This window comes from Vipera berus (assembly GCF_964194415.1).
Source record: "Vipera berus genome assembly, chromosome: 6".
Taxonomy (NCBI): domain Eukaryota; kingdom Metazoa; phylum Chordata; class Lepidosauria; order Squamata; family Viperidae; genus Vipera; species Vipera berus.
The window spans coordinates 32,418,324-32,526,120 of record NC_138208.1 but is presented as its reverse complement, the minus strand read 5'-3'; the positions used below and the strand labels follow the sequence as shown (position 1 = coordinate 32,526,120).

The 107,797-nt window shown below is 41.3% G+C and overlaps 1 protein-coding gene across 8 annotated transcripts; it reads right to left on the bottom strand.

Annotated features, from left to right (window-relative positions):
* Positions 1-33,069: 33,069 nt before the first annotated feature.
* On the bottom strand, positions 33,070-86,106 carry TMEM168 (transmembrane protein 168). Of its 8 annotated transcripts, none has more exons than XM_081331688.1 (7): positions 86,054-86,106; positions 84,267-84,391; positions 82,252-82,345; positions 76,123-77,382; positions 73,904-74,046; positions 72,663-72,937; positions 39,930-45,585 (listed from the first exon to the last, which is right to left on the bottom strand). In XM_081331688.1, exons 4-7 carry the CDS (start codon positions 77,257-77,259, stop codon positions 45,038-45,040), a joined length of 2,103 nt encoding a protein of 700 aa, XP_081187814.1. In that variant the 5' UTR covers positions 77,260-77,382; positions 82,252-82,345; positions 84,267-84,391; positions 86,054-86,106; the 3' UTR covers positions 39,930-45,037. The 8 variants fall into 8 exon arrangements, with proteins under 8 accessions (XP_081187819.1, XP_081187820.1, XP_081187814.1 ...); XM_081331689.1 differs by having other exon boundaries at positions 84,267-84,387; positions 86,054-86,099; XM_081331693.1 differs by lacking the exons at positions 39,930-45,585; positions 86,054-86,106 and adding an exon at positions 33,070-33,697 and having other exon boundaries at positions 84,267-84,515.
* Between the last annotated feature and the right edge of the window lie 21,691 nt (positions 86,107-107,797).

The following is a 107,797-nucleotide window of genomic DNA, read 5'->3' as shown; positions in this document are numbered from 1 at the left end:
GTGTATGGAAGTGTGTTTCTGTACACTTTGTTATATGAGAGTTAGATATGGTGGGAGAAAACTGAAACTTGAGTCACTTAGACAGTGAGATGAGGATTAAAATAAAATGAAATGAAATAATAAAATAAAATAATAAAATTAAATTAAAATAATTAATATAAAATAAAATAGAAATAAATTGAATAAAGTAAAAATGACTTACTTAAGAAATGTGTGTTATTTTAAAAAGAACAGGTGTGGTTAAGAATGGATGAATGGAGAGAATGAATAGTGTCAAATTCTAGAACAAGTATATGTAGAAGAGTGACTTGGTTGAGTAGAAGGGGTAATCCTAGAAATTTGTGATTGGGTAGAGTTGATGAGATCTTAAAAAGACAAGTGAGAAGAACAGAAGTCAGTATTTAAAACAATGTATGGAGATAACAAAACTAAGGCTAGTTTGCAAAACTAAAAGTATTGAGGGATATAGTGAATGGAATTCGTGAAAAGTGGATTTACATATATTTCCTTTTACTTTTTTTCTTATATCATGCCTTTATGTTCTGTACTATTTCTGCATTTTTCATAATGCTTTCCCCAATAGGAAATAACATGATGTTTTTTGTGTATATATGTATTCTTGTGATCTGTTTATATTACAGATGAAATAGAAATTATTGTAAGTGTTGTATTATCTTTTATAGCTCTAGTGTAATGTAATTAAATCATTTCTACAGAACATTCTCTTTTGAAAGAATGAAAGCAAATACAGTATATGATAACATATATAATGTTATTGTATTTTTGCTTGTCTAATCTCTTGGGTTCTTATGTTTTTCAAAATTGATATAATTATGGAAACATTACTCAAGTAATGCTATAAATCATCCCTGTAAGAGTCTGAATAGTTCAGGGAGTAACCTGATAGAACCCTGCTGGTGCAAATAATGTCTATAATGTGAAATAAATAAAAGAGCAGTAGGGCTAAGGCAAACTACTCAAAAATTCCATTAGATTTGCAGTGACAATATATATAATGACATAGTAGTGCACTATACTGAAAACTTTGTTACCTATTTCAGTTCACATGATGTTTTCTTTTTGCCAGAATGTCTGTCAAGTTGGTTGTGCTTCTGGGTCTTTCTATCAGATACCTGTTCTAGCAAGGAGAGCTTATTCATATGTGAAATGTGGTATGTTTTAAAAAAGAATTGTACTTCAACTCAACTCTTGTTTTAGTAGTGAGATAAACAATAAAATTGAGATATAGATAGATATAGATATTTGCACTGGCACTGTAGAAGAACAGGAATAGGGAATAAGTCACAACTGTGTTACGATTTTAAATCTTACAGAGATCTGGTTTGAAATTCAGTGAAAATCAACACAAAGAATGTGGACTAACATCCACACTCACAATTTCTGAGCATTTAACTGAAGGCCTGAATATATCCTATATTTGTTCAATATGTATTCATTTAGGCTCTGTATAGTGAGCAATAAACTTAAATTTCTGTGCAGTAAGAATATTTACATTTTGCAGGAATAGCACAAGAACATAAAGGCCATGCATGTGGAAAATCCCAAGCTGAAAAAACTTTGCTTGAGTTTTACTGCCTGCTAGAATGGGACAAATGTTGTAACAAAATAAAATTCAGTGTAGAGAAAAGTAAGGTTTTACACTTAGGCAAGAAAAGCCAAACTTACAAGTAAACCTAGAACTAAGGAGAAATTTCTTAACCATGAAAACAATTAATCAGTGGAATAACGCGCCTTCAGAAGTTGTGGGTGTTTCATCACTGGAGGCTTTTAAGAAGAGACTGGACAGCCACTTGTCTGGAATGATAGGGTCTCCTGCTTGAGCAGGGGTCTCCAAAATCCCTTCCAACTCTATTATTCTATTATAAACTATTTGATCAACTGTAGGAAGAAAGTCTGTTTTTCATTCAGTACAACTGTAGGAGAAAAGCTCATCTGTGTATAACTGAAAATGTCATTAGGTGGGGTGTTTTTTGTACACACACGTTGAGGACTCAAAATGGGGTATATGACAATTTTGGGTTGATTTGCAATCAGATTAGTGCATATAGCATTTGGACTTAAAGTGCAATGTAACTATATTTGATTTTGGTGTAACCTGTTTCTATATTTTTTAATTTTGAAGTATGATAACTTGTTTTCAGATATAATGGTATTCAAATCCTTTTTGGAACCTTTGGTTTACTTTGCTTTTACCCTTTCTACATATCATTTTTATATTGCTGAACATAGCCAGTTTCAGAAGAAATTATATGTTCATAGCATAATCAAAATAATAGCTGAATGCTGTATGGATGAGTTCCTGTCAAACTTCTGACCTGTGCTTTCCATTTCTCTCTCCTATATTGTAGTGACAGGGACTTAATCAAGGTTCAGTTTTAGTTTGTATGATTCTTAATGTTGCATATGAACCAGACCTAGTGTCAGAATCCATTTATATTCCATTCCTAACTCCCTATCTGTGCAAACCTAAATCTCACCCCCTTACTGGATTCTGCTATTCCCAAGGAGGGGAAGAGAAGATGTTAATTGGCCATTCCTATCCATTAGACACAAGGTTGTTTATTCAGCCTGCCTGGAGGCCATCATCAGAGACCAGGAGAAGAACCTTTGAACTGAGAAGAACAAAGAAGAGGGGTGGGGGGATTCTGGTTTGTTTCTCAGATTGGAATTTGAAGGGGAGGAAGCAATGGTGTTGTAAATGCATGGAAGTTCTCTTTTCCCACGAAAGGTTTTGACACACGAAACTTAACTGATCCGGGACTGACCAAATGGACTGAGGGAAGGTGTTTTTACTCAGGGATACTTTAAAAGTATCGATCTGTGACACAGTTTCCAGATCCTGTCTAGATTATCCACTGTCAACCATGTTTTAGTAAAAGTTCCTGCTTGGACAAACCTGTCTCCAAGAGTCCTTCTTTCCTAAGATGTGGATTGGGGTGGGTCCTGACATTAGACAGGATCTGCATTAAGAGTCAACCTGCAAGGGAAAACCTTACTGGGGGACTTTGCAAAAAATACAATGTCTAATGACAAGGCAAGGGATGAGGAAAGCCCCATGGAAAGGGAGTCTTCCCCCCAAACGAAACCCCACCAATGGTCGGAAGCTGAAGCATCATATTCCTCCGGGGAAGAGGTGGTGGAGACGAATGACCACAAACTGGGGTGGTCGATGGGCATTGGAATGACAAGCGAGTGGGAAAAGGCATTGAAGAAAGTGACCCTGAGGTGGGGCAACCACCAAACCGAATGGAGGCAAGAGATGGAGAGCTCCATGCACATGAGTGAAGAGGAGTGGAACCTAGAGAGAGCTATTGACCTGATGAAGAAAACCCTTAGCTCACTAAGAGAGGAGAAACCTGAGTACCGCAGCCGCAACAGCGCCTGGGGCCGCAACTGGAGAGACAGTGGAGGGGATCTGGAACCTGCAACAACAGGGCTATCCACTGGACCAGGAGATGCCATATCAGCAGCACCCACCCCCTGCCGAACCACAGACGGAGATCAGGATGAGGGGCAATACCGCCCACTGCGCAGACAATGATCCATTCAAAGACTACTGTCCCTAGAAGCAAAATTCAGGGGAGGGCCAGCACGCTTGGGGTTTTTCCTAACCCAAGTCCTCAGCTATGTGGAAGAATACAGACGGGACATCCCCAGTGACAAAACCCACATCCGCATCGTGTAATCTGCTCTGGATGGACCGGCTGCAGACTGGGTGGTGAACCTGCATGATTCCAACACCTTAGAACTCAACAATTTCAACCGATTCATGTCATCCTTGAGGAGGCGGTTTGAGGACCCTTTGGCTGATCGTAAGGTCCGGGAGAGAATCAAAACGGTGAGGCAGGGCAGACAGCTGGTGGCTGAATATACCCAAGAATTCCGAGCCATTGCCAGTAAGCTGAATTGGCTGGAAGACATCCTGCTTAGCCATTTCAAAGATGGGTTAAACTATGACCTGTATGACGCTTGCCTGCCCTGAGGAGACCCAAACCTTCTTGATGACTGGTATGTCCTGCCAGAGGAGGTGGAGACAGACCTACTAAAAAGGCAATGCCAGGGAAAACCATGGGCCCGCCCACCACCCAAGCAAACACGTGAGCCAGTGAAACCATCGTCCACAGCTAAGAAATCAACAGGCTGTTTCAAATGTAGGAGAGAGGGCCACCGCAACACAGAATGCCGTTCAAAAGCCCCTCAGCGCAAATCAGAGGGATCAACCTCCAGGAGATGAGGGAAGTCCCAAGGCAACCTAAAAGAACCTGCCATGAGGGTGACAGAGGCTGTAGAGTCCCCAACCTCTGCCAAGGACTGGGAGGGGATTCCGGCCTACACTGCAGGGGGAGCGAACACCTCGGAAGACAGCTCGGAGGGAGAACCATTGGTAAGTGGATCCATTCCACCCATCCTTAACACAGTGACTATATTAGCTTCCTCCATGCCTGAAGCCGTCAAAGTAAAAGCCCTAATAGACTCTTGCTGCACCCACTGCCTCATCAGCCCAACACTGGTGGGGAATTTGGGCATCCCAGTGAGAAGATTAAAACAACCAATCTCTTTTGGCCAATTAGATGGGTCCATAGCAGGGGGGGGTACCAGCTACGCTAGCCACCTTACCAGTTCACCTGTCCCTGGGGACTCATGAGGAAGACATAACGTTTGTAGTGGCCCCAGGCATGGAATGCCCAATGATATTAGGACTGGAATGGCTGAAGAAATGGAAACCCTGGGTAAATTGGAGAACAGCAGAACTCAACTTCCCGGAGGGGGAGCATAGGGGCTTAAAACCCCAAAGCACCCCCCCAACCCGAAGAGAGGAGACAGCATCAGTGGGGGAAGAGAAGGGGTTACCAGAAATACTGGATGAATACAGGGACCTTGCTGACGTTTTCAGTGAGGAATAGGCAGATGAACTTCCCCCTCACCGGTCCACAGACTGTGCTATAGAATTCAAACCCGGGGCAAAACTTCTGAAGCCCAGGATGTATGCCATGAGCCCAAAAGAAATGTTGGAAATGAAAAGATTCATAAAAAAACCTAGAAAGGGGATTTATTGAGCCTGCCAAACCCAAAGTGGCCGCCCCGGTCCTGTTCAGGGAGAAGAACAGCTTGCTTCATTTGTGCGTGGATTATAGATCTTTTAACACAATTAGTGAATGTAATCTGTATCCCCTACCCCTAATGAAGGATATGCTATCCCACCTATCAAAAGGAAGGATTTTTACCAAACTAGACCTGAGAGAAGCATACTAGTGCATTAGGATTAAGGAAGGAGATGAATGGAAGACTGCATTCAATTGCCCAATGGGTTGCAGTCATTTGGACTGCAAGGGGCCCCTGCAGTTTTTATGCAATTAATTAATGAAGTGCGAAGAGAGCACCTATATAAGGGGGTCCTGGTTTACCTAGATGACATCCTTATCTTCACTGAGACCAAAGAGGAACATATTAACCTAGTCAGAGCAGTTCTGAAAAAGTTTCAGGCCGCCCACCTATATGCTAAATTATCGAAATGTGAATTCCACCAGGAAAGAATAGACTACCTGTGGTATTGCATATCCCCAGAGGGCATCGAAATGGACCCTGAGAAAGTCAGGGCAGTATTAGAATGGGCACACACACCCCTCGCACATGGAAGCAAATTGCAAAGTTTCCTGGGGTTTGCAAACTTCTACCGCCAATTCATCCCTTTGTTTGCCCAAATAGCCCTGCCACTCACAAACTTGTTGAAAACAAAAGGGGAGGGGGGTCCCCAGTGAAACTCAGCCAGCGCCTGAAGTGGACAATGGAATGTCAAGCAGCATTTGAGAGCTAAAGAGACTGTCAATGCTGCTAACATCGAATGTTCTTGCTTGACAAGAGATGAAGAAGCAGCTATTTCATATGTTAAACTTGTGTATTGCTTTAAGAGATAGGGTTAAGGCTGGGAGGAGAGAGGAGAAAGATTGTACCTCATATGAAATTAAAGAAGATAAGACTTGGCGAGTTGCCTAACAGAAGGGAAACTGATTCTTTAAATTAATTGGAGAATATGATTAATGACAAAATTAGAAAGGTGGAGAATTATGTTTAATATATTGTGCAAGGGGGCAGGGATTTCAGATTCCAGCTTCCTTCGAGCAAGCATTTGCCGGTATATTGGGCTAAATAAAGGAGTTTTAAGAGTCACCTGAAAAACCCATACATTGGAAACTTGACAGAGACTTTTTTCTGCCAAACCTGTCCTGAGACACCCAGATCCTGATAAACCTTTTGTAATACAGGCAGACGCTAGCAATATGGCAGTGGGAGCTGTATTATTACAAGAAAATGATGAGGGGGCATTGCAACCATGTGCATATACATCCAGGAAACTCATGGAGACAGAACAACGTTGGCCCGTGTGGGAAAAGGAGGCTTACTCTGTGCAGTGGTCATTACTTACATGGCGCCAGTTCCTTGAAGGAAATAAAATCCCCTTCCAGGTCTGGACAGACCATGAAAACTTGGAAGCACTAAAAACACCCGGGAAACTCACTCCTAAGCAAGCCCGCTGGTCTCAACATTTTCACTGATTCCATTTCATTCTCAAACACTTACCGGGGGAAAAGAATTTCCTGGCAGATGCATTATCTTGCATGCCCCAATATAAAAGCACATGGGCCACTGACTCTAAACTACTTATGCCAGAACAACAACTGGCAGCAACAGTAACCACCAGGCCCCAAGCTAACATAAAGCAGCAGGTGGATAGCCAAACCGGAATAGAATTCTGAAAGTCTTTGGAAACTGATGAATGGTTCCAGAAAAATAGACGTGTGCACAATTAAAGATGGACTACCCTGGGTGGGTGAGAAGCTATACATACCTGCCACGCAGAGGATCAATTTCATGCAGCTGTTTAATGATACAAAATCAGCAGGATTTGTAAAAACCCTACACTTAACTAAAAGGCAATTTTGGTGACCATCCATGAAAAAGGACATAGAAAGCTACGTGGGCAGCTGCCAAATTTGTGCAATGGGTAAGAGACTGCAAGGGAAATTGCCAGGACTGTTACAACCGGTGGCGAACCCCTCAGCCCCATGGAAAGAAATAGCCATGGATTTTATAGTGGAATTACCCGAAAGAAATGGGAACACTGTAGTCTGGATGGTCACAGACTTGTTTTCCAAACAGGTACACTTCATTCCTTGCCAAAAGATCCCCACTGCAAAAGCCTTAGCAAAACCTTTCATGCAGCATATTTACAGATTGCATGGGGCACCACAATGCATCATATCTGATAGGGGGGGTGCAATTTACGTCAGCATTTTGGAAAGAATTTTTTTCCCTTTTAGTAACCACTCAAGGACTGACATCTAGTCATCATCCTCAAGGGAACAGTCAATGTGAAAAATCGAACTCAGTACTTGAGCAATATTTAAGATGCTTTATTAATTTCCAGCAAACAAATTGGATGGACCTACTACCTTTCGCAGAAGTAGCATATAATAATGCAGTCCACTCCAGCACAGGTTACACTCCTTTTTAAATAGCTACCGGTCAAAATTTCAACCCCATGCCTGAACTAACCCCAAATGAACCAGTAATCCCAGCACTGAAGGAATGGATTACACAATTACAAAACACCTGGTCAATCGTTAGGAAAGCTTTAGACGAAGCTAGACAAGCATACAAGACACAGGTGGACAAAAAAAGAGTCGATCCCAAACCATTCAGAATGGGAGAGATGGTATATTTATCCACAAAATACCTTAAATCACTACAACCCTGTAAAAAACTTGGACCGAAATATATTGGACCTTTTCCAATTAAAAGAATCATAAACCCAGTAACAATAGAATTAGGACTACCCAACAATCTTAGGCAGATACACCCAATTTTTCACTGCAGTTTACTAAAAAGAGAACAACACTCCCCCCCCCATGAACAAAAAAAACCCCACCACCACCTCCCATCATGGTGGAAGGAGAACAACACTTTGAGGTGAAGGAAATCCTGGATTCTAGGAAACACCATGGAACAATTCAATATCTAGTAGCTTGGAAACATCTCCCCTCCTCAGAAAATGAGTAGGTCAATAAACATCACATTAGAGCACCCAAGTTGCTTAAGAAGTTTCATACAGAATATCCTAAGAAACCAGGCTAACATTTATATTTTATTTCCTCTACAGGTGGACCCATCTTTTTTTTAAGGAGGGCAGATTGTCAGAATCCATTTATATTCCATTCCTAACTCCCTAACTGTGCAAACCTAAATCTTACCCCCTTACTGGATTCTGCCATTCCCAAGGAGGGGAAGAGAAGATGTTAATTGGCCATCCCTATCCATTAGACACAAGGTTGTTTATTCAGCCTGCCTGGAGGCTATCATCAAAGACCAGGGCAAGAACCTTTGAACTGAGAACAAAGAAGAGGGGTGGGGGGATTCTGGTTTCTATCTTAGATTGGAATTTGAAGGGGAGGAAGCAACGGTGTTGTAAATGCATGGAAGTTCTCTTTTCCCATGAAGGGTTTTGACACACAAAACCTAACTGATCCGGGACTGACCAAATGGATTGAGGGGAGGGGTTTTTACTCGGGGATACTTTAAAAGTATCAATCTGCGACACAGTTTCCAGATCCTGTCTAGATTATCCACTGTCAACCATGTTTTAGTAAAAGTTCCTGCTTGGACAAATCTGTCTCCAAGAGTCCTTCTTTCCTAAGATGTGGATTGGGGTGGGTCCTGACACCTAGTATAATAATAATATAATATAATATAAAGTTGGAAGGGACCTTGGAGGTCATCTAGTCCAACCCCCTGCTCAGGCAGGAAACCCTATACCATTTCAGGCAAATGGCTGTCCAGTCTCTTCTTAAAAACTTCCAGTGTTGGAGCATTCACCACCTCTGGAGGCAGGTTGTTCCACTGGTTAATTGTTCTAACTGTCAGGAAGTTTCTCCTTAGTTCTAGGTTGCTTCTCTCCTTGACTAGTTTCCATCCGTTGCTTCTTGTCCTGCTTTCAGGTGCTTTGGAGAATAGCTTGACTCCCTCTTCTTTGTGGTAGCCCCTGAGATATTGGAACACTGCTACCATGTCACCCCTCACCCTTCTCTTCATTAAACTACACATACCCAATTCCAGCAACCGTTCCCTATATGTTTTAGCCTCCAGCCCCCTAATCATCTTGGTTGCTCTTCTCTGTACCCTTTCTAGAGTCTCGACATCTTTTTTACATCGTGGTGACCAAAACTGGATGCAGTATTCCAGGTGTGGCCTTACCAAAGCATTGTAAAGTGGTATTAGTACTTCACTTGATCTTGATTCTATCCCTCTGTTAATGCAGCCTAGCACTGTGTTGGCTTTTTTGGCAGCTGCAGTACACTGCTGGCTCATATTGAAGTGATTGTCTACTAAGACTCCGAGATCCCTCTCACAGTTACTACTATTGAGCAAGGTACCACCTATACTATACCTATGCATTTGATTTTTCCTGCCTAAATGTAGAACCTTACTTTTTTCACCATTGAATTTCATTTTGTTAGATAGTGCCCAGTGTTTGAGTCTGTCCAGATCCTTCTGTATCTTAAGCCTATCTTCTGGAGTATTGGCTATTCCTGCCAGCTTGGTGTCGTCTTCAAATTTGATGAGTTCCCCATCTATCTCCTCATCCAAATCATTAATGAAGATATTGAAGAGCACTGGGCCCAGAACAGAGCCCTGGGGCACCCCACTACACACTTCCTTCCATGTAGATGTGGTTTCATTGAGGACCACACGCTGAGTACGGCCTGTCAGCCAGCTACGAATCCATCTGGTGGTAATGCTATCTAACCCACATTTTTCTATCTTATCAAGTAGTAGGTTGTGATCTACTTTATCAAATGCCTTACTGAAGTCCAAGTAAATTATATCTACAGGGTTCCTCTGGTCCACTAATTTTGTCACTTGGTCAAAGAATGTAATAAGATTTGTCTGGCATGATCTGTTTTTGACAAACCCATGTTGACTTTTAGTGATGACCTTGTTTGCATCAAGGTGTTCGCTGATTTGCTGTTTGATTATCTTTTCCAGAATCTTCCCAGGTATTGAGGTCAGGCTGATAGGTCTGTAGTTTCCTGGATCTATTTTTTCCCTTTTTTGAAGATGGGAACTACATCAGCTCTCTTCCAGTCCTCTGGTAGTTCCCCAGTGCTCCAGGATCTTTGAAAAATATAGTTCAGTGGTTCTGAGATCACGTCTGCCAGTTCCTTGAGAACCTTGGTGTGTAATCCATCTGGTCCTGGTGATTTGAACTCGTCTAGGCTGGACAGGTGCTCACTTACCATTTTCTTGCCTATCTTAACTTGCGTTTCTATTCTGTTTTTTATGGCACTGGTTTGGGTAGGTTGGACTGTTTTTTCCCTTTGTGTAAAGACAGATGCAAAAAACGAATTAAATAGTTCTGCTTTCTCCCTATTGCTTGTCACCTTCTTGCCACTTTCCCCCACTAATGGACCAATAATTTCCTTAACTTTTTTCTTGTTTTTTATATGTTGAAAGAAGCTTTTTTTGTTATTTTTGACTTTGGTCGCAAGCCTTAGTTCATTTTGAGCCTTAGCTTTCCTCACTTCATCTTTGCAGGCACGGGCTATTTGCTGATATTCTGACTTAGTTATGTGCCCCTCTTTCCAATTCTTATACTTGTCCTTTTTATCTTTCAATTTATCAGAGAGTTCTTTATGCAGCCATGCTGGTTTCTTTTGAGAGCTGTTATTTTTCTTCTTTGTTGGTATTGTACTAGACTGGGCCTTTATTATCTCACTTTTCAAAATTTCCCAAGCTTCTTGAGTTGTTTTCCCCTTTAGGATTCTCATCCATGGAATTCTTCCCATGGTCTCTCTAAGTTTATTGAAATTAGCTCTTTTAAAGTCCAAGACTCTAGTTTGGCTGTGTTCTATTGCTTGTGCCTCCAGAATGTTGAATTCCAATATTGCATGATCACTTCCCCCCAAGGTTCCTGTGGCTTCGACACCTTCTATCATTTCATCTCTGTTAGTGAGAATTAAATCCAATATGGCTAATCCCCTAGTTCCCTTCTCTACTTTTTGGGAGAGAAAGTTGTCTGCTAGGTTTGACAGGAATCTGTTTGATCTTCCACTTGGTGCAGAGTTTGTCTCCCAGTTGATATCAGGGTAATTAAAGTCCCCCATTACTATTGTGATGTGCTTCTTACATACCTTAGTTAGCTGACTAGCAAAAAGTTCATCTATTTCCTCTGCTTGGTTGGGCGGCCTATAGTATACACCTATGGCAATGTCATTTTCCCCCCCTTTTATATTGACCCAAATGCTTTCAGGTTTACAGTTTTCGTCATTGTTGTGCTCTATTTCTGTAGAGATAAAGTTATTTCTTATATAGAGAGCAACTCCTCCTCCTCTTTTGTTTAGTCTGTTTCTTTTAAATAGTTTAAATCCCTCTAGCTGTGTGTTCCATTTGTAGGTTTCGTCCCACCATGTTTCCGTAATGGCAACAATATCATATCTGCCCTCATTTACCTGAATTTCTAGTTCACCCTGCTTACTGTTCATACTCTGTGCATTAGTGTATAGACATTTGAGTCCTTTAAGACTGACGCTGTGTTTACTTGCTGCATAACTTGTGTGGTGCCTGGCTTCCCCTATTTTCTTAGATTGCCGGGGACAGTGATGTACTGTATCAATTAACTCACTATCCCCATTATTTAGTTTAAATGTTCCTCCAAAAAAGCTGTGATTTTATTGCCAAGTAACTCAGTCCCTTTCTTGGATGGATGCAGACCATCTCTTTTATACATTTTTTCATTGGACCAGCTACAGACATCATGACTAATATAACCAAAGCCTTCTCCTTTACACCACTCCTTTAGCCACATATTAAATTCTGCTATACGCTGGCCTTTTCCATTTTGCTCCTTATACACAGGTAAAACCTCTGAAAAAGTAAGCCTACAGCCTATTCTGCTAAGTTCCTGCCCCAAGCTCTGGAAATCATTCTGCACAGAGAGTACATCTTTTTGGGACAGATCATTAGTGCCAAGATGTACAATAGCCTCCACATCACAGTCCTTGCTGGCATTCTTGATTATTTTGGAAATACGCTTCTTGTCCCTACTGGCAGTAGCACCTGGAAGACACCTGACCTCTTTCAAAACCTCTGTGTCCTTTCCTAAATTTACATCCCTTATAATTGAATCACCAACCAGAAGGTGGCTTCTCTTTTTGGATGCCTTTCTGTTCTTGCATGACTGGTGTGTAATGCCAGATTCACACTTCTCCCTGTCGAAAACAAGTTTTTCATAGTAGATGTTATTTATATATTTGAGGCCCAAAAGGTCATTTTGCTGATTTGACAAAAATGTGTAAGGTGAAAATAAACATCCTTTTTCTACCAGTAAAGCTTGTTTGATGTTATGATGAGCGAGCCATTATCTGTGTCTCTCACTGCTGTTTCTATTTCCAGGCAAGATTAAAGAAGCTATACGTGATTCCACAAGAGCTGTTAATTTAGATTCTTCAAATCCTGTGAGTAATAATGAAGAAATTTGTATATTCTAGCTATATGTTTTTCTCCAGCGATTGAAGGTCTTCTCAAATGGGTTGTTCCTCTCACTTGTGATAGATAGGGTTTATATAAAATTATGAAGAAGTATTTAGTAAAGAAACAAGAATTATACAATTTCATTTCTGTGGCAATTTTTAGATCTTCTGTTTTTATAGAAACAAGAAAGGTTAAGGTACCTGTTGGACAAATGAAAGAATGAAAAATTCTTATATAACCCCTCTCTAAAGAAATGAAATAGTAAACTGAACTTGGAGCCATGCATTTTTGAAAATTTTTAGTGAAGCATTAGGATTGACAACAGTTTATTTCATTTGTTTATATGAAAGTCATCTCAGGAAAATTGGTTCTCAAATTAGATGAAGTGCCATAGAATTAATTGCTCTACCTGCATTCAAGCAGTTGATATGTTCAGATTAGAAGTGTCTCTCAAGTCCTATATCCAGTGATGTCTGCAGCAGGAGGTGAGTTGAGGTCAAAAGAAGCAAGATGATGTTATGCCATAACATCTGAGAAGCAATCTCATCCCAGTGGGATTAGCCCACCCCACTTGCTCCAGTGGAAGGGCCTTACTGAGGCCCCTATTTGCTAAGGAATTTTGGCTGGCAGGGTTGAGGAGAAAAGTGTTTTCTGCTATGGCCCTTGCCCTGTGGAACACTGTATCATCAGAGGTGAGATCTGCTCCCACCCTCCTGGCCTTCCAGATGGGCCTAAAAACCTGGTTTTGCTGTTTGGCTTGGGGCCCTAATAGGAGTGTTCCTTACTGGAGATATTTATGGGATAAGAAGACCTCACTACCATGCCATCCATCCCCTTGGTCTTAGCTCTTATGTGACTTTCTCAATTTAACTGTTTCCATAAGATTGTCCAAACAGGAACTTTTACTAAGACATAGATGACAGAGGATATAATAGACAGGATCTGAAAACTGTCTCACAGATCAATTTTTTAAAGTGTTCCCGAGCAAAACCCCACCCCTCAGTCCATTTGGTCAGTCCTGGATCAGTCAAGTCTCAAGTATCAAACCCCTTGTGTGAAAGGAAGAACCATCAGTCCATTTGCAACACAATTACTTCCTCCCCTTCACATTCCATCCGGAGATACAAGCCAGAATTCCCCCCACTACCTTTCTTGTTTGCTCGTAAATCAGAGAGGGAAAGGATTCGGCAAGAGCCAGAATTCTCCCCACCCCCTTTCTTAGTTGTTTGTAGTTCAGAGGGAGAGGGTTCCTTTCATTAGTCTTTTTGTGATGGCTAACAGGCAGGCTGAATAAACAAAAAGCCACATCCAAGGGAAAGAGATGGGGTAATAAACTCTTCTCTTTCCTCCCTGGGAATGGCAGAATCCAGTAAGGGGTGGTGGTGAGATTTGGGCTTGCACAGAGAGGGAGTTAGAAATGAAATATAAATGGATTCTGACAGGACTTTAATTTTTGTTAGTTCAAAATGCAACAGTCAAAACCGCACTGCAATTTGCATATTATCTTGTACTGATGGAGCTGCATCAGCTTCAAATTGATTTCCTGATGCACTTTAAGGTGCTGATTGAAATATCTGGACCAGGAATGTCCAAGTTTGGCAACTTTAAGACTGGTGGACTTTAACTCCACCAACTTGCAGAAGTTGAAGTCCACAAGCCTTAAATTGCCAAGGTTGGACACCCCTGGCCTAGAGCCAGGTATATAAAAGGTCCTATCTCCTTAATTCTTATCCACTAATTTTGATTAGTTTCATAACCTTGGTTTGGTGGTGATGCTGGGGGGAATCAAAGAGATCACAATTTGAGTGACGTTTCTCACTCTAATGTCCCACAGACTTAATTTCTCTGACTTTATTCTGACACCTGATATCATCAAATTAAACATGTAGTAGTGATCAGTGGATGTTGTCCCTCAAGGGACCACAAGGACACCATTTGTAAATATCTTCCTTGGATAGGTCTGCAATACCCTATCATCATTTGCTTTAAATAAGGTCGCTATGCACTTTAAATGCTTTTTAAAAGTTGGTTTATTAAATCCATCTGCTTCTGGGATTAAAATTTTTGCTGCTTTTATGATTGCTTTTATGCACACACAATACTGCTCAAGAAATAAAGCAGTATTTTCTAAGTTTTTATCCTGCTTATGATGAATTATTTGACAATGGGTGAAATATGATTGGCCTGAGAGCTATCAACTCGGACAAATTAAATTTCAGGGCTGGCTGGGGATTTAACTCAGATCTTTTGTGTCCTGCTTTAACTAGTACCCTGTTAAAATACTGAGGTCATTTTTAGTTTGAGCTGAAATTATGTTTTCCGTTTTCTAGGATGTATACTGTATCAGAGCTCTTGTATGGAGCTCAGCAAAAGAAAAAAGGAGAGCCCTGGTTGACTTGAATACTAGTTTCAAACTGAATTCATCTCATGTTTGTACTTTGATATTAAGGGGAGCTATTTTAAGCTCTTTGGGTAGCCTGCCTTCAGAGAAAAATAAAGATCATGAAAAGGTAATCCCATTCTCCTAGAACTTATGGTTTGAGTATTTTTTTAAAACTGCAAATTAGTGAGACAATAATCTTAATAGAAATATATACTGTATTTTGTTAGTACAAGGAATGGTTTACTCTCATATATATGGACACAACTACTGGCAATGCTATGAACAATTATTTATATTCCACTTGCTCTTAAATCCAGTGAGGAAAATAATATTTCTTTTTAAAGAATTTTTTGTGTTAAAGTTTATCATATAAAATGCAAATGTAATAAAGATCAGACAGGGAAAAAGAGTGTAATGAAAAAAGAGAAAGAAAAAGAAAGCAGTGACTTCCAACTCTTTACGATGCAATAGAATACAAAACACAGTTACAGCCTCAGCTTTTTGCTTTACATTTCTAGTAGATACAAGCCATTTCTACAATAGCAAAGTTGATCTAGCCATCAAAACCTAAGATCAAAATTTCATTTTTTTGTTTCAAGCATAAAGTCCAAAACTAGTTTCCAAGTGAAAACAAAACTGGGTAAGCTCTTCTCTTTAATTAAAACAGTCAGCTTTGCCATCTGCACCAATGTCATCACTTTTCCATCCATTCCACTGTGGGAATTGATATGTCTTTCTATTTTTATGTATACTTGATTCTTCTACTGTCAATTTATATAATAACAAAGTTCCAAATATTCTTTTAAGCTGTGTCCAGCAGTCCTTAAAAAGAATGCCTCTGGTTTCTTTTATAGTTGTTTTTGAAAATGAGATTTCTAAGTTTACCTAGGAAAACAGACTTGATGATATCTTATAAAATAAGGTCTATTAATGTAATAAAGTTGGACCATTCATGGAATATTAAAGCATTTTGAACCTATAACCAAGAATAATACCAATAATGTCTATTAGGGCAGGGATGCAGTAATGATAGCAGAGATCTTTAAAATGTCTGAATTTTCTCAATAGTCAATCAGTTTTTCAGTAATGTTTTGTAATCTGAGACAGCAATGAGATTCATACACCAAACATTTCTAAAAATGAGTGTTGTATTATAAAAATATAGGGGGCATGATGGCAGTTATAGCGATTAAGAACTGGGCTTGTCAACCAAAAGGTTGGCAGTTCATGACCCAGGCACCATGTGACAGGGTAAGTTTCCATTCCTGCCCCAGCTCCTGCCACCCAGCAGTTCAAAACCATGCAAATGCAAGTAGATAAATAGATACCACTTTGGTGGGAAGGTTCTATGCACCTCAGCATATAGTCATGGCAGCCACATAATCATGGAAGCATCTTTGGACAATGATGGCTCCCGGCTAGGAAATGGAGATGAACACTGCCCCCTAGAGTCAGACACAACTCAACAGGGGAAACCTTTTTATAATACAAATAAAGTACAATGGTTCAAGTGGTTAGGACGCTGGGTTAGAGGTTAGCAAACCTGTGTTGAACACCTGACTGCTGCCCTGCGGTAGGATGAGCTCCCATCCTTCACTCCAGCTCCATCAGGGACATGAAAGGAGCCCCCAACTGGGTGATGTCACCAGCTAATCCTTTCAACCTGGAAGCACCTAAGTGCTTCTGATACAAGTGTGATGCAATACAAATAGAGCTATTAAAATGATTTCCATTCTTAGCTTTTATGCCTATTTGTTACAGAATAATTTATTATTCTCACCTCCTGGAACTAACTGTATTATGTGACTACTTCTCTGACTGAGGTAGAGAATTGTAGTGCTTTAGCTGTTGCTGAACTTGAAGTTTTATTAGCTCTAATTGGTATGGCCATTGACAATGGTTGCTGAGTGGTAGATGAAATACAGCAACTCCTGAGCAGCTAGAAGTTCCTTGCCATAAATGATTGATAAGGTTATAGCCAACTTAGCAATTTTCACATTGAAAATTTCATCTGATAAATTAATTTAGCAAAATGAAATATCACCATAGTGACAGAAATTAGAAAAAAATATTAAACACTTGTAAAATGCATGTGTGAGTTTTGGAAGTCATTCATGAATTTTTCAAGATTTAGTAGTACAGAAGTGTAGTTTCTTGCATTCTCTCTATATGACAATATTCCTGATCTGACAGTGAATGAACTAAATCAGGGGTCGGCAATCTTAAACACTCAAAGAGCCACTGGGACCCGTTTCCCAGAGAAAACACTGGGAGCCGCAAAACTTGTGCGCACGTGAGGGGGGAGCTTGATTGAAGAGTTTAATTAAAAAGAAATTGAGGCTGCTGTGAGTTCTCTCTCTCTCTCCCTCCCTCCCTCTCTGTGTCCCTGGCTTTCCCTCCCTCTCTCTCTCCCCCCTCTCCCTCTCTCCAATCTTCTGCTCACATGGCAAGCTGGCTTCACGCTGTTCTCCGACAAGCTGACACACATTCTTATTGGGCTGGCTCTCCTGCCCTTGGTCTGCCTATTCCCCCACTCAATGTGTGTGTGTGTGTGTGAGAGAGAGAGAAAGTGGTTCTGCTTTCTGCTGCTTCCTGCAGTGACACAGCAAAGGCAGGAGCCCCGCCCAATAAGCTCTTACACACACACACACACACACACACACGGGGGGGGGGAGAGAGATAGAAAGAGGAAGCGCAAGTGCCTCTCTCTGTCTCTCTGTCTCTCTGCAAATGGCGGAGGACGACTTGGAGCCGCAGGAGAAGGCAGAAAGAGCCACATGCGGCTCCAGAGTTGTGGGTTGCCAACCCATGAACTAAATGAACTAAAGCACAGATGCTTACAGCTAGCAGCCTATTGCATAATTAGATTGGGATGTTATTTTCTGATAGGAAAAACTCAAATAGATTTTTATTTCATACTAATTTTGCAAAAGCAAGTAATTTCAATTATGCGTTTTAATTCTTTCAAATTTTCTTTCCAATGTCAAGCTGTAAAATGAGTATAACCCATTTTTAAATTTCCTTCTTTCCTCCATATGTTTGTACAATTATATGCCTACAAAACAGTCTGCAAATATATCTGCACAACATAATGGAATAATAATAATATATATATTATTTCATCAGAATAAAATCTATATGGTTTTATTCTTATTTTTTTCCACACATAATGAAAAGGATTGACTAATTATATGCCAACAAGTCATTTTCAATTCCTGGTGCCACACAGATTTTCTTAATGATCTAACAGGTTAGATCCCTAATCTGTTTTTTCAAATCTGCCTATGGTGCACTCATCATCATTGTAACTCAGGGGTGTTAAACTGCTGGCCCGCGGGCCGGATGCATCACCCCATTGCCGGCAATGGAAAAAAAGTTGTGATACATCGTGCCACGTCATGTGATGTTGCAAGTTTGACATCCCTGTTGTAACTGACTGATCTTGCTGCTGGTCTTCTCTTTCCTTCCACCTTTCTCAGCATTAGAACCTTTTCCAGACTGCTAAGCTTCACATAATGTAGTTTGTTGTATTGGCTACTGTTTCTCAGTATTGAAGTCAAACTACCTGGAGAATACCAGGATGGGAAAACCTGACCAAGATTCTTTATCCTGTTACCAAAATGTAATTCTCCACTGTGGCCAAATGGTTAAGACTTTAGCTCATCAACTGGAGGGGTCTCAGTTCGAGATCCAAATACCATGTAATGGGGTGAGCTTCCATTCTTGCCCTAGCTCCTGTCAACTTGTCAGTTCAAAAGCATGCAAATCCAAGTACATAAATAAGTTCCCATTTGATGAGCATTGGTATATAGTCAAGCCAGCCACATGACCATGGAAGTGTCTTCAGACAAACTGGCTCCATGTGTTTCAGGATAATGTTGCAGGATCCAATCTGGTCGGTCACCAAGGCCAGAGGTTTTGTCTTCCAAGCTTTCAGATTCATGCTGGAGTCCATCCTCAGGGAAAGCTTGTAAGCCGCCCTGAGTCTTCGGAGAAGGGCGGGATATACCGTAAATGGAATTAAAAAAAAATTCTCTTTACCTTTTTACCTTTAAAGAGAAATCTTTACCTTTAATAAAGAGACAACATTTTACACTTCTAAAACATTTTATATTTTTCAAATCCTGCCAGATGACTGCACTTAGCTGAACCTGAACAGCTAAACAGGATCAGACATGGATAGCACTTTAATGGGAAATCACCAGGTGTTATCAAGAGTATAGGCTAGATTAGGAAATCAAAGCCACATCCTGAAAGAAACCAGTAATAGACAAGTTCTGAACTGTTGCCAAGACAGCTATGTGAATGAAGACCTCAGAAATCAAGTTCAACTTCAATGAGAATTTTTCAAATCTTAATTTCAAATATCTAATTATATTTTCCAAATAGTACTGTAGTTATCCAGCTATGAAATATATAATCGTGTCTGTTTTCCATTAGGCCTTGGCTCTCTCTTGGGACAGTAAGGATTTTTGTGATGTGGAAGACTTTTATCATCCTAAAATGCTCGCTTTCTATGATAAGTGAGTATAACTATCAGGGAAATTGCTGTTATATACCATAATGAATATTGTTGTTATATATCATAGTGAATAGGGAGACCTTCCATCCAAATAGATTCACACATGAAAGAGTTAAAAAAAAATCTTAATCTGACCTGCCAATCAAACTTAATCTTGTCAATCCAGATAGTTAATGGACAAAGTCAGTGCCCAGGAAGATAAATGCTAGTGTCAGCAAGGAACAGGAATATTGTTCTCTCAAGTGGTTTCCAAAAAGAAGATGACAACTCCTGTTTTGTCTTTGGTTTTTTTCCTTTATGGAAAGAGCAATTGACTCTTTTCAGATGGATCACTCGGCATGTAAGCAGAGCCCTGACTTGGCAGTGGGATTGAGATTCAGGAAAAATGCAATAATAAACTAATTTAAATCAGATATACATTGGAATGTATCTGTGGAACTTAGTTTGTGTGTGTGTATTTCAGTCATGAGTGGAAGCAGTTCATTTCCCCCCTATCTTTTGTTTTCTCAGTTCCTGTTTACTTAGTATGCATACATACGAAAGACTTTAATTCATATTGAATCTGTCTTTCATTCTAAAAATAATCTTAGCACAAGGAAGTTATGATAAGATGGAATGAATGAGAAGAGGTTGCCACTTGGCTTGCTCCTGAGTAATTCAACATGATAGAGGATTTCGGTAGAAAAGGTTGCTAGAGGCAACATTCACTGAATAGTTGCCCTGGAAGTATGGAATGTGTAGTAGAGATAGTAAAGGATGGGCTTCAAGACATTCCCCCCTCTTTTGAGGGAACTGGAGTGCCCAACTCACCATGTCTTCTGTGTGGATGTGTTTGCAGGCTCCCTTTCCATGTGCAGAATAATACCGTCTACATGTATCACTTATTTGCAGATGCAACCTATTTTTTTATCAGAATTGTATCTGTTTCAGATGGTGTGACCTTTTAAAATTTTGACAGGGAAAAATGAAGAAAGACAGGGATGTAGTGAATTAATACCATATTTATTATAACTGTGCAAAAAGATAGTAAAGCTGTAAGTAATTGTTTTACAGATTCTTGTGGTCTCTAAATGCTTTTCACACCATAACAGAAATCAACCTCTTTGATGGAGCTACATATGCAGCCAATTGTAAGAATGAGTGAATGTATATAATGCTACTTTGTTTCCTTTTGTGAGTGTCCTTTACTTTAATTGCATTATTCAGCCTATCCTTGGTTATATAACCCTGATTAGTAGTTTTAGTCTCAGAAAAAATAATAATAAACATATTTTTCCTGCTATAGATGAGTTTCTTAGATCTTACTTTGATTTCTTCACTATCTTGTAAAAGTTGGATTTTGCACTTACTTTGATTGGATGTAGAAAAGTGTATAAAATACAGCCCCTTTGAAAATTATTCCCTATATTCTCCAGGGTACAAGTTTAACAGTGAAAGCTGTTCATATAAGGTTTATTTCTTTTTTACTACGAATTAGTTAATTAACATAACTCATTTTTTGTTCTTTAATTATTTAACTCTTTAATGCATTTGTTTGTTGCATTCCTGAATTGGCAGCAAACATAACCAGAGACGTGGGACAATCAAAGAAATCATTTAGATGTGGATCTCTTGCAACATATTCTGACAATACATCCTTAGAAAGAAGAAAAGTATATACAGAAGCAGTCAGGCAATCAGCTATAGGACTTAATGGTAAATACTGCAAAGGCTTTTGAACAGATTAAGAGTAAGAGGGCATAATCTTTTTTTCTAGATATCGTCTTCCTATACTATATAATAATGTAGTTAGGATTGTACGCTTCCAAGCTGTCTTTGTCAAATGGGAATTTGATGATGATGATTTATAGCAAGCACCACTGCTACAGAGACACTTAATTTCTCACAATCTTGCCCTATTCAACTATTTTACTGTGAATTTTCTATTCATTGAACTGTGGATATATTTGTGACTAGCCAATTACAGAAGCTGTTAGAATAATAGAAGAATCAAATCAACTTTAATTAATGTCAAAGATAAGTAAAGGAAAACTCAAAATGCATTATATATAGGTCAATAATCTGAAGCACCCAGGAATATCAAAATTACAATTTCTTTTATTTCATGTTTAGATACAAATAGTTCAGCAGTGGCCTAAATGTCAGCTATTTTATGGAAGGGCAAAACCCTCTAGGGCAGGGGCGTCAAACTGCTGGCCTGTTGGCTGGTTGCATCATACAGAGGCCACGCTCACTCCAGCTCCAGCAATGCAAAAAAAAGTTGCAATATGTCACAACATGTCACGTGACATGGTGAGTTTGACACCCGTGCTCTAGGGCCAGGATGTTCTTAAAGTTCCAATGTATCCAGGAAGATGGATGTGTAGCAGAATTCCAATTGATTCTGTGTTCTTTCAGCTTATATTAGGTCACATCTTTATTCACATCACATGAAAAGCTTTATGGCTTTAAATAAGTGTTCAGCTACCCCAATGTAAGCATGCTTATTTAAGCAGCAGAAAGATTATACAAGATAGATTATTTACTCTTTTCCCCCTACTTATTGCTCTGTCTTTTTAAAATATGCTTGAACCCTGGCCTGGTATTCTAGTGAAGAAAGACTCAAGTTCATTTTCATCAATAACACGGGGATCTGGTAATTATTACTATTATTATTAATAGTACTGCTTTTGTTAGTGACTAATTTTGTTAGTTATAATAAGCCTTCAAATTTAACATATTCAACATATTTGAAAGATTTAACAGAAGCTTAGAAAGGAAACCTGAGAATGTGGTGAATTCCCACATAATGCATACAGGCATTCCTCCACTTACAACTGTAATCAAACCTGGAGCTATGGTCAAAGTCATGAGGGCCACAAGCGGGTCATCACATGACCAACCTGATTTTACAACCTTTATTTGTGGTGTTTGTTAAATGACTGCTACAGTTGTTAAACCGACTAGCATGATCATTAAGTGAACACCATTCTCATTAAGCAAACCCATTATTCACTATGGTGGCTTTTACTGGAAACAGGAAGTAAACTCTGGTTTCTGGGAAAAAATGTCATAAATCTTGCTGATGTGACTGCAGGATGCTGCAAATGGCTGTAAATGTGAGACAGTTGCTCAGTGCTCAAAGTGTGGTCGCATGACCGCAGAATGGCCAAGCTATTTGGAATTGTGGACTCTGGTTGTAAATAGTTTTTGGTAGGTCCATCATAACTTCAAATGGTTGCTAGTGATTGACATACATCAAAGACTACTTATAGTTTAATCAATCCCACTACACAGCACACAGTCTACAGTTTCTCATACATTTGACTAGATTATTGCATGGTCAGAAGTTCTATTGAATTTATCACATCTTGAAGACTATAATGAATGTATCACTTAAATTTTAAGGAAGCCACCAATAAAAATCCTCATAAGAACAATTATTTGGAATAAAAAATAATTCATTTATGATTTACAGTAAACATTATCTTAGGTGTATGCAAGAGTAGGGAAATTAATCTAGAATGGGAAATCTAGAGTTTTTGTATTTATTCATTTGATTCAGCCTTCCATCCTTCTGAGGTCAGTAAAATGAGGACCCAGATTGTTGGAGGCAATATGCTGACTGTGTAAACCACTTAGAGAGGGCTGTAAAGCACTGTGAAGCAGTATATAAGTCTCAAGTGCTATTGCTAATGTATGTATGTATGTACTGTATGTATGTATGTATGAAACAAATATTAGAGGGGTTATTCTTTCTCCTACCAAAAACAATTCTTTCTAAGAAATTGGCAAATTAAATTAAATTAAATTAAATTAAATGATTGGATATATTTTTAAATGATTAAAATATTTAGATCTCTTTTATCAAGAGTATAAAGAAAGGTTAAGGTTTCCTCTGCCCAGTCTTTCTGACTCTAGGTGGCATCTCTGTTTCTTAGGTGTGGGAGCCATTCTTCAGTGTAAATGAGAGACTTACACATTTACACACACATACAGACGCACACATATATAAGTATTTTACAGGTAGTCCTCGTCTTACAACCACAATTGAGCCCAAAATTTCTGTTGGTGAGATATTTGTTTATGACCTTTCTTGACAGTTGTTAAGTGAATCACTGCAATTACGTTAATAACATGGTTAAGTGAATCTGACTTTCCCATTGATTTTGCTTGTCAGATGGTCACAAAAGGTGATCACATGACCCAAAGACGCTTTAACCATCATAAATATGAGTCAGTTGCTAAGTGTCTGAATTTTGATCATGTGACCATAGGGATGCTGCAATAGTTGTAAGTATAAAAAATGGTCATAAATCACTTTTTCAGTGCCTTTGTAACTTTGAATGGTCATTAAATAAACTGTTGTAAGTTGAGGACTACATATATATTTACTTATATATTTATTTGAAGTTGTTGTTAGTTGTGAAGTCGTGTCCGACTCATTGTGACCCCATGGACAACGTTCCTCCAGGCCTTCCTGTCCTCTACCATCTTCTGGAGTCCAATTAAGATCACATCTACTGCTTCAGTGACTCCGTCCAGCCACCTCATTCTCTGTTGTCCCCTTCTTCTATTGCCCTCAATATTTCCCAGCATTAGGCTCTTCTCCAGTGAGTCCTTCCTTCTCATTAGGTGGCCAAAGTATTTGAGTTTTAGCTTCAGGATCTGGCCTTCTAAAGAGCAGTCAGGGTTGATCTCCTCTAGGACTGACCAGTTTGATTGCCTTGCAATTCAAGGGACTCGCAGGAGTCTTCTCCAGCACCATAGTTCAAAGGCCTCAATTCTTTGGCGCTCAGCCTTTCTTATGGTCCACCTTTCACAGCCATACATTGCAACTGGGAAGACCATAGCCTTGAGTATATGCACTTTTGTTGGCAGGGTGATGTCTCTGCTTTTTAATGTGCTGTCTAAATTTGCCATGGTTTTCCTCCCCAAGAGCAAGCATCTTTTAATTTCTTGGCTGCAGTCCCCATCTGCGGTGATCTTGGAGCTCAGGAAAATAAAACCTGTCACTACCTCCATTTCTTCCCTGTCTATTTGCCAGGAATTGAGAGGGTCGGATGCCATGATCTTGGTTTTCTTAATGTTAAGTTTTAAGCCAATTTTTGCAGTTTCCTTCTTTACCCGCAACAAGAGGCTCTTTAGTTCCTCTTCACTTTCTGCCATTAGAGTGGTATCATCTGTGTATCATAGGTTGTTGATATTTCTTCCGGCAATCTTAATTCCAACTTTTAATTCATCTAGCCCTGCCTTTCTCATGATGTGCTCTGCATATAAGTTAAATAGGCAGGGTGACAGTATACAGCCTTGCCGAACTCGTTTCGCAATTTTAAACCAATCAATGGTTCCGTGTCCAGTTCTCACTTTTGCTTCTTGACCCACATATAGGTTTCTCAAGAGACAAATAAGATGGTCTGGTACGCCCATCTCTTTAAGAACTTGCCAGAGTTTGTTGTGATCCACACAATCAAAGGCTTTAGCATAGTCAATGAAGCAGAAGTAGATGTTTTTCTGGAACTCCCTAGCTTTCTCCATGATCCAGCGTATGTTGGCAATTTGATCTCTAGTTCCTCTGCCTCTTCAAAATCCTGCCTGTACTTCTGGTAGTTCTCGATCCACATACTGCTGGAGTCTAGCTTGTAGGATTTTAAGCATAACTTTACTAGCATGTGAAATGAGTGCAATGGTGCAATAGTTTGAACATTCTTTGGCACTGCCTTTCTTTGGAATTGGAATGTAAACTGATCTTTTCCAGTCCTGTGGCCACTGTTGAGTTTTCCAAATTTGCTGGCAAATTGAGTGTAGCACTTTTACTGCATCATCTTTTAAGATTTTGAATAGTTCAGCTGGAATAGTGTCACCTCCACTAGCTTTATTGTTGCTCAGCTTTCCTAGGGCCCACTTCACTTCACATTCTAGGATGTCTGGCTCAAGGTCAGTGACCACCTCATCGTGGTTATCAGGGATGTTAAGCTTGTTCTTGTATAGTTCTTCTCTGTAATTTTGCCACCCCTTCTTAATCTCTTCTGCCTCTGTTTGGTCTCTGCCATTTTGGTCCTTTATCATGCCCAGTTTTGCATGAAACGTTCTCTTCATCTCTCCAATTTTGTTGAAGAGATCTCTGGTCCTCCCTATTCTATTGTTTTCTTCTATTTCTTTGCACTGTTCATTTAAGACGGCTTCTTATCTCTTCTAGCTATTCTCTGGAATTCTGCATTCAGTTGGGTGTATCTTTCTTTTTCTCCCTTGCCTTTTGCTTCCCTCCTTTCCTCAGCTATTTGCAAAGCTTCTTCAGACAGCCATTTTGCTTTCTTGCATTTCTTTTTCTATGGGTTGGTTTTTGTTGCTACCTCTTGTACAATGTTGTGAACCTCCGTCCATAGTTCTTCAGGCACTCTGTCTATCAGATCTAATTCCTTAAATCTATTTGTCACCTTTACTGTATATTCATCAGGAATATGATTTATTTCATACCTGAGTGGCCTAGTGCTTTTCCCTCTTTCTTCAATTTAAGCCTAAATTTTGCAATTAGAAGCTTATGGTCTGAGCCACTTGTTTTTACTGACTGTATAGAGCTTCTCCATCTTTGGCTGCAGAGCACATAGTCAATCTGATTTCTGTGTTGACCATCTGGTGATGTCCATGTGTAGAGCCGTCTCTTGGGTTATTGAAAAAAGAGTGTTTGCTATGACCATCGTATTCTCTTGACAGCATTCTGTCAGCCTATGCCCTGCTTCATTTTGTACTCTAAGACCAAACTTGCCTGTTATTCCAATTATCTTTTGGCTTCCTACTTTAGCATTCCAATCCCCCATGATGATAAGGACATCATTTTTTGGTGTTAGTTCTATAAGGTGCTGTAGGGCTTCATGTTGTTGTTAGCTGCGAAGTCGTGTCCGACCCATCGCGACCCTATGGACAACATTCCTCCAGGCCTTCCTGTCCTCTACCATCTTCTGGAGTCCATTTAAGCTCACGCCTACTGCTTCAGTGACTCCATCCAGCCACCTCATTCTCTGTCGTCCCCTTCTTCTATTGTCCTCAATCTTTCCCAGCATTAGGCTCTTCTCCAGTGAGTCCTTCCTTCTCATTAGGTGGCCAAAGTATTTGAGTGTTAGCTTCAGGATCTGGCCTTCTAAAGAGCAGTCAGGATTGATCTCCTCTAGGACTGACCGGTTTGATCGCCTTGCAGTCCAAGGGACTTGCAGGAGTCTTCTCCAGCACCATAGTTCAAAGGCCTCAATTCTTTGGCGCTCAGCCTTTCTTATGGTCCAACTTTCACTGCCATACATTGCAACTGGGAAGACCATAGCCTTGACTATACGCACTTTTGTTGACAGGGTGATGTCTCTGCTTTTTAGTGTGCTGTCTAGATTTGCCATGGCTTTCCTCCCCAGGAGCAAGCGTCTTTTAATTTCTTGGCTACAGTCCCCATCTGCAGTGATCTTGGAGCCCAGGAAAATAAAATCTGTCACTACCTCCATTTCTTCCCCATCTATTTGCCAGGAATTGAGAGGGCTGGATGCCATGATCTTGGTTTTCTTAATGTTAAGTTTCAACCCAAGTTTTGCACTCTCCTTCTTCACCTGCAACAAGAGGCTCTTTAGTTCTTCTTCACTTTCTGCCATTAGAGTGGTATCATCTGCGTATCTTAGGTTGTTGATATTTCTTCCAGCAATCTTAATTCCAACTTTTGATTCATCTAACCCTGCCTTTCTCATGATGTGCTCTGCATATAAGTTAAATAGGCAGGGTGACAGTATACAGCCTTGCCGGACTCCTTTCCCAATTTTGAACCAATCAGTGGTTCCGTGTCCAGTTCTCACTTTTGCTTCTTGACCCGCATATAGGTTTCTCAAGAGACAAATAAGATGGTCTGGTACTCCCATCTCTTTAAGAACTTGCCACAGTTTGTTATGATCCACACAATCAAAGGCTTTAGCATAGTCAATGAAGCAGAAGTAGATGTTTTTCTGGAACTCCCTAGCTTTCTCCATGATCCAGCGTATGTTGGCAATTTGATCTCTAGTTCCTCTGCCTCTTCAAAATCCTCCCTGTACTTCTGGTAGTTCTCGATCCACATACTGCTGGAGTCTAGCTTGTAGGATTTTAAGCATAACTTTACTAGCATGTGAAATGAGTGCAATGGTGCGATAGTTTGAACATTCTTTGGCACTGCCTTTCTTTGGAATTGGAATGTAAACTGATCTTTTCCAGTCCTGTGGCCACTGTTGAGTTTTCCAAATTTGCTGGCAAATTGAGTGTAGCACTTTTACTGCATCATCTTTTAAGATTTTGAATAGTTCAGCTGGAATAGTGTCACCTCCACTAGCTTTATTGTTGCTCAGCTTTCCTAGGGCCCACTTCACTTCACATTCTAGGATGTCTGGCTCGAGGTCAGTGACCACCTCATTGTGGTTATCAGGGACATTAAGCTCATTCTTGTATAGTTGTTCTGTGTAATTTTGCCACCTCTTCTTAATCTCTTCTGCCTCTGTTAGGTCCCTGCCATTTTGGTCCTTTATCATGCCCATTTTTGCATGAAACGTTCCCTTCATCTCTCCAATTTTCTTGAAAAGTTCTCTGGTCCTCCCTATTTTATTGTTTTCTTCTATTTCTTTGCACTGTTCATTTAAGAAGGCATTCTTATCTCTTTTAGCTATTCTCTGGAATTCTGCATTCAATTGAGCGTATCTTTCTTTTTCTCCCTTGCCTTTCGCTTCCCTCCTTTCCTCAGCTATTTGCAAAACTTCCTCAGACACCCATTTTGCTTTCTTGCATTTCTTTTACATTGGGATGGTTTTGGTTGCTACCTGTTGTACAATGTTGTGAACCTCTGTCCATAGTTCTTCAGGCACTCTGTCTATCAGATCTAATTCCTTAAATTTATTTGTCACCTCTACTGTATATTCAACAGGGATATGATTTAATTCATACCTGAGTGGCCTAGTGCTTTTCCCTACTTTCTTCAGTTTAAGCCTAAACTTTGCAAGGAGAAGCTCATGATCTGAGCCACAGTCAGCTCCTGGTCTTGTTTTTATTGACTGTATAGAGCTTCTCCATCTTTGGCTGCAAAGCATATAGTCAATCTGATTTCTGTGTTGACCGTCTGGTGATGTCCATGTGTAGAGCCGTCTCTTGGGTTGTTGGAAAAGAGTGTTTGCTATGACCATCGTATTCTCTTGACAGAATTCTATCAGCCTGTGCCCTGCTTCATTTTGCATTCCAAGGCCAAACTTGCCTGTTATTCTTTTGGCTTCCTACTTTAGCATTCCAATCGCCCATGATGATAAGAACATCATTTTTGGTGTTAGTTCTATAAGGTGCTGTAGAGCTTCATAGAATTGGTCAATTTCATCCTCTTCAGCACTGGTGGTTGGGGCATAGACTTGGACTACTGTGATATTGAATGGTTTGCCTTGGATTCGAACTGAGATCATTCTGTCATTTTGAGGATTGTATCCCAGTATTGCTTTTCCTACTCTTTTATTGACTATGAAGGCTACTCCATTTCTTCTGAGGGATTCTTGCCCGCAGTAGTATACCTGATGGTCATCTGAATTAAATTCACCCATTCCTGTCCATTTTAGTTCACTGATACCTAAGATGTTGATGTTCAGTCTTGTCATCTCTTGTTTGGCCACGTCCAGCTTTCCTTGATTCATGGATCTTACATTCCAGGTTCCTATGGAGAAAAAATCTTTACAGCATTGGACTTTCCTTTCACCACCAGATACATACACAGCTGAGCATCCTTTTGGCTTTGGCCCAGTTGCTTCATTCTTTCTGGCGCTACTAGTACTAGCCCTCTGCTCTTCCCCAGTAGCATATTGGACACCTTCCGACCTAAGGGGCTCATCTTCCAGTGTCATATTTTTTTGCCTTTTGGTACTGTCCATGGGGTTTTCATGGCAGATACTGGAGTGGGTTGCCATTTCCTTCTCCAGTGGATCACATTTTGTCAGAACTCTCTGCTATGATCTGTCCATCTTGGGTGGCCCTGCACAGCAACTTCATAGAATTACGCAAGTCCCTTTGCCACAAGGCAGTAATCCATGAAGGCATTATTTGAAATACTAGCATGCTAATTGTGGAATTTCCTCCCCAGGGATGGGGGATTAGTTCCCTATATTGTTTTAGAATGGAAGAAAGACTATATTATTTTATATGTATTATTGTTCCTCAGTTTGAGAGCCACTTCCAAATTTCTCTATATAAGAATTTTTCCCTTTAATTTTAATTTTATTTCCCTGGATACATGCTAATTGGAAAGGTGTAATATATAAAGTTATTTCATAAATAAGTATAAAAGTGTTATTCTATTTGTCATTGCTTTGCTAATACATCGTAACATTTACTCTTTATATCTGAATCTGTGCTTAGGGAAGAAAGACTTGAGTTCATCATTAACATGGGGATTTGGTAATTATTTTTTCTTACAACTTTTTTTTAAAAATATTTCATAATGTAGCAATATTATGATTGTTTCTTTGGCTCTTCCTTCTTATTCTCTTCCTTTTGTTATGATCATCAACTTTAAAATAATTTGCAGAATTTGTCTTATATTAACGTTATACCTTGCAGAAGGAACACAAGAATGTGCACCACATTTATTATACATACATTATACATTTTACATTACAGGCAAGCCAGATCAGCACATGGTGGGAATCCATATATCAAAAGGCAAATTGAAATTTATGTGCAGTTAATCCAGCATATAAGATCACTTATTTTGAAACAAATATAGAAATCAATTAATTTTGAGATAGTTCAAAGGATGCTTAGATATAAAAATGTGCTGACTAGACCAAATGTCCTTTCTCTGTAGAAGATGAAGAACCAAAGACTTACGAAGCAAATGGAACCAGGAAATATTCAAAGAAACCTTCAAAGCCAGTAGACTGGGTTTTGTAAAGAATGAATCGAGTTTCATGGTAAGATGGTCACTTGGGGTAAAGAAAGGTATAATATAAAACAAGAATGTGTAGAATGTGAGTCCAGTGAAGGGATGTAAAAGCAATCTTTTGAATTGATACTGGCTATCATTCCTTCGAAATCGGCATTGTCAATGTATAAATCACTAGCTCACTCCTCTAGTGCAATGTCTGGATTCCTGTTTTCATAATGCATGACAACCCCTAAGAAGGCTTTCAAATTCCTTTGGGTATAATATATGTTGGGAGGGAGAAGATGGAATTGGAATAGCTGTTTTTCAAAGAGACGTGAAGATGATTATTTATGAAGCTAAAAATAGTATTGGAAAGATTCTGGAATTTCTTTTTCAAAATAAAATTGGGTCAATTGTCTAGAAAGATTATTGAGTGGTGTGATGGCCTAGTGATGAAGACGCTTGCCTCCCACTTGTAAGGTTGAGAGTTAAATCCTCGTCAGCCACAGATGTTTCCCTCTCAGGATGCAAAGAGAAAATATCTGCAGCAAATTCCGTGTAGGGATCAGGAAGGGCATTCGGCTAGTAAATGCTCAGCTCCATTCAATCTCCCTGACTCTACTCTTATCTTTTTTCTAGTATTTTTAGTGAAGGTTAAAAAGAATAGATGAAATTCTAAAAAAGTAAATCTACTAAAATTCCTTTGACAGTTTCAGAATATATTAGGGTTATAATTTTGTTCCTAAAATATGTTTTCTTTTTGCCAGATGTTAGAAGAATTCTTAGGATTTGTGCAGTGCTCTTTCAAAATGTAATGTCAACATAATAAAGATAAATTCATAGAGGTATAAACAGCTGTTTGTGGGCACAAAGAAACTTGTTTACAAGAAAAGGAAAAATCAGCATCATCAAGTATTTGGTCAACTATATTAATAGAGAAACAGAATGCAATCTGTGTTGACAGCAAACTTTTTATAATATTTACATCATGTGCATCTTATTGCTTCTCACAATGCAACGAGACACACGAAGAACCTATATAATCATGAACCAAAATAAATCACTGCATGGAAGAATAGATCTGAGACATTTCTAATTATTTCAAGACTTCTCTTTTGAAGTGATAGTGACAATTAGTGGTTTAATTCTTGTTTCTTGAATTGATACTACTTCTTTCATATACATCTTATAGACTGCATATTAGTAATCAATCAGAATAGAGCTGAAAAGGACCTTGGAGGTCTTCTAGTCGAGGTCTCCAACCTTTTGGGCACCAGGGACTGGCTGGTTCCGTGGAGAGAGGGTGTGTGGTTTTGTGTGTGCCTGTATCTCGCGGATGGGGCTTTGCTTGTTTGTGTGGCCCAGTTGCTGGTATGCTGCGGCCTGATACTGGTCCACGCACCAGGGGGGTGGGAATCCCTGTTCTAATCCAATCCCCTGCTCAAGCAGAAAACTATATCATTTCAGACAAGTGACTGTCCAATCTCTTCTTAAAAACCTCCAGTGATGAAGCACCTACAACTTCTGATGGCAAGCTGTTCCACTGGTTAATTGTCCTCATTGTTAGGAAGTTTCTCTTTAATTCCAGGTTGCTTCTCTCCTTGATTAGTTTCCAACCATTGTTTCTTCTTCTGCCATCTGGTGCTCTGGAAAATTAGTTGACCCCCTTCTATTTGTGGCAGCCCCTCAAATACTGGAATACTGCTATCATATCCCCCCTAATCCTTCTTTTGTCTAGACTAGCCAAACCCAAACTGCAACTGTTCTTAATATGTTTTAGTCTCTAGGCCTTTAATCATCTTAGCTGCTCTTCTTTGCACTTTTTCCAAAGTCTCAACATCTTTTTTGTAATGTGGTGACCAAAACTGGATGCAAGACTGATGCAAAGTATGATTAAGCAACTCTGCTTTCTCCGTTGCTTGTAATTTCTTTGCCCTTTTCTCTCTTTAGTGGGCCTACAGTTTCCTTATTTCTTGTTATTAATATGTTGGAAGAAACTTTATTGAACTTGATTTCTGTTGCAAGTCTTTTGTTCATTATGAGCCTTTGTTTTCCTGACTTCATCTTTGCATGTTTTGGCTGTCTGCTGATAATCGGCCTTGGTTATATGACCCTCTTTCCATTTTTTGTATTTGTCCTTTTTGTCTTTCAGTTTGTGCAGCTATGCTGGTTTCTTCTTGGATTTCTTATTTTTCTTTCTCAAGGGTATTGTGGTGGTCTGGGCTTTTGTGATTGGATTTTTCAGGGTTTCCCATGCTTCTTGGGTTGTTTTTCTTTTTAGGATTTTCATCCATGGGATGTTTCCTAGGTTCTTTCTGAGTTTGTTAAAATTGGCTCTTTTGAAGTTTAAAACATTGGTTGGATTGTTTTCTATTGCTACTATTTACATTATATTAAATTCCAGTATGATGTGGTCACTTACCCCCAAGGTTCGGGCAATTTCAATTCTATCACTTCTTCTCTATTTGTAAGGATTAAGTTCAGTATAGCTTTATGTCTAGTTCCCTCCTCCACCTTTTGGGTGACAAAGTTGTCGGCTAGGTTGGTTAGAAATCTGTTTGATCTCTCGCTCACTGCAAAGTTTGTCTCCCAGTTGACATCTGGTTAGTTGAAGTCACCCATTACTACTGTGATATGGTTCCTACTGTCAAGGAATAATTCTTCCTATCAGAGGGCGATGGACCGTGCTTCAGATGATGCATAATGCGTGTGAGTGAAGGAAATAAAGCCCGACGCATATTCTATTAAAAAAACTTTAATCACAAAAGAAAAATATATATGAACAAAGAAAGCTAACCGACTACATCCTCTCTCATAAGACAGTAACAGGAAAAAGTAAAGACAAAGACTAGAAAAACTTTTTATGCTTGCGCACACAGCAAAGCTAACTCATAACATAGCTAGACCACATGACATTCACTATGGTTACCAGATAGGTTATCAACACAGGTGCAGAACAGAAGGAAATGTACAATTAGAATTGAGCTTTTCGGACGAACTAAAAAAATAAGTGCAGTGACATCCCCTTCTTTCGTCAGCAAAGCGAAGATTCAGGTAAGGCACATCTTCTCACGCAGATGCTCGTGTTGGGCTGCAGGTAGTGGTTTGTTTAACATATCAGCAATTTGATCACGTGTAGGCACATACTGCAGTTTCACAAAACCTTGTGTAACTACTTGTCTTATGTTTTGATAACTGATGTCAATGTGTCTGGACCTGGAACCTGTAAATCGATTCTTGGATATGTAAACCACAGATTCGTTGTCTTCCATCACAGTGATCAGTCGAATCGGAGGTTTCCAGATATCTGTGATTAAAGCATCAAACCAGGTTAAGGAATTGCATGCGTCAGAAACACAAGCATACTCAGCTTCTGTAGAGGAACAAGAAACAAAATTCTGTTTACGCACATGCCAGTAAACAGGACATCCGTTTAACCTGAAGTGCTTTTCCGTGATTTCTTATCACTTGCCCAATCAGAATCTGCATAACAACATAACTCTGCATAGTCAGTATGTGTAGGCTCTAACAATAACTTCATGTCTTTTGTGTGTTTTAGGTATCTCAATAATTTCTTAACACATGTCCAATGAAACTGTTTTGCTTTGCCTATGTGTCGTGATAGGAGATTAACACTAAGTGCAATGTTGGGTCTAGTCCAACAACTGATATACAGTAGCGACCCAATGACTGAGCGATAAAGTGTTTGATCTTCGAACTCAGGACTCGGTTCATGTGTCAAGTTGTGAAAATCGGTTTGCATGGGTGTACTCACTGGTTTAGCATCCTCCATGTTGCAGTGATGCAATAGTTGTTCAATCTTCTTGTGTGAGACTAAACCCCTTCTGGGTTTTGACAACTTGAACACCCAAATAAGTGTTAATGTGTCTTAAAGACCTCAATGTGAAAAACTGCTGTAAAGCATTAGCAAAAATCTCACTCATCTGCTTATTTGGCCCAATATAAACAATATCCTGAGTCCTTCGGGAATATTTATTTATTTATTTTATTTTATTGGATTTGTATACCCGTAGGACTCAGGGCGGTTTACAGGGCAGTTAAAACTATGAAATACAAAAATTAAAATCAATTAAAACAATTAAATTAAATTCAAGCCCCAAGAGTAAATCTAAAACCCAGTTAAATTAACAACCCCACAGTCTGGACTAAACAGATCGAAGAGCCAAGTTTTCAGGTCCCGGCGAAATGAGCGAAGGTCGGGGGCAGTCCTAAGTTCTGTGGGTAGTTGGTTCCATAGGGCAGGCGCACCCACAGAGAATGCCCTTTCCCTGGGAATAACCCGCCGGTATTCATTAATGAACACCTTACACCCCTTTAGATCCAAAACTCTTGCGAACTCTGGCATCTTCTTCAGAACACAGAAACTGGCATGACCCAATCTTCTATGCCACTTATGGATACACCTGGAATGCAAAGGTTTACCTGTAAGTGAATTCTCAACATTAGCATGTTTATTAGGAACCCCAGGCTTGCCATGAGCAACCTGTGTCTTATTTGTTCTCCTGTCAGCTTTAGGAGCCTTTGGAGTAGCAACAGGATCTCTCACTGGGACGTCTCTGACTGGGCCTGTGCTCTCCCTTTTTGGAGCTTGTATACTTGCCTGCTCTTGCGGCTTAGACTTTGGCTTTAAGTAATAAACACCACCAATTAACATGGTTTCAGCAACAATATCTCCATCTTTAACTACATAACTTGCTTTTTCAAGGTGATGGACCTGAAATTTAGAAACCCTAGACAAATGACTCTGACTAAGCAAATTACTATTGGCAGACGGAATGTAGTAAACGTCGGGATTGGATGCACCGAGCTCTTCAATATAAACAGTTCCTTTTCCCATGACCTGAACAGGATGATTTGAAAAAGAGTAAAGTTCACGAAATTCAGGTTCAGGCTCATGCATCTCTGTGTACAGCTCTTTTCTGTAGGTAACATGTAATGCTGCTCCACTGTCCAAAGTCCAAAGAAGTCGTCTGTCGTACTCTGGTTGAGGCTGTGGATCGTTGGTTACAACCAATGTGGCAAGTGGAGCTTGCGGATCACACCTGGGACCACGACCACGTCGTCCGCCTCTACCTTTGCCTCCTCTGGAATCTGTTCCTCTGGGCTGGTATGTGATGGGTGCTGGAAATCGTTGGGGACAATCCCGGGTGGCATGTCCCACATGATTGCAGATGTAGCATCTTGGCACCCTTGGAACGTAGGCCCTTCCACAAAAGGGACGCCTCGCTGGAGCTTTTAATGCAGGTGGTTCCCTTAAATGTGGCGTGGCTTCCATAAGTGCCTCTTCTTCAGTTAAAATCCTGCATACATGATCCACTGTGCGTTGAGCAATAGGCACTTGATTATTTTTTTATTAAAGAGTTTTACAAAAACAAAATTTTACAATATATCCCCAAATCCCTCCCACCCCAAACCCACCCACTTCCCCCCCACTTCCCAGAGCTAAATACAGGATTATAGTTACAATAATCATATTCTAAATAAAAATTATGCATAATATACAATTAACCAAGTTCATAATGCGCTTTAACTCTCTTTTAACATAACTACCAACAACGTACCAATAACAATATCCCACTAAAATCTACTCATAAGCTAAGTGGTACTTTTTAGTCCCATATTTGTTTTAAATATAATTTATCCATCTCCTCCAAACTGAAATATATCTTTCCTGTGAATGATCCTTCAGATAAGCAGAAATCTTAGACATTTCTGCAAGATTCGAAACTTTAAACACCCATTCTTCTACAGTGGGCAAACTATCCTTCTTCTAATATTGTCCCACCAATAACCGTGCTGCCGTTATCATGTTCAATATCAAGTTAGTTTCTTTAACATCACAATCTACAACAATGCCCAATAAAAACAATTGCGGGGAAAACTTTATCTTTCTCTTAAAAATCTTTTGAATGTTCCACCAAATTTTAATCCAAAAAGCCATGTCAGGAACTTCACCATCTCTGGTGACCATAAGCCTTTGGAACATGGCCTGAAGATCAGCTGTTGCTCTCTTAGGACGTGCTCCTCCCACAGGCTCTGAGACGGCCGCATCTTGCGTAGCTGGACCAGTTACAGGCTTTTGTTTTTGCTCTTTTTCCATACGCTTATATGCAGCTCTTGTTATCCTCTGTTCTTTTGGGTCTTCCTTTAATGCCAAACTCTGCTCCATGGCCTCCGCCTTCTGCATCTCCTCAAGGGGCAACGACATTGCCCCTTCGCTCAATTGTTTATCATCTTGTCTTACTTCTGTTCTTTTAATTCTGGGAGATGGTGGTAAACCTGCTTTCAGGACCTTAGTGTAGAAATCCTTTGCTTTTAAGATTGTATCCAATCTGTATCTGGTCCCTGCATGATTTACCACGATTCCAATAGGTATTTCCCATCTAAACTGGATTTGTCGCTTCTTAAGCTCATCAGACAAAAAGGCAGTCTTTCCTCTTTCTAAGAATTTTTGAAGGTATCTCCTTTAAGATCATAATATCTTGGCCTGCAATCTGAAATTTTTCCCAATAAAAAGCCTGGATAATAGAATTTCTGGTTGATCTCCTGGAAAAATAAATCACTACGTCTCTAGGTAAACTTTTTTGCCTAGCAATCCAGGAGTTAACCCTAAATGTCTTATCCATTTCCTTAAGTAGTTCTTCAGGTTCCCATTTCAAAATAGGAGCCACTGCTTGCACTATTTCCCATTCCAAATTTTCTTTAGGATTCTCTTTGAGGCCTCTGATACGCAAAGCAAACTCCATGTTCTTATATTCTGATATAGTAAGCTCGTTTTCTGTTCTGTCAATCTTGGCCTCTGCTCTATCAATCTTCTGCTCAGCATCAGTAATTTTATTTTCCAAATTCTCCACATACTCCATAACTGAGTCCACACGAACATCCAGGCGTTCTATATGTGCAGCTAAGCCCTGGAGTGCATGCACTATATCTTCCCTCATTTGGTTGTTTTGATTCTTTATTTCTTGTTGCAAAACTTGCGTTGACTGCATCACAACTTGCTGGATGTCTGTCAGTGTAAATGCAGGAGGTGGGGGAGAGGGTGGTTGTACTGTAGGTTTCATCGAAGTCTGCCCTGCAGCTTGTGGTATAGGTGAGGAGATAACATTCTTAGAAAGCGGGGGCCCTCCCCCACGTCTCGCAGCCATCTCTTAAGTTTCAATTTCCTCTTTCACCCAGCAGAATCAAAGTTCAAAAGAAAAAAAAAGGGAAGAAGAAATAACAATTCTCTCAAAGTTCTTAACCTTCAATAAAAAGAATAGGGAACAAGCTTTCAAATACACAAAATCCGATACTGGATAAAGTCAATTGCAAATTGTATCTCTTGCTTTGTAGCAAAATATAACAATTTTCAAACGCAGTCACTTCACACAGGAGAGAAATATTCCAGCGCCATTTTTACTCCATTTCAAACTTGAAACTTGAAGAAGATAATGAACTGAGTTAAAGTTGAAATCCAATTTGAAAATACAGATCTTCCTGCTTTGCTCTGCCTGCTTTCCAAAGGAACAAAATACTCACAGTCCCCTCTAAGCAGCAGGTGCAGTTGTCGCGTCTTGTTCCACTCCTTTTGGAGCGAAGACGTCCTGAGAGCGGAGAAAGGCTGGGCTCCGAGGGAGCTCACCCTGTTATCCCCCAAACTACTTGGGAGAATCGCAGGGGAGCTCTACCTCTACCCAGTCCAGCTCGCCTCTCCCTCTTCTCCCGAGGGAGAAGCTCCAGCGCCGCGGAGCAGCTGATTTTTGCTGCCTCCGGGCGTTTTGACACTTCCCAGGATCGGGCGGCTTCAGAACGCCGCCATTCGGTGCGGCAGCGCTACCGGAAGCCGATTAATTTTAGTAATAGCATCTTTCCACTCGTAATTCAGTGAATTGATGATAATGCTGATCATTGGAAAATCATCAATAGGATAACCTTTTTCACCCAGTTCCTTTCTAGTTCCTTTCATTTTAGTCAAATGTTCTCCGATACGTTCATCAGGTTTTAATCGGGAACCATGGAACTCAGACAAAAGTAAACATGTTGACTCAATTGACGTAGGCCGATAACAAGTCTCTAATTGAGTCCAAATTTGTTGGGCAGTTGCATCTTGTGAAAATGTGAGCTGCAGCTCAGTGTCCATTGACATCAATAATGTTGTACATGCTTTATTATCCAAGTCCCATATGTCAGGAGTCCATGGCTGGGCAGGAGGATTAAACACCATCATGTGAGTACCTTCTCTGCGTAGCAATAGGCCAACTTCACTGACCCATGCCCTGTAATTCTGTCCTGACCGCTTTAATTTTAGGTCACCAGCCAGTGGTACAATAGAGGGTGTCTGTTGAGGAACATGCAGTTGAGGTACATGCTGTGCAGGTTGTGTAATCCAACCATAACCTGCAGGGGGCATCAGTGGTGTCTGTGCCTGTGCCCGGACATGTGGCAGTTGCATTGGAGCTGCCGGTGGTACAGGTGCTGGCTGTGACTGTATTTGAGCTGCCAGTCCACCCTGGCCAGCAGGAGGCGCTGGGGCTGGTGCATTAGCATGACCTGTAGATGGCACTGGCCTTCGCAATTGAGAACCCAGTGGCAATTGCGTGTGGGCTAAATATGGATGTGCTCTTCCAGGTAGAGGGACTTGCATAGAAACAATATTAACAGGAATACTAGCACCATCAGGGGCTGGAGCCTCAGGTAACTGTAGAAACTTTGCGTCTCTGAGCAATGATTCCTGCATGGACATTTGTGAGAATGAGAGCTCCAGGCTTTGCAACTCATGTCTTAATGCGGCTTCACCAGCAGATGGTGCTCTAATTTTAGATCCAGGCATCATTGTGACTCTGTGTGTAGACATTCGAGACTGCCCATAGTCATGTGACTGTAACATAGGAGCTTCCAGTTCCCATTCGTCTGACATGACACTCAATGGTGGGTGTGACTTTGGCTTTGGAGGAGGAGGAGGTGAAGGCAACATGGCCGACACTGGCCTTTGAATCACAGCAAAGCCCCTCTCATGCTGCTGAATCGATACATATTCTTTTGCCTGCTGCAATCGCTTTTCAAAAACACCAATTTGTTCACAGTAGCCTTGCACAGCCCTCTCTCGCATAGTTGGCTCAGGGCTTGGAGGAGCATGAGGAACGTTCTCCAGCCTGACTTTAGGTTTCGCTCCAAGCCTTTGGAATTCATCATGAGCCCCTGGAGTATGAACATTTTCAAGGGCAGCTGCCAGGGAGCTTGGAAAAGCAGAAAAAAGAGTGACTGACCTTGCATCGTCGACAGGAGCAGGTGCGTCTTCTCCAAGGCGTGTGGCTGAAGCGAGCGGAGTCTGTAAACTGAAAGGAAGATGCCCCAGAGACAGGCTCTGAGCCTCCCTTTTTATCCGTGCCTTCCTTCCCAACATGTTTCAGCAGTTAATCACAGCTTCCTCAGTCGCCAGAACTAACTGATAACAGTCTCAGAAACATGCATCGTCTAAAACATAAATCAAACCATCCTCGGCAACCAATGTCAAGGAATAATTCTTCCTATCAGAGGGCGATGGACCGTGCTTCAGATGATGCATAATGCGTGTGGGTGAAGGAAATAAAGCCAGACGCATATTCTATTAAAAAAACTTTAATCACAAAAGAAAAATATATATGAACAAAGAAAGCTAACCGACTACATCCTCTCTCATAAGACAGTAACAGGAAAAAGTAAAGACAAAGACTAGAAAAACATTTTACACTTGCGCACACAGCAAAGCTAACTCATAACATAGCTAGACCACATGACATTCACTATGGTTACCAGATAGGTTATCAACACAGGTGCAGAACGAAGGAAATGTACAATTAGAATTGAGCTTTTCAGACGAACTAAGAAAAAAACATGCAGTGACACCTACATACATTTGTTAACTGGTTGGCAAAATGTTCACCTATTTCTTCAGATTGGTTGGGTGGCCTGTAATACATCCCTAGGCAATATCACTTTTTTCCTTTATATTGACTCATATGGACTCTAGAGGGGCTTTATCTTTGATCATGTGCATTTCTGTAAATATGTAATGATCTCTTACATACAGTGCAACTCCACCTCCTCTTTTTGTAGATGTTTCTTTTGAACAATTTGTATCTATCCATCAGTACATTCCAGTCATGGGTTTTATCCCACCAGGTCTCTGTAATGGCAATTATATCATACCTACCCTCATGTACTATTGCTTCTAGTTCATCCTATTTGTTCCCCAAGCTTTTAGCATTTGCACATAAGCATTTAAGACTTTTATGTCTGTCCATGGGTATGTTTCCTGCACCTCTTTACTTTTTGTTTGAGTTTTTTTCTCTCATCACTCCCTATCTCATTGTTTGATTTGTTTTCTTGGGACTTATAATTGGTTTTGTGTTCTAGAGGCATTGTAGAAGAGTTGGGTTGTCTATGGTGGCAAAAAAAAAATCAGAAATTGTCTGTTGGCCCCTTTTTTGACTAACACGTTTTTAAAGAAGCATACACTTTTGCTGGCTGCAAATTTGGCTACTAGACTAATTTTAATTAATGTAGTAAGTTATGCTGATGGAGGTTTGTAATTTGTACTGTGAGTCTATATGACATATTTTCTAAGCATAGGACTTCCAATAATTATTGCACTGAATGGATTTTAAAAAATCATGTTATGATTTTCTTTAAAAAAGTTTATTTTCCAGTACCTAGTTTTTTCTGTTTATAACCAAAATAGGAATAATATTTCTCCAGCACCAATATTCTATTCAAGCAGCTGTTTTCTATCTTGTATAGTACAGTTCAAAAAGATCCACCTATTAAATTGCACTCTACAATTAATTTACTGCATTTCCACTAATTTATTTTTGTCAGATTCACAGTGAGAAAATTATATTTTGCCAAAACATTCTTAATGCCCTGAACAATGTAACATTCTAGTGTTTTGTTCTCATTCTGGATATTTTCAGTATGCTGAATCCTGCACTAAATGTTATTGAATAAATATATAAACATATATATTAAGAGGCTTAATTGCAATTCTGAATTTAATAAAAATAATAATGACTGAATCAAGTTTGTATTCAAAACCCAGCTAAGGTTTTAAAAGTTGATTATTCACTGGCTGATTTAAAAATATTTCCCATATGGTTAAGTGCTATATTAGGAAATACAGAGAAATTAAAGATGGGTACAAAATCACATTAATGGCAAAAATTCAGTTACAGGTAACTGAGTTACGAATGGAATGGAGCCTGCCCATTCCATTCGTAACTTGAGAATTCATGGGAGTGAATCTCATACCTTGAAAGAGATCACTCCCCTTCGCCCACGCATTTGCTAATTGAATGCATGGGTGAATGCGCAGTTCGTTAAGTGCACATAAGGTATCTCAGTGTGGGGAAGGCCATGGGGGGGCTAGTGATGGAAGAGGCCTCCAAGGCCTGCCCAACCCACTAGAAACCTAAACCTTCCCCTTCCCTTCCTGCTGCACCAGACTCATCTTGCAAAAATCCTCTCTGCAGTGGTTTCTGCCTTTGAGGGAGAGGAGAGTTGATGGAAACTGCTGGGTGCCGTAATATCATGTAAGTTCAGGCACTGATCCTATTTTGCAGAGAATGGGTGCCTGAACTCTTGCTGGAACACGGACCCCAGAAACTGATTTTGGGGGCGAAAAGTGTTTGCAATGTCTGTCTCCTGCTCCCCACCCAATACCTTTCCACCACTGCCGGAGCACTTTTTACCCAGATGGAGACCTGGGGGAGACTGGAAGCTCCATCTGGCTGCAAATGGGGTGCTTTGAAACACTCTGTTTTGCAACAATTCAAAGTGCTCCATAGGTGTTCAAACACTTTTTAGCCAGATGGATACCTTAGGGAGACTGGAAGCTCCGTCTGGCTGCAAATGGGGCACTTTGAAATGTTCCACTCTGCTCTGTTTCAAAGTGCTCTATAGGCACTCAAACACTTTTTAGCCAGATGGAGACCTTGGGGAGAGTGGAAGCTCCGTCTGGCTATAAATAGGATGCTTTGAAATGAAGCATTTTGCTCCATTCCCAAGCGCCCCATTTGCAGGCAGATGAAGCTAAAAAATGTTCTGGCGGTGGTATCTCAAACACTTTTCTCCCTGAAAATCAAAGTTTCTGGGGTCCATGATCTCTCAAGAGTTCAGGCACTCATTTTCTGTAAGAGGAATGGGTGCCTGAACTCACGTGATATTACGGCACCTGGGAGCTTCCATCAACTCTCCTCTCCTCTCCTTCAAAGGCAAAGAAATTGCAGCAGAGAGGATTTTTGCAAGGTGAATCTGGCATGGCAGAATAGGAAGGAGAAGCAGTTGTGGGGAACACGGGGGGAATAGGGTGAATGTTGCAGAGCTTCTGCAGTTGTTCATAAAGGCGAACAACTGCCGCGGTGCTGCAAAATTTGTAATTTTGGGCCTTGCTTGTAAACACTAGAGGGCGCTTATAGTGTAACGTTGAGCGCTAAAAGTGAACACTTGTAACTCGGGGATTACCTGTATTAATTTTATATAGGTTTTCTCATCCTAAATGATAAAATTGAATCCACTGACAGAGAAACAGATTTCACTAGATTTTAGAACAATTCTTAACTAGCTGTTTTGCTAAAGAAAATTTTATGAAATAAAAGGGCTACATCTCATTAAAAGAAAATAACCAAGAAATTATTACATCTCCCTTTGCCTAGTGCATGCTCACTGAAAGATGGAGAAAATTAATTTGTCATTCTATACAATCCAATTAAGTTTAACAAAAAATAACAAAATTAAATGGCTGAATATAAAATAAGACAAAAATGTAAAAATATACAAATGAGTCATATATAAACAATACTTTTATAGTATAAGTTCAAAAAAACCTGATAACAAGGATTTTTTTTTCAAGAAAAGTGTTATTCATTGCTGACAGTAAATTCAGGCTTAAATCAATTTTAGCATACTAAAACCTCAAATAATCCACATAAAATAATGCTGAGAAAAGAATGCAGCTATATAATCAAGTAAATGGCGTAGTACCTTTGTAGATATAATATACTTTCCACTTAGATCTAAATTACTTGGATGTACCAGTACTTGCACATTATAGGAAATGTGTATAAAAAGGAGAACAAATGAAATAATATAGTAATAATAATAATAGAGTTGGAAGGGACCTTGGAGGTCTTCCTAGTTCAACCCTCTGCTCTGGCAGTAAACCCTATACCAGGGGTGTCAAACTGGTTTGGCAAGTGGTTTCTTTAGGGGTATTGGTCTTTGCAGACCACTGCTGTTGAGTGAAGTAGGCAATGCAAGAGAAAGAATTTTTCCCAGTTCCTGAATCTATCAAACTATGAACTGTTAAACAGAAAAGTAGCTTACGTAGGAAAAATACAATTAGTAAGCTTTGGCTGTATTGTTACTATTAATGCACATTTTAAATTAAAATTCTGTAGTAACTGATAGTAATTTGGATAAATATGCATTGTGAATCTATTTTTATAATGCTTGACAAAAGTATGGAGTAAAATATTGTAATCAATAATTACAAAACAGATTTCCATTTAAAAAGTTAAAGTAAGAATGCAGATTATATCACATTATCTCCAGATATTGCCAGCTTTATCTTAGTCTATATGCTTTCATTGTGCTGTACATTTTATAAGGTAAAAGAGAGGTGAAAACAAGCCATTTAAATCCCATAATTAGAAAATTAAATTGCTTTGTGGGGATACTTTATCTTAATTTTATAGTTCTAAAACTGTTGCATGAATCATTAGTATTCAGTAAATAGTTACAACTAAAAATTGACCAGCAAAAAAATGAATTGAAAATATGTTGTTTTTTCATATATGCATTTTAGTTTTACTCAATTATTTTCTAGCTCCACAAAGAAAAAGATTCTGCAGCTTAAGAATGTATTATTAAATTAAAATCAATGTGTTTCAGTGTGAAGAAAAAATATAATAAAAAATGCTTTGCTTTCTCCACTGAAAATCAGAGAAAAATATCAATTTAACATTGTTGAGTTCAGCTTTGCTGAGCTTATTTATGATGTGTTAATTAAGGCTTGAAATATTCAAAAATTAATTTCAGCATCATTTCCAAGACAAAACATGCTAAAATAAGCTACAGTAATACTTACTCCCATGTATGTTTGTCTAGGATTAGGATAGAAGACTCCTATGTAAATGCACATGAACATTTCATGGAAAAATGTAACATTCACTTTAGTTCATTTCAACATGAATTAAAGTGCCAACATGAAATGAATTAATTTACAGATATCTAGCTGGCATAACTTGATTTATTTTAGTTCTTTGCTGCTTTATGTTTTGAAATCATGATCTCTCTTCCAATGACCTAGGATTGAAACAGATATATTTGCCCTATGGAACAGAGTGTTTAGTAAGTGTGAAATTTGGCAAATTTATATCAGACAGCTGCAATGCAAAGAAGCACACAAAACTGTCTCTCAAGTCCATGGTCACATTTAATGGCTCTTATGGAATTCAAATCCAATTTGGTTACAAATTTCACTTAACATTTATGCTGTTTTTGTTTTCAAATGGAGTTTCTTATTTTTCTGAAATCTTGTATTTGCTGAAGAAAATACAAAAAGGAATATAGCTACATGGATAACAACATTTCTTCAAAAAGTAAAATGTAACAAATAAAAAGTTATAAGTCAACCCTGTTTCAAGTTGTAAGAGCTCTGAAATCTGGTTCTTAGTTAAGATCTGATGAGTTTAAAGCCTTGTCCTGTATCCAATACTGTAGGAAGAAACCAACTCATTTTTAATCGTTTTAAGCACCTAAAACAAATTTTGCAAATCCAGAAGAGATTAAGCCCACAGAACCAGCTTGCAAGATGAACCAATGGGTATGTGATGCGGGGAAAATACATCATCCAATGCTTGGCAACATCATTTTCAGTTGGCAAATGTAAAGTGTAGTCACTCCACCCTTTTGACACTCCATACACAGCTTTCACAGTACGCCCCTTTTCAAACCAGCTGATATTGTGATTAGAATTACAATTGTATTCAACCCAATCTTGGGTGAAATCACCAAGGTGGGGAGGGTCTGATTCTTCTATGTCTACTATTTTAGCCAGTTCTGCTCCTTGCACTGCGATATACAAGTCGCTGACTTTTCTGACTTCTTTAACCCAAGGCTGAGCATTCTCGCAGTCTAAAACTATAATAAGCCGTGAACAAAAGGAGCCATTCTTGTCTCTCCACCAGTCTAAAAGCGTGTCAAGCTGTAATGAATCTCCACCTATGAGAGAGCCAGAAATGCAATAATTACCAAAAAGAACAATTCCTGTTTTATACCAGTCTCGTGTTTGTCATATGATTTTTAAATAATACTAGATTAGTACGACCTGCAAGAATGCCCTCAACTTTGTTTTGTTCAGATCAAGTTCATTACAGGAATCCTATCCATGAAAAATTCACTGCTGAAGCTCCATGCAGCCAATACATGGAGGGGAAAAATACTTCTGATAAATTAAAAATACACTGTCTACTTCTTTGGAATGTAGAATCTAGAAGTTTGTCTTCTCCCATCTTTTTCTTAAACCACTAGGCATACTTGGAACAATTAAAGTATGCTATCATCTGTCTGACAAAATGCTCTTAAAATGAAAATGAAAAGTATGTCTTAATGTTAACCATGAATTATTATTATTAACCAAAAAATGCACAGGAGATGAAAAACTAAATCAACCAGTCTTTGGACTATATATAGTGTGTGTTTTTGTTTGTGTGTTTGTACACACAAATATATATACACACACACATTACACACACACAGAGACACAAACACACACACACACACACACACACACATATATAATAGTATATAATATATGAAAATAATAGAAATAATACAAGGCTCATGACTTTTGTATCTCCAATTCTGGGCTTAAATGTGAAATACAACCAGAACAGTATAAAACAATTCTGCAATAATGGTTTCTTAAGTACAAGTTTTTAATTCAGATTCAACAGAGCCTTGGTGGAGCAGTGGGCTAATGCCTCCTTAAGTAACACCAGCTGCCTGCAATTAGTGCAGGTTCGCATCCCACCAGGCTCAAGGTTGACTCAGCCTTCCATCTTTCCGAGGTAGGTAAAATGAGGACCCAGATTGTTGGGGGCAATTAAGCTGACTTTGTAATAATGCCGCTTGGGGGTGTGTGAAAGCCCTAATAAGCAGGCATATACATAGAATGAAGGCTACTGCTAAGCTTGTAAGCCGCCCTGAGTCTTCGGAGAAGGGCGGGATATAAATGGAATTAAAAAAACAAACATATTGCACCAGAGCTAAGATACTTAAAAAAAACATGACCTGATTATATATAGATCAAAGTTACACATTCTGTTTATGAATCAGGACAATATAAACATGCTTTGGAACTATCAGCTTTTGCAAAAAAAATAAATGTTTTTCCTGAATCAACAGTCAGTGCATCTAAATGGGGCAAAATAATTGCACCCCTATGGGGCTTTCCTGTTTCTGTTAAACAATTCCCATTACAACCCTAAAAGAAGTCAAGGAAAAAATAAAGGTTATTCTTTTATAAATGAATTGTATAAAATGTAACACCAATGTATGAGGCTAACTGTTTCCTGCCCAGGCAGTGACTCACAAATGGTAATCAGCAAAGCTTCCAAAAGACAGGAACATCGGCCGGAGGTGGAAATTACAACCAAGGTGGAAATTACAAGTAAATAAGATAAGATCTGGATAAGATCATAACGGATAGACGGAAATGATAAGAAATAGGAAACAACTTCAAAGGAATGACTTAAGCTTCTTAGGGGTGTCGTGTGTCGTGAAAGAGTATAAAATGCCTACCGTATATACTTGAGTATAAGCCGACTCGAGCATAAGCCGAGACCCCTAATTTTACCCCAAAAAAACTGGAAAAAGTTATTGACTCGAGTATAAGCCGAGGCTGGGAAATGCAGCAGCTGGAGGCTGGATCCCCCGAAAGACGTCTCTGCTGAGATGAGAGAACGGGGTGGCAAGCCGCCGAGAGAATGGGGCGGTGGAGTGCTCCGCCGAGAGAATGGGGCGGCTTGCTGTTCTCTCGGTGCAGCACGGCAGAGGCTGGATCTCGCGAAAGAAGTCTCTGCCGAGAGAATGGGCGGCAAGCCTCCACCACCCCATTCTCTCAGCGGAGCACTCCACCGCCCCATTCTCTCGTCTCAACGGAGACTTCTTTCGGGGGATCCAGCCTCTGTCACCCCCTTCTCTCAGCTGGGCAGCTGAGAGAAAGGGGCGGCAGAGGCTGGATCCCCCGAAAGAAGTCTTCGCCGAGAAAATGGGCGGCAAGCTTCCACCGCCCCATACTTCGCGGAGCGCTCCAACGCCTCATTCTCTCGCTCAGCGGAGACTTCTTTCGGGGGATGCAGCCTCTGCCGCCCCCTTCTCTCAGCTGCCTGGGCAGCTGAGAGAAGGGGGCGGCAGAGGCTGCATCCCCCGAAAGAAGTCTTCGCCGAGAAAATGGGCGGCAAGCTTCCACCGCCCCATACTTCGCGGAGCGCTCCAACGCCTCATTCTCTCGCTCAGCGGAGACTTCTTTCGGGGGGCGGCAGAGGCTGGATCCCCCGAAAGAAGTCTTCGCCGAGAAAATGGGCGGCAAGCTTCCACCGCCCCATACTTCGCTGAGCGCTCCACCGCCCCATTCTCTCGTTTCAGCGCCCATTTTCTCGGCGAAGACTTCTTTCGGGGGATCCAGCCTCTGCCGCCCCTTTCTCTCAGCTGCCCAGCTGAGAGAAGGGGGTGACAGAGGCTGCATCCCCCGAAAGAAGTCTCCGCTGAAACGAGAGAATGGGGCGGTGGAGCGCTCCAACGTCTCATTCTCTCGTCTCAGCGCCCATTTTCTTGGCGAAGACTTCTTTCGTGGGATGCAGCCTCTGCCGCCCCCTTCTCTCAGCTGCCCAGGCAGCTGAGAGAAGGGGGCGGCAGAGGCTGCATCCCCCGAAAGAAGTCTCCGCTGAAACGAGAGAATGGGGCGGTGGAGCGCTCCAACGCCTCATTCTCTCGTCTCAGCGCCCATTTTCTCGGCGAAGACTTCTTTCGGGGGATCCAGCCTCTGCCGCCCCCTTCTCTCAGCTGCCCAGGCAGCTGAGAGAAGGGGGCGGCAGAGGCTGCATCCCCCGAAAGAAGTCTCCGCTGAGCGAGAGAATGAGGCGTTGGAGCGCTCCACGAAGTATGGGGCGGTGGAAGCTTGCCGCCCATTTTCTCGGCGAAGACTTTTTTCGGGGGATCCAGAAAGGGGCGGCAGAGGCTGGATCCCCCGAAAGAAGTCTTCGCCGAGAAAATGGGCGGCAAGCTTCCACCGCCCCATACTTCGCGGAGCGCTCCACCGCCTCATTCTCTCGTCTCAGCGGAGACTTCTTTCGGGGGATCCAGCCTCTGTCACCCCCTTCTCTCAGCTGGGCAGCTGAGAGAAAGGGGCGGCAGAGGCTGGATCCCCCGAAAGAAGTCTTCGCCGAGAAAATGGGTGGCAAGCTTCCACCGCCCCATTCTCTCAGCGGAGGCTTGCAGAGGTGGCGGCGGAGCTGTGCGCGCAGCTCTCCAAACTGCCGCCACCCGTTTGGAGAGCTGCTGCCTTCGTCCATGTTTGATGAAAGCAGCAGCTCTCCAAACTGGGGGGTGGAAGTTCTTTTTTTTTTTGTTCACTGGAGTATAAGCCGAAGTGGATTTTTCAGCCCAAAAAGTGGGCTGAAAAATTCGGCTTATACTCAAGTATATACGGTACTTTGAAACTTGCTCAGTGTGCTCTTGAACCCAATCCAATTTGGGAAGGGTCTAAGAGGCCATGTTTGTAAATGCTTTTATTTTTTTATTTTCAATTTTCTTTTCAATAAATCTTTGTCTTTGTTAACCAGACTTGTCTTTGAGTTGTATCAAATTTTGGGTTTTTACATCTCACAATCTTGGTGACCCAATGTGGGCCTCTAAGTGGAGCAGTTCTTAGTAAAGTCCAGGGGCGCACCTGTTGATTTCAACTGCCTGGAGTAATCTGAGATCTAGCTTCCCCTTGCAGGCTCCGAGACAAACTAAATTGACAACTCTGGTCTACAAAAATCAAAGAATAGGAAAGAGGAAGAGAGTCAACAACTGAAGCCAAGGACCAGGTAACCCAGTGCACTGGCCCAAGTAAGAAACATTTGCCCCGAAGAAGGGAAACACCCAATTGTACCTGGGTGGTCAGGAGAGCGATTGTGGGAGGTTTCTGCAATAATGGCTGTGTGAGTGTGATGGGTTGTGTTCTGGGAACACTGTAAGTCCAAAGCGAGTGCGGACCTGAAGGGAAGCAAACTGGTGTTGAAAATTTTGAGTGGCCATAAAATCGAGAAACTTAGGGAACCATAATCAGGGAAACTCAAGAAGATGGTCAATTGTTGTTGTTGTAAACCTAAAGAAAAGAAAATAACTATAAAATTAACTAATCGGGATATAGAAATTCCTTCTGACAGTCCGTTAGGACAATTACTAAGTCAGTGGGATGATGAAGATTTGGAAGCATGGACTTGTAAAACAACAAAACGGAGGATGATAACTTTGTGTTTAAAGGAGTGGCCTCGTTATGTAATTAGTCCACCTGATTATCGTTGGGACCGGTTGGGAGAGCCAAATAAATATTGGATAGGGAAATTAGAGCAATATATTCTTAAAAGACCTACCCTAAGCAGTGAAATACCATACGTAAAACCATGGTATTTTGTGAATTGGGAAGGACCAGTTCCACCAGAGGAAGACAGAATTTTTAAATTAAAGGAGGAAAAACTGGGATGTGATCCTTTAGAATGCCCTTCACCAGTAATACCAAATGCTCCAGCCTTAGAAGATGAACAAGGAGCAGTAGGGGGGAACAGAAGAACAACCTATAGTCAAATCCTAGAACAAATTCTGGAAAATTTTTGAAAAATATCCAAAATTATCTTTGATACAATATGTGGACAATTTATTACTCTTGGGAGAAAGGAAACAAGATATTGAGAAAGGAACTAACGACTTACTAAATTATTTAGCATCTCAAGGGCTGAGAGTATCTAAAAACAAACTCCAGTATGTAGAAAGGGAAGTGAAATATTTAGGGCATTTGTTAAGGAAAGGCAGCAGAAAAATTACTCCCTCTAGAATAGAAGGAATAATAACACAAACACTGCCAAAGGATAAAAAAGCCCTTAGAAAATTTTTGGGATTGGTAGGGTATTGTAGACAATGGATTGTAAATTATGCAGAAACAACTAAACCATTGTACTTAAAACTGATAAAACTCCTAACCATGAGTAATCAAATGGTCGGAGGAAGAGAAAGGGAAATTCCAGGAACTAAAGGAGAAATTAGAAAAAGCACCTGTTCTATCATTGCCAGACTCAGAAAAAACATTTCATCTTTTTGTTGCTGTAGAGAATGGAGTAGCCAAAGGAGTTCTAGCCCAGAAATGGGGAGGATTGAAGTAACCTGTAGCATTTTTATCAAAATCGATGGATCCAGTAATAAAAGGATGGCCGGTCTGTGTACAAGCAATTGCAGCCACCGCCTTGCTAGTTCAAGAAAGCCGGAAGATAGGTTTTGGAGGGGCAATTGTACTGAGTAGTCCACACCAAGTATGAAATATTTTGAATCAGCAAGCTCAAAAGTGGATGACAAACTCTAGACTGATGAAATATGAAAGCATTTTACTAGAAGATCCAAGTCTAGTGATCATGACTAAAGCTAATGTAAACCCAGCTCAGTTTCTAAGTGGAGAAAGAGATTCGCAAGAAATAGAACATGATTGCTTAGAAGCAATTGACTATCAGACCAAGATGAGGGATGATTTGAAAGAAACTCGAATAGGAGGACTAAGAACTTTGTTTATAGATGGGAGCTCCAGGGTGATAGAGGGGGAGCGAAGGAGTGCCTATGCCATAGTAGAATGGGAAACATGGGAAACTGTGCTAGCTGAGAGATTACCAAATCTGTGGTCTGCTCAGACTTGTGAATTATATGCATTAAAAATGGCTTTGAAGGAATTAGGAAAGGAAGGTGGTAATATATACACAGATTCTATGTATGCTTTTGGAATAGCACACACTTTTGGAAAAATATGGAAAGAAGAGGGTTGGTGAATAGTAAAGGGAAGGGATTATCAAAAGAAGAATTAGTCATTGACATTTTAAATTTAATAACTATATTTCAGGCATTAGCTATAATACATGTAGAAGCGCACCAGAAGGGGGAGAGGTTTGAAATCTATGGCAACAATTTAGCAGATGAAAGGGCTAAAGAAGCAGGACTCATGGAAAAAGAAAAATATTTTTTTATGATACCTGAAATAGAAGAACAAGGGATACCAAAGTTCTCCAATGAAGAGGAAGAAGCAATGAGGAAAGAGAGGATAGTTCAAAATTCAAATGGAGAGTGGATATTGCCAGATGGGAGAAAGATGTTAAATTAACCTGAGAAATCTGATTGAGAGGCTACATGAAGGGACACACTGGGGGGGGCACAAGCTTTAATAGATTTGACACAAAGAAAATATGTATGTTAAGGAATATATAGCCTGGCCTTACAAATGGTTAGAAAATGTATGCTCTGTCTGAAAACAAACAAAGCAGCACTAAGAAAACAACCAATAGGGGGAAGGGAGTTGACAATACAACCTTTTCAGAGAATCCAAATTGACTATACTGAATTACCAAGAGCAGGAAAAATAAGATTTTTGCTTGTCATGGTGGATCATTTAACTCAATGGGTGGAAGCTTTTCCATGTGTGAATGCAAATACTAGCACCACGTGCAGAATATTGCTAGAAAGTATAATACCCACGTATGGTCTTCTTGAAGTAATAGTGAACAGGGGACGCATTTTACTGCAAGGGTAGTCAAATTAATTAATGAGGCCGTGGGAATTAAGTGGGATTATCACACAGCTTGGCATCTCAGTAGCTCTGGGATTGCTGAACGTTCAAATCAAAAATTAAAACAAACTTTGATTAAATTAATGGAGGAAACAAATTTACCCTGGAACAAATGACTCCCCTTGGCCTTATTAAGAATCCAAACACAACCACGTAAAGATATTGGGTTGTCATCATTTGAACTCATGTTTGGAATACCTTATATGGGGAAGGAGGGATTACCAAGGATTAAATTGAAAGATAAAATAATTAGAAAATATGTACTCGAACTGTCCAGATGTTTTTCTCTCTTGCGACAGAAAGGCATTCTTGCTCAAACTCCACACTTGGACTTTGCAGTACACCAATACAAGGCAGGACAGTGGGTGTTAATAAAAGCCTGGAGAGATGAAAAACTAACTCCAATTTGGGAGGGACCTTACATCATCTTGTTAACTACTGAGACAGCCATCCAGACAGCTGAAAAAGGTTGGAGCCATTATTCTCAAGTAAAAGGGCCTGTGCCAGCCCCAGAGAGGTGGAAGGTGGAATCTCACCAAGGAGGCTCACTGAAGTTAAAGTTTTGAAGGACTTAACGGACTAGTAATCAATTTTCCTGACAGGGGGAGGAGTAATAGAGATATAAGGACTAAACGTTGCATTTTTTTATTTAGAACTGAATGGTTGTTTATGCTTCTGCCTCAACCAAGGAAAACCAAGAGTGAGCAAATCCAATACCTGCTAGATGTGCTGATTTTGTGGTTGCCTTAGTGGGTGTTGTTGTTGTTGCTCTCACTGTATTGATTGCGTTTTGTGTACAGGGTGTAAGAGTGTGATATTAAGATCATAGAAGATTGTATTGGGATGTTATGAGGTGGTATGTGTGTGGGGGTTTTCTTATTACACTCTTTTAAAACCTGCCCAACCATTAGAACCGTGTATGCAATGCGTAAAAATGACAAGGAGAGAAGGGAAAATTGAGAACACAATGATATAGCATACTATGATTCCTGAATGTTTACAAACTGACTTAACAGACTGCATTCAGAATGAAACACAATACAAGCATTGCAACACCAGCACAGGGGTAGAATGTTATGACCCAAAAGCAATGTGGGGAAATGCATTTCAGATGTTCTCATTAAGCCAAATCAGACAAGGTTATATAGCCCATAATGAAACTAGGGGTGGAACTAGTGTGTCTTTTGATGCTTGCCAAGCTATTAATAACGGACAGGCTCTGATAACTCAGTTGGGGTGAGATGCGAAAACGTAGAAAGGGAAAGAAGTTATATGAAAGAGAGGAAGTATTTATTTCAGAGAGCATCTACATTAAGTACAGGACATGTTGCCTTTGCTCCAAGCTATGATTACTGGTACACTACAGTCCCAAATGGGAAAAGTATAGGACGAAAGGAAATGAACATCATTATGGGAGTACCAGGACTGATTGCACTCAAGGAAAATGTAACCCAATTTGTATATATATAAATCAGTCACTGGAAAAAGGAATCCAATATAAAGAATTTGGAATAGGAATAGATGGAACTGGAAAGGACCCATGGGGGTGGCTAGTATTAAAAATAGAAACAACTAAGGTAAAGCCAATACACAAAAGTATATTTTGGTCATATTATCAGGAATTCGAGAAAACAGAATTACCTGAATTTCCTAAAAAAGCAGTGAATATGTTTGTACAATTAGCTGAAGAAATTGCTAAGACTCTAACAGTGAGCAATTGTTTTGTATGTGGAGGAACAAACATGGGAGAACAGCGGCCATGGGAGACTGAAGAATTGAAACATGACATTGTGGTGGAAATGTGGAAAAATAAAACTCTCAAGTTCACAAAAGAAAAAGAGGGAACATGGGCATTAACCACAAATTTAGTAGGGAAAGTATGTTATGAAAGACAAAGAAAGAATAGGAAAGTAGCAGTAGGAGACATGATTTGCTTGACTGTATGGAACAATGACAGTTGGTGGGGAGGAAGTGGAATATCAAAGAAAGAGACATTAAGTGAAATAACAGATGGCTTATTTAAAAGATCTTGAAAACGACACCCTGGACTGGGTAGCCCCGGAAGGTATGTATTGGATATGTGGAAAATATGCCTATGGGTATCTGTCCAAGGGGTGGTATGGATCTTGTATCTTAGGAATAATAAAGCCAAGCTTTTTCCTTTTCCCCATCAAACAGAAACAATTGCTGTCCGAGAAAAAAGAGCCATACAGCCAAGTGATATAAAAATTGGAACCTGGAAGGATGATGACTGGACTCCACAGAAGATCATCAACTATTATGGACCAGAGAGCCCATATATATTCTAAACGGTAATTCGGCTGCAAGCAGTGCTCAAAATAATTACTAATGACCCTGTAAGTACCGACACATTTAGCTAAGGAAAGTGTAAAGTCTTGAACCTACATCATGCAGAATCGGTTAGCCTTAGACTACTTATCAGCCCAAGAAGGTGTGTGTGGAAAATTTGAGAAATTGCTGCATTGAAGTAGATGAGAGTGGTAAGGTACTAAAGGAAATTACAGACGATAAAATTAGCTCATGTCCCAGTCCAAACTTGGAAGGGATTAACCTTAGAAGGGGTAACTAATTGGTTTGGAGGATGGTTTGGAAATTGGAGAGAATTAGCAAAATTTGCAATATTAGGATTTTTGGCTATTATGTTTTTACCATGTTTGATTCCTCTCATACAAATGTTAATAAGACGAACAATGAAAAGTATGACTTTAATAACAACTTCCAATAGAAAATGGGAAGAAAGGAACAATGTTAATAATGAAGGTAGGAAAACAGGGTTGGGAAAAGAAAATTCAGAATATAACAACTTGCTTCCACAGGAACCTAAAGAAAATTTAGGGAATTGTGAATTCTTAAAAGTATAAAAGAATATCCAGGTAGAAGAGAAAAAGGGTGGAATTGAAGGAAAAAATAAAGGTTATTCTTAGTAAATGAATTGTATAAAATGTAACACCAATGTATGGGGCTGTTTCCTGCCCAGGCAGTGACTCACAAATGATAATCAGCAAAGCTTCCGAAAGACAGGAACATCGGCCCAAGGTGGAAATTACAACGAAGGTGGAAATTAAAAGTAAGATTTTTCTTTTTGAAAGAATATTGCGGTGAAGTTTTAAGAAACTTTAAAGCTGAAATAATTCTTTGCTTTAAGTCGGGGTTCTTCACACTTGGCCCTGTTATGACTTGTGGACTTCAACTCCCAGAATTCCTCAGCCAGATACGCTGGCTGAGGAATTCCGGGAGTTGAAATTCCCAAGTCATAAAAGGGCCAAGTTTGAAGTACCCTGCTTTAAGTGCTGGAAAATGGATATCTAAGCACATGTAGTGGTGGAATAGAGGTACAGTACCAAATTTGTTGTGTCTAGAGTGGACTTGACACAAAACCCAGATATAGATAACTACCTAGCCTCTTTGATCTTCAGTGAAGCTCTTAGTTCAACAGAGAGCAGCTGGCAAAGGAGAAAAATATTCTGGGCTATTCTCTGCATGGTGGGAGTTACAACTGTTTTGAAACTTGCTGACCCTCTTGAACTTTTAACTTTTTGCCTTGGTTACTTTTGCCTGGGGAAGATTTATTGACTGATCAAAGGATGGTTGGACATTTTGGATTACAAACATCAATTGACGGATAATTTTTGGATTCCTGAACAGAAGAACTATTACAAAACGCTCCTTTTGTTGGTCAACTTATATTTTGGAACTTATTGGACTATAAGGGCTATATACAAAGACTGTAAGAACTATATCACAATGATTTTAAATTTAAATTTAAGTAGTATACTGTTGTATTGACTATATGATTGGGCGTGTTAGATAAGGCCAGCACTTGGGGAATATAATAAAGGGTGGGAACAAAAATGAGTGCTCCACACCTAGCTAAGTGGTTAAAAACCATCCTCAGTACCTGCCTCCGAAACCCCCAGCCTGGTATATCAGAGAGAAAAAGCTAACAACTTTCAGAAGGAAATGCAATCTATACTACAATTAATTCAAGAGGTAATTGTTTCACATTAAGAAGATTCAAGAAGAAACTATGATGAGACTATCCAAAGGAGGAGGATATAAAGGAAGAAAATCACAGACAGGTGCAAAAAAAAACCTTGGAAGACTCAGTGACAATACTGGAAATGGAAAAAGCAAACCATCCCCCAAGATTTCAGAATATACCGTATATACTTGAGTATAAGCCGACTCGAGTATAAGCCGAGACCCCCAATTTCACCCCCAAAAACTGGAAAAAGTTATTGACTCGAGTATAAGCCGATCCGCCGTTCTGCAAGCCTCCGCCACCGGCGGAGGCTGCATCCGCGCTCTGCAAGCCTCTGCCGCCAGCAGAGGCTCGATCCGCCATTTTGCAAGCCTGAATACACAGGAATACCCTGTGTGGCCGCGGCTCTCGGGGAAGCCCTGGCTCTCCGCTTCCTCGCTCCACGCTGCCATTCGGGGCCCGCGCGTTCCCCGGGCAAATCGCGGCGCCCAGAAGGCGAAGAAACACGCCCGCTCCAGTCGCCCCCCCTTCCCTCAGGAGACGCGAAGCAAGTGACCGCCCGGAGCTTACCGAGGACTTGCGCGCGGCCGAGGCTTCGGTGCTTCCAGGATCGCGCGCACCTCTCCCAAGCCGTCGCCGTCCAGAGACCTGCCGACGTTTGGGGAGGTTTGGGGAGGTGCGCGCCTCCCCAAACCTCCCCAAACGTCGGCAGGTCTCCGGACCTCCGCGCCCTGCCTGCCTGCTTCTTTCCGCAGCGGAAAGAAGCAGGCAGGCAGGGCGCGGAGGTCCAGAGACCTGCCGACGTTTGGGGAGGCGCGCACCTCCCCAAACCTCCCCAAACTTCGGCAGGTCTCCGGACGGCGGTGGCTTGGGAGAGGTGCGCGCGATCCTGGAAGCACCGAAGCCTCGGCCGCGCGCAAGTCCTCGGTAAGTTTTTTTGTTGACTGGAGTATAAGCCGAAGTGGAATTTTTCAGCCCAAAAAGTGGGCTGAAAAATTCGGCTTATACTCAAGTATATACGGTATCTGAAGATAAGGAAGAAGACTTTATAGAACAGATTATAGAGCTTTTAGAAGAAACATTAGAAATTGGGAAACACGAAATGAAGAGAAGTCGAGGAAGAAGGAAAGTTAGTTTTTCAATAATATAAATGGGTTGAACTCCCCTCAGAAATATCTTACCTAAATGGTTTTTCCTATTTCAAATAGTACCCATAAAAACAGAGAAAAAAATTCTTTGACGATCTAAATACACTGACGTGAAAATTTATCCAGCAAAGGAAGAAAGCTAGTTAGATTAAAAAAAATAGAGGACTTGACCTACCAGATGGGGCCTTATACTATCAAACATGTGTTTGACTACAGCTAAAAGAAATAGATAAACCTTAGACACTGAAAGATTATTATACTTAGAAAGATATGATTTATAATTAGGATGGCACACTTTTCAAGGATATGTGAAATATGAAAATATCAGGATGGCTCTTAACAAGGGAAGCTTTTACTCACCCAAACTTAAATCAATTTTGAGAAAATTGTAATGTATAAAGATATTTTGAGTACTGAAGAGAAACCAAAATTGAAATAAGAGTCGGAAGAACAGGGCATTGGTTCAATAGTGTGGCCTCAATTTCAAATATAATTGAGATATAAGTTGGATAGAAAAGATGTTATAAACAAACTATTTTTATTAGGTATATTAATAGCAGTAAAATTGTATTTACTTAGTGCTGGAAAAATGAAGAAACATTACCTGAAGAAGAGAGGACCAAGAAAACACTGGATTGTGTAGAAATGGACAGATCGATATTGAAGGATAAAGAAGAAGACATAATTTCAAATGTAGTTTTATCACTGGTCAGAAAAAAGGGGTAGGGATTAGGAATTCAATGTGTATTATTAAGTAAAAAATAGACCCAGACAACACATTGCTTACTAAGCACTTATGATTTGTAAAAATAATAAATTAATAAAATAGAGCCAGCCATGCCAGCTAGAAGAGTGAAAGTGGAAACAGCAAATACACTGAGAGGTGGTGAACTACAGCCACTGATTCCACAAGAATACCATGACCTAGCAGAGGTCTTTAGTGAAAAAGAATCAGACATGCTCCCACCCCACAGACTGCAGAATTAAAATCATGCCAGGGTCCAAGTTACCTACCTAAACAAAAAATGTATTCGATGACACCAAGATGGAAGAGCTCTGGGTGTTTATAACAAGAACCTGGCTGTGGGGTTATTTAACCAGAAAAGTTGAGGATGGTTACGCCATGCTCTTCAAGAAGGATGGGTCCCTTAAGGCTGAACATGGACTATAAAGGTGTAAACTGTATTTGCGTGGAAAATATGTACCCCCTCCCTCTTATGAGGGAAATGTTAAACTATCTGGCCAAAGGGAGGATTTTCAATAAACTGGATTTGAGAGAGGTGTACTACTGAATGATAAAGGAGGGAGATGAGTAGAAAATGGTGCTTAATTGCCCCCTGGGCTGCTAAAGGCTTCAGATGATACTGTTTGATCTGCATGGAGCGTGTCATAGTCACGCAACTAATAAATCAAATCCTGCATGAGCACCTGTATAAAGGGGTGTTTGTGTACCTGGACAATATATTGATATACACGTGAAACTGGTCAGAGCAGTGCTCGAAAAATTACAAAAAGCTCAGCTCTACGTCTAAGTGTGATTTTCATAAAACCAGCCTAGACTATAAGGTATCAAATCTCAAAAGAGGGAGTAGAAATGGACCCTGGCAAAGTGAAGGCAATATTAGAGTGGGAATCCCCTCAAACCAAGCCATAGTCAGTTTCCTTGGTTTTGCGAATTTCTACCACCAATTCGTCCCCGAGTTTACCCAGATATCCCTCCTGATTACCAACTTGCTGAAAATGAGTCAGCAAAGCTGAAGCCTGGCCAACCTCTGAATTGGTCCCTCAAGTGCCAAGCTGCCTTCAAGAAGCTAAAGTGCTTTGCAGCACAGCTGGTCCTAAAGCACCGAGACCCGGACGAGCAATTCGTGACACAGGCATATGCTAGTGAAGTGTCTGTGGGTACAATTCTACTGCTAAGCTTGTAAGCCGCCCTGAGTCTTCGGAGAAGGGCAGGATATAAATGGAATTTAAAAAAAATACTCCATAAAAATGCTAAGAGGGAACTGCAGCCCTGCGCCTATATGTCCCGCAAGTTTCTAAAATCGAGAGGCAGTGGGCTATTTGTGAGAAGGAAGTTACGCGGTCTGATGGGCTCTCTTAACCTGAAGGCAGTAAAACTCCATTTGAAGTGTGGACAGACCAGAACAACTTGGAAGCAATGAAGACCTCTCAGAAGTTATCCCCTAAGCAGGGCTTCCGGTTTGCCACCGCCGTGTTATGGATGCTTGGAGGACGGCTCTTGTCTTCCACGTCCAGTTTCGCATCGCTGGGGGGTCCTAAAAGGGCTGAAGAGTTGCCCTGCAGGGGCAACCAGCAAGAAGGGGCTTTTGCAGAAATGCAGGGGAGCCGCAACTCTCCCGTTAGTGCCTGCATCCCCTTTGAACCGGCAGACGAAAGACCAGCCATAGCAATACAGCCGGTCTCTAGGCTGCAGACAGCCGAACTCACACTTACCACCAGGCAACATTAAAGCAGCGTGGAAGAGACCGGGTAAGATCAACCTCTCTTATACTCCAATCTTCCTCTTTCCACCTAAATAAGCTGCTAAGTACTTTCCCCCGTGCAGAGAGGGAGGGGGGATTTCAACCCTCCCTTCAGAAACAGTAGTGATTGAACCTCCAGGGGTGATTTTAAAAGAAACATTGAAAAAACAAATTGGACCTCAACTAGAACTTTATTCCTTAAAAAAAAAACTTGTGGACTAAAAGCTTTTGACTATTTATTTCTTACTTCCTCTCTCTATTTGAAAATTTGGCTCTGTTCTTCTAAAACATAAGAAACAATTGAAAAGTGATTAACAGGCAGTTCCCTAAAAGAAAAGAAAAGAATTTTCTAAGCACTTGGGGGACACCATGGGCTAAACCTGAAATTGCAATCTGACACCCTAAAAAAAGATAGACTTGGCTGACACTTTAGAACAAGGCTTTTCAACCAATGGTACGCGTACCACTGGTGGTACGTGAGCACCTGGCTGGTGGTACGTGGGGTTGTGTTCCTCCCCCCTGCCTCCCCCTCCCTCTGCTTTTTCCCAGCACTTGCTGCTGGAAAACAAATTGCTTGGCGGCGGCCTGCCCTGCAGGAACCCTACTGAGGGTGTGCGAAGAGCGCAGGCGCAGAGCGAGGCCCTGCCCTCCCCAAGGACTCATTGTGCAGCAACCGGATTGAACTCTTCTCCTGCGATATCCATGTCGTCCTTCCCCCTTCTTACTTCAGAAGCAAGTGCAAGCCTGAAGGGGACAGAGCTATCCACTCCCTCGGCAGGTAGGTGTTTGAGACCACTCGTGTCGAACCCCCCCTCCTTCTTTTCTCCCTTCTCTCTCTGTTGCGGCCTCACTCTCTTCCATCTTCTTTTCCTCTCCCCCCCCTGCAAGTTTGTGATACCCCTCACAGCCCTCAAGTTGCCTCCTGGGGCTTGAGACTTTTCCCCCTCTCCTCTTCCCGAGTTGCCCGGCTATACGGAGGGGAAAGCAAAGTGGCCAGATGGCGTTTCCTCCCCGAGGAGTCATCCCACAGCAACAGGTGTGAATCGAGGCCATTTGTTTTGATGATGCGTGCCAGGTGAAGCCATCAGAATGTGGGTGTGGAGGGAAAAATGTGCCCACCTGACTCCCTTCCCCCCTACTGTTGGGGACTCCATACAGCCAGCCCTGACCTCCGCCGACAGGCTCCAGTCCACAGAAAGTTCCTGGTGGGTCGGCGCAATGCCGTGCATCCAGGAGGCTGCATTCAGGGCCACCAATCAGCTGGCAACTACAAATGTCCGGCCCCGACCTCTGCCAACAGGCTCGTCGCCGGAGGTTGAGGCCGGTTGTATGGAGTCACCAGCTGATCAGCGGCCCCAGATGTGGCCTCCCAGGCGCATGATGTTGCACCGACCTGCCGGGATCTCTGGCAACTCCGTATGGCCGGCCCTGAACTCCACAAGCAGAAAGCGAGCGAGATTGCTAGGACCGCGAATCGGCGTGTGCTCAGAAACGCCGATCTCGCCTCCTGTGCATCCCGCTTGCTTGCAGAAAGCAAGCTGAAAGCGAGCGAGATTGCCAGAACCGTGAATCGGCATTTGCTCAGAAATGCCGATCTCGCCTCCTGCGCATCCTGCTTGCTTGCAGAAAGCAAGCTGAAAGCGAACGAGCAAGATTGCCAGAACCGCGAATCGGCATTTGCTCAGAAATGCCGATCTTGTGCTCCTGCAATCTTCCTCACTCGGTTTCAGCTTGCTTCCTGCAAGAGAAAGCCGGGCCGCAGGGCCTCCTCTGCGGTTGCTGCTTTAGCATGGAGAGGGGGAGGCTGGTCCCCGTTTGGCCTGCCAGCCCCAGGAGAGCCCCGCGCAAGCCCTTCGCCAGCTGCTGAACGTTGGCTTTCGAGCAGGAGCGGCTTTGTCCTGTTTGCCGGGAGAAGCCACCGCCACCCGCCCTGCTTTTCACAAGCACTGCTATGCCACCGCCGGTTTCCAGCAGTGGGAGGCTTTGGGATGAGGGCCTGTCAGGGGTGAAGGAGTTGGGTCTGCTCTGGCGGGCCGATTCTGTGGCAGTGGGGCATGCTGGTGCCCTGCGCTGCGCTCCACTGCGGGGGCCGCCCTAGGAAAGGTGGAAATGCAGCTGTAGTCCAGGACGGTCAACCACTCCGAGCCCTGTCTGGCCGGCTTTGTGCCCCGGTCCAAGAGCAGCTGGTAGTGAGTTGCTGGCGTGCGCTTCCTCGAGTGTGCCTCAGCCCCGGATCTCCCCCCACCCGGGACTCTGGCTGTGTCTGCAGAAGGCGAGCAGGGCGAAGGGTGCTTTGGTGCGTCTTCCATCCGCCCCATGTGAAGGGCGCCTTCCTGCCCTGCGGTCCACAGCAGCATTGTTGGCATGTGTGGATCGACTCTGAGTGAATACGAGGTGTTTCTGTTGCTGTAATAAAGCTTATTAAATGAGCTAGCAACCTCCAAGTATCGTTGATAGATCTTCCCCAACTTTCCTCCAGTGCTTCATAAAAAGTGGGCATCAGGTTTCTTGGTAAAAATGAATTTGGAAGGAAGGGACAATGGGAGAGAAATAGAGAGAGGAAGAGAAAGAGGGAGAGAGAGAAGAGGAAAGAAAGAGGGAGAGGGAGAGAAAGAGAAGGAGAGAGAGAGGGAAAGACGGAGGGAGGGAAAGAGGAGAGCGAGAAAGGGAGAAATAGAGGGAGAGAGAAATAGAGAGGGAGGGAGAGAGAGAAGGAGAGAGAAAGAAGGAGGGAGGGAGGGAAAGAGAGGGGAAGAGAGAGAGAAATTAAATTAGTAACATGGTTGTTAAGTGAATTTGGTTTCCCCACTAACTTTGCTTGTCAGAAGGTTGCAAAAGGTGATCACATGACCCTGGAACAATGTGACCATCATAAATATGAATCAGTTGCCAAACATCTGAATGTAAATCACATGACCCTGGAGATGCTGCAACGGTCATAAGTGTGAAAAATGGTCATGTCACTTTTTTCAGTGCCGTCGTAACTTTGAACAGTCACTAAGTGAATTGTTGTAAATCGAGGACTACCTGTACTTTATCATTTTTTTCCTTTTTTTTTTTGGTTACGCTTTTGACACCTTGCTGGGCGACTGGTGGAACTCGGACATTGTCTTATCCTAAAAGTGGTAGAATGGGTGAAAAGGTTGAAAAGCCCTGCTTTAGAAAAGAAGATAAGACTAACCTTGAACACAAGATGTGAGAGTCCACCATGGAAGAAATACTATGATGAAAATAACCTGCCAAGCTTATCAGTTGCTTTCTACAGCCGGTGTTGAAATAAGAGCTTTTGGAAAAAAACTAGAAAGCATCTTGGATAAGCAAACTCATATTGTGACTATAACTAATAATTTATGGGGACAGAACATAACAGAAGAAATTGAACAATTAAATACTCTGACAGAAGATTTAACTACTCAACAAGCACAGACAAGAGAAAATTCGGAGAAAAACCTGACAAAATGGATGGAGGGAAAAATTTGTTACATAAAGCAGAAGGAATTTGAAGATCAAAATGAGAAACAGATGGAAGAAAAAATAGACAATCCAGGACAATTACGCCAAGAGGAGAAAATAATGAGAAGATTTGGTATCTCTATCAGACCCCTCAACCCTTCAAAAATGGAGATTGGAGGGTCATTTCAATATGATACTACAACACAAGAACTCTTTGTTGACCCTGAAGCAAAGAAATGGAAAATGAGATGGCAAAGGAAAAAAGCCAGAATAAGATTGAAGAAGAATGGACATAATTAAGAGGCCTGAAATGGAAAATATCTAAATAGACAGGATTGTACTTGGATTATGAGAGACTGTTTTGATGTGCAGATAAAAATACTGGCTAATTAAAAAAACTTAGATGCATGAATATCAACAGTTACAACTGAAATATTGAACTGTTTAAATGAAATTGACTAAGATGTATTTATGTTAAGAATGATATAATAGAACTAATATACTTGGATGTAGTGATAAGAATAAAATTATAAATCTAAGCACGAGAGAGCAGATATAAAGGAGAAAAGATGTATTAAATGTTGAAATGGGAGAAATTTTGGTTATTGAATTTACAGTATGTGGAAATTATAATGAAAACAAGAATATTATATTGTATTATTAACCTGTTGATATGGAAATGAGATAGATAGGATGTGTATCTAGATTATTAGGCATTGGAGACAACTGTGATAAAAGGGAAGTGGGGTCACCTAGAAATATGAAAATGAGAAACTTCAAACTTTAATATTAATGCAAATTAAAGCTGGGAAAATTTATAAGGTGATTGATGCCTTAAAGATGAAATGTTAAAATAAATAGAATATATAAAAGTATTGACAAATGCAAGGAAACCATTAAATAACTGATAGATAAATTAAGAAGTATATTAATTTAGATAAGAGACAATATGTATTAAAGGAAAAAAAGAGAGGAAGGGGTATCCTTTAGCTGATGCTGATTGGGTGGCAGTGAAGGATGTTAGGGCATCTAGACATTAGCAAGTTCCATGGCAAATATCCAAACTGACCCAGATAGTGTGCTGGGGTAGAAAACTCTGTGTTGTGTAATATTTTCTACATTTCTTCTGTCTTTTTCAGCCTTATCTTTGTTCTGAAGGGTCGGCATGTTAAGGCTGTCTTGAAACCTACCTCTATTTGCAACTTAACAACAAAAACAAAGGGAGGGAGGAGGGGAATGCTTGGAATGTATTGGGAGATGGGAGGGAGATGAGGAATGTATATGAGACATTTACAGCCTGAGAAAATCCTGACACTTCAAGACTGAGGGATGGGAACCATCTGAAGGCGCAGACTGTTTTCCCAAAATAAAAAGAATGTGTTGGATTGATGGATAATGGACAATGGGTGGCCCAAACAGGGAAAAGGGGAAATTAACTATACTGTTTTTGCACAAAAACCTCAGAGCTAGCTGCGGTTCTTCTGTGCCTATATAGATCTATATAGATCTATTTGGTAAAAATAATGTCCCAGGAGCTTATTTTGCTGCATATGCCATTGGGATGGTTGACACATTGTGGCAAATGGGGCTAACAGAATCAAAATATAATCTCTTGACCAAGACTAAAATGATGTTTTATTAACTCTGCTATATAGTGCTATGACATGTCAGGTCCCCACAGATTCCTAGCAGGATGCTGCCATTCTGGCGGGAGATGGGAACCTTGGAGTTTTCCTGTGGTATATCCATTTGTGTTTTGTTCCTCTTTTGTTTTGATGTATCTTCCTGGGAATGGGAGGGGGGAGGGACAAGCCTGGGGCCATCTGTTTTGTCTCAACTCCAGGGAAACAACATCGAGGCGCCTGAGAATGAGTTCTTATCACCTTCTCAGCTTGGAGTTCTCATAACATCTGGATTGGCTCCCTGTGGACTGGGCAGTTGGGAGGGGTTTTGAAGAGTGGGATTTAACCTAACATTTTTGTGTGGGAATTTCAGATCCTGCTTGCTTTCTCTGCATTCACTGTCTCTCAATAAAAGTTCCTTTTGAAATGCTGCTTGTTTCAAGAGTTCTGCTTTCTTGACGAAACAGCTGAGGCAAGACCTTATATTAGGTACAATATGCTAAGTGGTCAACCTGGAGGACACCAGCCCAACTGTGGGGACTGTGCACACAATGTCCAACCAGGGAAGTGAGCATGAAGAAGCCAAGTGCTGAGGGGTGACCTCCATAAAGACTCATTCCGACGAAGACCTAGCTGAATGGACAGAGGAAGCTGCCACCCTGGAATACCCCACCAAACCAAGATGGCTGGCATGGGGAAGGAGGAGGATTGTGAAGGGAGAACCAAAGGGGTTACCCTTACCCATGGCACTCGACAGCATGGTTGGAGGTATAAGATAGAGCTGCTCTACTACATTGGCGGGCTCAAGAAAGAATCAGACCATGCCGATCGTCTTATGAAGCAAGCCATGTGCTTCATGATGGAATCTTTCCAGACCCTGAAGGCAAGAGAGGCCCCAGGGCATGTGGAGAAGGAACAGTGAAAAACGGAGGAAGCCACATGCTGATGCAGTGAGACCCCTACCCCAGAAATGGCTGCGGGCGTCACTGAATCAGTGGAGGGTGATGGGTACACCAGCCAGCCCACTCTGAAGGGCCCCGAGTGGCACAAACGTTCAAAGAGCCGGTGGTGGAGCCCAGCAGACAGAGTGGAAGGCACCCCTCTGGGCATCAAGTTGAATGGGGACCCTCAGTAGCTGGGATTTTTCCTTGCCCACATCCTCACTACATACAGGAATACAGGCGGGACATCCCTAGCGAGGGGGCTAGAGTCAGGGTGGTCACCCTGGCCCTGGAAGGGGCGGCCACCTGATGGATGGTGACCTTGCACAACGCCAATGCTCCAGAGCTCCGAATGTTTAACCACTTTATGACTGCACTGAGGCATCAGTTCAAGGACCCCCTGGCTGATCAGAAGGCCCGAGTCTACATCAAGACTGTCAGACAAGGTTGCCACCTGGTAGCTGAGTTCACCAAGGAGTTCTGGGACCTGGTGTGCCACCTTAATTGGCCAGAAGACATCCTGATGAGCTGTTTTAAAGATGAGCTGAGTGACGACCTGTACTATGCCTGCATTGCCTGAGGGGCTCCAGCTCGCCTACATAACTGCTACATCCTGGCCAAAGAAACTGAAATTGGCCAAGCGTGAAACCAGTATCAATCCAGGAGGAAGAGGAAGGCTACCAAGCCCCAGGCACTTCCACCATGATCCACCGCCTGCTTCAAATGTGGCAAGGAGGGTCACCAGGCGGCCGATTTCAGAGCCAAGACTCCAGCGAAGAAGGGAGACTGGATGCCAGGGGGAAACCAGTTAAGCCCTCACAACGCCCAAAAGACAAGGTCCTGAAAACCACAAAGGTCGTTTGAGTTCCATCCCAGCCCAAAACAGGGGAGTAGAATTCCGACCCCATTGGAAGACCAGGACCTTCCCTGGTAAGTGGGCCAATCGCACCAGTGACCATGCTCATAGAACTGTTAATCCCAAGCTTGGGAAAGAAAGTGGCCTTAAAGGCTCTACTAGACTTGGGGTGCACCAGGTGCTTAATAAGCCCAACCTTAGTAGGAAGACTGGAAAACGCCTCTGCCTGAGGAGGTTAAAAAAATCCAATCACTTTTTGCCAACTAGGCAGGTCAATCGCAGGGGACGTCCCAGCCGCTGGGAAGCCACTCTGAGACTTACTTTTATTGTGGAATGGAATGGAATGGCCTCTTGAATTAGGACTGGACTGGCTCAAAAAATGGAACCCGCAGGTAGATTGGAGAAAGGGACTGCTGAAATTCCCAAAGAGAGAGCAAGTCCCAGGCAACAGCGGCCATGGAGTGAAGAAGGAACCCCACAGAGAAGTAGCAGCGGCTTTGAGGAGCGAGTTGCTGCAAGGCATACCCCAAGAATACCACGACCTGGTTGAAGTGTTTAGTGAGGGGGGCATGGATAAACTCCTCACTGACCCACAGACTGTGCACTGAGATTGTCCCCGGGGCTAAGTTGCCAAAGCCGTATTCTATGATTCCAAGAGAGTTAGACAAACTACACAAATTCACAGACAAAAATTTGGCCCGTGGTTTCATTCAGCTGGCCAGACCCTGGGTGGCAGCCCGAGTTATGTTCCAGGAGAAGAAAAATGGGTCTCTTCCTCTCTGGGTTGATTATACGGGTCTGAACGCGGTGTGCGTGGAAAATGTGTACTCGCTCCCACTCATGAAAGATATGCTGGCCCACCTTTCAAAGGCAAAATATTCTCTAAATTGTACTTATGGGAAGCCTATTACTGAGCCAGGATAAAGGAGGGAGATGAATGGAAGACTGCTTTTAACTGCCCCCTGGGGTGCTTCCAATTCAAAGTGCTCCCTTTTGGGCTGCATGGCACCCCTGCAGTGTTCATGCAGCTGATAAATGAGGATCTATTCATGGGGGTTTTGGTGTACCTTGACGATATATTGGTGTACCTTGACGATATATTCACACTGATATGAAAGCTGAGCACATAAAATTGGTCACAGCGGTCCAAAAAAAGCTCTGTGCTGCCAAACTGTATGCTAAACTTTCCAAGTGTGAATTTCACAAAGAGAAAGTTGACTACTTAGGCTACTGGATTTCTCACGAAGGGGTGGAAATGGATCCGGAAAAAGTGTGGACTATGCTAGAATGGGCACCTTCTCACACCAGGAAGCAACAGCAAAGTTTCCTTGGCTTTGCAAATGTTTACAGGCAATTTATCCCATCCTTTGAGCAAATTGCACTCCCCATCACCAACTTGCTGAAAACAAAGGGGATGGATAAACTGAAACCTAGTCAGCCATTAAAATGGACTATGGAATACCAAGCCTCATTCAAAAAGCTAAAAAGACTTTTGTCCACTGAACCAGTGCTAAGGCATCAAGAGCCTGAAAGGACTGGACAAGCTGATGCCAGCGACCTAGCCATGGGGACCGTACTGCTACAAGAGAATGAGAAGGGGCAACTGCAACCTTGTGCCTACAAAATGAAAAAACCAACATTGGGAAGTGTGGGAAAAAGAGGCCTATGCAGTTAGGTGGGCCCTCCTCGACTGGTGGCACTTTCTGAAAGGGAGTAAAATCCCTTTCCAAGTTTGGAATGACCACAAAAATCTAGAGATTCTGAAAACCCCCCAAAAATTGTCCCCTAAGCAAGCACAGTTGCCCAACACTTTCAACATTTTAATTTCACCCTCTGTTACATACCAGGGGAAAAAAAACTTCCTAGCTGATGCCGTCAAAGCTTCCATAATAGAACAGTGCCAAATCAGAAGTGGTAAAGCCTTTGCTCCCAGCACAGCAATTAGCACCTCGAGTAAACACGAGGGCGCAAGCAAAAGGTGGATCGCCACTAGATAATGCTGCTACTCTGGCTTTCAAACAAGCCCTAGAGAAAGATGAGTGGTTCCTCAACCACAAGAACCTCTGCTCCATGCAGTAACAGTTAACCTGGGTAGGAGAAAAACTATATGTCCCAGCCAAACTGAAAACAGTACAAACATGCCATGATTTGAAACTGGCAGGGCACTTTGGGTTCGTAAAGACTCTGCACCTCTTAAAAAGACAATTTTGGCAGTCGTTCCTAAAGAAAGACAACGAGAGCTATGTAGCTAGCTGCCCTACCTGCACAGCAGCCAAACAGAGGCAAGGGAAAACGCCCAGCCTCCTGCAGCCAGTGACAGAGCCTTCAGCACCCTGGAGAGAGGTTTCTATGGATTTTATGATAGAACTGCGAGAAAGCATTTGAAACACAGTCATTTGGGTGGTTAGTGACCTATTTTCAAAACAGGCCCACTTTATCCCATGCCAGAAGATCCCTACTGCCGAAGCTTTAGCAAAACTGTTCCTTCACCATGTATATCACTTACATAAGGCCCCAGTTGCATAATCTCTGATAGAGGGGTCCAATTAACTTCAAAGTTCTGGAGGGCATTTTTGGACCTCTTGGGGACAGACCAGACCCTGAGTTCTAGTCACCATCCTCGAAACAAATGGGGGGACAGAACAAATGAACTTAGTACTAGAACAATACTTCAGATGCTTTATTAACTACCAACAAGACAACTGGACTGACCTCTTGCTATTTGCTGAAGTCACTTCTAATAACACTATACACAACGGCACTGGCTTCACTCCTTTCCAAGTTGCCATGGGACAGACTTTCAAATGCCAGCTGCCAGCTAGAGCACCCACCACCCCTCACTAATGGAGTGGATTGGTCAATTAAAGAATACTTGGCCAGTGGTTCACAAAGCTTTAGACAAAGTCAGCAGACTACAAGGCACAGGCAGATAAGAAAAGAGTAGAGCCTAGACTGCTTAAATGATTTCATGCTCTCTATCCAAATAAACTAACTATATCCCTCTCTTCTCTCTCCTTTATTGTTTTGTATTTGCTCCAGGTGGATTTCTCCTTCTTTTAGGGGGGGCAGCATGTCAGGTCCCCATAGATCCCTATTGGGATGCTGCCATTCTGGCAGAAGGGGGAAACCTTGGAGTTTTCCTGTGATGTATCCATTTGTGCTTTGTTCCTCTTTTGCTTTGATGTATCTTTTTGGGAATGAGAGGGGGAGCGATGAGCCTGGGGCCATCTGTTTTCCCTCAGCTCCAGGGAAATGAGATTGAGGCGTCTAAGAACAAGCTCTTATCACCTTCTCAGCTCGGAGTTCTCATAACACATTCATACCTCTGGATTGGCTCCCTGTAGATTGGGCAGTTGGGAGGGGTTTTGAAGAGTGGGATTTAACCTAACATTTTTGTGTGGGAATTTCAGATCCTGCTTGCTTTCTCTGCATTCACTGTCTCTCAATAAAAGTTCCTTTTGAAATGCTGCTTGTTTCAAGAGTTCTGCTTTCTTGAGGGAACTGTTGAGGCAGGAACTTACAGCTATGTATGTAAGAACATTTCTATTTGCTTCTTTCATTTTATCCACTTGAGGATATTAATCTTTTCATATATGCAGATTCATAAATGTAACAGTTCAGCACACACTTCTAATACTGCCAAAATGTTTTGTGATCTAAACTTTGAGTTTATTCAGCCAATAAGTTCAACTTTTCAAACCATTTTGCAGCTCATGGCTTATACATAACTGCTTAGCTGTTTATTTTTCATATTACTGTATACCTACCAATCTACCACAGTGAAACAACATTATTAAACTACTCAAATGCATTACACTGCTGTTATGGAATTATTTTGAATACTAACTAGATTTAGATTTTCACTGTTATTTTTTATTTATTTTTATTTATTTTTATTACATTTATATCCCGCCCTTCTCCGAAGACTCAGGGCGGCTTACAAGCTTAGCAGTAGCCTTCATTCTATGTATATGCCTGCTTATTAGGGCTTTCATACACCCCCCAAGCGGCATTATTACAAAGTCAGCTTATTGCCCCCAACAATCTGGGTCCTCATTTTACCTACCTCGGAAGGATGGAAGGCTGAGTCAACCTTGAGCCTGGTGGGATGCGAACCTGCACTAATTGCAGGCAGCTGGTGTTACTTATTATCTTATTGGTATTTTATCCACAGAAGAGCATCGCAAAACTCCACAGCTAATTACTAAGGTAATTATTAGAGATAAGAATGTTCATGGTAAAGGAAGAATCAAGACAATGAATTACTGCCCAGTAAAATATAGGTAAATATAATGGAAAACTCAGAGGTTAGAACTCTCTTAGTAGCACCTGTCTATATGAGTATAATTTTAATTTCAGTATGTTGAGGGTGCAATTTCACAATGTTCCTTTAATGTAGGATAAGACTCATGACATGAAAATAAGGATAGGAAGGATGTAACAGCATATGGCAATGACCTTGGGAGACAGGATGAAGCGCTACAGCCTACACAATAGTCTGACAAAAGAAACCTGAACCTGAGTGGGAATGGTGGTGAAGAAAACATTTCAGAAGGCCTTAATAGGATAAATGTAGGAATTAGAATGAGGGATATATAACAAGAGGTATGAAGCGGAATAGCCAAAACCTGTAAGAAGACCAGCCTGAGATCAAAGCTGGACAAATTTACAGAAAAGATTATTAAATGCTAAGAACCAAAATATATCAGACATGTTATGTCTGATAATGAAAGCATGCCTTTTTTATCAAATTCTCTTCTGTTCTGCTATATTAAAAAAGCTGGGGAACTGCATTATTAGTTTTTTCCATATAAGATAAAAAACTGTTCCCACAAACAATGTCACTAATATTTATTTTCTTATTGTAGTTCTTGTTTATTTTCTTTAATAAAAATATTGTGATGTTCAAGGAAAATATTTGCCTTTTTCAAAGATTGTGCTGTAACAATGGAGAGCAACTGCATGATCCTGAGAAAAAATGAATCTGCTTCAATGAGTTTTATATAAGTAAAAGCCAGTTTGGTGTAGTGGTTAAGGCGGGGGTGTCAAACTTGCAATGTCACATGATGTATTGCAACGTATCGCAACTTTTTTGGCATTGCTGACAATGGGATGGGCACAGTTTTGCTATGATGCATCCGGCCTGTGGGCTGGCAACACCCCTGGGTTAAGGCATCAGGCTAGTAAGTTCTAGTTCTGCCTTAGGCATGAAACCAGCTGAGTCACTTTGGGCCAGTCATTCTCTCTCAGTTCTAAGAAGAAGACAATGGCAAACTACCAAATATCTTGCCAAGAATAGGGGCTTTACAATGCATGAGTGTACAAATGAAGCACCTCTGAATCATTAAAACCACTGCATTCTTTTGCCATATTTCACATGGCTGTTTTCAAAACTGCTTCCAGCAGTTTCCAAATATGTGTGAATGCACTACTTTATAAGTAGCTTTTAAGTTCCCCAGTAAATGTTATGCACATCCTTGCAGTGTGTGCCAGGGCAGCTTTTAAAACAGTTTGTGGAACTATGGCAAAAACATGGCTGCTTTACCAATTTGAAAATAGTCCCTCTGTTAATATTCCAACATACTGCATTTTTAAAAAATAGTTTAGCCTTACTACAGATTACTAAAATTGTCCTTGAAAGTGACAGCATAAATGAGCTGTAAACGTGTATAAATGAAAGAAACACAATATTCCAGAAGAATGTTAAGACCTGGCTTTTGTCAACTGGCATGAGGATCCAAGAGTGGCACACAACACCAGGGGTGGTTGGTGGCTTGAGTGCACTCTCCCCATCTTTTTAACTTCATCTATTTTTGTTGGGATTTTACAGGTTTTATAGGGTTTTTTTACTTATAAACGGCTGAGAGTCACTTAAACAGTGAGATGGGTAATATATAAATTTGATAAATATTTAATACTTACCTGCTAGTGCCCACTCCCCAGAGCTGTGAGAATGTCCACTGTAGTATAATATATAAGTATCATGCCTAGGTCCATCTGATGTCCGAAGTTCAAGAAATGACTTTAGTTTAGAATGTAATGTGTCAAATGAAAGTCCGCTTGTGGAATAATCACAGCCATAGGTCTCAATCATATGATATACAAAAAACCTTTGGATAGCATTAAGCATGCCTGTTGACCTCAAATTTAGCTCTTGCACATGCTCAGGTGGAAGCAATATTGGTTGGCCATCAGGACTGAAGGAAATAGAAGAAAAATTGAAAGCTGTAATGAATATAACTTATTATAAGTTGCTTTAGTGTCTAATGTATTATGAAATAATTCACCACTGTAATTGCATACACTTTAAAACAAGAATGTTCAATTATAAATGGCTTAAATTAGTAGCCTAAACCACTGAAGAGTTCTGTCTCATTGATAGCATATGCAACGGACATAGTTTTTAAACATAGTCCTACTTCTCAATGACATGCTAACTATGAATATCAATCTGCTTTCTGATATTTCTAAAGAGGCAGACCTTGGTAAAGATGAACATGCAAACATGTGAAATGGTTTTGCTCAGACATTAATAAACATTTCAAGAAAATCTAGCTGTAATCAGCAGAAATACATGAGCACCAATTATTCTATGACCTAGAATTCTAGAAGAAAGCTCCCCCTCATTTTTCTATCAGTTTTAGTTGACAGAAAATTCAAGGGGTTATTAGAATCTTTTCCGTATATCTAGGCTCATTCATCACTTCTCTCCAACCCATTCACCTCCCAAACAGATGAGATGCCACATGAAGCACTGACTGACAGTTACAAACTTTCCAGATCCAAAACTATTGTAGAAAGCAAGTAAATACCAAATTGGTGTGAGCAGATGTTTTCCAAAAAAAAAGAAATAATAGTGATAGAACTTCATTTAGAATGATGTTTCTTTTATAAAAAATATGAATTAAACTTGCTGTTAGGAAGGATTTCATTCAGAACAAAAAGCAATTAACATCTGTTTTCTTTCATAAAGTTTAAAGTGCTTACTATGTCAGTTTTAATGATAAATCAACACATTACCATGGATTCCTTAAATATGACATATGCAACTTCTCAGATTAGGATAAGTAAAAGACAAAAATGCAAATCTAACAGATAAATTAGCATAATTAGATTACTGCAATACTATGTATTAAATAACATGTATTTGCATTAACACTTACCTGCAAAAACTGGTAGGGATCACAACTGCATAGCCAACACATGTGCCTCCCAAACAACTTCCTAGTTCATGAAACAACCCATGAGCCATAGATTCAAGGGATAAGACAATTAAAAAAACACTCATGAAGATTCCATTGGATTTCTACAATAAATGAATTTGTTGTAAGAATTGAATGCATATGATTACAGTTTATCAGTTTGCAAATGTGAATGAAAATACAGAACATTTAAAATCACAATATTTTAAACATGATTCAAATGCAATATACTGTAATCTTAACAATGCTAATTCTGAATTTGATCCTAACTTCACCTCCTAAAGTGTTCAATAGTATGCACTACAATGTTAACAAAAATATAGCTGTACATGTTTATTAAATACAGTATATGCACAGACTCAGCCAAATATTTACATTATAAGCCCTATATTTTATATTTCTGATTTTTAAAAGTAATATTTCTTACATAAATATGCATTTTCATGAAATAATAATTTAAGTTAATTAATGAACAATTCCAGTGGAAAAAGTGGAAAGTATACACTCTTTTTTTTCTTGTCACCCAGCTGAGTTAACTGACGCTTGTTGTTTCTTGATGGAACTGCAATACATTTATATAACAATTCTCCCTAGCTTAAAACTATTAGTGCCAGCCTCACCTGTCTTAGCCCTTATAAATATAATGAAGTAATGCTAAAAATAAGGAAATTAATAGAAACCATGGTTAGATGGTTTTAATTATGATTTAGTGACTAAAAGCGAATTGAGGGGGGGCAGGTTATGATGAAAAGAACAGAGAAACCTAAATTAGAGAAAGAATTAACTATCAAGCTTGCTCTGAAGACAACTTGGTTTACAGATCTTCTATCTTTCAAGGAGAAACTAAAATTAGTATAACTTCAACTATCCCAGTTAGACAAACTGATAGAACTAAAAGGTATTTCCTGTCTTGTTAGAGGAAAATAAAGGAGGTAAGACAAGAACAGTGACATTCACAGGTGGTATGTAAAAACAAACAGAAATGAAAATAACTAACTTACTTTAAAAAAAAGACAGACTTTGGTCATATCTTGTGACAAAGGATCATTCTGTAATTAAGCATGGAGATTTTGTAGCAATAGCTCTTCAGAGAGGAATAACATACCCCTCTACTACCACTTCCAACAATGCTGTTGTTAAATGAAATGTTTCTTTCTTTCTCTCTCAAAACTGATTAGGAAAATCCAATATTTGAGGGGCTGCCACAAACAAGAGGGGGTCAACCTGTCTTCCAAAGCACCAGAAGACAAGACAAGAAGCAATGGATGGAAACTGAACAAAGAGAGAAGCAACCTAGAACTAAGGAGAAATTTCCTGATAGTAAGAACAATCAACCAGTGGAACAGCTTGCCTTCAGAAATTGTGGGTGCTCCAACACTAGAGGCTTTTAAGAATGGATTGGACAACCATTTGTCTAAAATGGTACAGGGTCTCCTGCTTAAGTAGGGGGTTGGATCAGAAGACCTCCAAGGTCCCTTCCAACTCTGTTATTCAGTATTTTGTAAAAGAACTTGTAAGGTAAATCATAATGTGAATATACCATGAAAGCTCAATATATGAACTCCATGTTCTTTACTTTTAGGGCAGCAACTAATGATGCCAGTGAATAAAAGGCACATGGAAAATGAAACAGACTTATTTACATCTTAAATAACTCATCTCAATCCTTATTGCAGGCATGAACTAGCACCAAATATAATAATTAATGTACATCTACAAATGTAGCTGAACAAATTAAAATAAATGGGTGTAAATATAAAAATTTTAAATCTATCCCCTGAACATCCCTTTCCATCAGCTGAAAAGTTTCAGCACTTTTATATGTCACCAAATCTGTTGCTTGCCCATCAGTCAAATGATGAGATGCAGCCCTCACAATAAAAAGAGTTGTCCTTTTTTTAGCCCAATGAAAATTTTAGATCTTGTGAAGAAAAACAGGAGAAAGGAGTATTTAGCATGTTTACCAACTTGAGTTACCTATAAAGTAATAAAGGTGAGATAAAAATCAAATAGATAAAATAAACAGGGTATGGTGGTCCATTTCAAGGCATAATACTATATCCTGCTTTTATTTTTGTCAAAAGCCTTAACGATAATTGTTTTATATTGTTTTCTCTCTCTTTTGCTACACATATTTTAAAGAAAGTTTGACAGAGGATTGTAAAAACATTAAAACCTACCTGCCAACATACTGTACCCAAAACTGCTGTTGCAAGGAGGCTGAAAAAGACAAGTTGCTCTGAAATTAAACAAAAATGGCGCATTCCTTTAGATGCCATTACTCTGTCGAGGCTATTGTTCTCTGCTCTATGTGTGTAATATATTTTGTGACAGTCATTAAGTTTTGTATGAAATCCCCAGAGAGTTATAAGAAAAATGATGTGACAGATGATCCAGAAAATGCCAAAAATGGAAAATCCTGGTATTACAAAGTACCAGAGATCCAAATCACCTAGTTTAAGTGCTGAGAGGATGAAATAAATCAGTTCAATAAGTCCAACAAAAATGACTGAGAATCTTCGGCAAATTCGACCACGATATAAATAAGGTTTCCAACGTTCTGTAACTGAAAGTCCACTGAAGTAAACATCAAGAAGGGGATCAGCTATTAGGCAACTAAAAAAATATCCCAAGGGAAATGGATTTGTTGGTATATGCAAGGATGGAAAAAATAACAAAGAGGCAAGGACTCCAAAAATTACTAAATTTGGAATTGCCAAAAATGATTTCATCCTCAAATCAATAATCAGCATTGCTAAAGCCACAATCAGTAGAATAATACTCATAGATTTCTCCACCAGCATAGTTGTACTGGCAATTGCAAATCCAACCAGCTCAAGTACTTCCACTGTTGTTAGTAAAATGGGCTGATGATGAACACAGCCACATATTCTCTGCACCAAAGCGTATAATATTCTTATAATTATGGAGGAAAGAAGTAAATATTTTGTTGCTTCTTCCTTTACATCATTTTTAAAAGAATTATTATCCAGGAAACAAAGAAGGCCAAGTAAAAATCCAAACCAAAGATTAGAGAGACTTAAACTTGCTGCTTCCATTGAAAAATAGTAATAAAGTATACTTGCAATTCCAAGAACAAATAATCCAAGGATAAAAATTATAAGTATTAGTGCATCTGCAGTTTTTTCCCACCTGACATAAAGACCCATACATATCGCCGCTAACAAATTCATTCTGGCCAAATAGCCGAGGTAGCGGACAGAGGAATGCATGTTCACTTCGCGATTTGCTTCTTCCAAACTTGTCATTGCTGCATACAGACAATGGCTAACACAGTAACGCAATGATCTACACATGTAAGCAGACTGGTAGGGATTATACCCACTTTACAGAATATGTTTGAATTTCATCCAAGAAATATGATGTAAAACAGTCTTGCAGTATTGTTTCATTTATAATTATCAGTCACTACTGAAGGTCTGAAAAACAAACATAACTTCACATTAATAATATATTGTATCACATAAACAAATCCATTAAGTCTGCATCCTTACATAGTTTTTCAGTAAGAGATAATTGTAGGCAACGCAGTATTAAAATCTTAATATAGTAATATATGAATCCAAAAGGGGAATTTATTTTATATGTTGACTCTGCAAAGTAGACATGATTCATTAGTCAACTTTTATTTCTTACTGAAGAAAAGAGGCAGTGTTGTTGAACTAGAAGCAGGCAAAGCTAGGTCCTTGTCTTTCCTGGACATTTGGAGATTCCATTCATTTCTACTATTTTTCTCCCTCATATTTTGATTTTGCCATTTCTCTCATTATTTTGATTTTGCTATTCTTTTAAAAACTCTTCCATATATGAAATGGGAAAGTTGCCATACATTTCCCAAACCTAGTCTTATTTCCACTCAAGAAAATGTGTGGGATATTTATTTATATATTTAAAGTATTTATATGACCACCCAACTTGCAAAAGTGTAAAGTCAAGCAGCACAGAAAAATAAAAACCTCTGTATTTGTAACTCCATATGTATGAGAAATGATTAGTAGGTATACTGATAGCAAATTAATTCATTTTACAAAATACAAGATGCAAATATGCATCATACAGTAGCTCATCAGCATAATTTTATACCATCCAGGCCCCTTGATTAGAGCCAAAAATGTAGGGTAAATTTTTAAAATTGTTTTTGCGATATTTGGAAGGAATTTGTGGAACAATTTTGGGTGCCTTATACCTTGTAGTAATATTGCATGAAGGTTTTCAAAGGTAAACTGGCCTTTAAGTCCTGTTCTGTACATCCATCTTATACCTTAAAAATCAACTCTGGAAACTACCTGTCCCGACTTCTGTAAATTGCACATGCCTGTTATGCCAAATTAATTTTTATATATCAATCAATCAATCAATCAATCAATCAATCAATCAATCAATTTATTATAGCCAAAGGCCAATAAAACAAAACTAAACAGAACTATCACAAGAGGACATAGCAGTAAATTACAATTAATGGTGTAATCAATGGGTGACCAAGGTCTGCTAGTTTTACTAGCTATCAAAAACTAGCTAGCTTCAGAAAAACTGAATCATACTGACCTGACAATAAAAATACATTTGAGTATAGTCTAAAACTGGATAAAACATGTAATAAAATTAATTATAAAAGATTATTAAAAAAGATCTAAAATGATTGTTTCTGGCAAATCCCCAATGTTGCTGCACAGAATCTAGCCACCTGTGCCGTGATCACTGCCTGCTCATCCTTAAGCAGCCACTGGAGATAAACTTTCCGAATGACCAGGATACCTCTTAATTATGGGGAGGATATAGTTTTTCTGAATGGCTCTGCAGAAGGAACACCAAAGGAGTATGTGTCCAATGGTCTTTACCTCTCCTGAGCCACAGGAGCAGAGTTTTTCAGACAGTGGTGTCTTTTTATACTTGCCGTACAGGACGCCCAATGGAAACACTTGGCACCGTGCAAGCGAGAATGCTTTCCGGTGGTTTACTGACTCCAACTGACTAAGATACCTGGCAGATGTAACCACGTATCTAATAGAGTCTGGAGCCAGAAACAGTGGAGCTATACCTAAGTCGGCTTGCCTCTTGATGTCCTCTACCCTATGACACAAGGTTTGTTTTGCTTGGTCGTAGTCCAATTTGAGAATTGAGCTTGACAAGAAGCCTAGTTTGGCAACGTTGGACTCAACTGCCTTGATCCATGAAGAGAATTTATCTTGGAGAATTAATGGAGCAAGGCCTTGCGGAAAGCAATTAAGCCTTAGCCAGATGTTTAAGAAAGCTATACAGATTCTTGCTTTGACTTTATCAATCCTGTCTCCAGACGCAAAAGTGCATTTGGGACACAGCGCAGCATCTGGAGAATTGTTCTGATAAATTTGGATTGAACTCTTTCCAGTGGTGTAAAACACGAAGCTGAGGTTCCGAGTAAGGTCCCGTAGAGAAGCTGTGCTAGTGACTTGGCCAGAAAGAGCTTAATTGAAGCTGGAGCATAGTGTCCTCCCTTTGTGCGAAAAAAAATTAAGAATGGCATTTGCTGATCGTTGGCCAGAGGCAGCCGCGTATTCTTCATGGGCTTTTTGTGAGCCAGTGGCATGGATGACCACCCCTAGGTACTTAAAGGTGATTACCTGCTTTATTTTGTGGCTATTTAAATACCGTATTTTCCAGCGTATAAGACGACTTTTTAACTCATGAAAATCGTCTCAAAAGTTGGGGGGTCGTCTTATACGCCGGAAAATATTATTCACCTCTCTGATCTGCGGTCCCCGGCAACGCGCTCCGAAGCCGCCTCCCAGCCAGCATGTCACCGCCAAACTTCCCAGCCCACACCGCGTCTAGGCACTGCAGCCCGGATGGGTCCGGTCCCGGTCAAGGACGCCGCGGAGTCCGCTGGCACCGGGCGAAACCCAGCAGAGTTGTCCTGCGCGTGCGCGCTGGCCAGCTGCCAGGCGTCGGTGTGTCAATCACTCATCGGATCGGGGGAGGGGACGGAACGGCTTGGAGCTGAGCCGCCGCTGTCGCTGTCGCCACCGGGGTTCGGACGGGAGGGAGAAGCCTCCTCTTCGCGAGCCTCCCCTGCCTCCAAGCCAGGCCGGCGATCGCTGGAGGGACAGACGCGGCGTCAGACGGTCGGAAGAAGCAGCCGACGCGCGGAAGGCAGGCTCACAACGAGTCGAGGTGGGCCTGCGTCTGTGGCGTGCAGGGATGGCGGGGGTGGCTTCCGTAGCGAGGGAGGCACGTCCATGGGGAGACGGGTGAGGCCCGTGCGGTGTGCTGCGAAGAGGGGCCCCGCTGAATGTCGCGCCCATAGGCCGCGACAGACAGTAGGAAGGGAGCACCTTTGCTCCTGCCGAGGCACCGCCTGACCTGCGCCGACCGGAAGAATCGCTTGCCTGGTCACGGAGTGCGGAACAGCGGTACTTGGCGCCCCTCTTGCCCGCAGACCATGCAGCGGCCCTCGCCAGCCGGCCTCGGCATGGCCGCCCCAAGCCCGGCTCTCTAGCACGTCTTCCGGGCCCGCCTGGCCAACCATCTCCTGGGCGGGGCTTGGCTCCAGACGCGGCGGCTGCTCCGTCTGCAAATGCTATCTCAAAGCCGAAACACGCTTGGATGTGCAGGCTGCCGAAAGGCGGGGACTCAGAGTTCCCGCGGCGGTTGCGGCTTCTGGCGTGCTGTTTGCAGAGTCTGGCCTGGAAGAACGCGTGGCTTTGCACCATTTGCATCAGACGGGGCTGAATCTGAATCGGGCTTGTGTTGGACACTTGGCAACTGGCATGTAAGTATTTTCCGGCGTATAAGACGAAAAACCTTAAAAATCTTCTCAAAAGTCAGGGGTCGTCTTATACGCTGGGTCGTCTTATACGCCGGAAAATACGGTACCATGAGTACCATTTTGGCCTTTTTGCAAAAGCCATAACCTTTGTTTTCTCATAATTTATGTCCAGTTTATTATATTTACAGTACTGGACAAGGGCTTGCAAGGCTCTTTTAAGGCCAATTGGAATCCTGGAGAGAATCACAGCGTCATCTGCATAGAGCAGCAGAGCAATGCTTCAGTCACCTATTTTTGGGGGGTGGTAATTTGGATTATTTAGCCATTTTACCTTATCATTTATGTAAAAATTGAAGAGCAAGGGGGCCAAAATGCACCCCTATTTAACCCCCTTTTCAGTTTCAACTGACCTTGAGAGACCCTTGCATATTACACCTCACCTTGAGGGATGTTTTGGTATGTAAAGCACGTAACAGATGGAGAAGTCTGTGATCAATTGAGGCTGCTTCCAGCTTCTCCCATAGCTTAGTCCTTGTAACCATGACAAAAGGTGCCTTAAGATCCATAAAGGCAGTGTATAATGATACAGGTCTATCTGATGCATATTTTTCAATCAAATGATGAACTAAGCAGTGATCTATGGTGCCTCTCCCCTCTCTAAACCCGGCTTATTCTTCGGCAATCAGGTTCTCAAGATCCAGCCACTTGTTTATCTCGAAGGTGTTTGGCATAGTTTGCTGATTATATTTAGCACACTTATTGGTCTGTAGTTGGCAGGGTTGTCTCTCTTTCCCTTTTTATAAATTGGGACCACAATTGCCAACCCCCAATCCTCTGGGACATGGCCGGTGGAGTCAATATAAGTGAATAGCGCTGCCAGGATGGGTATCCATCACTCCATATTATTCTTTAGTAATTCAGCCAAAATGAAGTCAGCTCCTGGAGCCTTCCCGATCCTGAGTTGGCTAATGAGGAATTTAATTTCAGACTATGAAGCTGGAGACCACTCAGGTAAATCCTTCATTATAGACCTTGTACTCTTGCTGGAGGGGGTCTTCATACATTCTCCGAAAATGAAGTTCCCAGGTTATAGGAGATATATGACAATCTAATGGGATATAGACTCTTTCAGTGGCAAGCTATTAGACGCCAAAATAAGGAGTTCTTTTGCTTTGCTGCCACGATGAGCTGTTCCCAGGAAGACCTTGTGTCTTCTCTCTTCTTGAATGCAATCAATTGCTTGAATTGTTTTTTAAGTGTAAGTAACTGTTTAAGAATTGCTTTATTGCCATATCCAGTCTTGCTTTTGTACTCCTTGTATGCCAAGTTAAGGGCTTTCTTGGCTTCTACGCAATCCTTATCAAACCATGGCTTGGAGGTAGTACAGGACCTCTTAACTGAGAAATTTCAGTCATGTGCTAATAATGGTTGTAGCTCATAAACTAAACTTTTATATAGTTCTAATAAATCTTGAGTCGGGTTGGCTGATGTAGAGGCTGCACGGCTTTTTTTGAAAATTATCCTCTGTTAGGGCTCTCCTTACCTTCTGATCAAGTTGCTGGGTCCATTTGACCTGACATCTTGTTAGGCCAGCTGTAGAGATTGCAGGGATAAAATGGTCCTTGGAGGGTATCTGCCTGATAAAGGGATTCATGTATATACACAGAGAAAGATGATTACTTTATAGGTAAGGCAGGACTTCAAAATTTTCTATATAATGTACTAAGTCCATAGAAGTTAAGATGTAGTCAATGGTGCTAGTTTTGGACCCTGCCATGCATGTAAACTCGCAACGATAAGTCACCAGGCCATGAGCCGTTAGATATGAAGTTAAATTCATTTGCCAAGTTGGCAAGACAGAGGCCAGTATAGTTAGCTCTAATGTCTTTAGAAAGTTGTATGAGGGGGGCGTTGGTTTGTACAGAGACCTCCGGTGATGGGTATTGATTATGTTTCATAAATAATGTATAATCATCTGGTCCCAATCTGGCATTAAAGTCTCCCCCTAGTAGGACTCTGGCATTTGGGTGTTCCATTAGATGTTTATTAATGTAGTGTTCCAACTCCAGCCATACAGCAGTGGTTTCAGCTTTTTTAGTGAAGGAGGGAGATAAACATTATCAGTAGCAGGACTGAGCCCCACTTGAGGAGAAGGGCCATAGCTGAATGGTTTAAAGGGGTAATAAGTGTGGACTCTGCTTGCAAGTTGGTAGAAATAAATATACCCAGCCCTCCTTTCAGTCTCCCAGGGCCTCTGCCTGGCCTTGCTTACAGCTTATATGAATAATAGCCATTAAGCAGGAGATCATTAATAGTCCAAGTCTCTTGCACCAATATAATATCCTTACTTTTCAGAGTATCAGAGTGATTAAGGCCTCTGAAATGATACCACCTGGCTACATTTCAAAACATGATGTTTAAAGTGTTTTTCTTGCATTGGCCTTCATATAGTCAGTTCAAGTTCTCCATAGGGGCACTTGTTGGAGGATAGTTATAATAATTGTTATTTGATGCATTAGATTGAGTAGTTATTGTCAATGCTTCTTTTAAATCATCCAGTCTGTGTGTAATTAGCGAGCTCAGGTTCTGGCAATATATTGCTAAAGTCTATCAACATTTCTTCTGGCACACCCTCAGCAGAATCAATTACTGTGGGTACTCTGTTTGTGGATCACTTCTCTTATTTTCTCAAGGTTGATTCAGCTGCCCATGCTTCAAACGTATCAGTATGAGGTCTGTTGCCGCTTGGATTTAAAGCAATAGTTCCCTCATGGAGAGACTGAACTAGGAGTGGGTGCAGGTTCCCTGAGTGGAAGACACATATTGGAAATACTGAAAAATGCTCAGGAAGTGCTTCATTCTAAAAAGCATTGAGGGAATTATGGACTGCTTGAAGGATAACAAAAGCTGCATACATTGCCTTCTTGCTGGCAGCCACTCTGCATGTAATAAATCAATCTGAGTATACTCGCAGTGGAGCAGCTGGCTCACAGACTGCCTAACAGCTTTTCTATCACTCCAACATCCTCTATTCCTTCTGTTGTTGTAGATTTGCAAGGTAACCTGGTTGGTCTGTAAACTGAGGTTATAATGGTCACCTCTAGAACTATCTAATTGAGTGTTGTTTTCTTTGTGGATATTCTTTCCTCTCTCATTTATAGAAGGGAGAGAGGGGCCTATTTTAGTTTCCATTTCTGCATTAGCCATCCCATGTCTATCATTATGTGTTCTCCTGGGTCCTTCTGCAATGTGTGTTTGACTGTTGATAAACTTTGTAAAAGACTCTTTCAAGCAGTCAACCTTATTTGGGACAATTGATAAAAGTTCGTAGATTGAATTTACAGTTTGAGCTGTGAGCAAACATTGTCTGGAAAGATCTGTTTCATTCTCCCTTACTGTTTGGTACTATCCCATCCTGTGCAGGAAAAGTGGGTGCTGAATTCCAGGAAGGGGAGCTATTTTCTGTGAGAGAAACAGAAAGTTCTATATATGCTGTTTGCTTTCAAGTTCAGTTTGTAAATCCCATTCCAATGAGTCACATACAGATGAGTTACTTACTGAAGTAGACTGTCTATTTGCAGTGAAATCTTCCATTTTCTGCTGCTTCAGTGGCTTGGAAGAACTCTGTACTGCTGAGTGAACACGCTGTCTCTTTTCCTTTTCCCCATTCTTGGTAATCCTGGCTTGTAGAGTTGTTAAAATGTACATAAAACAATGGAAGCCTCTCCAGTATATATCCTTTATAAAAAGTCTTTGACTATTATAAAAAGTCAACCAAGGGTTAAAACAGATTTTAAAATAGGTTAAAAATAGGTTAAAAATGGGTAGGTTAAAATGCAGTGTTAAAAGTGGTTAAAAAGTTAAAATAAAAATAAAAGAAAATTTTTACTTTTGGAGTAGCTCTTTACAGCCTTTGCTGCCTGTCCACCATCTTGGCTCCTCTCTCCCCAATTTTAATATATAATTAGTTAATTTACTGCCCTGGGCTTGTGCTTTTTAGAGCATGGCTATATACAGTACAAGTATGGCAGATGCTCATGTTTATTTATTGGGGAGGTGGGGGTGTCACCAGATTTCATTTTAGTTGGTATTGGCATCTACCGATTGGCAGGATAAGAAATCTGAAGCATGAACATAGGAGGTTTTTTTCCTAAGAAGGAAGAAAACTTTTGAGTAAATGCAATTTTACTCAATTGAATTTTCTACTATTTTTCAGTTTTGTTTTAATTTTGTATAGGCTAGAAAAAGGGAATTGATAGATTTATTGGAGAACATCTAAATCCATTGTAAAATTATTACCTAGAGTTTCAAATGAAGATGTTATTATTTTCTTAATTTTCCAGCATAAACAGGTAGCTCCTTATTCAAATCATTAAAGAATAAAGCATAGTTAATTACAGATAATCGTCATCCTCAAAATATTAGAAATATACTAATCTTACATTTATCTTGAATTTATTTTAAGTTTAAGCTAATCTGGAAAAAACTGTCGATTTGACTAGTTTGAAATTTCTTAAATAATCTACCAGTACTGATCAAACTACTAAACTGGAATATGAAAAATGCTCATTCCTACGCAAAAATATAGCCATACACTTTGGTTTATTAGGAAGAGAAGTGAACTCAATAATATTTTACTTTCAAAACTCGACAGACTGCTGTTGCTGCTCCTTTGTCCCAGCAGCCCTAAATGATAGTAAAAAATTCGTTTAAGAAACTAACCTAATTATTTCTACACACAAATGATCCAGCAATTCACGTTAAAGCCTTGGGCGTTTTAAACATATCAGTTTCATCCCACTTTGAACATGCAGCGCGAGATATTCAGGAGAACGACCAAACGTGTTTCCTATTTAATGCTATAGGAGGAAAACTTCGATTTCCTAACGAAGTAAGAGAGCTTGTGAAACGGGGTTACGGCAGCATGGGATCTACAGGGTGGCGGGTGGGCAGGACACGTATCTTAACGGCTCACAGGCAACCCGGGTTCATCGCTCGACAGCAGAGCGACCATTTGTTACTGGTAAACAGTCTGGCAACGTTGGAAAAAAGGCCGTCGATTTGCCCTCTCAGCCTCCTGTCTCATCTAGCGGGCACGCAACCGCTAGATGAGACAGGAGGCTGAGAGGGGAAATCGACGGCCTTTTTCCAACGTCCGGTAGGGCAATCACCACCACTAACCCTAACCCCCCCCCCCAATCATATACAAGGCGCATTCCAACTATGGTAGCCGGAAGAGGCAGTGGTTGAAGACCCTCAGCAGCCTCCGCGTCCGCCTCTGTCCTAATCGAAGATTAAATTGTGGCGCCCGTGTGATTAATATCCCGGGTTCCCTCGAAACTCACCATCCGCCACTTCCTCCCAAAACTTCCCCTCCCGCCGCCATTTTAGCGCTTCCTCCACAGTGTTCCAGGTGGGTACGGGAAGAGCGAAGGTTCAAATCGCGCGACGCTCTTCCCCCTGAGCGCGTGGTAGCGCTCTTTATCCAGAGCTGGAGGGCTGAGCGGAAAGGCGGAAACAGTAACAGTAGCATGAAAGCGTAGTGCTTTAAGGGGAGTTTTTTTCCTCCGAGACTTACGAGCCGATAGCGATGCAAAGAGAAACTCCTTATTCTTCCAAAGCGGGATATTTGAATCCCCTTTCAATCATGATGCCTTTTGTTGCAAGTGGCATCGCATGGTATCTTGTTTGCGCTTAGCCTGTGTACTTATCCAGGATTTATGGGATAAATCGGTGAGGAGGCGAAGTTCCTCTAAGGCCTTCAAACGAAACCAAGTAAATTAGCACAGTGTTTCTCAACTTCGACAACTTTAAGATGTGTGGACTTCAACTCCCAGAATTCCCAAGCGTGGGAATTCTGGGAGTTGAAGTCCACATCTTAAAATTGCAAAGGTTCAGAAAATTAATTCATGCTAGAATGGACTCAATAGCTACGGTATTGGGGTTTTTGCTTAAGGCTCTTTTTATTATTCCCCAAGACAAGATGATGGATAAAATAAATTGCCTTGAATACCCAACCACAGAGCTCTTGTGGAAGGAATAGAGATGCTTTACAAAGCTTTTAACTATAATCTGGAGTCTATGCATGGCAGAGCTGCCTACCATGATTGCCTACTTAATGCATTGACCCCTGGCTTGAAACCCAGATGGGATCACATTTATTTGATGCTTTAATGATATGAGATTACTAGGTGTGTAGTTCACGATACAACACATATTTCAAAAGTAGGTAATAAGTAAATAAAAGGCCCTTTTGATTTAGAGGTTAAGGTACTGGGTTAGAAAGCAAGAGTCAGTAAGATGAAGTCCTGCCTTGGCCATGAAAGCCATCTGGGTGAACTTGGTCTAGTCACTTTCAATTCTACTCACCTCACATGGTTGTTGTGGAGAAAAATAGGAGGGAGATGTGTTGGATATGCTTACTGTCTTGAGTTATATATAAAAATAAAGGTGGGATATAAAATAAATACATGATTTTAGCCCATCTTTGTAGTCACTGAGGGGCTTAGCATGATCCAAAGGATCATTATCCCTTGCACAGAGGGCCCTTTCTACTTGCAGTTTAAATCTATACCGGTATGTTCCAGAAACCTCCATGTTACACTTTGACCATATATGACATTAATTTCCAGCTCAGAATTTAACAAAACTGGTTATCCTAGTGTACCTTACTGTAAACAGTTTTCTTAAACTGACTCTGAGCCAACAACAAAGGAAATAAAACAAATGCTATTGTAGAAAGAAAAATCTTCATCAGGATCTATCTGGTCCAAGCTGGGAATAATCAAAATGGAGACCGCTTTAAAAAGAAGGTTGTATTTTATTGAAGAGGAGAGCCAGACAGAAACATGACTCTGGGAAAGCTGACCACACGTAGCAGGGAGTGGTGGGTTTTTATACCTTCTGGGGCTCAGACTTCAACTCAACCCCGACAAGACTGAGTGGCTGTGCATACCAGCATCTCGGGATAGTCAGAATATTCTACTTCTTTCTATGGGGGGGTGAGTTTTTACCCCCCGTAGATAGGGCTCGCAACTTGGGAGTCCTCCTAGATTCACGGCTCACTTTGGAAGATCATATAGTGGCTGTGACTAGGGGGGCTTTCGCCCAGGTTCGCCTGGTGCGCCAGTTGCGGCCCTATCTAGACCGGGATGCCCTGTGTACAGTCACTCATGCGCTTGTGACCTCTCGTCTGGACTACTGCAACGCTCTCTACATGGGGCTTCCCTTGAAGACCACTTGGAGGCTCCAGCTGGTACAGAATGCAGCCGCGAGAGTTGTCTTGGGAGTCTCCCGGTACTCCCATGTTACACCTTTGCTCCGCGAGCTGCATTGGCTGCCAGTTGTCTTCCGGGTGAGGTTCAAGGTTTTGGTAATGGTTTTTAAAGCCCTACATGGCATGGGTCCGGAGTACCTCGGGGACCACCTGCTGCCGGCGTCAACTTCCCTCTGCCCTGTGCGTTCCCACAGAGGCCTCCTCAGGGTGCCACCGGTCAGAGAATGTCGGCTGGTGGCCCCCAGGGGGAGGGCCTTCTCTATGGGCGCCCCGGCTTTATGGAATCAGCTGCCGGTTGAGCTCCGGATGGCACCTGACCTTCGCTCCTTCCGACGCGACTTGAAGACCTACCTGTTTGAACAGGCCGGCCTGGCCTGATGGGGGATGCGTTGGGGTTTTTATTGGGGATTTTTTACATTTTTCTACTGTTTTTAGTTTGGGCTCGTGTTTAATTCTCTTTTTAATTTTTGTAATTTGTATTTTTATATATGCCCTTTTCACCGCCCTGAGTCCTTCGGGAGAAGGGCGGTATACAAATATAATAAACTTAAACTTAAACTCTTGAGTTTGTTTCCTGTTCCTGTTTCAGGCTTTGTATTTCCTGTGTCATGTACTTTGACCTGAGTCTGAATGTGCCCTTTTGGTATTGGTGGGTTAATCCTATTATGTCTCCTGTCCTTAGCATTTGGGTGGGGGTATGTAGATTTCAGGTGTCTTCCTAATATCTTCCTGGCTCCAACCTTCCTGAATGGATTATTACATCTGCATCTCTAAAAGCTGGCCTCTGCCTAGTTTCTGCTTGGGGGAGAGGGGCTGGGGCTGGTTTCTGGGGGCTGGTTTCTGTCTTTTTTGAAAGATCTTCTCCATTATCCCTTTGGGGAAATATATTCTGCCCTTTTAATATTCCCCAAAATATTTCTGTCTCTGGATTCTTCCCACACTATCTTGTAGTTTTGTAGAATAGCTTCTACAGTAGGAGTTGCAGCATGCATAGATGTATCCAGAACATAGTCATACTCCTTTCCTTTTAATCAATATTGGTCAATATTGCAATTCTTTTTTAATATCTATAAGACCTTCTGGGTAAACCAGACAGGAAATGAACTTAAACTGCTTTATTGTAAGGCTAATTAACAGAACTTAATGTTAGCACAAAAATTCCTGCCATCACTTTTAACTGCTTGTTCTATTGGGGCAGGGTCCTTTCTAATTCTCTTTAACAGTTAAACCATTGGGGGCACCCGCTTCTTTTGTCTGATTGTTTCCTAACCAACATTTGATCCCTGCTGTTTCCCCAAGATCATTCCACATTCCATTAAAAATCTGACTCCTAAGACTGTATTCTGGACCCGTACCAGTCCGGTTTCAGACCCGGCTACAGCACGGAAACGGCATTGGTCGCACTGGTGGATGATCTCTGACGGGCCCGGGACAGGGGCTGTTCCTCTGTCCTGGTGCTACTTGACCTCTCAGCGGCTTTTGATACCATCGACCATGGTATCCTGCTGCGACGGCTTGAGGGGTTGGGAGTGGGAGGCACTGTTTTACGGTGGTTCTCCTCCTACCTCTCAGGCCGCTCGCAGTTTGTATTGGCAGGGGGACAGAGATCTATCTCGAGGCCCCTCGCTTGTGGGGTGCCTCGGGTCGGTTCTTTCCCCTCTCCTGTTTAACATCTATATAAAGCCGCTGGGTGAGATCATCCGTGGTTTTGGGTTGAGGTATCACCAATATGCAGATGATACCCAGTTGTTCATCTCCACCCAATGATGCCCTTGACGTGATGTCCCGGTCCCTGGAGGCGGTGCAGGTCTGGATGGGAAGGAACAGGCTCAGGCTTAACCCCTCCAAGACCGAGTGGCTGTGGATAACGGCATCTCGTATTGTACAACGTTCCATCTCTTTTGATGGGGGGGAGGTATTGCCCCCCTCAGAAAGGGCTTGCAACTTGGGTGTCCTCCTGGATTCACGGCTTAATTTGGAAGATCATCTAATGGCCGTGACCAGGGGGGCCTTTGCACAGGTTCGCCTAGTGCGCCAGTTGCGCCCTTTTTTGGACCGAGATGCCCTATGCACAGTTACCCACGCCCTCGTCACTTCTTGCCTGAATTACTGCAATGCTCTTTACATGGGGCTGCCCTTGAAGAGCACCCAGAGGCTTCAATGGTGCAAAATGCGGCCGTGCAGGTGCTTATGGGAGTATCTCGGTACTCCCATGTTACACCACTCCTGCACGAGCTGCATTGGCTTCCGGTTACCCTCCGAGTGCGATTCAAGGTGCTGGTAATAACCTTTAAAGCCCTACATGGCTTAGGCCCGGGGTACTTGCGAGACCACCTGCTGCCATTGTCAACCTCCCATCACCCGGTTCGCTCCCACAGAGTCGGCCTCCTCAGGGTGCCGTCGGCCAGGCAATGCCAGCTGGCAACCCCCAGGGGGAGAGCCTTCTCTGTGGGCACGCCGACCCTCTGGAATGAACTGCCCCCAGAGCTGCGGACAGCCCCTGACCTTCGGTCTTTCTGCCGTGACCTGAAGACCTGGTTGTTCCAACAAGTGGGCCTGGACTGACTACGTTTTTTAATTAGGCTTTTTACTGGGTTAAATTGTCTCGTAATTTTGCATTTATTGTTTAATTCTGTTTTAAATTTTTTACTCTATGTTTTTTAATTTTTATTGTTGTGAGCTGCCCTGAGTCTTCAGGGAGAAGGGCAGCATATAAATTTAATAAAATCTAAATCTATTCTTTTCTTGCTCCTTTTAATAACAATATGGGAAGATATTTGAACTCCTTCCAACCCAGTTCTTATATTCACCACTAGCCCCTCACCAATGAGGTCAGCACTGTTCACTCAATCTGCTATGGAAACTTTAGAAGATAAATTATCTTAAACAGTTGGACAACCAAATGTTTGTCAATCTGGATGACTTTAAATTAGCAGTTGGAAAAAGACTAGTGTTTTTAAAAACATACTCGTACTATCAAGGTTCAATTGCTAAGATGCCTGCTAACATCTATCCCCACTCAACTTGCCATAGAAACAAGGGGGAGGAGTAGGAACTGTGGGAAGGAAGTGGGAGTCTAAGAAGCCATCCATGGACGGTGAGAGCCTACAAGAATGTCAAGGTCACTAATGCAGGTGTCTGAAGAAGTGGACTGTTCTCATAACAAACCAAAAATGTATGATTGGGCAACTTAGTGGGTGGAGGTTATGAAAAGCTATTGTTAACTAGGCGGATTTTTGCACAGGAAAATCAGAGCTGGGTTTTCTTCTTCAGTTCTGAGATGTGTACTCAGTAAAGTTTTATCTTTTATGGCATTCCAAAGCCTTGAAGATTTAGAATAGAATAGAGCTGTAAGGGACCTTGGAGATTTTCTAGTCCAGCCCCATGGTCAGGCAGGAGAACCTATATAATCTCAGACAAGTGACTGTCTAGCCTCTTCTTTAAAATCTCCAGTGATGGAGCCCCCACAATTTCTGGAGGCAAGCTGTTCCACTGGTTAATTGTCCTCACTGTCAGGAAGTTTCTCTTTAATTCACGTTGCTTCTCTCTTTGATCAGTTTCCAACTGTTGTTTCTTATCCTGCCCTCTGGTGCTTTGGAGAATAACATAATCCCCTCTTCTTTGTGGTAGCCCCTCAAATAATGGAATACTGCTATCATCTCTCCCCTATTTCTTCTTTTCTTTGGACTAGCCAAACCCAAGTCCTGCAGTTGTTCTTTGTATGTTTTAGTTTCCAGGCCTTTGATCATCTTAGTTGTTCTTCTTTGAATTTTTTCCAAACTCTCAACATCATTTTTGTGATATGGTTGCAGTATTCCAGGTGTGGTCTTACTAGGGTTTTATAAAGTGTGATCTTGTTTTTAAGCCAGGTCTCGCCTAATCTGTACTTGTACCTTTGATTTTTCCTGCCTAAATGTAAAACTTCGCTTTTCTCCACATTGAAACTCATTTTGTTGGATAGGGCCCATTGTTCAAGTTTGTCAAAATCTTTTTGGATCCTGAGTTTGTCTTCTGGGGTGTTGGCTACTCCTGCCAGTTTGGTGTCATCTGCAAATTTGATGAGTTCCCCTTCAATTCCCTCAATTTCTAGTTGAAGTCTACCATTACTACTGTGGTATGCTTCCTACATACATTTGTTAACTGGTTGGCAAAGAGTTCGTCTATTTCTTCTGATTGGTTGAGTAGCCTGTAATATACACCTATGGCAATGTCACTTTTTCCCCTTTTATATTGACCCATATACATTTTGGAGGGATTTTATCTTTGATCATGTGAAATTATATAGATATGTAGTGTTCTCTTACATATAGTGCAACTCCCACTCCTGTTTTTGTCGATCTGTTTCTTTTGTATCCATCAGTCCATTCCATTCATGGGTCCATTCCATTCATGGGTTTCATCCCACCAGGTTTCTGTAATGCCAACTATGTCATATCCACCCTCGTATACTATTGCTTCTAGTTCACCCTGTTTGTTCCCCAAGTTTTGAGCATTTGTATATAAGCATTTAAGATTGTTATGCCTGTCCGAGAGTGTTTCCTGTATCTTCTGATTGTTGAGGTTTCTTTCCTCATCACTGCCTAACTCGTTTGTTTTGTTTGGAATTTATTATTGGTTTTGGGTTCTAGAGATTCTAAAGATTGGTCACCCTCCCCCCTCAATTTTAGTTTAAAGCCCTCCTGATGAGTTGGGCCAGTCTTTTTCTGAGTACATTTTTCCCTGTTTTCATGAGGTGCAGCCCATCCTTTTCCAAGAGTCCTTCGTGAAGAAAATGCAGTCCATGATCCAGGAAACCAAAGTTTTCTTGGCGACACCAACTCCTTAGCCAATGGCCAGTGACTTAGCCAATGATTCTCTGATATGATTTTGCTAGTCAGGTGGTTGACACATACATAATCAAGTTTTCTTGGTTTGCATCTTTCACCTCTTCAGTTATGCTGTAACCAAGCCCCCAACTCCTACATCCAACATAGGTAAGCTGAACTTAATTGGACTTGTTGACTTCCTAGTTAATAGAATTGTAGTTTGATTATGACTACAAGTACTTTGAGAGTTCATGTGCACTATTGATAGCAATATAGGCAGTATTTGTTTTTAATGTTATGAACCACCTCACCCAAGAGAGAGAAGAGAGCCACCTTTAGGGCAAGAGCACAGAACATACAGCTTCAGTGGGAAAAACTGAAGGGACAGGAGGCGTTGGAATCCAAAGGGCTTAGAAATTCTCCATAAAAGAACTTGCTAAGACCATTTCATTCTCAAATAATTTTACAAGAGAAAGAAACAATGGGACTTTCTGAAAGAACATTCAGCTGGATAAAATGAAGCAGCTTTCCACTCCTATTCTCATTGTAAATTTTAATAAAAAACAACAAGTAGGCTATTTTGTGTCCTGAATTTTTATGACATATTTCAATGTATTGGGACCACAATTAGGACTGCTGGAGAACTATGTGCAAGCCAGAATGTCCTCATCTCTACTATACAGTAAGGATAGAAGCTGTGGGCTTCTGTTCAAAGAAAAGGATAAACTATTGTAATGCTAGCAAGCCATCCTTCAGGGGTGTCCACTGGCAGTAATTAATTAATTAATTAATTAATTAATTTGAATTTGTATACCGCCCTATTTCCGTAGAACTCAGGGCGGTTTACAGGGCAGTTAAAACCATGAAATACAAAAATTAAAATCAATTAAAACAATTAAATTAAATTCAAGCCCCAAAAGTAAATCTAAAACCCAATTAAATTAAAACCCCCACAGTCTGGACCAAACACCTCAAAGAGCCAAGTTTTCAGGTCCCAGCGAAATGAGCGAAGGTCGGGGGCAGTCCTAAGTTCCGTGGGTAGTTGGTTCCATAGGGCAGGTGCATCCACAGAGAACGCCCTTCCCCTGGGAATAACCCGTCGGCATTCATTAACCGGCGGTATCCTGAGAAGGCCCTCCCTGTGGGGGCGCACAGGACGATGGGAAGATGATGCCGGCAGCAGGTGTTCCCTTAGATAGTCCGGACCCAAGCCATTTAGGGCTTTATAGGTCATTACCAGCACCTTGAATCTCACCCGGAGGGCAACCGCAAGCCAATGCAGCTCGCGGAGAAGAGGTGGTGTTGTTGCTGTTAGTTGCGAAGTCGTATCTGACTCATCGCGACCCTATGGACAATGTTCCTCCAGGCCTTCCTGTCCTCTACCATCTTCTGGAGTCCATTTCCTGGAGGAAACTGATTATCTCGACCCGTACCAATCGGGTTTCAGACCTGGGCATAGCACAGAGATGGCATTGGTCGCACTGGTGAATGATCTCTGGCGGGCTCGGGACAGGGGTTGTTCCTCTATCCTAGTCCTATTAGACCTCTCAGCAGCTTTTGATACCATCGACCATGGTATCCTACTGCGGCATCTCAGGGGGATGGGAGTGGGAGGCACCGTTTTACAGTGGTTCTCCTCCTACCTCCTGGGCCGCTCGCAGTCGGTGTTGATGGGAGGACAGAGGTCCACCCTGAGATCTCTCGTTTGTGGAGTCCCTCAGGGGTCGGTCCTCTCTCCCCTCCTGTTCAACATCTACATGAAGCCGCTGGGTGAGCTCATTCGTGGTTTCGGGGTAGGGTATCACCAGTACGCTGATGATACCCAACTTTTTCTTTCCACCCCGACCCAACCCAGTGATGCCCTCACTGTGATGTCCCGTTGCATAGAGGCGGTCCGGGTTTGGATGGGGAGAAACAGGCTTCGTCTCAATCCTGACAAGACTGAGTGGCTGTTCATACCGGCATTTTGGGCTGATCAGCCTTCTCCATCATTAACAATAGGGGATGAGGTATTACCCCCCGTTGATAGGGCTCGCAACTTGGGAGTCCTCCTGGATTCACGGCTCAGTTTGGAAGATCATATAGGAGCCGTGACCAGGGGGGCTTTTGCCCAGATTCACCTGGTGCACCAGTTGCGTCCCTATCTGAACCGAGATGCTCTACGTACAGTCACTCATGTGCTCGTGACCTCCCGGTTAGACTACTGCAATGCCCTCTACATGGGGCTGCCCTTGAGGACCACCCGAAGGCTTCAACTGGTGCAGAATTCAGCCGCGCGAGTTTTGATGGGAGCTTCCTGATACTCCCGTGTAACACCTCTTCTCTGTGAGCTGCATTGGCTTCCGGTTGCCCTCTGGGTGAGATTCAAGGTGCTGGTAATGACCTATAAAGCCCTAAATGGCTTGGATCCGGACTATCTAAGGGAACACCTGCTGCCGGCATCATCTTCCCATCGTCCTGTGCGCCCCCATAGGGGGGGCCTTCTCAGGGTACCGCCGGTTAATGAATGCCGGCGGGTTATTCCCAGGGGAAGGGCGTTCTCTGTGGGTGCGTCTGCCCTATGGAACCAACTACCCACGGAACTTAGGACTGCCCCCGACCTTCGCTCATTTCGCCGGGACCTGAAAACTTGGCTCTTCGATCTGTTTGGTCCAGACTGTGGGGTTGTTAATTTAACTGGGTTTTAGATTTACTCTTGGGGCTTGAATTTAACTTAATTGTTTTATTTGTTTTTAATTTTTTGTATTCATAGTTTTAACTGCCCTGTAAACCGCCCTGAGTCTTATGGGAATAGGGCGGTATACAAATCCAATAAAATAAATAAATAAATTTAAGCTCACGCCTACTGCTTCAGTGACTCCATCCAGCCACCTCATTCTCTGTCGTCCCCTTCTTCTCTTGCCCTCAATCTTTCCCAGCATTAGGCTCTTCTCCAGTGAGTCCTTCCTTCTCATTAGGTGGCCAAAGTATTTGAGTTTTAGCTTCAGGATCTGGCCTTCTAAAGAGCAGTCAGGGTTGATCTCTAGGACTGACCGGTTTGATCGCCTTGCAGTCCAAGGGACTCGCAGGAGTCTTCTCCAGCACCATAGTTCAAAGGCTTCAATTCTTTGGCGCTCAGCCTTTCTTATGGTCCAGCTTTCACTGCCATACATTGCAACTGGGAAGACCATAGCCTTGACTATACGCACTTTTGTTGACAGGGTGATGTCTCTGCTTTTTAGTGTGCTGTCTAGATTTGCCATGGCTTTCCTCCCGAGGAGCAAGCGTCTTTTCATTTCTTGGCTACAGTCCCCATCTGCAGTGATCTTGGAGCCCAGGAAAATAAAATCTGTCACTACCTCCATTTCTTCCCCATCTATTTGCCAGGAATTGAGAGGGCCAGATGCCATGATCTTGGTTTTCTTAATGTTTAGTTTCAACCCAAGTTTTGCACTCTCCTTCTTCACCTGCAACAAGAGGCTCTTTAGTTCCTTTTCACTTTCTGCCATTAGAGTGGTATCATCTGCATATCTTAGGTTGTTGATATTTCTTCCGGCAATCTTAATTCCAACTTTTGATTCATCTAGCCCTGCCTTTCTCATGATGTGCTCTACATATAAGTTAAATAGGCAAGGCGACAGTATACAGCCTTGCCAGGCTCCTTTCCCAATTTTGAACCAATCAGTGGTTCCGTGTCTAGTTGTCACTGTTGCTTCTTGGCCCGCATATAGGTTTCTCAAGAGACAAATAAGATGGTCTGGTATGCCCATCTCTTTAAGGACTTGCCACAGTTTGTTATGATCCACACAATCAAAGGCTTTAGCATAGTCAATGAAGCAGAAGTAGATATTTTTCTGGAACTCTCTAGCTTTCTCCATGATCCAGCAAATGTTAGCAATTTGATCTCTAGTTCCTCTGCCTCTTCAAAATCCTGCCTGTACTTCTGGTAGTTCTCGATCCACATACTGCTGGAGTCTAGCTTGTAGAATTTTAAGCATAACTTTACTAGCATGAGAAATGAGTGCAATGGTGCGATAGTTTGAACATTCTTTGGCACTGCCTTTCTTTGGAATTGGAATGTAAACTGATCTTTTCCAATCCTGTGGCCACTGTTGAGTTTTCCAAATTTGCTGGCAAATTGAGTGTAGCACTTTTACTGCATCGTCTTTTAAGATTTTGAATAGCTCAGCTGGAATACTGTCACCTCCACTAGCTTTGTTGTTGCTCAGCTTTTCTAAGGCCCACTTCACTTCACAATCTAGGATGTCTGGCTCGAGGTCAGTGACTACCTCATTGTGATTATCAGGGACGTTAAGCTCATTCTTGTATAGTTCTTCTGTGTAATTTTGCCACCTCTTCTTAATCTCTTCTGCCTCTGTTAGGTCCCTGCCATTTTGGTCCTTTATCATGCCCATTTTTGCATGAAATGTTCCTTTCATCTCTCCAATTTTCTTGAAAAGATCTCTGGTCCTCCCTTCAGGATCTGGCCTTCTAAAGCAGGGCTTTTCAACCTTTTTGCCCATTGTACCACTTTTAGGACAAGGCAATATCTGAGTACCACCAATTGCCCAGCAAGGTGTCAAAAACTTGACACGCCCCCCCAAAAGGAAAAAAAAATGATAAATTACAGGTAGTCCTCGACTTACAATTCACTTAGTGACTGTTTGAAATGACAACGGCACTGAAAAAAGTGACTTATGACCATTTTTCACACTTATCACTGTTTCAGCATCCCCAAGGTCATGTGATTTACACTCGGATGCTTGGCAACTGATTCATACTTTTGTGTCCCAGGGTCATGTGATCAACTTTTGCAACTTGTTGACAAGCGAAGTCAATGCCTGGGGTGTGTGTGTGTGCATGGCCAGCTCATCACTCAGGTTGCAGGGTGCCTGGGGGAGGGAATCTGTGGGTCTCTCTTGGAGGGGGGTGGGAATGGGGTGGATGCCTTCCTTCCCTCCCACTCTCCCATTGTCCCTACATTTCTTCTTTCCTTCCTTCCTTCCTTCCCTCCCTCTTTGTCCCTTCCTTCCTCCCTCCCTCCCTCCCTTTCCTTCCTTCCCTCTTTGTCCCTTCCCCCTTCCCTCCCATTGTTCCTACCTTTCTTTTTTCCTTCCTTCCTTCCTTCCTTCCTTCCTTCCTTCCTTCCTTCCTTCCTTCCTTCCTTCCTTCCTTCCTTCCTTCCTTCCTTCCTTCCTTCCCTTCCTCTTTGTCCCTTCCTTTGGCAAGCAGGAAATCTTGCATGGGAATTGCAGCCGGGGATTTCTCCTCCCCACCACACACAAACACTCTCTCCCTGGCTTGCCTCCGCATCTGGGTTTTCCTTCCTTGTGAGGAGAGCTGCAAGATTTCCTGCTTGTAAAAGGGCAATCACTTCTGCCTCTCTTGAAAGACAGGGATTTCTTCATTGGAACAAAGCAGAGAGGATTGCTGGCATCCTCTGACGGAGAAATCCATCTTTACAAGAGAGGCAGAAGTGATCGCCCTTTTGCAAGCAGGAAATCTTGCATGGGAATTGCATCCAGGGATTTCTCCTCCCTCCCCCCCAAACACACTCCCTTGCTTGTAAAAGGGCAATCACTTCTGCCTCTCTTGAAAGACAGGGATTTCTCCAGCAGAACAAAGCAGAGGCAAAGACGTCTGCGCTTCACCGGATGCAGCCTCCCGGGTGCACGGGGTTGACTCAGCAAGGCCAGTGCCAAAGCCTCTCCACACATTCAAGGTGCCCCAGTTGAACACGGAACTCCACTGACGGAAAGGGGGGTGGGCCCCTGATGCTTCCCGCCCCCCGAGATGAAGGGAAGTGGCACACCTGTGATGAGGAGACCGAAGCGGGGACGTGTCAATGCTGCTAACATCGAATGCTATTGCTTCACAAGAGATGAAGAAGTAGCTATTTCATATGTGTATTGCTTTAAGACTTGTGTATTGTTTTAGTTTAAGGTTAGGAGGGGGGATGAGTAGGATTGCACTTTTCAAGGCCATCTCTAACTAAGAAAATAAGGCTTTGGTGGGTCTTCTAACGGAAGGGAAACTGATTCTTTAAATTAATTGGAGAATATGATTGACAAAATTAGAAAGGTGGAGAATTATGTTTTAATATATTGTGCAAGGGGCGGAGATTTCAGATTCCAGCTTCCTTCGAGCAAGCATTTGCCGGTGTATTAGGCTAATAAAGGAGTTTTAAGGTAAACAATGCCTCAGAGTCACTTGAAAAGCCCAAACGTCAGAAACCTGACACACTTTCCCTGCAACCCCCCCCCTCCGCTCCATCTGGGAAGATGCGGTGGTCCCACTTCGCTATGGTCGCTCCTTCGGCCCTGGGGAGTGTCATCCAGGAGGAAATAAAGTCATGCCCATGCACCCTCATTGCTGCGTCGGCCCCGTGTGCCCGAGAGGCCACATCCGGGATCGCCGATCAGTTGACTCCATACATCTGGACCCGACCTCTGCCTATGGGCTCCAGTCCACAGAGAGCTCCCGATGGGTCAACGGCTTCCTGGTGGTGGTTCCGGCCAGTGAGGAGGCTGGGAGGGAGGTGGCGGCCCGGCGCTAGGGTTTTCCCCTCCTTTGTGTCGGGCCCACAGGGCTCGACACAACCGTTGCCACCGCCTTCCCCGCAAGCGAGCTGGGAAGAAGTGGAGCAGGTGGGGGGAAGGCGATGCCGCGTACCACCAGCCAGGTGCTCACGTACCACCGGTTTAAAAGCCCTGTTCTATAGAGCAGTTAGGGTTGATCTCCTCTAGGACTGACCGGTTTGATCGCTTTGCAGTCCAAGGGACTCGCAGGAGTCTTATCCAGCACCATAGTTCAAAGGCCTCAATTCTTTGGTGCTCAGCCTTTCTTGTGGTCCAACATTCACAGCCATACATTGCAACTGAGAAAACCATGGCCTTGATTATATGCACTTTTGTTGGCAGGGTAATGTCTCTGCTTTTTATTATGCTGTCTAGATTTGCCATGGCTTTCCTCCCTAGGAGCAAGCGACTTTTAATTTCTTGGCTGCAGTCCCCATCTGCGCTGATCTTGGAACCCAGGAAAATAAAATCTGTCACTAACTCCATTTCTTCCCCATCTATCTGCCAGGAATTGAGAGGGCCGGATGCCATGATCTTGGTTTTCTTTTTTTTTTATTAAAGACTTTTACAAAAACAAAATTATCCCCAAATCCCTTCCACCCCAAACCCGCCCACTTTCCCCCCACTTCCCATAGCTAAATACAGGATTATAGTTACAATAATCATATTCTAAATAAAAATTATGCATAATATACAATTAACCAAATTCATAATGTGCTTTAACTCCCCTTTAACATAACTACAAACAAAGTACCAATAACAATATCCCACTAAAATCTACTCATAAGCTAAATGGAACTTTTTAGTCCCATATTTGTTCTGAATATAATTTATCCATCTCCTCCAAACTGAAATATATCTTTCCTGTGAATGATCTTTCAAATAAGCAGAAATCTTAGACATTTCTGCAAGATTCGAAACTTTAAACACCCATTCTTCTATAGTGGGCAAACTATCCTTCTTCCAATATTGTCCCACCAGTAACCGTGCTGCTGTTATCATGTTCAACATCAAGTTAGTTTCTTTAACATCACAATCTACAACAATATCCAATAAAAACAATTGCGAAGAAAACTTTATCTTTCTCTTAAAAATCTTTTGAATGTTCCACCAAATTTTGATCCAAAAAGCTTTTATATTTCTACAAGTCCACCACATGTGAAAATAGGTAGCTTCTAAACTACCACATCTCCAACATTTAGACTGTAAATTAGGATACATGTTGGACAACTTCTTGGGATCCAGATGCCATCTATAAAACATTTTATAAAAATTTTCTCTTAAGTTTTGAGCCTGAGTAAATTTAACATTTCTGACCCAAATTATCTCCCAGGTGTCCAACGAAATTGGTTCCTGAATATTTTGTGCCCACTTTATTATACAGTCTTTAACCAGTTCTGTTTCCGAATCCAATTCAATTAAAGCATTATATATCCTCTTTATATGTGCACAATTTAAATCTCTAATTTGTTTTACTAAATTTTGATCTGTAATTGTGATGCCAACCTTTTGATCTGACTTCCACCTAGCTTTCAATTGGGTATATTGAAACCAAGAGTAACTTATGTTTTCTTGTCTTAACTCCTCTAATGATTTAAGTTGCCAATCAGTCCCTTGCAATCTAAGTAGTTCCTTATAAGAAACCATATCCATACTCACTCCCATAGATACGCCCTCTATCGCGTGTCCAGGAATTCCCCAAATCGGTATTTTATAATTTAACTTATAATAATACTTTTTCCAGACATGCAATAAAGCACTTCTAAGAATATGGGATTTAAAAGCCCTTTCCACCTTCTTATCGTAAAGCAAATATGCATGCCATCCATATACCAAATCCGATCCCTCAAGATGAAGTATTCTCTTGTTAGTTAAATTAAGCCAATCACTAACCCACGTCAAGGCAACCGCATCATAATACAATTTCAAATTCGGCGCCTTGAGTCCCCCTCTTTCCCTGGCATCTTGTAAAATCTTAAATTTGACTCTTGGTTTTTTCCCCGCCCAAATAAATTTGTTAATACCCTTCTGCCATTGATCCAGGTTGGCATCCTTTTTCAATATAGGTATCATTTGAAACAAAAAGAGAAACTTTGGTAGAACATTCATTTTAACAACTGCAATTCTTCCCAGTAGTGATAATTGTAATTTTTTCCAATTATTTAAGTCCCTTTGTACCTTCAACCATAGTGTTTCATAATTATTCTTATACAATTTTACATTTGAGGCTGCAATATATACTCCTAAATATTTAACCTTCACTATTTCAAAACCTGTTAATTTAGATAACATATCCCTTTCACTCATAGATAAGTTCTTAGATAATATCTTAGTCTTATTACTATTCACCTTAAACCCAGAAACCTTACCATACTGAGTTATAATTTCCATCAAATCTATAACCGACTGTAACGGTTGGGATACTGTCACAACCAAGTCATCAGCAAAAGCTCTCAGTCTATAATCATTCTGTTTTATTTTAATTCCCTTTATCATAGAGGACTCTCAAATTTTGATTAATAAAATCTCTAATGTTAAAACAAACAATAATGGTGATAGGGGGCAACCCTGTCTTGCACCTTTTTCAATTTTAAAGGTCTCTGTTAGTCCCCCATTAACTATAATTTGTGCAGTTTGTTGTTGATATATAACTTTAATAGCATGTAGAAAACCTTCTCCAAAATTCATCTCCTCAACAACTCTTAATAAAAATTGCCAGTTCAATTGGTCAAAGGCTTTCTCTGCATCCAAAAATATCAATGCTGCGGGGACTTGGTTGTTCTTATCCAAGTATTCAAGCAAGTTAACAATTTGTCTTACATTATATTTCATATACCTCCCAGATATAAATCCCGATTGATCACTATGAATCATTTGTTTCAAAACTTGCATTAATCTATTAGCCAATACTTTAGCAAAAATCTTATAATCTGTATTTAAAAGTGATATAGGTCTATAATTTTTAGGTTGAGTAAGGTCTTGATCCTCCTTTGGAATCAACGATACAAAAGCTGTCCTCCATGATGGAGGAACTACACCTCCAGTCTGAATTTCATTAAACAAAATCTTTAAGGGTTCAATCATTTCAGGCAACAACTTTTTATAGTAAATTGCTGTTAATCCATCTGTTCCCGGAGCCTTGCCCAATTTCAACTGTTTAATAACTAAAGAAATTTCTTCTGATGTAATTGGGCAGTTCATCTCAAGTTGTTGTTCTTTTGAAAGTCTTGGAAAATGAGCTCCCTGTAAATACTTATCTATATCTAAAGCTTGTATATTTTCTTTAGAATATAATTTCGAGTAAAAATCTAAAAAACTCCTCTTAATCAAATTTTGTTGGTAGACTTCTTTTCCTTTATATTCTATTTTATCTATAGTACGTAATTTCTGTTTTTTCCTTAATTGATAAGCCAACCATCTACCAGGCTTATTGGTGTTACAAAAAGTATTGTGTTTGGCATAGCGCAAATTAGTTGCTACTTGATCAGCCAGTAGCATATTAAATTGTTCTTTCAATAAATGTATTGAGATCCTTAAATTATTATCCAATGGATTCAAAATGAACTTTTTCTCCTTAGTTTTAATCTCTTCCTCAATATCTAAACGTTTTTGCATTTGCTTACGCCTATAAGCATTATTCATATAAATCAAAACCCCTCTCATATAGGCTTTACTAGCATCCCAAACCATTTCCATCGAGGTACCTTTATGCATATTTGTGACAAAAAATTCTTTCATATGTTCTCTACATTTCTGCAAGAACAAGTCATTTGTAAATAAATTCTCATTCAGCCTCCAGGATCTCCTACTAGCATCTTCAGCAAAGAACTCCAACCAAACAGGACTATGGTCAGACATTGTCCTAGGAAAAATCTTAACGTTCTTAACCGAAGAAGAAAGATCAGTAGTAATCAAAATAAAGTCAATCCTGGAGAAAGATTTATGTCTATCCGAAAAAAAAGTAAAATCTCTGTCTCTCATATTCCTTTCCCGCCATACATCTTTTAATTCCAGATCTTCCTTCAAATCAAAAAAAGCTTTAGGCAATTTCGAATTAAAGAAGTTTTTAGAAGATCCTTTCTTGTCTTCAGATGGCACCAAAACTCCATTCCAGTCCCCCATCATAATAACAGATTTGTAATCCAGTTCAATTAGTCTCTGATGTAAAAATTGAATTTTTTTTTGCTGTTGTTGATTTGGATCATATAATCCAATAAGAAGAACTTTCTTTCCTTGTAGTATTAATTCAATACTAACATATCTCCCTTGTTTATCCGATTCAATCAATCTTGCCGAGAAGTCTTTTCTTAAGTAAATAACCACTCCAGCCTTCTTGTCCGGAGCAAAAGATGCAAAATGTGTTCCCAATCGGGAATTAATCAGATATTTTTGATCTTTTAATGCAATATGTGTCTCTTGTAAGCAAACAATGTCATTTTTATGTTGTTTCAGATAAAAAAATACTTTCTTTTCTGTGGTGAATTTAACCCATTAACATTCCATGTCAGGAACTTCACCATCTCTGGTGACCATGAGCCTTTGGAACAAGGCCTGAAGATCAGCTGTTGCTCTCTTAGGATGTGCTCCTCCCACAGGCTCTGAGACAGCCGCATCTTGCGTAGCTGGACCAGTTACAGGCTTTTGTTTTTGCTCTTTTTCCATACGCTTATATGCAGCTCTTGTCATCCTCTGTTCTTTTGGATCTTCCTTTAATGCCAAACTCTGCTCCATGGCCTCCGCATTCTGCATCTCCTCAAGAGGCAATGACATTGCCCCTTCACTCAATTGTTTATCATCTTGTCTTGCTTCTGTTCTTTTAATTCGGGGAGACGGTGGTAAACCTGCTTTCAGGACCTTAGTGTAGAAATCTTTTGCTTTTAAAATTGTATCCAATCTGTATCTGGTCCCTGCATAATTTACCACAATTCCAATAGGTATTTCCCATCTGAACTGGATTTGTCGCTTCTTAAGCTCATCAGACAAAAAGGCAAAGTCTTTCCTCTTTCTAAGAATTTTTGAAGGTATCTCCTTTAAAATCATAATATCTTGGCCTGCAATCTGAAATTTTTCCTGATAAAAAGCCTGGATAATAGAATTTCTGGTTGATCTCCTGGAAAAATAAATCACTACGTCTCTAGGTAGACTTTTTTGCCTAGCAATCCAAGAGTTAACCCTAAATGTCTTATCCATTTCCTTAAGTAGTTCTTCAGGTTCACATTTCAAAACAGGAGCCACTGCTCGTGCTATTTTCCATTCCAAATCTTCTTTAGGATTCTTTTTGAGGCCTCTGATACGCAAAGCAAACTCCATGTTCTTGTATTCTGATATAGTAACCTCGTCTTCTGTTCTGTCAATCTTGGCCTCTCCTCTATCAATCTTCTGTTCAGCATCAATAATTTTATTTTCCAAATTCTCCACATACTCCATAACTGAGTCCACACGAACATCCAGGCGTTCTATATGTGCAGCCAGACCCTGGAGTGCAAGCACTATATCTTCCCTGATCTGGTTGTTTTGATTAACAAATTCTTCCCTTGTTTTCTGTATTTCTTGCTGCAAAACCTGTGTTGACTTCATCACAACTTGCTGAATGTCTGTCAGTGTAAATGCAGGAGGTGGGGGAGAGGGTGGTTGTACTGTAGGTTTCATCGAAGTCTGCCCTGCAGCTTGTGGTATAGGTGAGGAAATAACATTCTTAGAAAGTGGAGGCCCTCCCCCACGTCTTGCAGCCATCTCTTAGGTTTCGATTTCCTCTTTCACCCAGCAGAATCAAAGTTCAGGGAAAAAAAGGGAAGAAAAAATAACAATTCTCCCAAAGTTCTTAACCTTCAATAACAAGAAAAGGGAACAGGCTTTCAAATAAGCAAAATCCGATACTGGATAAAGTCAGTTGCAAATTGTATCTCTTGCTTTGTAGCAAAATATAACAATTTTCAAACACAGTCACTTCACACAGGAGAGAAACATTCCAGCGCCATTTTACTCCATTTCAAACTTGAAACTTGAAGAAGATAATGAAACTGAGTTAAAGTTAAAATCCAATTTAAAAATTCAGATCTTCCTGCTTTGCTCTGCCTGCTTTTCAAAGGAACAAAATACTCACAATCCCCTCTAAGCAGCAGGTGCAGTTGTCGCGTCTTGTTCCACTCCTTTTGGAGCGAAGACGTCCTGAGAGCGGAGAAAGCCTGGGCTCCGAGGGGGCTCACCCTGTTATCCCCCAAACTACTTGGGAGAATTGCAGGGGAGCTCTACCTCTACCCAGTCCAGCTCGCCTCTCCCTCTTCTCCCGAGGGAGAAGCTCCAGCGCTGCGGGACAGCTGATTTTCACTGCCTCCGGGCGCTTTGACGCTTCCCAGGATCGGGCGGCTTCAGAACGCCGCCATTCGGCGCGGCAGCGCTACCGGAAGTCTTGGTTTTCTTAATGTTGAGTTTCAAGTTCACTTTTGCACTCTCCTTCTTCACCCACATCAAGAGGCTCTTTAGTTCCTCTTCACTTTCTGCAATTAGAGTGGTATCATCTGCATATCTTAGGTTGTTGATATTTCTCCTGGCAATCTTAATTCCAACTTTTGATTCAACTAGCCCTGCCTTTCTCAGGATGTGCTCTGCATATAGGTTAAATAGGCAGGGTGACAGTACACAGCCTTGCCGGACTCCTTTCCCAATTTTGAACCAATCAGTGGTTCCGTGTCCAGTTCTCACTGTTGCTTCTTGACCCAGATATAGGTTTATCAAGAGACAAATAAGATGGTCTGGTACTCCCATCTCTTTAAGAACTTGCCACAATTTGTTATGATCCACACAATCAAAGGCTTTAGCATAGTCAATGAAGCAGAAGACGATTTTTTTCTGGAACTCTCTAGCTTTCTCCAAGATCCAGCGTATGTTGGCAATTTGATCTCTAGTTCCTCTGCCTCTTCGAAATCCTGCCTGTACTTCTGGTAGTTCTCAATCCACATACTGCTGGAGTCTAGCTTGTAGGATTTTAAGCATAACTTTACTAGCATGTGAAATGAGTGCAATGGTGCGATAGTTTGAACATTCTTTGGCATTGCCTTTCTTTGGAATTGGAATGTAAACTGACCTTTTCCATTCTGTGGCCACTGTTGAGTTTTCCAAATGTCCTGGCAAATTGAGTGTAGAACTTGTACTGCATAGTTTTTTAAGATTTTGAATAGCTCAGCTGGAATACTGTCACCTCCACTAACTTTGTTGTTGCTCAGATTTCCTAAGGTCCATTTCACTTCATATTCTAGGAAGTCTGGCTCGGGTGTCAGTGACCACCCAATCGTGGTTATCTGGGATGTTAAGCTCGTTGTTGTATAGTTTTTCTATGTAGCTTTGCCACCTCTCTAATTCCTTAAATCTATTTGTCACCTCTACTGTATATTCGTCAGGGATATGATTTAGTTCATATCTGAGTGGCCTAGTGCTTTTCCCTTTCTTCAATTTAAGCCTACATTTTGCAACGAGAAGCTCATGATCTGACCCACAGTGAACACCTGGTCTTGTTTTTACTGACTGTATAGAGCTTCTCCATCTTTGGCTGTAGAGCACATAGTCAATCTGATTTCTGTGTTGATTTCATCCTCTTCACCACCAGTGGTTGGGGCATACACTTGGACTACTGTGATATTGAATGGTTTGCCTTGGATTCGAACTGAGATCATTCTGTCATTTTGGGGGTTGTATCCCAGTATTGCTTTTCCTACACTTTTATTGACTATGAAGGCTACTCCATTTCTTCTGAGGGATTCTTGCCCGCAAACTATCCTTCTTCCAATATTGCCCTACCAATAACCTTGCAGCTGTTATCAAATTCAACATCAAATTAATTTCTTTAGTATCACAATCTGTAATAACACCCAATAAAAATAGTTGTGGAGTAAACTTTATCTTTCTCTTAAAAATCTTTTGAATATTCCAGCAAATTTTAATGCAAAAAGCTTTTATATTTCTACAAGTCCACCACATATGAAAATAAGTAGCATCCAAACTGCCACATCTCCAACATTTGGGCTGTAAATTAGGATACATACAAGACAACTTTTTAGGATCCAAATGCCATCTATAAAACATTTTATAAAAATTTTCTCTTAAATTTTGGGCCTGGGTAAATTTTACATTTCTAACCCAAATTACCTCCCATATATCCAATGGAATCGGTTCTTGAATATTTTGGGCCCACTTTACCGTACAATCTTTAACTAATTCCATTTCCGAATCCAATTCTATTAAAGCATTGTAAATTCTCTTTATATGCAGTCGGTTTTGATCTTTGATCTGTTTTACCAAATTTTCATCCATTAATGTAATGCCAACCTTCTGATCTAACTTCCACCTAGCTTGCAACTGAGTATACTGGAACCAGGACTGTACAATATTTTCTTGTTTTAATTCACCTAACGACTTTAATTGCCAATCATTCCCTACCAATCTAAGTAATTCCTT

Bases quoted from the DNA above. Each gene is read 5' to 3' on its own strand.
- TMEM168 (XM_081331688.1), bottom strand. From the start codon at position 77,259: ATGTGTAGATCATTGCGTTACTGTGTTAGCCATTGTCTGTATGCAGCA. The intron at 72,938-73,903 runs GTAAGTGTTAAT...TATTTCCTTCAG, and splicing joins ATCCCTACCAGTTTTTGCAG to TCCTGATGGCCAACCAATAT. The intron at 45,586-72,662 runs GTAAGTATTAAA...GCTCTCTCATAG, and splicing joins TGGGGAGTGGGCACTAGCAG to GTGGAGATTCATTACAGCTT.